Consider the following 142,394-nt stretch of genomic DNA (forward strand, 5'->3'; position numbering starts at 1 on the left):
TGATTTGATGCCCCTAAACCATGTTTTATACTCACTGATGGAAGGTTTGGAGATCAGTATATTTTTTATATAACTCTGCTTAATAAACCAGTTTCTCTGACTTCTGTAGCTAGCAGTTTCACATAACTTTCTTTTTTTAACTGGCTAATTTTATACATGGTACGTGTATTAATTATGAAGAGAACCAAAGGGCCTATCTAAATCTTTGATCTTCTCTGTGCCCCAGTTTCCCGTTTGTAACACAGAGATCATATTTTTCTCACCTCAGAAGTCTGCTGGGCGATTAGTTCATTTACATTTGTAGGGTGCTTTGCATATCCCCACGTTATTAAATGAGATCATAGCAGATATATCAAACCTCATTTTAGAAATGAATTCCCACTTATTGGACCTCCATTGGAATTCAGAAAATTACTGGGAGAACTGGTTTTCATTTCTAGATAAGCACTGTTATCCAGTGTGACTTCCCTTGCTGAAATTAATTAATGACTCTCCCAGCAGCCTCAGCAGGAATGGGATCAGATCACATTTTCCCACTTTGTCGCCAGGTTGCCTGACTCTTACCAACACAACTGACACCCTCCTATAGGTACCTTTACTTCTGTGTTTGCATCCTGTCCCAAGGGAAATCACTTACCCAACACTTTCCAAAAAACTCTGCTGCCCTTTTGTACATCCATAGGCAGTTTTCATTACATACAGGAGCATTTAAACATTCCTTATATTTAGCATGATGGACAAGGTAGTCAATACACCATCAGCTTTAAGGCAACTTACTCATTGACAAGGACAAGCCTTGTATCAGCTACTGCTCAACAGAAATCAGCTCTGCTCAGGGGTAAAGGGGATGGTAAAGACCTAGCTGCCACAGGGTATTGCATGTAGTAATGATTATATTTAACACTCTTATCCTAGAAGTAACAATGACATTTTCCTGTTTAACACACTTTTGAAGACGATGTTGAATTTGAGCTAACTAAGCAGGAAGAAGGCACTCGTATGCCACGAGCTAATAAAGCAAAGTTTATCCAGTTCAACTTGAAGACAAGGCCAAGATGAAATGAGAAGTCCATCTGAAACTATGGACATCAAAAGCCCAGGCTCAAGCCACTTTTAACCACCAATGACTTAGGACAGTTTGACTTACGATGGTGAAGCTATTCATATGTTCATGATAGGGACAAGCAAAGACAACTTTCCACTGAAAATAACAGTAATGCTCTTGCTTAAATAGTGCAATAAGTTTGCTATTTCTCATATTATTTGGTAATTATGTCATTATATTTCTATCCTAGCGCAGCTCCTGATTTTCCATTGTTTCTAAATATAATATAATACTGAAATAAGCAATCATTAACTTCAGGTTATTAACTTTGAATGCCAGATTTTTTTTCCATTGTTTATTGCCACCCTGACTATTAAGAGGCACCTCCACTTGACTAAATTTAAGATTTTGTCTTAAGGCATAATAGTATCTTTGAGACTTCTTTGACTTCGGTAAGATATTTAAGCATATACTTAAATTTAAGCATGGAAGTTTTCCTCTGAGGTCAGCCAGAATTGCATATGTTTAAAAATAAATCTGTGGTTAACTCTGTATAATGACTTTTATTTTTCCAATACAATATAGCTGCTATGACAACGATTGGTAGAACAGTGCTTGTGGTAAAAGGCAGTGTGCTTTGGTCGTTAAATGAAGATTCAAAGCTTCAGAATTAAATTGTTTCATGAATAGCTAATGTCCCTCCTGTTTGCTCAACAAACCACAGCAAGTCTTTATTAGCTCTGATAAGCTGCACCAAGTCAACGATTCTACAGCATGCTCTAACAGACAGCTTAGTACTGCAGAATAAACAAGAAATTGACTCCCTCTATACCAGCCCAAAGATGACACTGTAGAACAGATACTTAATCTACAAGGGAACCATCTTTACCTTGCTAAAGAAACCTCTTCCTCCTCAAAATTTAACACCTAATAGACTCCATTATGCAAATGCTAATCATGACTGAAGGAGGTATAAACAATTCATCATCATAAGCCAATAGTTTACTGTGTGCAAAATATGAGCTCAGTTTCAATCAGAGCCCTGTAGAGCAAAGAACAAATATAGCATCATCTTGTTCAGTGTAAGCAGAGAAATACCCTCAACTAGCCAGAATCAAAAATAGATATGTGGGAAAGAATAAATAAAAAAAGTATTGATGAGGACAGAATAGAGAAATTATTGTCTGGCTTGAAGGTCACGTGTAAGTTTATACAAAATTTTGAAATTATTTTGCTGTGTTGAGAAACCTCAGACCTCCTAAATTGCTTGCTTTAGGAGACACTATGAAGGCTGGTTCTGGACTACATTTTTGGAATTCTGGAAGGAAAACTCGGTTCCCCAGTAGAGTGTCCCCATTACTGAGCTGAAGTGTAGTCAAGCTTTTGCAACTTACAGTTAACCCATCTGCCTTTTCAGTGACCATGCCCAGTAGAAAAATGTCAGATCTCTTTCCTTGACATCAGTTTAGGATCATTCCTACCCAGGGTGTTGATATCACCACAAAAGCATACAGGATTTGTATCTGAATGCAGACTGCTACAAAAGACATGAACAGAAGCAGTGAGGTCCTGAGGATGTCTCTGATGACCTTTTAAAAGTACAGTACCAACAACATCCCTGAAATCCAATTCAAACACCTCTGACAACAATAGGCCTACACTAAGTCTCCAAGAGTACAGCTGGAAAACAAAATAAAACAAACAAACAAACAAACAAACAAACAAAAAACCCTACAACAAAAAAACACGGCAGGTACTTTCTACAGTATATTTCAAAATGAATCAGTATTTATTTGGGCAATTTTTATGTAAAAGAAAAGTAACTTGCTAATGAAAGAAAGTAATTAAGTAAAAAGACTGAACCATGTTAATAAGTGCTACTTTGCAGTGAAATGGGAACACATAAGGTGGAAAATTCTTTTCGTTCTGCTACCCATTTTTAGTCTTGTCAGGAACATCTCATTAAATCAGTTGTATACCCTAGTCTTTCCCTGTTTTCAGCAGATAAAATGTTTACTAATTTTCTCCACATACTTCTTTAATACTGCTGTGTTTCTTCATTCACTGTAACTGAGCTTGGCTTACTCCAGCCAACATGTAAGCCTGATGGCCATAGTCTAATTTGCAATATTAGTCAGGTCTTATATAACTCTGAATATCAGATACCCTTCCACTTAAAAGACACTAGCTTAAGTCTCATCCTAGCCAAGGGAGGTTGAAAAAAACAAAAACAAAAAACAAAAAAAAAACAGCCCATAATAAAATTATAATTTGTCACTAGAAGTGAAATTTAGACTAGAGGAACAACATATCTGAAACAAAATCTGTTTCAAGAAATTGGTGAGCTTCAGGCAACTACTTATTCTAAATTCTTATTTATGAATTTAAAACATTGTATTTCACTGTCTTTAACAATGGACATGTACTCCAGTGGTCTGATAAAGATCAATGGGCTAGGAGATGAAAACCAGTATCTCTTCCTTGTCCAGAGGTAAGTTCAAGAATTCCCTGGTGGGAAAACATCTTTGATAGTGGCACAGGAAAGCCTCAGGAAATCATTCTTCACAGACACTAGATCTCCTGCTCAAAATTAATGGGGCCCTCCAGCCACACACCTTGCATGCTATACATGGCTATATGTTACCACTATGAGAACTTAATATTCCCTTTTGTTTTGACATTATTCAAAATGTATTGCAGAAGTAGCAGAACTGCTCCATCCATTCTCTTTATATACATACACAAACATTATATATAATATATGTGTATATATATAAGCGTTACATTTATCAACAACTTTTGTTCAAGAAGGTTTCACTTTGCAGTTCAACACTACTAAAATACCCCATAATCATAGCTTTCCCAGCCACTTACTAACAAAGAGGCTTATAAATATCAGAACATATGCTTGCACAAGCAAAAATCAGGAACACATGCAACACTGCAAATGATTTTATGGGTAAAATTCTCTGTGGCATTTGAGAGAAGAGATATCAAATGGTCTTAATTCTGCAGACTAAGGGAAACTGATCCTCGAATAAACAACAGCTAGGCAGAAAGGAAAACTCATGGCTAGGCTCAGAAGTCTGTGAAAGTTGGGATGGAGAGGAGACCTCTGTGGGCTGGGGGAGTTCCCCAGCCTCCTCCCATCCCATAGAAATCAGTCAGCTCTGCATGCCCTTCAGGGTTGATTTATATTTAGAACTTAATAAAGAATAAAAAATAGCAAATCATACACCCACTCTGCTTTAGGGAAGCGAATGTGCTAGTCAACGGAAGATATAAACAATCACACAGTGACACAACGAAACGCCTAATCCGGTGTCTGCAGTGCAAACTGCTGTCCACTGGCCAGCAGAGCGGCTGAATGTCCTTCATTAATCTCTTTTCCAAAGCGGTGGATTCTTTTTCTGGGAGCTAGCCCAGTTCACCGAGGAGTCATTTTTTCCCCCATCAGCTGAGATCAGTCACCAGTAAGTTGTCGCTTTCAGTCTGGCCTGTGTTCCTCAGTTGTGGCTGAGGCTTTCCAGCAGCGATGCTGCAGCTGGCCTGCAGGAAACACCTCCGAACTCCCTATTCATAGCCTGGGCTGGGCAGAGGAAGGAGAGAGCAGGCAATCAGATACACAGTGATAGGAAAAGTGTGATCTTCCTTTCCCTCGATAATGACACCATTTTCTCCTTTCATCTTTAACCTTTCAAAAACATTCAAGAAGTCACGCAAAGACCGACAGCCCTGTGCAATTTAGACATAGTAACACCAAACTTTTAGGTGCCTGTTCCCTAAGTAAAATCTGTGGTCCTGGGCATGCATAAATAGCCTAGAGAAAGTGAACACAAGCACTCAGCACAGGGGAAAAGGTAGTCTGTGTTCCCACTCTGACAACCACAGACATTTCTATTAAAAACTGCATTTAAGTTTCATTAGATAAATTGGACAGGAGACAAGAAAATGAAAGTTTTGTGTACCCAGCTCTCCTGCTCTGTCACAAGTTACCTCTAAGGAAGGTTTGTAAATTAAATTTTGATGTTAAATGCAGAGAGGACAATGGACCCTTGGAGACTGCAGTTTTACATGGTCTCTAAGCAGGGGCTTGAGAAATGGTGACATGAAAAGTCACTGTCTAAATAGCACTGAGGTCTTGCCTTGTCCACCTAAAGCCTTTGGTGAATCTGGCCCTATAAGCCCATGCAGCTTCACGAGTTCTGGCAGGCACAAAAGACACTCCAGAGTATTTGTGTCCTTTTAGTGTTCCTTCTGAGCTACCCCAAGGAACAAGGACAAAGTGCCAACCAGTATAAACCAAGGAAACTCTGCCAAAAGATCCTGCATGGATACCAGCTACGGATCGAACTCAACCACCCCAAACATGACTGAAGGTAGACAGGGACAGAATAAGGGAAAATGTGATGGGTTAATAGCAACACAACCATATTTTCTGTTTTCAAGATTGATTACAGGAAAAATATGCTTACATGGCAGCTTTGTGCTCCCAAGGAGCTCCTCAATAGGGTAGAAAAAAATCAGGGATTTTATTTTCATGCTCAGCTGCTCTCTCTGAACTCTGATAGGAGCTAAAGCAGCATGAAACAAGGTCTAGGCTACTCTGGAAAATTGTCAGGTAATGGGATTTGAGGAAGAGTACATGCATTTATATATACACCTCAGTGGCTAACCACTGTATCAGGCCCTGGCAAAAGATATGCTGCCACTTCAGGTGCTAAACCAGATTCCTTGTCAGAAGGGAGGCTACAAAGATTCTGGTGCAATTTCACTGTATAGAACAATTGTTTCTATGTGTACATGTGTGTGCACACCTTCCTGTCACAGAGACAAAAACAAGTTTGTTGCCTCTTTCCAGATACCTCGGAGCCAGCCACAGGCTGCAGGGCCTTCTGTAGGCCAGGCTCGTGGTTCAGCCATAGATCACAGCAGGGTCATAGCCCAAAAGCTGTTGCTGCCTGATGCCTTTTTGCCGAGCAGCACAAAGTGGATGAGTTAGGTATGATTCTTGGCAACAACATTGACTGCTGGCACTTTTCCTGGCAGTTTCTGTCCATGCTGAGAATGAGTTTCTTCTCTTAAGCCTTAGCAGGGCAGAGAGGAGGCCCTACTGCTGAAGTTATTGCCTGATCTTCCTCAATTTGCAGAGGAGCACATTTAGGTCTCCTGGGATGTTAAATCTGCTTGCTTTTATTCTTAACTTCACCATATTTTTCTCAGAATTATGGGTGGAGGAAGCAAGCCTGCACGCAAACATTTTACAGTAGAAAAAAGTACCACCCTAAAAAGAGCATGGAGCCATAATTTTTAAATTACACAGAGCAAGAGTAGTGCCCCTTTGGAAATTGTAATTTCAAGGTAATAAGGGTGTTGTTGAGGAAGGAGTGTATGACCCTGCCTGTATTTCTTCTCGAGAACAGATGGGAACGTATCACGAATAGGTTGCTACCAAGCAGAGCCACTCCTCATTCCCGGACTGCAAGCTCTGCATTACAACAATAGGACAAAGTGCAGCCTTGGCCACAACCACCCAGCCTAAGGACCTGACAGCCCTTTTATCACTGCAAACCTGTGGCAGGGGGACAGCAGTGCCAAGAGGCAGAAATAGAAGCACTCCTTTTATCATACGAGGCGGAGGGGACTTCACGCTGCACAATGTGGTGCCAAAAGGTCCGTGGATGGGGTGGGGAGATTCCCCTCACCTCTCACAGAGCTCATCACTTAGTTTTGACGTTTACAAGAAGTGCGGGGAAAAATTTCTCATTTCCATGTGTGGCAACATGACCCTCACCTCCCAGTTCAGGACACAGTCTTTATAAAGATTACCCTGCACTGGATACATCCTGAGGAAAGGGTGCAGTGCCGCGCTTTCTGCATGCTGTCTGAAGACATGAACTGTATTAACCTTCTGGGGGATTGTGGAGGCAAAGGGGGAAAATGAGACAGACGCTGATCCAGGATATACAGTCACTTTTAAACGATACTTTGGGCACACCATCTCATGGCTGTCTCCTGTGGAGAATTGTGCCTCTGAGTGGAAAGCTAAGAGACAGGCCTGCAGATTTAACTAATGCTCAGCCAAATCCCTATTGTGATGAGCCGAGGCTAAGTAATGGGGATGGGCTGAGCATCCCCAGCTCTGCGGGGCTCCAGAACTGTGTTCCCCCACGCAGAGCAGAGCTGCCCTTGGCGGTAGAGATACATCCATTTATGTTGGAAGAAGAAAACATTGCATTCAAAGTCACCTCTAGGACTGGAGAGCACTTTCCTCATTCACACTTTGCCATTAACAACACGTAGATACGGACTGGTCTCCCCTACAGAGAAATAAGAGTTACTCCCATTCTTGCTGTTTCAAACAGAGGCCTGCAGGCTCAGAAATGAGGCCTGTAGATGTTCAAAGCACGGCAAACTCTTCAGGGCCGCATACAAAAAGATTTTAGACAAGGTTTGTGAAAACCTGAACAACTTCCAGGTTAGGTAAGACAGCACAACTCTGATTTGGCCTTCCTAATGCTCCTGCTGCTCTGGCCAGGCAAGGCTTAGTCTATGCACAGTCACTGCTTTGAAGACAAATTTAATTTCTTAAATTTAGCCAGGAGAGTAGCTAAGTAGTATAATGCTGTGAATTAATCTCCAAAATGATCTGACTTAGCTTCAGGGAACAGAGCTTTTTCAAAAGCTGTCAAAATCTGACAGTTCCAATGACACCTGCAAAGTACAAGTCCGGCCCTTAGTGGCTGCTTGCTTAATCCGAAATAAGCTGAGCTCTTACACAACTAATGGCAGTGAAATCCAAATGAAAATTCAATACAGCTCAGAATACTGCTGTAGAATTTGAGAGATTTTCCTGTCTTGTGCATGCATGTGAGCCAGCTGTCACTTTTTGTCTGTGTTCAGGTAATACTGTATTGCATGATTTGAGTACTTTCAAAGGCAAGAATTACCAACACCTGTAAAACTTTTTTTTTTTTTTTTTTTTCCTCCTGACCTTCACTGGAGTCTCTCTCACTTAAATTCTGGCATCTTTTCATCTATGAACTCTCTTGTGGTATAAATACCATCTACTAGTACTTTATGGTTTCTTTATGGTTTAGAGGTATATAAATGGATCTACAAGAGCCACCCACAGTGAAATAAATACTACCCAAACATAGCCTGAATTAAAGCAGTCGGTCCTCTGAGTAATATATACTGAATGCTTTCCCTCTTTTCCCATCTCATCTATGCTCCAGCTCATCCCCACCAGATGCACAGCAGTCAGGATACACAACAGACAATGTCTTTTTCCCTAAGTTTCAGCAGTGAGCATTTTCCAGGGTGCTTGGAGAACTCGTAAACCACATTATAACCAAAGGAAGGAATAAACAAGACAATTCCAGCCAGGAACATTCTGCCTCCCCTTTCCAAAGAGACTTTCTTCTTTGGCAAGGCTATCCAAGCCTTTCAGGTCATGACTGCAAAAGATTAAAAAACAAACAAACAAAAAAAACCCACCCTTGACAGCTTTTGAAGAAAATATCTTGCAGGTATTAGATTATATTCTGCTCACAAATTGAGATCTGCAAGGAGGCTTAATTAGCTAAATTTGATATAGTGCTTTGAAGTTGAGAAGACCTCCGAATGAAGTTCTAAAAACGGATAACCAGTATCCATCTTTTCTGGTACAAAAATATAAAAAGCTGATAGATGTTGCAGAGAAAATATATGCCAGAAAAATTGTCCAGTCATAGGATTATTCATCAGATTTTTGCTTGAAACCTCAGGGATTCTTTAGAAACTCGTATTTCCAAGCTGTATCTCAGTTGGAAATGTGAGTTCACTACATATCTTTGACAGGCAATTCAAATGGGACATTAGAGTAAATATTGCTAGAACACTGTGACATTTTCTTCAACATTCAGAGCTTACAATTTTGATGTGTAAATACAGGATATTTTAGACAGCTTCTCCCAGAAGTGATCTTTTTTGTGCCTGTCCAAGTACATAGCAGCCCAGCTAAAAAGCTTTCTGAAGCACAGTGTGCCCATTAAATAATTTATATCGCTGAATAACACTAGTGAGAAATGGTATCTAGGAGCAAAACAAGTGAATCTGAGTGCATGAAAGTTCATTTCCAAATATTAATTAAGAGGGAAAGAATGATTAAGCATAGGTAAAAATCAGAGATACAACCTCTTGTTGAATTTTTTTCTTGGACAGAACATTCTCACCTTCCTGTCCAAAACGCTGCAGTAACCTAGCCAAACCTCAGAAAGAGTGATTGGAGATGTACTTTTCTGCCTAGAGGTGAAAAGCCACGTCTCTCAGGCAAAGTGCAGGGCACATTGGTTAGCAAAGCCTGTGCCTACCTTCACTACTTCACATTCCTACTGACTTGGTTCTAATCTCACAAGGGATGGTGATATTGATTAGACCTTGGGAGGAAAAGAAAAGAGTCTTAGGTAGGAAGACAGCAAAAAGAGGACCATCAGCTGTTCAGAAGTGGACATCAATGTATCTCAGCTGAGAGGAATGTGACCTCCTCTGAACCCTTGTTCTTAAAATAAAGGAATTTTATTATTTAGATGAGTCTACAGGACTAAGCATTACAAATAAACATCAGGTTGTGCTCTAAAGAGCTCAGGAATTAAAACTATTTTTCTTTTGGGCTGCTCATGGAAAGAAACTGAACAGGAAGACAAGGTCTCAGACCAGAGACACATTCTTTTTGGTAGCACGTGGCTCAGTACCTCCACTTACCCTCCGTACCGGAGCACCACTCTATGAACAGTACATACTTGAATGCTTATGCACATACATGTATTTATTGTTTAAAAGCAAAGCATAAGTTTCAAGATATTACACCAAGAAAAGAAGCAGCCTGAAGCTTCTCACAGGAGTCTATTGATTTAGAAGAATCTCAGAGTACTCTAAGGGCAAATTCCTATTTGAACAGTTGACAGACTTTTGTGCACATGGCTGTTGCAGAATATTGTTTTTTCACCTGTGCCATATGATTCAAAGCCACAAAAAAAAAGTCCAAAGATTTACCTGATGCAGAAAGAAATCCACAGTCTGCATTTGAAGAGCCAGAGCTGACAGCTCTGAAAAAAATGATTAATGACAGAAATGTAATTATGAGCTCCAAAACTATTCTTTCCATTCTTAGACAGTTTATTGCAGTTCTGGGAGCAAAACAGCACAGGAAGGAGATAAATTCCTAATCAAATTTCCATGACTATCTTATCATAGCTACTCAATGTCCTCTACATAGCAAACTGGCCCCAGTACCTCCTTGGAAAAGGGTAACTGAACTACAACCATTAAGCAGGACTGAAATTGTCTATTGGCACGTAACAAGTACTCATGTGAAAACATGGATATTTTAGCACAAGAATCCCAAACAGAATATCAGGTTTACATCCAGACATTTCCACCAACAAATATTTTGGCATTCCTCCTGAAGACAAAAGCTTGAGTTTTCAGCAGGTAAACACAGTAATTCACTCAAGTCAAGCCAGTGTAAACAAGGCCATTTTAAAAATTGAAGACAAGATTAGGAAATGTTTCTTATATTTCCTTTTTTTTTTTTTAAATAAACCCTTGAAATGCTAAATTGCAGCTGCAGAAAATGCGACTTTTGCCTGACTTTTGTGTTGAGGGAGCCAAAATTTAAGAAAAACAAGAAATCTCTCTGTAACAGAGAGTAAACTGTCACTTTAATATGTACTGTTCCCAAAGGAGGAGAAAATTCAATTACTAAAATGGCAGCATAATTTTTATGTTATTATTTCAGGAACCCAGAGTTAATTGGACAAGTTTAGCACTCCATGAATGAATGTGTCCTTACTTCTCCATAATAAATGGTCTATAATTACTTTCATTTTTCTGAAACTAGGAGATAGTTCTTATTAGCCTTATCCTGAAAGAAGCCTTTTGCTCTTGTGGGGACTTATATATGCCCCATCATTATAGTAAATGAGCACTTCACAACACCTCTCATACACAGGGAAACGTCCTTATTTCACCTTACACCTAACTGTGCAGAGCTCCACATGCCTACACGTCTGTGGTGAAGTTGCACAAATACTTGTGTGTCAGTCTCGACTGCAGTTTAGCATCTGTCCCACACCTACCCACATCCCAGCAGGCTCCTCAGACCAGGCAACCCTGCCCTCACCTGAGTGGGGCTGCAAATTCCATCACACCTTCCCAAGGTCCAACACATCTTCCCAAGGCCAGCACAGAGTGGCTGTAGCCAGGTGAGAAACCTTGGCCAGACCTACCTGATAGGTCGCAGCTCCACATCTCTCGCTTCCCCTAAGCAGCACACTTTCAACAACAGGCCATAGAGCATTTGAAGCTGAGACACCCTCATGCTCCTTTCCATGGGAGCATTATGTTTTCTAGGAGACAATTAAGGACACCTTGTGCCAGAGAGAGGCACCATTAGGCCAGGATCTGCTCTGGTTAACTCACTTGCTCAAGAGAGAGGAAGTCTGCCAGATATGCTCCACCACCTCCCCTGTTCTAGAAGACAAAATTTGCTCTTCCAAGTATAAGCCCAGCAGTGTACATCCTACCCTCTGGAGTCATCACTGATCCCTGTAATTGCTTCCCTTCATCTGATCCCCCCAGACTTAGTAAAGCAAATGCTTTTAAAGCCAAAGGATGTCACAACATGTGGTCCAAGCTCTAAATCCCACAGTAGAAGGATTTTTTTTCAAAACTGGAAATCATTTGCCTTCCTTCCCATGCTTTAAAAGATATCAGAAATAGATGTATGACGTGACGGTAATACTACATGCAAAAGTGAAGATTATTTGCTGTTTCAGCACACTCCGTTTATCTTCTCCAGGACCATGCTGTCTCCCCCATTAGCTGCACTGCTGTAGCAGAGCTCACGTTGGGTTCTCCTTTTTTGATTCGCTTGGGCTGGTGTTCTCATACTGATTGTGCTTTCCCTCATGACCTCCAAATCCTTTTTAACTACTCCTTTTCAGGAGGCAGTGCTGTACACACAGTTTCTGGATGCATAAGTTCAAATTCAGCTGCAATAAAATACACCCTTTTTAACCAGTTATCCCTCAGGACTTCCCTCTTTTCTCATTATTCAACACTCTCCACTTAGTCTACAGGTGTTACCAGTGGGAATTTTATATATTCTAGATCAACAAAGCTAGTGCATCAAGGCATCTAAGCACAAGCTGCACCCTCCGGTTGCAAAAGCTTGAAAAGAGAGGAAAAATAATTCAACCAGGAGAATCCCCTGGCCACCTTTCCTGGGACTGTTCTGAGCCTGCCTTGGTCATCACATTCAGCTTTTTGTAGCATACTTAACTACTAACTGAGGTGGAAAGTGGGACCCAGGTCTTCCCCCAGCCCAGGAAAATTGCATTCAATTTTGATTTTTCACTCTTTCACCACACAGAAAGTCCACAGGCTTAATGATAAACTTGAAATCAAGTACTCAGACACTTCAGATTACAGCCCTCTATAGCTGAGGCAGGTGTTGAGCAAACATCCTGTCAGTCTGGGCAAAAAAATATACCTCAGCTAAGAGGATAGCCTGACAGAAAGGTCTTCATAGCTCCCTCAGGATCACACCGTCCCTTTCTTTTTTCTTTTTTTTTTCCTTTCTTTTTTTTTTTTCTTCTAGTTGGAAGAGATAAGAGATCTGTCTCTACCCATGAATCTGAATCTTACGATATAATTTTTTAAAGCATTGAAATTCAAAGCTAAAGTTTTAAAACTAGTCTAGCTTATATTTGAGTTGTGTATGTTTGAGTTAAGTTAGGCGTGCAACTGTGTTTGACCCAATAAGGCAAGAGTCTGAATTCCATTTTCATCACTAGGAGTTAGGCAAAAGAAGAAGTATTTGTAAAAGTTACAAACACTGTGGGAACAGGGACATAATTTGATTTGAATATAAACATTAGAACTGATCTGTCTCCTCTCCAGAGCACGCCAATAGTCTCCCTAAGCAAAGCTGTTTTCAAGCATTATACAATAGCTGGATACAGATACAAACATGCTAAGAAAAAGACAGCAACAACAACAACAAAAATCACTATGCTAATCGAGAGATGTACATTTCAGGAAATATATTACTAGCTACCCATGTAAAGCAATCATCTCACACCAATGAGATAATGTTCTGGTGCTAAAAAGAACTGTACTCTCTCGGTCTGTAACAATTAACAGATGGAGCAACTCTTCAGGCTTTACGTAACAGTAATTAAACAAATCCTCACAACGGCCACATGATTTCACACACAAGCCAGGGCAGTCTACAAAAAAAAAAAAAAAAAAAAAAGCTTTGCTGCTGGGTTGGAAAGTTCCAGGTCGTGCAGCCCAGACAGCTCCACGAGCCTTGGATCAGCCTGCCTTGTCCTTCAGGATATCCTCCTAACTGCACACTGGGACTGAGGGCAGACAACCCAGAAGCACAGCAGCTGCAGTAGTTGCCTTAATCGGGAAAAAGTTATTTGACTACTTCATCTGTAGGATGGAAAAGAGTTATCCACACACCTTCACACCTTGCTATGCTAGAAGTCTGTCTGAATAAAGAAAATATGGGAAAGTTCATAAAATTTCATATGTAGGGAGAAATCAGCGTCCCCACAGAGAGCTGCCTGGTACAAGCAAGTAACATTTCTGGTGTCACTCATGTTCCCAGCCACAAGCACCAGCAGCGCTCGTGTGGGCAAGGGCCCTGAAGCTGGAGGTGGCTATTTGAAATGCAAGAATCACACATTACTACAATCTCCCCACCAGGTAATACATGTGTGTATATACCTGTGCGAACCTACTCACCTAAAGAGGCAAGTAGGAGAATTAGCAAAGCACTTAAGCACTTAAACTGCACCTTAACCGGAGGAGGAAGTAGTCCATTGCAGGCGGAAAATATACATATATAGAGAGAGAACCTTATATCCTCACACGGGTTCACCTCGGGGAAACTCACAGAGCCATGCTGGACACGGAGCCACCACCTCCATACCCCTCACCCGGAGGTCCTGTAGAGCTCTGTTGCCTCCCCACCTACTGCTCCACCTCACTGTAAAATACCTCAAGTCATCTTGGGCCAGAAACACACAGATGACACACAAGTCTTTGTCTCCTATAGACAAAAAATATGTATGGATATCTCCTATTTCATCTAACACTAAGCCAAAATTATCACCTGAAAGAAAAATCAGCTCTTTAAAAGTGAACCCAGACCAGACCCAGGTGGGTGAAGGAATTCATTTAATTCTACATGTTGTGTAATATCCTTTTGCTCTTGCTGAAAACTCCTGTCCCCCCAAACTAATGAAGTGCTTCACAGTTTCTTTTGTTCTTTCAAACAGAATTTGTAAATAGAACTAAAAATTTTAAAAATAAATAAATCAGAGTGAAACATGCGCTTATATAGTTGTTCATTCACCTCCTAGCAATATGAGTGACTGAGGGACTAAAACAATAAAGCAGGGGTTTTGCTGCCACCGTATGGTCATGGATACATGTAGACAGAGTTTTAAAATAGAAATGTTTATGCTTCTTCAGAATACATTGATTCATTAAGCTTATCATTTTTATGTGCTTCCTCCAGTTGAGGGTACTTGTACGAAGCCCATGATATGATTAAGTTCCCAGCCTGCCTGGTAGGTCTGCACTGGAGCTGAGCTGAATCCAGAGATTTCATGGTTCACCATGCCCATGGGTGTCAGCACTAAGGTACACATTATTTTCAAAAACCCTCTTGAAAACTAAAACTAGCTTTTCAGCCATCTCAGGGCCCACATATCCAGTCAGTGACTCACTCTGGAGTGAAACCTGAAAGAGGAGGCAAGACCCACTGCCACACTAAGACCTTCAGAACAGTCCCTGGCATGGCTTGCACAAAGACAGGACAAAGGCATGGCTGTTATGCCAGCGACTCTTCTCACCATCAGGCACTTACAGAGAGCAAGAAGTAAGCACATACCATAGAGGTAATTTTAAAAACCTTATTGGCATTTTGATTGTTACTAAGAAAAGTGCAAATCTTTGCTTTAGCTTGGCCAAACTCTGGAAAGAAAAAATACATCCTCTCTGGAAAACATGCTTTTGAAAGGTACACTATAAAGAAAAAGTTCTATGAAGAAACATCAACATAAAAGAGTGGATTAGCATCAAAAGTCTAGATCGTACTCTAGACTGACTGAAACCACCATTACAAGCCATTACTGCCCTGTATATCATAACTCCATAATCCTAAAAATATTATAGACAGTATAACAAAATTGCATGTCCTATGAACCCCAAACCTCTTCCTGTATTTTCTCTTTGAGGTGTAGATGAACAGCAGAGTAATTTGCTACTCCATTCTCCAATGTCTCATTAGTAGTAATTTTCATCATTTCTTTTGTATGTTAGAGGAGCATTTCTTTCCCAACAGCTCTGGAAAAATATTGCAATGCATAGTTATCTCTTCTCAGAATACAGGAGCTTATGAAACCCCATGCAGTATTGTGTGCTGTGAAACTCAGCTCAAAACTTGGAAAACAAATCACAAAAGGCTGCTGTAGAAAATTCAATAGCAATATAGTCATCTCAGCAGGGAAAAACATACATCGTAATTTATTTCTTTTTTATGGAATGTGAACAAGTTTATGTGATACTTAATTTTAAAAAGCTCTGTAAATGAATGGGGAAATTTTCCAGTGGTTTTATGTATTTGTGACAAATATTTCCAACAGCTGGTTCACAGAAGTCACTTCCAGCCCCTACTAATGAAGAATTACGCTGTCCGTTCTAGACAAATCAGTGTTCAGGGATGTGAAAAACATCACCACTGAGACCGAGAACTGACAAAAAGCTGTAATTTCAGAACAGTTAAAGAACAAGTATTAGGATGCTTCAACAATGTAATGTAAAACAGGTTATAATTAAAAAGTTTATTGCCTCTGTACATCATGAGAATATCATGACCCCATGATTTCATACCACTTAATAGATTAAAGGTACTGCCTCAGGCATTCATTGTGCTATAGCATTAATCCTTGTCTGACATCAGTGAAGTGTAAAATGGATTGGTACGTGGAATGTACTATTTATAGTGGAAATGGGCTCATTCTCATTACAATATCAACCTCACAATGTACTTGTCTCTTTGTCCCTCAGTGTAATTCACCAGACACAGGTACAGTTACACATCATTTTTCTTCAGTCTGCCTTAGAGGGAAAGATTTCTGAGACATGGTTACTCTAAAAAAAAATCTTACTTTAAGTTCAGTAAGATAACCAAGCAATCTGTTTTAGGATGGGTTGATTGTGGAGTCCACACCAATCATCTCACCTAACATGAAAGACCATGTTCAACATTACCATTTGGGGTGGTTATTTTCAGCTGTCATTGACGTTTCTTGAACAAATTTCAAGAAAAAGATGGCCACAACAGCAGTCTGGATTCCAGAAAACCATTTAAGGTAACACTAATTACTGTCATGTATTTTACCTTAAAATTCTTCCATTGACATACATCAGTGCTTTATTGTGATGGTTTTGACCTCAGTGAAGAACTCATAGGAATCTTTTGCTCCCTCCCTTCCTATACCTGAGGCTTTCATCCCACCAAACGGCAAGTTCAGATCTCTAACAAGCCAGCAGTTGGTCCACACCAATCCGGATTGTAGCCTTCGTGCCACCCGATGAACGCGGCCTACGTTGCTGGACCACACAGTAGCTGCGAGGCCATATTTCACACCATTGGCTCTTTTAACCACTTCCTCTTCTGTATCAAATGCTACCACACATGTCACAGGACCAAAGATCTCTTCTTGCATGCAACAAGATTCATCCTTGACTTCTGTAATAATAGTGGGCAACATGAAATAGCCTTTCTGGTTGCCAGCTGGGAGATCCAAGGAATCCACTCCCTCTCCGCAGAGGATTCTAGCCCCTTCGGCCTGAGCTTTCTTCACATAGCTCCTTACCTGAGGAAGCAGCAGGAAAACATCATTCCCAAAGAATACAATATTCTCAGAGTCCACCTCTCCAGTCTGGACAAATCAACAGGAGTCCAGGAATATATCCAATGGCATCACACTGCCATTACTTCCTTTCTAATGACAGAGGGTTATTCCCCAGTTTTTGTTGTTATGTTCCTATATAAACCTAGCAGGCACCACTGTCAGCCCTTCTCAGTAAGTATTCTCAAAAAGGTAGGACCCATGGTGAAAATACAAGTGGTCCTAGAACATCCCTCCCTTTTTCCAGGAGCTTGGGCAATTGTGCCGTGGTTCACTCATTTACTTTGAGTGATCTGTAATATTTTTTGACTTCACTATCCGGCTTATTAAATGTTTACACGCCAATAGAATGATGAAACCATGATGAAGTCTACAGAAAAATTCATCAATAAAGTTATTTCCATGACTGTTGTTATCATATGGTATACATTGGTTATGCTATTGATCATCTTCTGGTCCAAAATCATTTTCTCATTTATCTCCCTATAGAAAACCACAGAGATACCGCTGCACTTCTTTCTCTTTTTCTTCTCTTAAGCACCTTTGTAGGTTAGACTCGGAAGTCCTCTGTGGTACCACAGACGGAGGACCTCAAGCAGTGGGCGTTCCTACCACTCTACTTCACAATAGGCTGGTGAACATCCCGAGGCCTCAGGAAGAGGTTTGGCTTTCTCTCTCAGTCTGCGGTTTTCTGGAAGCTTCTTGTTTATACTGATCGTGTCAGATAGTTTGGGGACATGAGCATCTGCTGTCCTGAACTCTGTCTGAGACCACAGAAAATCATTTCATGTAAGCCACTGAAGCAGACAGCATTTAACTGTGCACTCTCAGCTCTCTACACCCATGCAATTCCAAAGTCCTGCTGGCATTCCTAGGCAACTGCGCTTGTAGCCACCAGAATGTGCAGAGTGATATAAAAATAAGACTTTTACCTCAGCCATTAACTGATGAGGCAAATAAGTGATCGCAGCAAATGCACTATTAAAATACATGAAAATGTTGCTGAGCTGTAACATTGGTCAGTATAAATTCATGACTTAGACATACCCATTTTGACTTCTTTCACTTCAAATGGGAAAATTTGTTATTTTAAATTATTTTCCCCATGCAGTTGATTTTTCCAGAGTAATCACATTATCCCAGGCCACAGGCAACAGAAACTTTACCAAACAAATACCTCATATTGGCTTTGAATCCTAATCCCTTGCATCTAATCTTGGAGAGGACATGGCATACACCTCTAAAAGCACCTTCTGTAATCCACTAAAAAATTAAACAAGATCGGGTGAACTCCATGTAACATCACCTTTTCTAGATGCTCTTTACTTATTAGTGCTCCCATGTCGACTGTAGGATCTGAGGGGCTCCCAACTTTCCACTTCTTGGCCTCTGCTACAAACCTCTTCACAAACTCATTGTATATACCCCTCTGAACAAAGATCCTGGAGGTGCAGAGACAGATCTCACCCTATCAAAACAAGCAAACAAAATCAGTTCATATTACACTGTATAACTCACAAGTTTTAGAAGTTACTTCCCAGAATAAGACTTGGGTCCCTGCAGCCTCAGTAGTGCAAACTACAATCACCAACACTGCAAAGCAGGATTTTTCCAAGATCAAAAAGGAAGAGGAAAAAAAAAAAAAAAAAAAAAAGACAGTACAGTAATAACAGGATTGTTCAGTCACTTACTAACCCAAGCAGATCTGATTTTTTCATTGATTACATGCCATCTTCCCCAACATTTTTCATAGAAAATGTGATTTCCATTTCTGAATGATCTTTCTCTTCCTTCCCTGAAAATGCCTTCCTGATGCCAGGCTATTTTTTTCTGAATGCTAGCCCTGATGTGATTTCATGGCTTTGGTGATCTCTCCTGAGGATGGTGAAGAAGAAACAGGAACACTGGTAGAATCTGAGGGGAGTCTCCTAATTAAATTCCAACAGAAGTTTTCCACTTAACTTGCAGGAAGGAATTTAAAGCAACTGCTTCCTGGGAGGATAAACAATATATCTATTTTGAGAGGTGTAAGGCCACTTTGTTACCTCTTATGCAGAGCCCTAGGAAGAGCACTTTTTATTTTGTTTCCCTGTTTCTGGAATAATGAAAATATTTTCATATTTTTCCACTTGGGGTTTGCTCATAACACAGAATCTGGAAAAAGCCCTTGACAATTTAGGATTTGGATTCAAAGGTATGCACATGTGTGCACACTCTCAGACACATGTAGACCTCCTGCTGCAAATGCAGAGTACAGAGGTGAGAGGCACCTGGTTGGCAAAGCTGGACCGCAGGGTTGTGGGGATGCATTGGCTCAAGTTGGCATCATCGAAGACGATTGCGGGGTTTTTGCCTCCCAGCTCCAGAGAAAGCTTTTTGCAGTGTGGGGCGCTCTTCTCCGTGATCCGCTGGGCTGTGAGCGTGCTTCCCGTGAAGGAGATGAGGGGGACGTCGGGATGGCAGACGAGGGCTTCTCCCGCCTTGGCGCCCGTTCCAAACACCACGTTCACTACCCCGTGGGGCATCCCTCGTGAGAAGAGAGGCACAAAGTGATCACACCCTTTCCCTTGCTCTGTAGGTTTCTGTTGTCTATGTTTTGTTCTTGGAGTTCAAAAATTACTAAAGAAAAAAGATGACCCTCAACTTAGGCAGCAGCTGACATGCGTGGTCATGGGTTAAACAATAAAAGCCATTCCACTCGTCAGCTTGCCTGACATCCATCATCAGTGACCCAATTTTCAGTTATTCTGTAATAGGGAAGAAGCAGTTTTCCTCCCAGTTTTTTTCTTAAAAGCACACCAAATGCAACCATGAGAATCACCAAGTGCTGATTCTCATCATCTTCCACTCTTGTGGTTCCTCTGCTGGCATCATGGACATAGGAAATTCTCAAGGGGAGAGCAGGAGTGGAGAGGGAGACATGGGAAGACTTCTTCATGAGAAGATAGTGGAAAAAAATAGGGAAATAGCTGGGGTGGAGAGATGGAGTAGTATGATCACAGGGAGAGCTTTTCACTCTCCAGTGCAATAATCAGTTACAGTAAAACATCTTTCCCAAATTTTTTAAGCACTCTGATTTCTGCAACAGAAATGGTGCAGCGAGTCCACACAATTCATCCAGCCTAACACATTAAGGGATTTACCTGCTTTCTCCAAGAGTTTGCACATCATCCAAGCTGTAACAGATGTCATCTCGCTTGGTTTGGCAACTACAGTATTTCCACACGCAATGGCAGGAGCTATTTTCCAGGTCAACAAATACAGTGGCAAATTCCAAGGGCTGATTAAACCAGCTACAAGAAAAAAAAAAAAAAAAGGCAGGAGTTCAGTCTAATGGGATACAAAACTTGATCCTGTAACCTCAAGCAGTTATAAAACAGTTCAGACTTATGAAGGGAATCTAGCTATGGCTTGCATTTCCAGACAATTGCACAATAAAGCCTCACAGGCAGATAATTTTAAAAGATCTGTGCAAATGATCCTAAAGGTGATCAACCAGACTCTGAGTTTTGCTGCTTATTTGGGACAGAATCATATTCACAACTGCTTTTCAGGGTTTTCTAGGAACATTAAGGCAAAGCCATAAAAGCTATTTACATCAACTGGTCCGTGGTAACATTTTGTGTTAGCCTAGATCACTCTTGCTTTATGCTACTCTTTGGAGACTTTTTCTTTTTCTTTTTCTTTTTTTTTTTTTTTCTTTTTAAACACAGCACATATTTTCCTAATAAATTTTGGCCTAGCTTATGAATGCCAAAGTTTATCAATGTGCTAACCGCTGTTTCAACAAATTACCAGATTTTTTTTTCAGTAACTGCCTTTGGGAATACTTCTACTTTACATATTAATAGAAAATGGAAGAAAAAAAAAATCTGTAATTGTTAGGTGTGACTGCTCATAAAAGCCACAGGATTCCTCACTGTTTGACTGAGTAGATGTAGGAATGGGGCTTAAGAAGGAGTGAATTTTATGAGCAATTTCACCAGAAGGACTTTTGTTCTCCATTGCTCATGTAAACTTTATAAAGGGTCCCCTAGCTTAGCCGCTTTTTTTTTTTTTTTGAGCAATTTAAACGTGAATTTGGAACATTTATACCTAATTATATAAAATTAATAATGGAGTCCTCGCCACTCCGTCGCTCGTAAAGTGGGCCCAGGCACTTTGTGAAGCAAGAGCATCATCTAGTGGCCCAGCAGAGCAGCTCCCCGGCTCGAAGCCCACCCGAGCCCCGACTGAGGTGTGGCGTTGTGAGCTGCTGCTGCTTTATTTCAATGGCAAAGTATCATAACTGAATTTACATGGAGCGGCTCAGGATTTAGCAGCCTAGTCACGTTTAGCATGCAGCCAGGAAACAATAAATGCTATCTTTGGGAAAAAAGTCCCGGTTGTCTGAGGCAGGCACTGCCCAGTTTTGGGGGTTTCAGGAGCACCGCACCAACTCCCACGGGCTCCCGTGAGGTGTAATGCACGCAGCCCAGGCTTGCCATCTCGGTGCACTCTGTGGTGTGATGGAGGATAGAAGAGGCAAAGAACCGGAGGTTGTACACGGCCCGGGGGATGTCCACCGTTCTAGCAAACGTAATAGTTTTTCCTGAAACAAAACCAAGAACATTGTTGTGTTATCACGAGCAGAAAATAGCTACTCTAAACACCACTGAGCTTTAAACTGTGCTCTGAAAACTGTGGTTTGCATGTTCTGGGGGGAAATGCCTTTTGTCCTGCACCCAAGTAATCCCCGACACAGCATAATCATCATCAATAAGAGCTCCCCTGGAATGCGTAACAGCTCAAGTCAACGCTTTGCAAGTCAGAGAAGCAAACCTTCAAATGCCACAGGAACCCAAAATCAGGAACTTCTACAAAATTCATGCACATCTACACCAGTTTGCACCAACAGCTCACATATACTAAAAATCTGGACCATGTCCTCTATTTCAGTACTCATCAACACACTGTATTTGAGATCAACAGATCACATTTTTACCCTGATCCTTTGACTCTGCTTGGGCAAATTCTTCCAGGTCATGTTCAATCAGGTCTGCCAATTTGTTCATGAGCCGAGATCTTTCCAATGGACTTTTTGAGGACCAAACTGGGAAGGCATCTTTGGCAGCTCTGACAGCAGCTTCCACCTAAAAAAAAGCAAAAGAGCAGTGGTGAATATTAATCAAAGGCCTTAGAGAGCATATCAATCAATCAGACCTGCTCATATTTGAGAGGTTAATAATACAAACCACATTGCTGGGAACACTGCATCTCTTCAGAGTTGTGACAATTGATAGCTTCTCCATTTCCATTTTCTCAAGACATTATCCCATAACTCAAAAAATGCTATTGACAGTTTCTTTTCTTGATACAGCATTTCACTCTAACTCAGGCTTTTCTCTAAACTTGTGGGCAACCCTCCAGGACTGGAGGAAGTGTCAGGCCAGTCACCTGGCACCAGCAAGCGCCACTGGTCCAACGCATGCAGAATCTGGTTTCTCATGGGGGAAGGTACAAGAGTTTCCTGGAGCAAATGCAGCCTCAGTTTGAATATCCACAGTTTGGCCTTGCAACACAGGACATGAGCAATGAAAGTAAGGGGTTGTGGAAGGAAAAGACTGAGTGCCCTGCTAAACTCTGATTTCCTCTCCCTTTTCCCCAGTTGGTTCAAGCAAGGACTGAGAACATGCCTATGGAAGAGCCACTCAGAGAAAAAAATTATTCTTACCTGATCACAGCTGGAAACTCAATAGTGTCCCCACATTAGAAAGGAGCACTATTTATTATTATATTTTTAAACTCTTCTGTTTTAGTTATTTCTCTCATTAAATACCTAGTGAAGTCTACAGATGTGAAGAAAAAAAAATAATAATCACTATATGCATGTATGTTGATGCTAGACATAAGCTAGCTAAGACTACCAAAAAGGACCAGTGACTTACTGTGTGAGGTCAAAACTGTGATTTGCAGTACTGGAAATGTGAAATGTCTTCTTCCCTTCTCTCTTCCCATTACCCATTCTAAATTTGCTCCCCCAGCTGACTTAACACATTTATAACTGACATGTATTTCTGTCTGCTGATCCTCTGAAATTTGGGAAGAGTCCAGAAGGTTCACTGACTCAGCCTTAAGCACGGGGAGCAAGAGCTTTGTGCACAAAGTTAGTTTGCTGTTAGTTTGCTGTCGCCTAGGAGCAGTTCACTGCTGCTGAGGTGTTTTGGCTGGCAGCAGGCCTGAGCTTCACGTCCCACTGCCCTTCTGTGATGCTGCTCTGCAGCACGGCTGGAGGAGGCACAGCACAAACACATTCACAATAGGTCTCCCTCCAACCCTGATGGAGCAGCAGTACTAAACACCAGCCAGCCAGGCTGGCAGCAAACTCGTGTGGCTTTTTTGCTGTTGTTTTTTAAATCAGTTGAAAGCAGAAATGCTGAGGCACTAACGAGCCTACTCCTTTTCTTACCCCTGCCATCAGAGTGGTTCCAAACAGCGTTCATCAATATGGTGATACGCACTTGATAAAAAAAAAAAAAAAAAAAAAAACAAAAAAAAAAAACACTATATTTATATTTAAATATAAAACAATAGTGGCTGTTTTGCAGGTGTTTTCCCTGAGATGTACATAGTTTCTGCATGGTCCTTCAGCCTGACTTTTCTGAATACTGGCAGGATACCAGCACTTTTCTAAAGCAAAACAGGCTTCAAACCATTAAAATTCAACAGAAAGCTCTCTCCCCCATCAATCTTTTTCTCTGGGCACTTAAAGTAGTTACCTGGGTCTATTGATTTATAAGTGGGTCCATCCGGATGCTGTTTACCAGTCTCCCAGATTGCTAAAATGGCTACCAACAGCCTTCCATATTTTAATTAAATGCACTATTTCATATTTTTTGATTATATATCACTTAATTGCTTCTACTGCCTAACATATGCATCAAGGTGGGCTTTTTGCCAAAGCTTAGTTGATTTCCCATAATTTTTGCTCAAAAATTTCTTCAGCTTTGTGTAACCTAACCAAGTACTTAACCAGGAGGATGTCGATGTAATATAAATTAGATGATTCTGGCCTCTGCTGATGTTGTCACAGCATTGGACATGAACAGGAGAAAATATAGTCTTCCTCAAAATAAGAGACAGTGTTTGAGGGACAGGATGTTAGTGGTCTGGAGGCCAGACTGGGAGATAAACCAGCTCAGACAAGGTCATTCAGATCATTGGCTAAGCCCACAAACCCAGACTCTACCCTTTCGATTGTAGTTCAACCACCAAGCTTCTGGAGTACGGCCAAAGCAGGCCTGGGAAAGGGGAACTGCAGCTTCTGGAGTGAGTCAGGTGTGGAAGGCAGGCTACCCTGAAAAGGTTCATCCTCTGTGAAACGATACCACCTTCACTAATTAACTTGTTCTTCCACCCTCCTGTCATTAGGTGCCATTGTGGTGCTGCTTCTCATCTGTCCTCTCCTCTGCTGTCTTTTCCACCTGGTGCTGCAATGCTCCAAGAGAGGGCTGATGTGAAAGGAAGACTATCTGCATTTTTAACCCTCCAGCAAGTTTAAAAGGAAGAAGTCACATTTTCATGGACAGCAGAAGATAAAATTAGCTAAGGAAGGAATGAAGTGACAATAGACTAGTCTAAAAAAGCAACAGAGAAAAAAAAAAGAAAAAAAGTCTCATACAGAAGTAGTAAGAGGGAGCACAGATTAAGCAGTTACCTAGTTTGACTAGCAAAAAGAAGTGAAGAAAGTCAAGCCATAACGAAGACACGCATAAGAATTCAGCTATGAACTTGTGTCTGAAACACTTCCTTCTGCTTTCCTCTCCTGCACAAGAAAGGGGCAGAAAGAACACACTTTAAAGCTATCATAAAAGGTTCACATCAAAATACCCAAAGCCGCCCTGGGGAGGACATTATGCATGCTTTCCCTATGGGAAGATGCATAGGAGCAAGATTCTTTAAAGAGAGATTTTTTTTTTTTTAGACATTTTTCCTAGGCCTAATTAGCAATCATCACCCTGTCTTTTGGAGATAAAGGGCATCTGTTCAGCCTGCATCGTGGTTTTGGCAGAAACCAGCTAACCTGGCCCCTGCAGCTGACCTGGTGTTGAATACCATGGCCAGCAATGGGTTTCCCCTCTGTCTCCATTCTCTGTCCTAACTTTCCACTAAAACCAACCAGAAAATCTCCAACAAGATATTGAGCCTTGCGAGAGAAACACAAATTCTTCATTGAACCTGGACTTAGATGCTTATTTTGAAATCTCTAGGTATCCTCTAAGCAGTCTGTGATTGCACTTTCTCCTCCAGCACATTCCACTAGTCACCAGCGGAAGCCAGCTCTGCAAAGCCCGATCTTTTTATATAGCTGTCTAACAGCAGGAGCAAAGCACTTGCTGACTTTACAGGACCCAAACACTATGCACAATCCCCAAGCTGAAAGAGAAACACCATTGTTCTTCACATATATTTGAACTACAGCTCCAGCATGGCCAGTAGCCTAGTTTTGTTAAGTTGCTCTGGCATTCTCACATCTCTCTTGTTTTTATGATTCTGCAAACAGGAAGATTTGCACCTGCACATCAAAGAGAAGTCTTTTCAGGCATAGTTAAAGGTTAGAGTGAACTTACACAGATGTATTCTAGCAAACCCAACCTGTTACACTTTAACCCTTGGTCATCAGCATCTAGCAAATATTTACTCAATTGAAATTACAGTGCAAAGGTTTCTGCTGAAAGAAGCAAGATGTCAACAGGGCTGAAATGCAAGTGGAAGGAACAGTACACACAGTAGCAGTTTGTTTTTTTAAAAAATAAATGTTTTGAAAATGAAAATGCAGTACGCTACTAGTGACTGTTTTCCAAGCCTTCGAGCCTTTTGTATTATGTTATCTTTTCCGGTTGTTTCTCTCCATCTCAAACCTGAAGCAATATGGTAGACACTTCTAGGTCCCTTATAAAGCAGCAGCAATGACACTGCAGCTCGCCCGATGAACGTTATGTTACCCTTCTACACTAGAATACATTCAAGGTACCCAGAGACATTCATCCCACCAGAGAGCACAGGTCTAGGACGCATTATGTTGATGCAGAGGACAGACTGCTTCATAAGGAAATGTACACTCGCTGCAGCTTTTTTTTTTTTTTTATGACACCTCAGGGGAAGAGCCAGAATGTCAAAATCCTTTTAAATGACAACTGCAAACGATCAAGACACAAATGTAGAACCCTGTATACAGTGCCTCTAAGTTTGTTTACATTGGCTTAGGTTCTAGCCTGTAATTTTTTAATAGCAAAATGAAAAAAAAAAAAAAAAGTATTTGCTGCCACAGCAATAAATTAGTGTTACAACACAATCAAGAACTTACTCATTTAAACCTTAAAGTCTTCAGCATTTATTTTTTTGATCTCTCACCTTCCAACTTCTCCCACTCACGATACGCATTTAACATTTCTACCTCTCTGTGCCCTTGGATAGTACTCACCTCTTCCTTGCCACTGTCTGGCACCCTGCAATAGACATCTCCCGTGGATGGATTATAGGAGTCTATGTAGGAGGAACAAGGAACAAATTTGCCAGCTATAAAGTTTTCCAGCACTAAGAGAGCCTTTGAGTGAGCCATTGTTAGCTGCTTGCTTCATCAGCGATTTTTTCCTAAGAGGTGTCAATTTAGATTTGTAGTTCTGTAAGTATTTGCACAGCAAGTTTGAACTCCTCCCCTCTCTCTCCGTCTTCCCTGCATTGCTCGTTCATAAGTCAGATGAAACTCCGGCAACAACAGAAACAAAGAGTGAACGGGGGAAAATTACTATTTCTGTGACTTCCCCCACCCCAGGAGCTGAAGCAGGGAGGCAGGATCAGATTAAGATCTATGAAGAGAGTTCCTTTCTCTTACGGGAAAAAAGCACTGAAGAAGGGGAGAACAAAAATTGCTCACAGGAAAATTTCTCCGTTTTTCAAGCTAGTCTGCAGAAAGTCCTTCTGCAACAGCTATACAAAATAATTCAAGATTCAAATACTTAGCCAGGGACCTACTCCTTCCCATCAGTAAACACAGAGAAAAGACAGTTGTACTAGCTTGTCTGCAGCTCACGTTTACTGCTTTATCATCAGCGCTTGTGCTTGTAACCTCCAAAACAATTGCTCTGCTAAGATAACATTTTAAACATAAGAAACTCAATATTTTCCTCAAACTAAGCAATACAAGCGAGTGCCACTTCAATTAAAAACTGTTGAGATGCACAATCCTGCCTGGTACACTTTGTGGCACGTTGTCAGAAACCCACTCTAAAAAAGAACAAGACACCTGGTTTCATATTTTGTCTTTCCTAGCTATTCCAGTGGAAAGTATCTTACTATAGAGAAGCCTATTATATAAAATTAAATTTTGCTTCAACTTCCCAAGAACCTCAACTTCCCAGTAACAGCTGTCTAAAACATATTTTTCTCCAAGAAAGAACACTTAGACTATCAAATGGCTCTAATATTGCATGCCATCTCTTTGCACTCCACACTTACTCAAACTGCTACACCCATATTGAAGAGCAGAATGCCTATTTCTTCTGTGAAGAAAGGCTCAGAGAGCTGGAGATGTTCAGCCTGTAGAAAGGAAGGCTCTTGGATGACCTTACTGCAGCTTTTCAATACTTAATGGGGACTTATAAATAAAATGGAGAGCAACTTTTTGCTTGGGCAGACAATGACAGGACAAGGGAGATTGGTTTTCAACTACACGAGGGGAGCTTTAGATTAGAGGTTAGGAGGAAGGTTCACTCAGAGGGAGGAGAGGCACTGGAACAGGTTGCCCAGAGAAGTTGTGGATGCCCCCCATGGCAGGGGGGATGGAACTAAGCGATCTTTAAGGTCTCTTCCAACCCAAGCCATTCTGTGATCACCACGAGATTGTGGACATCTCAATCAGCAGCCTAGAAAGTTTTTGAAACCTAGACCACAGCCAAGCCATAAAATTTCTCTTGGATCAACACAAATCTTGATTGAATAAAGGTGATATGGCTCTGTTGCCCAACAACAGATCTTTTATTCATCAACCAATTGGAGCCTCTGGGGAAGGGTTCAATCCAGTGTCGAAAGGTAGCGCCGTCATGTTGAAACTGGATTAGGTAATATCTCTGGCTCTCCCAAGCTACACAGGGGGAAAGCATGTCCTAGCTTTTCTGCAGTCACAGAATACAGAGTACCAAAATTTATGGCAACTATGTGTGAGAAGGGTTATCAGAGGTTCATTCCATATCACACTTCCTTGTCTACAAGCAGCAAGGAACTTACCAAAGTCTTAAAACTGAAGACACATTCTTCTGCTTGCAGCACCACAGAAGGCCCCCGATATAAAATCAACCTTAACATTTTCTAGGACTGAACACAAGTTCAAATGGAACAAGTTCAAAACAGGAGCTTGTCAGTATGCACTTCTGGAATCTTACAAGTGCACTGAAACATTCATGATTGGCATGTTGAAACTGCTACATATTTAAATGCAATTTCTGGACTATGAGAAGATGTACTAAATAGTGATATATCATAAACTTCAGTTTTGGCAATAACAGCTTTCACGTATTCATAGGATGTGGCATTATTCATTTCCACATAATGTATCTCTAATACTTCTACAAACATGCATGCAGCAAGGAGTAAAATTTATATATGTGGTCAAGTATAACAAATACCTGCTGAACTGGGGCTAAAGCATGCAATTACAAAACAGGCTACCTTTCACTTGTGTGGAAAGAGTAGGTATGAACCAGCACAAATGCATGACTTTGAACAAAATAACAATCATAGGTTTCTTGTGTTTACTATGCAGAACACAGCTTTACAAGCTTCAGTTAAACCAAGTGACTGATGCATTCAGCTGAGTACTCTAGTTCTTTCCCCCACGCTGTGATCAAACCAGAGTTCTCTCCGTGCTGCACCTGTGTACATTTCCTGGAGTTCCTGAGGACCTCTCACAAAAAAAAAAAACAACCACATGCCTTCCAAACTGTGGTAAAGGGGAGTTGTCCTGAGTTTATTCTGGAGATGGCAGAAGAACCCTACAGAACTCTCGTCAGTTGGGTGGCTTCACCTGCCCCCTGCCTGAAAAGCGGGAAGGAGTTACAGGCTTCAGTAACCAAAACAATCTGGCTTCAGCATATATCTCAAGATTGAACTCCCAGCTTTTGTTCAAAAGAGTACTACATCTGGGTGAAAAGGATGTATACGCACAGTAGCTGCACTAAGAAGCAGCAGGAGAAAAGCTGAAATTATTTCCAGAGAAAGACAAGCCACTTGCCAGTTTTGCATTTTAGTCTGCAAGTTTATACTGAAATTTATGAATTATGGAAAGCAAAGAAAGATTTAAAAGGATTTAGAAGTGCCTAAGTAAGAAAAAAATCAGAGAGTCAAAATTATGCTCTAAGTTATTTTATTAATTTTACATTTTAAAAAATAAAATTAGCCAATGTTGGCACAGCTTCCACTACACAGCAAAAGAAACTTTTTTTTTTTTTTTAAATAAGTTTTGGGACAGGAAAAACAATCCTGTGACAACACTACATGCCAGTCTCTTGGAACCAGAGTAGATAGTTCTTTTTTCCCTGAATACGCATTCAATTCAAACCTCAAAATATATTAGACCAATAAAGTTACTTTACTGAATTAATGTGCAGCAAAAAAAGCAAATCAAAGAAAATATGTAAACAATTTATGTCTGGAAGTAAGAAGTTTGTTTCGTGATGATTCACTTCTTTTTTTCTCTAATTCAACTTTCTAAGATTTTTCCATCAAGCTCTTTAAGGGGTAAATTCCACATGGAGTAATACATGGACTCTTGTGATCACTAAGTGCAACATTAGCAACTTCTTGTCAGTTGGCATCTTGTTCTGTAGTGGGAGAGACTGATGAAGGGCTCCCCAGAAGTCTAATACAAAGTAACTTTCGTCACCATCTTCTATCCCCAAATTAATTGCACTTGTTCCTTCAGCTGAAGTAACTGGATTCTTAAACAGATGTTTGGTTATCTGATTGCATTTTGGTTGGATTATGGAAGTTCTGGCACCACTGTCATTCTTTAATCTAAAAATAAAAGCAAATGGAAGAAAAACTGGTGAAAAATGAAGTACTAATTGTAAAATGATCACCTCTTTTTAAAGTGGTACTGTTAAACATGGGAAAAATAATTCCTTTTGCTCTGAAATTCTCTGGAACAAGTTTACAAGGACTAAAATAGTAACACCTAAACAACAGTTTAGTCCCCAGTTCCACAAATATTTAGATCTATGATGTCTGATATCACCCCACTCACTTCAAATTACATTTAGTTAAAAAAAAAAAAGAGAGAGGGAAGGAGGGAGAGAGAGAAAGGGAGGGAAGGGGAGAGAGAGAAGTGCAAGATCAAAGCCCTCATTCTGGATCCTACTTAAAACCAGATACCATTAAAGCACCGAGCCTCTGGTAGACCAGAGAGAAGCCTGAAATTTTCAAGCTCTAATTGCACATTTTAACATTAAGAGACTTAGCTTTAAGTCACAGTACCAGAACTTGGTTAATGTAACTGAATTTCTCTCCCTCTGGTCTAGAATTAGAATTTAAATTCTAATTAAAAGATCATAGCGATATTTTTTTCCACACGACAGATAAAGGGACATTTTTATTTTTTGCTCCTAATACAAGGTAAAGCATTTTTATTTAGCCCCACAGCTTCCTTCCACTTACACATGATTGGATAAAGACTAATGTATACTAAAACTGTGAAGAGCTATTTTTAACTAGTGAGAGAGGAAAAAACATACAAGATTCAAAAGTTAGAAACAGATAAATTTTTGCTTCTTAATAAATTGAACAGAACTGTGGCAAGTTTTCATTATACCTTTCTGAAGCATGGCCTCTTTTTCAGCAAAATAAATTCACTTTTTAAAAGCTAAAGGGTACAAAAATAAACTTTGTCGTAATCATAAAAAATAAATGCTAAATGAAGTCAACACTATTCCTTTAGAGTATAGAAATTCCACTATAACAACGACATACCTCTGTGATAACTCCCGCAGCAATAGTAGAACCACTGTAGCGTAACATAAACCTCCCAAGCTCTTTAAAATCTTTATACAACTCTAGAGCAACGGGCCTTTGAGTCTGTAGTTCTATTAAAGCATTCTGGCCTTTAGTCAGGAACCTGAAAGTAAATAAGCACAAAACTATTAGAAATATATGTATGTATAAATGAAAACAAGAACAGTGAGTAAATGGAAAAAAATAAACTCGTAAAGCCAAAAGTATAATGATCAAGCTTAATTTCAAGTGTAACCCAAGGCACCAGACTGAAAACTCATTCACCTGGAGCACACCTTTTAAAAAAGCATCTGATTTTAATTTAAAAGCTTCCAGAGAAGGGCATCCACCACAACATTTAGAAAATTATTTAGGATGTAATTATCCCATTAGCACCTGGTTTTTACATGCAGGAGAAATCAGTCTTGTTTTAAACCCCAATCCTAACACTGAAGATCCAACTCATTATTCTGTGGAAGTCATGACTTTTCTTCTCATCACCCTTCAGTAACAGTCTGAGCCATGCAATTTCTGGAAGATTATTATTCTGATAATGCTGCATATATCAAATAACACCTCTGTCCAAATACAGCTTTAAATAACAAGAGCGACGTTCCCATAGTTTAACTTGTATGGGAAGATTCTTTGTTTTTCTCTGACTGACTGTGTATTAGAAGTTACTTTAGACAGTAACCCATCTCCAGAATTGCACCAAGGTTCCCACACTGTTTCAGGAAGAAAAGAGATAATGCACGTCATTCTACTTCTCAGGTGCTCAGCACTCATTAAGTGGGAATAGAGTTTTTCACTTTGAAAAGCACTCTGAAATCTAAACATGAACCAACTATAACAATGAAAGCATATTTTTATGTCCTTATAAACATATTATTGCTTCTTAATAGAACCTTCTTGCTACCAATATTTTAACTAAAAATCAGCCCATTTCTTGTGTAATCATTAACTATTTAAAACACTTACTTAGGCTTTTTCTTTGTCACTTCCCCAGTGCTTTTGTGCAGGACACTCAATAATCTTCTAATAGTAGCAGGTTCACTTACGGTCTGATAGTGTAAAAGCACCTAAAAATATTTTTTCAATTATTAAATATTATAAAATAATCAGAAATCCTAGGTGTTAATACTTGAAAATATCAAGTTTCTTTAAGAGTGATCTTTAAAACAAAATCTTATAAAAATCCTCTCACAGGAGGAGTTACTGTATTCAGGAACTGATTCAATTTATTAAACCTTGTGTTCTCTGCCAATATGACAAAAAGGTCATATACTAGTTCATCATAACTACATTTTTCATTCTTCAGTGTTTTTTTTGTGTCTTGTCATTGCAGTTCTGTAGCATGAACTGATTCCCCACCCCCTTACCCCCAAGGTATCTTATAATCAAGTGCATCATTATAGTCCTATAGGGTACGTGCTTTCAAAAGAAGAGTCTAGCCTGATTCTATGGTGGAACAACGTGTTCCCCGAAATGTTTAGCTAGGTATCAGAAGTCAGTAAGAATGTGCATGAGCAACCCCAAAACACCTTACATCCTCTTCAAATTGCAGAAAAATCAGTTTCTGCTGGAGGGAGGGAAGCACATATGGACAATAAATGACTCTTTGTATTAGGGGGTGTGGGAAAGAATGTGGAGAGGAAAAGCCCTGAGCAACCTGTAATGAAAGTAAGAATTTTCAAAAAGACTTACAGGGAATCCTTTAGTGATTGGAACCTCAATATTAAAAATGAGAATCCGAGCTCTGAATCGAGTGCAAACTTTAATGGGCTCCTTGGGATCACAAAATACACAGCCAACACTACAAGAAATGAGAACAAAACTTGACATATATATCTTGATTTTAAAATATTAATTGCTTCACTGGAAGGAAAGCAAACAAAGCAGACACAAACACTTTAACAGTAGCTTGAAAAAAAATAATCAGGAACACCTTATTAAAAACTGTAACCTAATTAATTTCTATACAATGGCTATGCTGTTTTGTGGGCATGCATGAAGAGGTCTGTCTAGTTCAATGAACAATTACATCCATTGCTAATCAGTTTCTAAAAATGTCACCATTTCCTGTGTGTAGGTACTTTGAAGAATTAGACTTTCATTCAGAGACTAATTGTTCCAGATCATCAGCATGAAATACTGCCGGGTGCCCAAAACTGCAGTGCTGCTGCCTGTAATTTAACTATTTTGTGGATAAATGAACATCATGATCAGGACTCTCAAAACTTAAGCTCTCCCAGCAGCACTCACTTCCAAAGAGCTTTACTTCTAATAAAGTGAGTCACAAGAAGGCTGATGCCTTCGAGCACAAGAAGGCTCGTTAAGGTAGACTAGACAGCTTTTTAAGAGCAGTAAATTTTAACCATCTAAAATGAAAGAAAAATTAATCCCACGCAGATAGTGAGCTGCATGATTAAACCTACATATCAGATGTAATCTATTTTCATCAAAATCAAGAGGACTTAAAACTTGTAGCTCTTCTTGACAAATCTATTACATCTCCAGAAGAAAAATGACATCAAAGAAGTCAATCAAGCCTTCATTCAATAAGTAGATTTTTTTTCCTCCATTTACCAACGAGAATCACACACCATTGTGAAATAGAAAAAAAAAAAAAAAAAAGAGCACAAATTTGCAAACTATCAAGACAAGGTGTTTTCCAAACAGTAGCTTGGAAGTTTCATGTTTGAAGTCCAACAGGAACGTAAAAAACCTGTACAAATTATGGTTCCAATTATCTAGCCTGAATAACAATTGTCACTTACCTAAAAGTTCAAGGCTTAGCACAAAACCTACAGACTGGAATAGACACAAAATGATTTGCTATGTCTCATTAAATATGTCAGAGGGAAAAAAAAGTTCAACCAAAAGAAAAAGCAGCCGAATGTGTTGAACAAAGTTTAGCACCACCTTTGCTTCTGCAGTTTTGCCTATTGGTATGCAATGACAATTGTTTGGATGTATTTTTTAGAATGATTTATGATTTTATAAGCTCTTCAAAAATCTTTTCTTTCATTTAGTAATACGGATTTATTTAATTCAGCACTTCAGATATCCAAGGAGACATCTTAAGGAAAAAGGCTCTGAAGGTTGCCAGTGTCAGCACGACATACGACAGCTAACAGTATTCTTCTGAGGTTGCCGTTGTACATATAGCAGATGTTTCCAACGTTTGTACATGCAAGCCAGGTGATATGTATCACTTCGGTTTTAAATATCCTGGTAGCCACATCATTCTTCAAGTAAACCGCTGATTGTTAAGTGTAATAGTTATAAAGCTTTTCATTAAAAACAAACCGTTACTTAGACTGAAACTCCGTTTTGCTCACTTGATTTTGATGATATCCATGCCGGTCAAAGTGAGACTAACGTGATCTCCTGCTGCAGCCCAATCAACTGGTTCATCATGCAGTGTGATTCCTGGAAATGAGTAAGAACAGAACCTCACAGTGAAGTACCTAGGTTCTTGGCTACAAACAAACAGCTCTGTTTGGGCCATTTGTGCTTCATCAACCATTACTCATCAATTTTCAGTATGAATGGGTTGAGAGTAAAAGCTTTTTAACTGAGAACACTGAGGAAGCATTTTTTCTTCCTTGGTGAGGACTCGCTATTCTCTCACCCCACCCTGCACAATAACATGGCTTTATTTAAGCCAGAAGAGGGGACCTGGCACTTGTCACACAGCGCAGATGACGCAGTCCTGAAAATGCCGTAGTACTAATATCTCCGTGTCTGCCCCACCCTTCCTTTGAGGCACATGCACACCCTAGACCGCATCTTTCATATACTTTAATGGTACTATGTCAACTTTCATTTACCTTAAGTGGGTTTGCTGACTCTTTCATAAAAAAGCGTAACAGATGCCTTTCGTTCACAACATCGCATCTATTAGAAAGCATCATTAAAAGTCATTTTATTCTGACTTCTATGTATTTTAAACACTTTAAAAGATACCCTGGCTGGTAGGTGAAGATAAAACTAATTGTTCCCGATTAAAAATTCTGAGGTTTTTGGTAGACACCAAGATTGATATTTCTCAGCAAAAAACACTTCATAATTACTGCATACATTTTATAGGATCTAGTTCTATTTCACTACAGACTGTATTTATTTATTTGCAAATGTTTCCAAAACCACTTGTCAAAGCCATGCCAGAAAGCATCATTCAACTACAAGCATGTTAAGTACTGCTTTTTAAACAGCGTTGATAATTATTTCACATATATGCGTCATTCTCACAGAATGATAAATGAAGTTCAGTTTCTTGAAAATGAAAAACTGAGATTCTAATGTGCACACTACATTAATATATTACAATAAATTAAATTCTCTCTTCTTTACAATAAATATAGATAATACATGCTTAATGAACTAACACTCCTTATCTTCACCCATGTTTCAGCCATATGAGAGAGCGGAACGCAAGAAAACCATAGACTTGTACCATTGGAGATTCTCAGACCAACTACGATCCCGCCCCCCCCAAATTTTTCCATGCCACTTCCCCCATTCCCAAAACTGATGGGTGAATATAGCAGTGCAACACCTATTCTCATACACACCACTGTAACGTTCCTGTGCATTGCAAACAACACGCGTACAACAGTATAAACAGGCACACTGAAGAGCTGCTCAGATTAACACTGAGCAAGCTCGTTCTGGAACAGAGCAGAAGAGTGACAACAGCACACTGCTGAATTCAGGCAAATAGTTACCTATTCATTTATTTTAAGGGCTTCATTTTATATTCATTGATCCATGTAGGAAAATCGTAATTTTTTATCCTTCTGTTTGCATATGGAACAAAAACAGCTTTGCAGCACGAAGACAGAAAGCTAAAACAGGTGAATACTCAGTATCTTGACTTAGCTATTTCTCTTTTCAGAAATCAAATGTATTAAAATTTAAATCCAATTTCGTTCTCTTTTGTTGTTGCTCAGGACAATTATATCCTGTAAGTTTGTATATTAATGAAAGGATTAGTGACAAACTTCATAGAACAAACAGCATAAAATTAATTCTCATGCTTTTCCAGATCTAATTCATAAGATTCATTTCTAAAGGTTGTTCAGTATCTTCACACTTCCTAGCAGCAGTAACACTGCACAGCAAAGCTGAATATTAATGATTCCTGTACTGCATTTATTTATTTATTACAGATATTGCTGGAATTCAGAAGTTTTTAAAGTTTTCTCATAAAACAATGTCAAAATTATAAGGCCATAACATCTGGAATATCTGTTATGGCAAAATAAGGTAAAAAAACATGCAAGATTTTGCATACTCTTCATAGACATATTTATACAGACACAGTCACATCTAAAGAAATTCGTTTTATGCTTTCACATTTTATGTTTGACAGTTAGTATCAGTTTGACAGTCTGTTACCATTTCAGTAACTGCTTCTAGCCCAGTATTGACCTGAAAGTAAACACGCTTCTGAAGACTGTACCTTTTGCAGTGCAAGTTTCATTAGGAGGCATTGCCAGAAGTCGTTCTCCAACTTGAATATAGCCTGCTTCTATTTTTCCAGTCACACAAAATCCTGATCCTTGGTCTGCAATAAACACAGTAATAATTTGAAACAACTTCATAAGGTCAATTTCCCATCACAAGCTAGCCCTTGAGAAATGCATAGATAAGTTTTTAATATAACAAAGGTTTTTTTTCCACTGTAAAGAGTTCAGTACTTGCAAGTTAGCCAGCTGTGCATCATAGTGAAAATGAAACATTAAATTCAAAACCTCTAGATCTTATGTTTTTGAGAACTAAGGGAGAAATATCCTTCGTTAAACAGATGTAGGAACATGAAGAAATATTTTTTAGTTTTTCAATATTAGATTAAGCCCCTTAATTTCTAGGGATTTTGTTTAATTCAGGATTTCCTCACTATAAGTCCAGATTTAAAAAAAATACACCATAGTCATAAAAATTCTCATGCATACAGGTGCAACTTCCTATGTCATTTATTCTTTAACTGAGTCAGAATCCTACATGCTCTATCTGCATGTTTCTTTTACTCCTAGAAAATCAAAAAAAAAAAAAAAGATCCTGTCCTATCCTGTCCTATTTAATAGTAGTTGTATCTGTGGATGACTTATGCACTTCTAAGTAAAAGATCTGCGATTTGTTTTTCTTCTCGAATGTCCACATACCTTACCAATATGTTCATTGATCAGCAATTAATCAGTTATTTTTAAAAGGTGTGCTACACATCCACATTTATACATATACACCTTAAGAAATTCCCCATCCATGTAGCATGTTTGTGGGTGTGTTTAAAACGAATCCTCTGCAGTGATTCTGCAGACATTTTCAGTATCAATGCCAAAAGCAAATATATCTTTTGTCAAATATTAGAAGTCAGTGATAAGCAAGCGTCTTAGTTTTTTACTGTCCTATTAATCTTGAGTGTCATACCACCAGCTCTTTCTTTTCCATTTATCGCTATTATTGATTAACATTTCCGTCTATCTAGCTGTAAAAATATTACCAGTATGCCTGTGAGCTAATCTTCCTCTATTCATTCCAGCAAACAAGATGAATGTAGTCAATTTACAAATGACATAGGATGTCAAAAGAACAGAAAACCGAAGAAGTAGATAAAGAAAGAATCCACAGATCATGGTACATGTGCCACCTCCATACAGTACACAGAAGAACCTGAAGCTGGCTCTACAAGCATATGCAGGCAACCAGAATCATGAACTGGTTCCTGGTTCCCAACCATCCCCAAGCACAATCAAGAACCAATTCCTCTGTCACACTACCACCAGCTCTGGCTTGGTAAATCAACGTGTTACTTGAAGCCTTGCCCTCGCACATGCTGATTGCTTCTTGCAGAGTGCCAACTTCCTTCACCTCCCCAAGAGATCAATGCAAGTAAAAAATACATAATGGCTGACAGAGTCAGGGCCTAAAAAAGGCCTGATTTCTACACACCATGGTATTTGGTTGCTGCCAGGACATATATATTGTCCGGGATACTTGGCAATGCTTTCTAAAGTCATGTCAAGTCACATCGTAGACAGCAGTATATAATGAGCTAAGTGGGGATTCAAGGCAAATGAATTTACAGATACTTCTTGGGTCAGGAGATAATTTGCCTGGAGAGAATATTAGGAGAGCTATGGAGGACGGCAGCCAAAACCAGGCCGAGGTAGATGAATTCTGCCCGTGATAACCTTAATTAAAAAAAAAAATATAAAATTTTCCAAACTACAAAGCAAACTCAGCACTCTTGCTTTTTACACACTTCTATGGACCACTTCTCCTGACTATGAACACACACTGGAATAGAGCTGAGAACAACTGTTGCTTCATATAGTGGTACCTGTAGCTACTTCCTCTGGTAGCATCCAAGTTAATTAAGTTTTGAGATCACAACCTAAGAAAAAAAAAAAGTACCTAAAAGGCCACATTTAGTGATGACCCCTTTATCTGTAAATTGAGTTTCTTTCCCAAGCCAATATTTGTTTGCTTACTTTAGCAAAAAAAAAAAAAAAAAAAGATTTTTCCAGAGAGCAGATTTAATCAAAATTGCTCATTTTGTGAAACTTAACTCAACACAAAAATGATTATTGCAACATAAGAGTTGTGATATTATTTTGAAAGATCTCAATCAACAATCCCAACACAGTTTCCCACAGCTCACAAATACAGTGACAGCTTTAATGACAAAAATAGTGTAACACAATAAGGTAAATTCTCATGTAATGTTTCAGTATTTACCATTATGGGTTCAGTATGCTAAGGAAGCTATCCCAAGGCATGCATAACATGTAGTATTTTCTCAAAGACCCCAATCAGAACATCACGGAAATGATTTTTCCAATTACAATCAGTATTTTGATCTGGTTTGTTTGTACTTCCCCTATAAACACCCTATACATAAAGTCAAATTTCTTTAAAAATACTGATTTCAATAATATTATTTGATTAAATGTATTTACAACATTTCATATCATGCCTGTCTGCCATTTGGTTTGCAACATTTCTCAAGGTACCGGCAGAAAGTTTCTAACAAGATCGGTGCATTTAACTTGGAAAATATCAAGTCTACTATGAAAAGGTCAAGGCATTCTATTTTCTCCGGACAACGGACATAAAAATAGGTTATACTTAGTTACTGGTTGTCCATATTTATATCAGTGCTAGAGAATAGCTAACAGCCTTCCATTTTTTCCTTGGCTGGGTATAAAGTCTTATTAAACAGCTACAAAAATGAACCTAAAAGGAACAACCTTTTTTTTTTTTTTTTTTTTTAAATCTAGGACTGGAGGGTAAAATACCTCAAAGTTGCACCTGCAAAAATTCAGAGAAACATTAGTCTAGTTAAAAAGAAACAGTTTGGGAAAGAAGAACTTCAAAATCTTGTACAAAGAATCACCAACTTATTATATAGCCAATTAGGAAGTTTTTTTTTGTTTGTTTTTTTTAAACACACAAATGTGTTTCTCCTTCAGTGTTACCACCTAAAATTCCAAAAACAACAGTGCTTAAAAAATTACTATTCCTGTTCAAGTCTACTGATAGCCATAAAGCCCCTATTTAAGCCATATTTTTATATCATTTTTCAACTTTTGTGTGTTAAATAATAATGACATGCTGAAAACATTAGAAAAACAACCAACCTTTAAAAACGTCAGCAACACACAATCTAAATGGTTTATCCACTGATCTTTGTGGTGGCTTGAAAGAATCTGCAAAGAAATTGATAAGACCTTTTAGAATTTCTGTATTTAAAGTACTATCTCATAAACATATCACTTAGGATAAATCAATCATATTGCATTCCAAAAACATTTCCCCACATCTTCCCCAAAATATATGTATTTTGGTACACACAGGACTAAGATGTATTTGTTTTTAAATTGTACTCACCAATTTGCTCTAACAAACACTTTCCTGTATACCACTTTGTAAGGTCACTTGACTGACTTCTTGTGACTAGATTTTCACCACCAAGACCACTTGTTGGAATATAAGCCACATCAGATTCCTAATTATGAAAATAAACAGAAGTTATTTACACATTGTTAACAGCATCTTCTAGCAAAAGCAAGGGGTGCATTTTTCAGTATTACATTTCTAAGATACTAAAAGATCAGTTGGCATATTTTCCACTTCCCCTGGAGAAGGCAGATTACTTGGTGGATACATTTCCTCTCTGTTCATCTCGTTCCTGATCACAATGCTCCAGCAAGGAGCTAAGAGATATTTTAAACATGATGACAGCAACATTAACAACTAGAAACTGAGGTTTGGGTAACAAGCTCCAACTCTGTATCTGACAAGCATGCTTCAGTTTGAATTGCTATTTTACACATAATGATTTCAGGGAGGCTGTCATCAGTCTAAATGGTTTGAACTGAAACATGAGAAGTAGAATCAAGAATGGCAAATGGACAAAGCTCTTGTTAGTTCATAATCCACACCAAGACCTGCTCCAATATAAAACCATCTACTGCCATTCATGTAATCCTGAACATTGATTGAGATAAGCGATCCTTGGTCTGTCCTGCTTTGCAGAAAACAATCCCAAGAGACTATGAATGATGTGAATTACCCCAAAGATTCAACAGGCCTAACAAAAATGATGACAGAATGAGCAGTAAAGAACTGACTAACCTTATCCAAGGCTCAGCAAGCACCCTACCAGTAAGAAAAGGAATCTGTTATACTACGTGCACATAGTAACAGCAGGAAAGTGACCCAAAATAACCCAACCATAACAACAGCTCATTCTACTCAAAGGCCTGAACAAAGACCTCAAATTTACATTACCTTAAAGCCAGCTTGTTTAAGAAATTGGCCAAGCTTACTGGTAATTTCCTGAAATCTTTCTTGCTGCCAATTGACCTAAAATAGAAAATAGTTTATGACAATAAAACTAGACTTCTAATGACAACTTAAACAGCAGTTGCATGTCATCAAGTCTGTAGTACCAGTAGGTGTTTTCACACACAGGATCCATGATGCTGTAAATACGAGATTTCCAGGTGGGCTGACAGTTGAATAGGTAAGAGCATATGCATTAACAATTAATGACAGCAATCAACACACCAACTAACTTGCAAGCCCCTTTAGTTTGATTTGCCCTTAAAGAGCTTTTTTTGTTTGGTTTGTGTTAATATTTACACAAAACAGAACATTCAGATTTGACAATATCATATATGACAGAGTAACAATCTAAAATTCAACTAGTAATATTTAACACACATCACAGGTATATATAAAGTTCTTGGACTTGACCTGAACGACCTCCACAATGCCCTTGCAGATGTCAGTGGCTTAGTAGCTTATAACAAATTTTCACACCTATGAGAGGGAATCTCCCTACTCATTTTAGGGCCTAAACTATCCTTCTTGCGTGCTTTGAAAATATACTCATAAATATGAAGAAAAGCATTGAAAAATCTATACAAAAGAGACTAAGAGCTGAGAATCAAAGAAAGAAAAACAAAATATTATTAGTTTCACAATACTGATCCTTACACTTATGATACACAAGCCTACGTGAAAGTCCTTCAATTAAATGAAAAAGTTAAGTAAGTACCTGGTCCATTTTATTGACTGCAACAGCTAGCTGTGTCACTCCAAGAGAACGCACTAATAATCCATGTTCTCGAGTTTGTCCACCTGTCTCAAACCCAGCTTCAAACTCTCCTCTGCTGGCATCCACAACCAAAATAGCTACATCAGCCTAGATCATATATATATATATATATATATATATAATAATAATAAAAAAAACAAACACACAATTAAAACTGTGTAACAGGTGGTAACAATTCAAGTAAACATGTCAATCAGCAATACTCCACACACAGTGCACTTTACACGGAAGCAATACTGATGCGCTTCAAATGCAATTGAAATAGATAGAATTAAACAATCTCATGCCTACTTTGGTGAGGTGTTACGGCACTATTCATCTCGTGTCATACACCACTACTTTACATTAAACACAAGCCAATACTTCGTGTGGGGAACCTGTCTTCTTCAGAGTACCTTCTGTGCTGCACAGACCTCTACTTAACAAAAGTGGACCATACTCCAGAGGTTTAAGAACATGTAGGAGCACAATGACCAGTTTTCACTGCTGGGTAAGCCCAAAACTCTGCCTGAGTCTGGACACACTCATACTGAGAAGCTGCAGATGTAACAGATAAATCACCTCAGACAATTGGGACAAGCAGTCTGCTGCATGTTAGATGTCGATATTTCACAATCTACTCAACACGCCAAACTCAGAAGGTAGAAAAGACAAAGTAGCCTATTACATGTTTTATCATCTCTGTTGTGACATTAAAAGCAAATAGGTAACATACAGTCTACGGTGCTATAGAAAAGTCAGCATGTAAGCACAGGTGAAAAAAAAAGAAAGGGATTTTGCTGTCAGTCTAAATGCTGCTATGTAATATGTATGTTTGCTAAAAAAAAAAAACACCTCATGCTTTGGTAAGTAACAGCCAGTTAGACCATCACCATGCACGAAGCAACAGCAACAGATGTGAATAATAAAGGTATTGCTGTCAAAACAGCTGTACGACAGTCAATTTCACAGGATAGTTGAATTAGACATAATGGAAAGAGAAGAGAAAAAGCCATGCTTTCTCTCTTTCCTTACACAGATAAGCTTGAGGGCACCAGAAGAAGGAACAAAGATAGCATGTTGTCCTAGTCCTGAGTCCTCCTCCTACTGACCTAGATATAAATTCCCCACACCTCATATTATACAGAGAGGCTGTGCATGTGTGAAAACAGTGAAACAGCAAGGGATGATTTTCCCACAGCTCTGAACCTCAGAATTGCATTGTGGTAAACTCCTCCCACAAGAAAAAGGCATCCTGTATTTTCTAAATCATAAAAAAATAAAAAGTCCCATACCTAGGGACTTATGTGAATTAACTGTATGCACCAAAAACCAGAGCCTGGCCCTGATAAGGCTGATTTGCATTTAGTTTAACAGAAGTTGGGGATCCACAGTGTAACAGAATTCCCCATGATACAAAGGCACAGGGACATTTCCATATTTGCTTCTTTCCATCCATTTCTTCAGTGCTGAGGCTACTCTAATTGGCACCAGAAACGTGCAGTTTCTGTGATTTCCTCGATAGGCTTCAGAATAGACTGGCCCTTCACAATCCTGAGAGCTGAGGGAACAGAGATAGATATATCAAGTCTTAGTTGGCCAGCCTCATCTTCTGCTGAATTGATGCAACTGCTGGTGGATCTGCAAGTTGCATCATAACACTTGCTGGCTGTATTACTTTTTTTCAAAAAAGACAGACCAACTTAAATAATTGTAAAGAAAATAATGAGGCTGAGTTGCCATTTTCCACTTCTGAAACTAAAAAGTCTACTTTAATTGTAAAAATCCTGACCTCCCTGCAATGTATACTCCACAATATAGGTTACTACACATACCCTACACCATAATTTGAGAACTTCTGACTACCCTGTGGCCTAACCCTGAGTCACAACATCTGAACTCTTACCCAGGCTTTGCTACAGAGCTAGCACATGGTTTGGGGCAAACCAGTCTTCCTATAGCATAGTCCCTCTCTCTGTTAAACTACAGTAACAGTATATATTCTGACATTTTAAGATAACACTCTCGCTTTTTAGATTGTAATAACAGCATGCACAAAAGCCTCCACATGGTAACTTAGAAAAGAAAATCTGTCACAACACACCAACTTTTCAACTTCAGAGAATTCATTCTACCATTTTAAAAAAGGGTGCCTTTTTAAGTGGGAAAAAAAAAAATCACACATTATGTCATTTACCAATGTGCTATCCTCCCTCATTTCAGTTATTATTACCATAAATTAAATAATTGACCTATATGAGAATATAGGTGCCATACTAAATTCAATGTGTAGTGCCCAATGCTTTTGATTTTACCTACCATTCCCAAAGCAATGTTGGCATGCAGTCCTATTGAAGAATACAGATGCATTGTGTGTGAACTCTGTTCTCTGTGTTATGTTTAGTTATTCCTTACAAAATATATTAAATAGAATAATGCTTTGTTTAACCTAATAAATCTTTTTTTTTTCTTTAAGCTCAAAACCACTAAAAATCTTTACCTACAAAACCAGGTTCAAAGAAATTCTTGAGTAGGCATATGACACATTTGATTTGAATAGTTTTAAAAGCTCAACTGATTTCATCAAACCGCAACTTAGTATTCAAACTACTTCCCTAATAACTCTCCTCCAAATAGGTAGCTTACCAAAAAGAAGTAACTACCTTTAAAGTTAAACAAATATATTAATTCTAAAGTTTAGTAAGCTCACAAAAACCTATAAAAGATATTTTAGCACCATCAACGATTCCATTTTATCTTAGAATTTAAAAGAAGAAGAAAGCCAATTTAAGAAAAAAAATGTAATTAACACCATTGGAAAGGGAGTTTTAGACTCTCTCTACCTGGGCAGCTCCTGTGATCATATTTGGAATGAAGTCTTTGTGGCCTGGAGCATCCATCAATGTAATTACTTTAGTCTTTGTCTCAAATTTGGTCATGCCCACATCCATTGTTACTCCCCTTAAACAAAGCATACACATAACACCATTAGCACTGTTTTGAAAGCTTCAGAGATATAAATTAAGCTATGATAAACACAATCATGAAATTATACATGTAACAGCTTTTATTTGATTCAGACTGCACTGAAAATACTGAAAGAAACTTGCTTGCTGGAAAAGACCTCTAGAGCTGTTTTGAGTAACTCTAATCACAAAGAAACAAAAAAATCAAGCAAAAATACCAACTCAGAGACTTTTTCCCATAAAAATGACAATTTATCTTCTGAAGTGAAGTCTGGATCTTAAATGCGTAATTAACGGATATTAAAAAAAAATCATAGATGACTGGATGCAAGTTTTAAGGCTCATCACAGTATTTCCACAAACACCACCACCAATAATTAATAAAATACCAATAGTTAATTACATGCCTTAACTGATATCAGGCTACTTCTAAAGACTGCTTAGTTGCCTCTGGATCTTCAAGTAAATAAAATAATTTATAATTTATTAGGATAAATTTGATATTCAATATAATACAAGTCATGTGTGAACCAAAATTTCAGTGCTTAATTTACACTTCTGACACCTCTTTATACAAACAATTTAATATAGATCTTTCCCATACAGCAATAACCATGATGAGAAAAAGCTGGCAGAAATAAACTGGTAAGGCAGCTTTAAATGAACATGGCTACTACAAGCATTTGTACATTGTAGTCCTTCTCTGCACTTCCCAGCACAGAAATATGTGAAGAAATACTCAATTTCTTGTTCACATTTTTGTAATCAAACCAGGATATTATTTTTCTTTTGGTAACACATACTCAGACAAAGCAAAATATTTGCTAGTAAGTATTGTGTAAATATCTTCATGCATTTCGAATATTTCTACCAAAGCATTATTAGCAGATATGCTTTTCTTTCAGAAGAACAATGGTAATTCCCATTAAATATATTTCTACCTTTCTCTTTCTTCCCCAGTTTCATCCAAGACCCATGCATAAGCAAACGAAGCTTTGCCAGCCTTCTTAGATTCCTGTTCGTATTTGTGCATAGTTCTTTTGTTCACATTTCCCAAAAGGTAGAGTAGATGACCCATTAAAGTACTTTTACCTGCATCAACATGTCCTATGGAGGAAAATAAACATTATATCAATTTTTACTAAATTTACAAATTTTAAATGCACAACATGAAAAAAATATGCAAATCACATCCACCAATAATGCTCATGCAATCCATAAGATTTTGACTCACTGACAGCTTACTGAAACAGGTAATTAGCGTGACAGCCATGTACCACATCCAAATCCATACTAAAAAGAATTGTAGGAATGAAATCAAACCAAAGTACATTTTTGTAGTCTGTCAAAACCAAGCTAAGTCAACCTCACAGTCTAGTCAAGGAAGTCTGAATGTGCACCCTCCACATAACAATGGTCAAACAGATGGAATTGAAAACAGTATAAGATTTCTCTTTCCTAAAGAGAGGCTAATTTTGTTTCTTTATCACTTCCAGATTCAATCAACGGAGTTTTTAAATCTCTATGCTTAAAATGTAATTAACTGTATTACCTATTACCACCAAATTTAGTAGTTGCTTTCCTCCTTGTCTCTTCTCCAACTCTGCTTTCACATCTATTTGTGGTTTTGTCTTGCTCGTCTTTTTTACTGGAGTAGGCACGGCATTCTGCTCTTCTGAAACCTGCGCTACTTGGGGTGAAAGAGCAGATTTTGAGACTGCCTCAATTACCCCAGAAGTTATGCTAGCATCTTCATTTAGCAGTCCTTTTTGAGGTGTGTTAGCATGGCCATTTTCTTCAGCAATCATGCTGGGAAAATAAAACAAAGGAACAGTGAATGCAAATGTCAAAGAAGCTGCAGAAATACAGGAGAGAAATGGAGTTCTCCCTACGCTATCACAAAAGCCCCAGACAAATATTATCTGATAAGCAGAAACAAGCCCATTAAGGTGGAAGTGATAAGCAACTGGATGCAAACTACACAGATACCAGCTCTGAACATCTTGCAAGAGACGTACTGTATACAGAAGCAAGATAAGAAATAATCTTGTAATATTCATGAAACTCATATAAACAAAAGCTTCTCACAGCCACTTCTTTTGGCACGGATGGAAATGAGAAACTGCCATAGACATGGTCTTCTCTGAAGTAAGAGCCCAAGTCAGCTTTGAAGCATCCTAAAACAGCTTTCACTTAAATTAAAAGTACTGCAGCTGAATGCAGTGATATTCTACTGAGAGAACACCAGCAATACAAAGAGTAGATACTAAGCGTATCCGAGCTGAAACTTAACAAGCAATGTTTGCATACAGCCATAACAGATATGCCACATATCAACACTGAGAAAACCTGTTTTATGTACAAAACAAGGCATCTAGAACTACAGATATTTGGATTTCTCAACTCACCTTCTCTTCCACCCTGTTCTACCACAAATTACTATACTAACGCTAATACTAAATATCTTGAATGTATTATTCTATTAACTAAGTATCTTGAATACATTATTCTCCTATTATTCTCACACTCTTTCTCTCCCATTTATAAATAAGGTTATTTTCATAATTCACATACGTGTTCTGAGGATATATATGATTTTTTTTTAAGCTGTTATGGCAAAGATGACCACTAAAAGCAAAACCTAAATAACATCCTCAAGACAGCAAAAGCTTTCTTCCTGGCTGACAGAACTCCATGGTGAGTCATTAATGTATACAGCAAGACAGAAACAGAAGCAGCTACTACAGGCATCAGAACATGTTATGGCAAGCTTCAACACACAAACCACTGGCCATTCCAGTATTTTGAAAGTTTCTCTAAAAATTCTTCTACAAGAAGCCTTCTACAAAAAAAAAAAAAAAACTTCCTCCTCTGGAAAACTGGAACCCTTTTCAATGCAGTACCACTGTGGTGCAGGCTACTTTCTATGGAACTGATTCAAGCAGTCTTTCAGACAGCTACCAAAAGGAAACAGAACTGTCTTCATGTCCAGAGTGAATTTTTCACTCTCCGCTTTCCATTTACATACCACAGTTAACTTCACAGTTTTCCTCTTTTCAATTTTTATAACAAAAACTACTTATTTTGGTACCTCAGAATCCCATCTCATAGAATCTTCATTTGATAATACAGACAGAAAGCAAGTAGTAATGTTGCATTGTATCAGCTTTCACAGGAATATTTGCATTGTATTAGTCCCTTTCCATTTCCTGAATCTCAGGAAACAAAAGAGTCCAACCATGTTAGCCTACTGAACAAAGCAGTTCATGAGTTATAATCTAAAACATTAAACCCAGGAAATATTCAGATTGAATGCAAATTTAGCCTCTCTACTACCAGTAACCAATGCTGGTCATTTTATACGGCCTCCCTTTTTTAACTCAGTTTCAGAACCTACCTAAGTATCTGGTACTGTGGCAGAATGATTAGTTTTGACATCTTTTTTGTTATGCCCAAACCCAAGTTTTTGCTCTAGATTGTGAGACCCCAAAGCAGAAATGTGAACACTTGTTTCTTGGCTACAGTTCCACAATCCAAGGTTGGGATCTTGCATCAAGGGTGGACATACAACCACAATTTTCTTAAATTAGCTACACATCAAACTTAATTAGTGCCAGCCATGATTGTTGCAGGGGATGGATAGTACCTGTGCTGCTGCATAGTGGATGCACAATTCTGTTTAAAGTTTATTTGCATAAAGTTACTCCATCAACATTTTCTAAGCCTTTTAAGGGAAAAAAAGTCAATATCAATCTACACCTTTGGTCACACAGTCATGACACTTTTGATTTGACACTCAGAAACTAGTTGTACTGTGCCATCAAGCATAGCCTTTGACAAGCTCCCGTATATAACATCGTACATCGACAAGCTGAATGCACTTTATAAGAGGATACAATTAATTTCCTAAACTTCCCAAATCAGTGACTCATCATTGTCTTACATGCAGTTATGGGAAAAAGGCAATTACACATGAGCTATTCCAAGGAAAATAGTCACTAGTTGCTCATGCTTTCTTTTACTGGAAAAAGAAAAGTGCATTTCTATCAGTCTGAACAGAAGTCTCTTTTTTAAATTCCATTAAGTTCACGCTAAAAATCTACTGTGGAGTGGCACGACAACTATTTTATCCAATGTTTCTTCACAGACATTTTACTTCATAAAAACTGACTGAAAACAATCAAGTTGATAGAAAGCAATATGCATAGAATTGCAGTGACAGAGCTTTCTACATATTCTAGCAACATATTTAAAAGCACCTACATTATATAGAGCACACTAGACCAGTTTGGCCTGAACCATGTATTAAGAGAACCTAACATATTTAAAATTCAGTTGTGTTAGAAGTCTTCCCAGTTGTGATAGAAGTTTTCCATCAACATTAAGACTTTTTTTTTTTTCAGACAAACTTCAGTTCACTGTCAGCATAACATCTATCACTTTCACACTGAAACACTACTGGTTATAGGCAAAAGTCATACTGTAATACAAATATATTTTATATCGATATCAATTATTTTTCCTTGAAATTCCAACATTTTAAGTTCTAGAGAGAATTATCTGTATAAGAAGCAATATCAAAACAGCCTTTGCATTTGCCAGTCCCTTCTCTCCTTTTCAATGTCTGCATTAATTCTAAAACCAAATTTTTAAATTAAAAAAAATTAAAAGGAAGACATGTAGATGAAACTGCAAATAATGTAACCCAAAACCATGTCTTCCCTATAGCTTTCCAAAATACATTAAAGACTGTCACATCAAGCCTATTAAAAGATGAAAATGTATTTTGAAAGACAGGTTATCAGCAAGCTTCTAAATTATATTTGTTTAACTAATATTTTTTTTCTAGTCTCAGATGTTCAGATCTTGCTGTAAGTCAAAGCTTAGGTCAGGAAGGATTCCAGAAAAACACAATAGACATTGAATGGCAACAATCTAATTACAGGACCTCAAAGAAACAAGGCCTGATGAAACAACTGTTCTCTCACTAACAAGTACCTTCTGGTGTGACTACCACTGCTAAATGCTGTCAAATAGTTTGCATTTGGGTGGTTCAAAGAAAGTGCTAGACATACGAGTAAAATAATGAGTGAAACATGACTCTAGCTGTCATGACATTAGGCCTTGCTACTATTTCAATGGTATAATATTTGAAACTGTTTGTAAACCGCTCCATTTAGACTTCTACAGGTTTCAGATATCACCATGTTCTAGAAACCTGAAAACAACCTGTTCCATGCTAATGCAAGATTCACTGTTTCAGAAAAGAAACATCAGAATGGAGAGAGTGTATGATGTACTTATACACCATCTCATCTTTCTGCTGAGCTGTGTCAGGGAAAAGGAGAGGGAGTTTGTTACCAGGTACCTGAACAGGAAGATGCACAGGTGAAACGTACAATTCACATCTAACAGAAGCACATGCAGTTAGATGCAGGAAAAAAGACTTTGATATGGCAACTAGATAAGTAATTTATTGAAAGCTTGGTAACAACTAACAGAAGATCAGAAAAATGCTAAGGAGCTTCATCTCTAACAGTCTAAGGAATGAATGACACTGAAAATTCTTTTCAGTCTTTCCCATTGAGATTTTTCATAATTAGTTAATTGAAGATTTGTCGAAAGACAGAGCATATAAGAGAGCGCTCTAGTGATACGTTGCTACTGTAGGCAGTTGAGGGTATAAAATAATGGTCAAATGTATTAGCAAACACCTTTGGTAGCCAAGTTCCAGTGTGGTCTGAATTATGTTGAACCACCACATCGGGAATAATTTCTACTTGGAGGAGGAGCAATTCCTAGCCAACTGCTTGCATCTTTGTATAAGAACTTGTTCAAACTGCCAAGAGCAGATTTGGTTCGCCAACATCCGTGCCTTTCTGCTACACCACTACTAGCTCACTAATGTGGAGCCATTGAACTGATTAACTCTGGACTTCTTTGAAAGGACAGAACAATTAAGCACCTCTACTTACACTGAGCTCATGTACTACAGCAGGCTTGACCACCAGCAATTTAGTCACAGGTGTCAAAAGCACTTACCGAAGCTTTTTGTTAGCAAATCAGAAGACATACAGAAGCCTGGCAAGGACTACTATTTAGTTGAAATTAGAACTGCCAGGCTAGAAACATCCTATGTTGTCTTGCCAAGACAGACAGTAAGGGTAAACTGAGTAAAATATTATGGTTACATTGTTTTCTGGAAACAATAAGAAATACTGAAATACAACATATGCTGTTAAAAGACATGTTAAAAGACTCTAATCCTCATACAACTGTGTTTACTGAGGTTCACACTACCAGGCATTCAAAGAAGAACCTGAAAGTTTATCTTCTGAAGATTAACTCTGCATAATTTAGGTTTTAAACATTATTTTCAATCTTCTAGTCTGGATGCTTAGTGAATTATTTTTATACAACCGACTCTTTCGGAGTACTTATAGTCATTACAGGAATGTCTACATTTATTTCCCCTTTCAAAATTATTAATTACACAATATTGGTCAGGCTGGTTAAAATAATCACTCCTTTTTGCTCACAACCTTTTCTTGTTTCCTTCTTGATTTAACAAGAAGAAAAAGCCTGGTAATTAGTTTTGCTAGAGCACCAGAAAGGCAGCTTGTCAGAAACGAGCAAACTCCATTTTCCAGAGACAATTCTATTAAGAACACATGGCAAAAGCAATCAATGCTCAAAGCAATTCATGACTTCTAATAATTCGTTTACATAATAATAAGGGAACCTTCATTAAAATGAGATCATGCCTCATAACAAGATTTAACTATAAAGACTGAGTAGATAGTCAAAGAGTGGTTACTTTTGTTAATGCTAGGCCAGTGGTTTTAAAAACATGGTCCAAAAATCATGTTTAAGATCCTGTAACAGGTGACAACAAAAACTAATTCATACATGCTATACAATCACCTTCAATGGTGTCTGCACCAACACCACACAAACATTCAGGAGTGCGAGCAGGGGGCATAAACTGCAAAGACTGATAAATTACAGGTGTTTTAGAATTTAGATTTTATCAAAACTGCTATGAACACTGTGCTTTTGGTCAGTGAAACAAAACAATGTACTTAGAAATCTGTATTATTACAAATCCTCTGCAGTATACTTATCAATGCATAAGTAACATAAAGAGAGTTTGAAAAGAATTAAAAGAAAGAGCGTCTCAGGCATTAATAAACAAATTCACTGTGTTCCCTGACAACTCATCCTCATGTAAACTGTCAATAATCCAGAAGAAAAAAAACACAACACTGATACTCATGGAATTCGGGCAGGGAGAAATATCATCCCCCCCACCCCCCTTATTTGTTTCCTCCAACTTTAGAAGTGGATGAATAAAAGCTATAAAGCCATTACAAGCTTGCAACACAACGCTAGTGCTTCATGTAACTTCAATATATTTAGGACAGACTTTATGCATAAACTGGACAGGAGCTAGGCAAATTTCATCTGTTAGGAAAGGAATGAGACAGAGCAAATTACACTGTCCTGGAGCACAGAAGGAAAAATAAGACATAAGTATGGTCAAGGCCTCCTCCCCCAGTTCTTCATGTCAAAGTCCTAGTGACTTGACAGTGCCTCTGGCAGCCTGTAATCAATAGACGAAAGGAGGCCGTAACAGTTTCCTTGAAGCATGGGTCTTTAGACACGCAGATAACTTCACAATTTCAACTGGGCTTTCTTTCCTAGTCACTGATTGGTTGTACTCCAAATCTCATTCTCTTCTTTTCCAAACCACTCCATTCCTATTTGTTCTAGCTTAAAACTAAATGCCTAATGTCCCTACAACTTCTACAAGAAAAGGTTTCTTCTTACTTAGCAGTACTGCTGAAACAAGTGAAGAGAATTAAACACTTTCATAGTGTCAAGGATTTAAACCAAGAGATTATCAGCAAGTCCTGGAGTGGTTTTGTTTTTTGTTTTGTCACAAAAAAACACTGTCACTACAACGGAAGCGAGCATGATACAAACTATTTCTAGGTCCATAAAGAGAAGTAGAGTGGCTGAGAGCCATGTTAGAAGCAACTATTTTCTGTCAAAGACTGAGTCAACATTAGTATATCCAGGAATTATTCCAGTCTGCAAATGAAAAAGCATTCTCCTCATTTCATCCTTCCCTATGGAGCTTACACACACACACACAAGGTGTGGCAGTCACTAAATAATAAGAGAGATACAAAATTTTGGACTTTATATAAATATCTTAAATAGTCATTATTACAGCTAAAAAAAATGTAATCAATATCATCCCCAGTGATCTTCTGAAGGACTAACTGGCAGATCCTTTTCACTCCCTTTATGACTCCTTTCTTTTTATAAAATTTTACCTAAATCATTGTAATCCACACAAGTCACCATAAAAAACTCCAATTTGTAAGAGGTGTAATAGGAACACAAAAGATGAAGATTCCATTAAGTTAACAGAAATTTAATGATCAAGTCCAGTTGTCACACCTAGAGTCACTAATTAACAGAGATGAGGAGGGAAAACAAACAAACAAACAAAAAACAAACCAAAAAAAACCCACATTGTGCTCCCTATGTGCATTTCAGATCTCAAATAGCACAGAAAGAACTTTGAAAGTCCCAGGAATTCTTCACTTAGTTTATTGCATCTAAGTAGCTAAGAGACGTCACTGTCATTCAGCAATTGCATTTAGAAGTTTTAAGGAAATAATGACGTCAGTCTTATATCCTTGAATTAAATGCACTGGAGAGACTATGTAGATGCATCATAATGCTTTCCACATAGTTTCACCAAACATGCACAAGATACTGTAAAGTAAAGACCATGCTACCCCTCTTGCTCCCAAAAATGCTTTCCAGATCAGAACTGCAAGCAGTGCAGGCTGAGGTAGGGATGGTGGCAATGCTCATGCTTGCAATTTTTTTTTCCTGAGCATAACTATGGAATTTCTTGCCATAGAGTAGCAAGATTGTGCTCAAAACCAGAATAAGTACAAGCAAACAAGAAAAATCCATTAGCCATTGTTAGTTGAAACCATAAGATGCAGTGGGGCACAAAATGCTACATGCAGTGACATTTCATAGAATGTATTCCCAATATGCTTAACCTGTCCTTATACATTTATTTAAGCATTGCTGGCTACTGATGTAGATGGACTCTGATCCAGCATGTCTGTTTTCATGCTCTTACAAGAGCATCCCCCCCAACAGTTCCAAGTTAGGGTAAAATTAGAACTACTACTCAACTACGCTATTTTAGCTAAAGCGTAAGAGGGACTGACTTCTTCTCTATAACAGTTGTACCCCGAACACCTGTTAAAGTTAATAAAAGCTGCAGAGGAAGGCAAAGTTTAGCTATAAGTGATTATTTTCCCCATAAATTATTCTTAAATGTATTACTTCCTTTGAAGAACAAGCATTTGCAGTTAAGATTTATTGATTTCATAATTCCACTTAGAGAACTAAATTTAAAATAAACGAACCCCAAGAAAGTTCAGTATTCTATGAAGCGGATGTTTAAATAATCTGACTAGCTGATATCTCTCTGCACTATTCATAGTGAAAGGATTTGTTAAACTCAAAACGTGAGGTACCATCTTCTGAAAGTAATTGTGAGTCAAACAAGAAGCTGAGATGGTTAGTTCTGGAGAGTGACACTAAAACTGCTGTAAAAATAGAAAAAAAGAAGAAGAAAGCTTGCTACAGGTGCATCAGTCTGAAAGAAGAGCTGCTGATGTACCTTGATGTATGAGGGCTTTGGCTTACCATGGAACTTCAAATCCCATAGACTGTTTCTTTCCAGACACTGTCATTTTGGTAACTTTTGGCACAATTTCAGATTCCATTCTGGCTGACTGGGAATCCCTTGATTTTCCTAGTAATAGACAAAAATAAGTTTGAACTTAATGTTGTGACTAACAGGTGTTAAATATAAAGCTTAACAAGTTACATTCCTTTTCATCAACCCAAAGATACCAGTCTGCGATAATGATGAAGTCTCACACTTCAGTCTTTTACTTTTATCTGTTACATATTTATTCAAATTAATCTACAAACATTTGTATTTATTGTGAAAATCTTATCTGTATCTCCAAGTATCTGCTTGACACCCACACCATTTAAGAGCTTTGCTATTTTGATAGCAGTTCTGCAGAATGCCAGAAGCATTTTATACAATACAAGGATGAAGAAACGCTTTGCAGCTGCTCACTAGCTGATTAAGCTAATTCTTGTTTACAGTTTTTCTTTTGCCTTAACATTGGCAAGCCTCAAGGCTACAAGTTTAAACCAAAAAAAGGCAAAACAACACTCGTCTACCTGAGGTACTGCTAACAGCAGCACAAGCTACCAGGCCTTCCCTGAGACCTGTGAACAGAGTTGTCTCCTACCTAGTTACATCAAAGAAGCCAAGAAATACCCAAACTAGCTATATATTTACTATGGGGAAGAGTAGTATAAATGAAAATAGCAAACTAGCTCTTTTCTTTCCACGACCCCCTCTTTAATATGTTAAGTAACTCCCTTCTCCCTTTCTTTATGGGAAAATACTTCCAACTTTATACAGTATGAGTGACAATGACTGTATCTTGTGTTCTGAAGGACATTATATACACAGAAAAGCAAAAACAATAACCTGAATTCAGAAATAAACTGAAAGTTTGAAAAAATCTTTACCTATGGATGCATCTGAAAACTGGAAAAATGCTGATACTCTTCAAGTAATACCCTGATTCTGAATACTCACAAACAAGTGAAGACTTATTTTGAAGAACAAGTTAATTTTTATTTATTTATTTACTTAAAGTGTTTTAGATTACTACTGTAAGATGAACTGTTGGAGTCATTTGGTCTTACTCATACAGATGAACTCTTTATTGCACTCTAAAGTATGACAGCTACACCTCTAAAACCTCATGATCATAGTGCTTTGCAGGTTATACATAGTTATGGTCAAGCCTGTTGAAGGTATGTTTCAGGTACAGAAACAGAATACCAGAGACATGTCTACAATATACAGCACACCAAAAAGATCTTGTGCAACTTTTTTTAGTTTATTTAATTTGGTCATCACCTCCTTCATTTATCTTATCTGTTGATACTTATTTTAGTTATATGCTGCCTGGAGATCTCTGGAAGAAGTACTTTGTATGCATATTATTAATAGTTACGTACCAATTATACTAAATAAAGAAAAACAGTAACAAGGAAATAAAGGCAATACCAGAAATGATGGTTAACAACAATTATATATTATAAAACTGCCAAACAAATAATAAAGATTCAGGATAAAAAATTCTCACATTAAAGGACAAGGACTACCAGTTAAACAAAGATTTTGTTTCATATTCAAGCTTCTACACAGGTCACCTTTACCTATTTTTGAATGAGAAGTTACTCACATGAGTTACAGAAAAAAGGGCATTACTTTTGTTGCCAACTTGGTATGTTTTTTTCTTACTTCTATTCTAACAATTTTCAAGCAGACATCACCTTCAACTACCAGTTAAACATGAATGTATTACAAGTCATTTGAAAGCTGAATTACAGTTAATTCTCAGAAAATACCATGTTTGAAGTCTGGCTGCTAGGAATTAAAAATTGCAAAAAACATAATGAACATGAAATTAGATTAGTTGAAAGAAAACAAGATAATTGTTATCATGTACCTTGCATATAACTTGCAATCTATTTGCAAAATTTGCTACATTTGATCCAAAATCAAAAGTCATTGGATATAAAAAATACATCTTCTCTTATAAATTCAGAAATTAAGCTTTGATCTGTACAACTGTTGGGGTGTTTGAGACTGATCCAAAGCTAAATGTACAAGGAGATGAAATAGATTTAATGAATCTAGAATTTGACTTCTATTTCAGCAGTACTACACTACTCACCCTCTAGATAAAATCTAGAAGACCAGACAACTCATTAAAACTGCATCACTGAGACAGCATAATTCTGTCATAAGACAACGTAATTCTTCAGTTTGCAGTGAGCATTTTAAATTATGAACCCTCAAGAAATATTTTGTGAATTGATAATTTTGTGAATGTCAATGAAGTGATGCTGTTAGGAGAGAAGGTTCCATATGTGAAACACTTAACATCGCTACGAAAACAGGGTTGAGCAGAAACAACTGAAGACTAGAACACACAATGCGACAAATGAAATCACAAAAATCTAAAACTAGAGAAAAAGGAATAAAACCAGAGGGAAAAAATAGGCAACACTAAAAGGTATTACAAAGAGCAAGAAGAAGTAAAATAATTGTCCACTGGCAGCACAAACAGTTTGTTGCTGTCTAAAGAAGAAAAAAACACTTATATCAGTATAGGTGGACTGAAGAAGCAAACCAGGATCGCGTAACAAGGGCAAACCAAACCATAGAAGATAACTGTGGAAAGGTTGCACTCAAACAGATGCAACAACCATGTTGCAAACAGAAATCATTAGTAATACTACTGACAGAAGCATCAAATATCATTTTTTGACTCCAGTGTTTTTATAACCAAGTACAATAAAATCAAACAGTTCATTTGAGATAAGGACCAACCCTGTTTTTTGTACTGCAGGTGCCATTAAAGATTAATAATTATGGGCTTCAGTACGAAGGACAGAAGCCCAGGAAAGGAGTATACTTTACTATCTAATCTATAGGGCACTGGAGAAAACTGCATGATAAATGCTTATCTGCTTTAGCAGACAAAGCAAAAACTATTCAACACTTAACAGATCAAAAGCAAATCCTTAAATTGCACCTTGGAACTAAAAGGAAGTCAATGCACAATGCTGATACAATTCTTAAGAGAAACACTTCTGAATAAGCAAGCAGAGTATCCAATAGCAACTAAGGTCTGCTACAACCCTGGAAAAAGTATAGGGGTGGTAATCCCAATCTGATTAGGAAAAGAGCAACTGCAAGAAAATCGGCCTCTGAGGGGAAAGGATATAAACTTGTCTAGAAAGTCTTAAACATTCTTCATGCCCTGTGCAATTTGCACCTTCCTAAGTGCAAACGTAAGCAACTAAATGTCAATGTTTCCTACACCAAGAGTGCATAAGAAATGGAGAGATACTGACTTTTGCATCTTTAATAAACTCCTAAAGAATCCCCAATACCTCCTTGCTATGCTTCACTTCAGTTTTACAAAAAGCAAAAATTAGAGTGAATCATTCATAAATTACAAAAATATAAAGGCTTGTCGGTATGATAGTTACCACAATTCAAAATGATTAAAAAACAAAACTTCCAGTCTATTTTAATATTTTAAGCAAAGTAGTTTTCAGACAGATACTTGCTGTTGAAGACTACATTGACATCACTGCACCTGTATACTGTAGCTACGAGTCAAAACAGTAACACAAAGCAGAATATGCATTGATGTACTTTGCCTCACTGTCAAATGAGGATGAGCTTAATACAAAAGGTAACAGAAAGACCTCCGCTGAAGTTACTCCAGTATAACTATGGCAGTGTGTGACAACTTAACAATGACCATCTTTCTTCTCTTTGCTTCTCCCTTTCCTGTGGCTGCTCTGTGGTCTTCCAACTGAAGATCCTTCTGATTTAGTCCAAAAATTTTACTAGTGGCACCTTCTGCAACTTCAAACTAAAAGTGACAACTATTGCGACTGCAATTAAAAGTACAACCCTGAAATCTGATGGCAAAATACAGTATTTGCAGTCTGAAAAACAGGAGGCAGATACATATATATATAGGAACCAAGTGAAACATCAGAACAGCCCTTAAAAACAAAAATAGTGTCTCTGGGTGTTCATGGTAGAAAAGCAAAAGTGCATGGATAAAGTCAACCATCTTCCTTTACCATAAGCAACTCCCCAGATTTTGGGCTTCCTTTGTAAAAAAAATAGTTGTAAGGATTACCTGTAAAAGATTTAAACAAACAAACCAACAGATTATTTCAGCTTCTTTATCACATATAATGGGCTTGAGAAGTTTTTTTCAGTTGTTTGTTTACTTACATTGAAAGTAACAGGAAGGTAAAAACTGGTCTTTAACTCTGTTGGGGGTATGGAGGAGTTATTTTTCAGTACATAGAACAGTCGATTATTGGTCTACTCTGTTCCCAGGTAAATTAGAGATGCAGAAAAACACCACAAGTCTGCTAAACGGCTGCCATCTCATGTAAGAAATGTTGATGCTGAGTGAAGTGGGGAGCAAAAAGTGTTTACACTGGTAAATTTGGAGAAATGAACACTAGTATGGGGTGTCTAAATCCACGCTGTCTTAGTCCAGATGACAATGAAACAATGTCATCATTTTCAACTCCTAAGCACAAGGGACTGGTCCTCACAACTTGGTTTCCCCTCATTAAATTATATAACGGCACTGAAACTCTAAACTCAACTTTATCATTACACAGAGAAGCCTTCTTACGATAAAATAAACTAGAATTTTCATTATGTCTGAATAAAACAAAACAAAAACACACACACACACAAAAGGAATAAAATACCACAGTGTTAGGCATGCCTGAAGCCCATGCCTTCTCAGATGCCAACTCCTTTAAACAAATACAGGTCTACTCACCCATCCGCAGTTAATACTTTGCACTTTTAATTTTGCTTCGGTTTGTTGTTTACGGGTTTTTAAAACTTTATTTCAGCAATTCTGTTTCAGTACCTTTCTTAACAGCTGCATTACTACAACTAGAAGAGTACTAAAGCACCAAGGGACAGGAACCTCTGAACCTAGCTTTACCAGGGAAAAGGGACAGTCCACCAAAAGAAAGTACATATACCAAGCAACTAAAGGCAGCACTGGCAAAGGAGAGCACCACCAAAGGAGTTACGTATTAACTAATTGTGGCCAGATCACAGTTTTTCTTTAAAGCTTTAAGCCATTTACATACTTTACATACTGATATTTTTTACTTGGTGCATATTAATTCTTCCGCTTTCAAAGGTGTTGTGAGCATTTAAAGAAAGAAGTTGCATACAATTTCTATTTTGAATGTGGCTCGGGAGCCTAGATGCTACTGACACTTAATAGACAGAATTCATTACCTTAAGTAGGCCCTCCCTTGGTCATCTATTTTTAAATGGTGCTCAAAAATGTTACATTTATATGTAGGTCATTCTGAAAATGAAATTTGTTTATTCACGTAATAAATGCAGCATCCATGCAATCTTTACCTTTTACTCACAGCCTGCATTTTTTAATCTCAAGTAACAAGGTTTCAAACAAGAATGTCCACTCAGGTTTTTGTATGCTTTTTTTTTTTTTGCCTAATGAAATTACTGGAACTATTATTTCTGATAGACACCTCTGTGTTGAAAACTAAGTGCCCCCCCCGAGCTGAACACTGTATGTTCCTAACAATCTCAATAAATTTATATTCATTTTTGCGACACAGAAATATGTATTCCAATACTACAGATAATCCAATCTTCATCCTTCTGTGCAGCACCAACCCACTGCTGGAATCGGAAAATGATTTTTCTGTATGAAGTTAGTTTTAAACATTTTTTCTAGCATTACATATAGTAAAATATGTATTCAACTCCAGTATTCATCCTCAAACTAGAAATTCTGCTTTGCAAAACTTCCCAATAAATTGCATTAAGCTGTGTTTCCACTCTAAATAAACCACACACAGTAATACAAGCAAAAAAAAAAAAAGCAATAATAAAGGTGTGGGAAGGGGTTAGGTACTGTGTAAACCAGCAGTACCATGGAAAAATATACATGTAACCATGCCTTCTGATCTACAAGACACGGTTTGCATCCCTTGCTCTGCTACAGACTTTCTATATAACCACAACCAAGTCACTTAAACCTTTGTCAACTGATTATACAGCAACATCCACCAACAGCATAAAAGAGAAAAGGCAAGGCACTAGTTTTGCGCTCTATACTACCATGTCATGAGCTTGTTCCAAGTGTTTCATGACTCACTGATTAAAAAAAATATATATTTTTTTTTTTGCACGTCTTACTGGCAGTACAACTGTTGAGTATTCATTAGCAATAAAAGTACAGACAAGACACAGTCCTGTCTGAAAAACAGATTTAATAACAGAGGCCTATATCACAATAATTCCCTTCCTATATGCTATGTTACTATTTAAAACTAACTTTAAGGTCACAGATTCACAGATTCACACAGATTCACAGATTTCTCTAGGTTGGAAGAGACCTCAAGATCATCAAGTCCAACCTCCGACCTAACACTAAGTACTCCACTAAACCATATCCCTAAGCTCTACATCTAAACGTCTTTTAAAAGACCTCCAGGGATGGTGACTCCACCACCTCCCTGGGCAGCCCGTTCCAATGCTTAATAACCCTTTCGGTAAAGAAGTACTTCCTAACATCCAACCTAAAACTCCCCTGTCGCAACTTTCGCCCATTCCCCCTCGTCCTGTCACTAGGCACGTAGGAGAACAGACCAACCCCCACCTCTCTACAGCCTCCTTTCAGGTAACTGTAGAGAGCGATGAGGTCGCCCCTGAGCCTCCTCTTCTCCAGGCTGAACAAGCCCAGCTCCCTCAGCCGCTCCTCGTAAGACTTGTTCTCCAGACCCCTCACAAGCTTGGTCGCCCTTCTCTGGACTCGCTCGAGCACGTCCATGTCCTTCCTGTAGCGAGGGGCCCAAAACTGAACACAGTACTCGAGGTGCGGCCTCACCAGAGCCGAGTACAGGGGCACAATCACTTCCCTCGACCTGCTGGCCACACTGCTTCTTATACAGGCCAGGATGCCGTTGGCCCTCTTGGCCACCTGAGCACACTGCTGGCTCATATTCAGCCGACTATCAACCAATACTCCCAGGTCCTTCTCAGCCAGGCAGCTTTCCAGCCACTCATCTCCCAGCCTGTAGCTCTGCTTGGGGTTGTTGCAGCCCAGGTGCAGGACCCGGCACTTGGCCTTGTTGAACTTCATGCAGTTGACCTCAGCCCATCGCTCCAGCCTATCCAGATCCTCCTGCAGAGCCTTCCTGCCCTCGAGCAGATCGACACACGCACTTAGCTTGGTGTCGTCTGCAAACTTACTGAGGGTGCACTGGACGCCCTCATCCAGATCATCAATAAAGATATTAAAGGGGACCGGCCCCAGTACCGAGCCCTGGGGGACTCCACTAGTGACCGGCCTCCAACCAGATTTGACTCCATTCACCACAACTCTCTGGGCCCGGCCATCCAGCCAGTTTCTAACCCAGCGAAGCGTACGCCAGTCCAAGCCCCGAGCAGCCAGTTTCTCGAGGAGAATGTTGTGGGGAACGGTGTCAAAAGCCTTACTGAGGTCAAGGTAGACCACGTCCACAGCCTTTCCCTCATCCACCAAGCGCGTCACTTGGTCATAGAAGGAGATCAGGTTCGTCAAGCAGGACCTGCCTTTCATAAACCCATGCTGACTGGGCCTGATCGCCTGCTTGCCCTGCAAGTGCCGCGTGATGACCCTCAAGATAATCTGCTCCATTAAGATAATCTGGTCCTACAATTGCAAAAAATATTCCAAATATGGATTATGAGACAATAGATGAAGAGATGCCAGCCTCATCACATATAATCTCATGCTCAGAAGCATCTATCATCTATTTGCCCACATGTATGTGAGTTTATATTAATATTTAATACACACGTCCATTACCGTAGTCATCTTTTTTCAAAATACTGACCATAACATAACCCAGTTAACATGCTTCATATTGTTTCTATCCATATACACCATAAAACTCAACAGCTCCTAGCCTTTAATTTTACTTAAAAACAGTGTATTTTTCTCCCTTCAAATTTCACAGCACACAGGGAAAAGAGTAATATGAGGAAATCTAAAAAATTGTCAAGTTAGAGACATGCACAGTACTGAAAGTGGTTTTTTTTTGTATAATCCAACTGAATTATTTAAAAACATCAAAAGTTCTATTAAATGCTCTAGAACACAGGGGAATCTATCAGCACAGTTTAGTTAAGTTTGCCCCAGAGTACAATGGATCTTCAGTGGTGGTGGTGCACAGTTTCAATATTATCAGTATGTCACAGCACTGGGAATAGCACCAGAAGTCCAGGACTCTCAGCCACGTCCCAACACCACTACATAACACAACCACCAAACGTAAAACACCCCAGATTTACAGTTTGCTAATATACTGCCTCCATAGAATTTGCCATGCACTCATCCCTATAGCCCAATATTTAAGTTCCTTAAATCCCTATAGCCCAATATTTAAGTTTCTTCTCATGCAACATTTTGGTGGGTAAAGTTCAACATGCAGAAATCCTTTCTTATGCAAATATATAAGCAATAAAGGATAAAACAGAAAGAAAAAAAAAATGATTTAGGAAAGTCTCTCCTACTCTTCTGTAATCCCAGAAACTTTAGCACTCACAGAAACACCCTGCATAACAAAGAAACACCAATTAGCTCTAATAAAAATGTCACTTGTGAAAAATTCAAAATAAAATGTTACTCTCCTATATTTAAACTATACCAGCTCAAAGTACTGATTTTATGAAAAGGTATGAGATTATACTATTATAAACTGCAATGTACAACAGATGGTACTGTTGATGTAGTAAGTGATGCATCCATCACTTACAAAAGTAATAAAAGTCTATAAAAATAAAAGGCAATATGCTAAATTGTCCCCCCAATACTGATTCACAGCCATTCTAAAGATCTTACTTGAAAACAATTCCCCAAACAAGAACACTTAATTTTTTCTTTTTAAAAGAAAGGTTATTTCCTAATAGAAACCACAGTCAGGGGTTTTCCAGGTAACTTTGTCTTGTTGTTGTAACTATTACCTTCTCTGCAAAGTTTCAGATGGTGAATATAACTTTTTTCATGAAACTGGGAGCAGGTATTTTCACTGAAAAATTGTGAAAATAAAAATGCTTACTTACACCTGACTACAAGAATTTTTTGTTTTGGTTTTAAGGTTTGATACAGCACGGGGTTAGAGGAGATGCTCAGAAGTATCATAAAATAGCCTGCTGTGTCTCCAACACTGGCTAATTCTCTGCAGGCCCCACAACACACAACCGCCACAATTTACTACCCCATGACTCAAGATGCAGGAACATCTTGCTTCACTACAACCTACTACAACAACTGGATGTGCAGCGGGCACAGTCAGAAAGGCTGGCAGCTTCACCTGTTAAGAGTTAGCTGGCACTTGTCATTGTTCAGGCTTTGCTTTCAATGCTCACAACTTTTGGCTAGTTGAACTCTTTTGTCCAAAAAAACCTCATTTGCTCAAGTGAAGTGCCTGCCTGAGGCTGATTTTTTTTTTGGTTTTTTTTTGTTTGTTTTGTTTTTTTTTGGCCTTAGAAAACAGTTTGCCCATGCACATATGGCCTAAATTTAACAACTAAATCAGCCAAATACTTCAACATTAAATATATAACTGCTCTGGCTATTTTTGGCCAGGCTGGACTAAGTCCTGCCACCTGAGAGCAAATCCAACCTCTCCTGTGTTCCCTGGGGTTTCCTACCACATCAGTAAACCAAAGGCATGAACCTGCCTAGGGTAATCATAAAAAAGTAAACCCAACTAGAGGGCACGAGAAGAAGCCAATGGAAGTGAGCACTGGCAAGCAGAATGACAAGCGTATTATCAAGGATTACAAGAATGAAAATCAATAACGCAAAGCAGATGAGAGCTGAAAAAAAAATGACAATATTAATGACTTAACCTGTGGAAAAAACGTGTTTAAGGAAAAAGCAAGAGGACACATACTGAGGGACAGATCACATACAGAAGCTAAGCATGAACAAAGGAAGAAGAAGAGGATCAACACTGAAAAGCAATACAAGCTATGGGCAGAAAAAAGTGAATGTGGGGAAAAAAAATCAAGGTCAATGACTGGAAAATAGATAGGGAGAGTGGGGATGGCTAGCTACAGAGACTGGAAAGATGAAGTGTAAAAAATGGAAATGCAATGAAAAACTCAAAGTGACATGAGTATTTAAGGCAGAAATAAGAATCAAATGAAAAACTTTGACCATGACTAAATAAATTTGAGAATGAGAAAGTGAGAAAGATGCATGCACTGAAATTAGATCAAGTTGAAGTGGATGGGGCAGACAGTGTTATAACTAGGCAACAATACATTTTCTTCCATCTGGAACATAGGCAAAATTGCTGGAGTCCCACCATTCCCTTGCCACTGACACTTACTCTCCAACTGAATACAAATGATGCAGAAATAGCAGTCAGTTACTGATACATTCCCTAGTTCTTCTTACCAGAAATAAATACCTTCCAATGCAACTTTTTAGCAATCGGGACTTCTAATTGTATGTTTTTGAATACTCAAATATTACAAAATGATTATTACCAATTAAAGCTATTTTTTTCTCTGATCCTTTATTACAATGAGTCCTTTGACTTCATTTAATGAGTTGGGAATATTTTCTTTTCCCTCACTTAATACTCCAATCCCATCTTTCTACTGCTTCCCAGTAGCCGATCCCTCCTCTAAAACACCAAATTGTTCATTTTTTCATGTTTCTTTTGTACCCATTGCTGCTGTACCTGCAAGTTCCACAAGAAACTTATTTTCACCACTTTAGTGCATTTTTTTTAAATCACACTGTCTTTACCCAACATGAGAAAGCAATTTGGAATACCTGATGTCCCAGAAAAAACTGATGTCTCTGAGAATGGTGTAGTATATTTTACATAGAAAATTTCTCACAACTGTAAACATTCAGTACCTTAACAAATTAAACTCTTCTCTCCCAATTTCTGGATGCTTAATATGGCATTCTAACCAGCATCCACCTCAAATAAGTGATGTTTAAAGTTATATACTTCAGCAACGGAACCCATAGTTGAGCTCTATATACAGGTCATTGGTATAGTCTTTCCACAGACACGGATAATTAGTCTGGTTTACATTCACAGTTTATATACTAGAGGGAAGAAAGGCACTATCACTGGAGTAAAACTCTCATTTCAAGATTTCCAGTTTCATTAAGCCATCACACCTCCGGAGTAAAAGGAACAGAGGTCTATGGTACAGAAAGGCAGACCTGGGGGGCAGGGGGGGAGCGTCAGTCATCTTCTAGAGATTACACGAGTATCAGCTACCTCCTTTTGATGTTTCTGACACATAAACATTTAAAGGTCCAATACAAATTCACAACTGTCAAAACAGTGACCTTCTCGTCTGTCAAGTTCTTGATGATAATGTCCCCGAGGTATTTCTCATGCCTATTGCTTCTAGTTAAATGGACTAAAATCCAATCCTTCATGTAATCGTAACACAGTACAACTCATCCTGTAACTACCGAAACCTTATTTGTGGGAGGTGTATTTCTTTGCACTACTCTCTAGCAATGCCAATAATGTTCCTCCTCAATCTGCAATCAAAGTTACAATTTGCTGTAAAAATATTTTGTGTTAGACATTGACAGTTGTTCTGTACCACGCATCTTTACTCTCCCCCACAGACACAACATTAAGTCGTTGGTGGTGTTCTCTAATTCAACGATTTTTTCTTAAATGACTGTGATTTGTCTTTCACAGATTTAGAAGAAGCTCAGTCCAGTATTTCTGAAGTGCAACTTCCTACCATAAATGGTCATGTAAAGAGCAGAGTCAGCACATTGTGCAGGATAACCCTAAAAAGATATATCCATTGCTGCTCACTTAATTGAACAGAATACACACAGCCCATGCAAATTAACAGAATTTCTGTTAAAAGCTTGACCCAAAATGAGTAAGTAAAACTGAAAGTACAATATGTACATTCTATTACAATTAGAATTCAATTTCCAAAACTAACAGACTGTAATTTCAGGTTTAATTCTTAACAAATATTATAATGCCAGAGGATGGTGCTATTTGCCTGCACATCCTCGAGGTAATTCAGAAACATCACACCTTTTACACACACACTGACTACATCTACACAAGTACGTTCCCACTGATTGTATTACAGGAATGCAAGTCATCTTACAAGAGAAAGCTTTCCCAACCCACAACTTTCATTTATGCACCAAAATATCCTCAGCAAGAAATTAAAATCCTCAGCAAGAAGTTAAAAATATGGAAAATAATATAAAAGAAAACTATACTGGCAAACTGATAGCACACAAAAAGTGGCATCATGTTATAAATGTTCAGCTCTTCCACAACTATTCCATACTTTTTCCAGAAACTTAATGATGTATCTTTTTAAAGTTGCAGAAGAAAAAAATGTATTTAGTAGTCCTGCACAATTCAGCATGTTGAAGCTGCAAGTATTTTCAGCTTGAGTTCCAGACTGTCAACTTTTAGTGCAGTGAGAACTTCCAAGGTAAGATTAGCTAAAACCTTATTTAATTTCGGCTCTCTGAATCCGCAACTCTCCCACTCTGCTGGTGACATTACAACCACACTAGACCCTGTCTGGGTCAGAGACATGACCTATATGTGAAAATTAATCAATGCTTTCTTAAAAGTCAGGCAAATTTACTTGTGTGTATATATATATATATATACACACACATATATATATTAAAATAAATAAACTTTACACATTCACTTTTCTATTCTTCTGCAAAGTCAGCTCTGTATAAGAAAAATACATTTACTGGTGCCACTCTGTGGTTTAAGGGATCACAGTAGAGATTGCAATGTCATAGCACAGGGCACATTAACATTATTTCAGAGTGAAAGATGTGTGGCTTCAAAGGACCAAAAGAATAACTTAATCATATAGTCAAGAATTCATCAGCTACTAAAAAAAAAAAAGCAGTTTAGCAACATAAGACATTATTTAAAAAATGTTCAACAGACTAAGTACAGTTAAAAAAATAAAGATATGGTCAAGCAGTACATCAATTATTGAAAACTATATATACATACAAATATACACAGAGCCTACAGCAAACTGAAACATGCATTTAATCACACTAGTAGGAGTTGCATGATTACAAGGGAGACACTCACTGAAATTCTGCATTTCTGCTTGCAAGGTTATGCTAATTCAATAGTATATCCTCAGAAACGCCCCCTTCTGGTTTGTTTTTTCTTTTAAATGGCAAAAGATGGACGTTCTCTACTTACCCATTTTACAAAAAGTCAGCAACAGACTACAATTTTGAAAGTTTTACCTATAACAAAGATGAAAGGAAATGACAGTATTCATTACAATTTCATTAAAGGTAAAGCTAGAGATGGTAGGAATGGTGTTTGCCAACAGAAATGGGAATAAAAAGGTCATCCCCTAATCATACAGCTGATGGAATGATGCAAAAGATTCCTCACGGCTGATGATCTCAAACCACAAAAGAACTTCCCGTCCGTAATTGATAAGCCCCCAATTATGAAAGAACAAGGATAGAGTAGAAGTACTTCAGATATATTTTACAGGGTTTTACAAAACACCATAGCTCAAAGGTGGAACCGTAACTTGAAAATCCTGCCTCTTTTGCAATTCCAACTACTCTCTTAATATCCAAAACCTAAGAAGATACTGGAAATGTATAACCTTGTAAAAAGTTAAATGATATATTGAATGATCTCAAAAAGTTGTGTGTCTGTTTAATACACACATTTAAAAGTCACTTATAAATAAAGCAATTATTTTGAAGAGTAAAATGTTAAGCAGGTTCAATTTTTTTTTAATCATTCTTAATGTAACAAAGAATAACTGTTAAGAAAGGACAAGTGGGAAACAAAAGACATTAAAAATGCATTGTTCTCCTTTGCACATGCAAATTAGGTGAAGTTAAACATTTCACACAAAATCTGTTCAAATGAAATTTGCTGAGTGAACATACACCTTTTATAGTACTTGTTTTACTAGGACTAAATGTAATGAAGCAAAACACACGCTTATCAAAACCAAGCGACGTAATTACAAGGTGTTGCTTTTTCTTTTTCAATCCCAGAGGCTGATATTGATCAAGTATCTACTCTTCCACTCCTTTACTATCTGATGATTTTAGATTACAGGGGGAGGGAGGGTTATGCCATTACTCCTCAACTAAAAGATATTCATTTAAGTAGCTTTAAAAAAAAAATTACTGCAGCATCACATTTCTTCTATAGACATTTCAGAAACAATACTTAATTTTTAACAGATTTTCTTATATACAATTTGACATAGAATAATTAAAAAGAAATTAGAATTTAAAATGTTTTCTATTTAGATGGGACAGTTTAAGTACTCTTAGAAGACATTCAACATCAATTAAACCTTTAAGGGTCCTTTCAAACCAAACTATCTACCAGTTTGCAGTAGGACATCCAAATCAATGGGGGATAAGAAGATGTTATTTCGTATGTTGACAGCTCTCCACTGGACAAGCCTTTAACTGGTCATAATTATACTAGCAAATCAGCATTTTTATTCTATCTTACTACTACAATTCAAAGCTCAAGACTTATGATATAAGTAGTTACATCACCTCTAGGAGCTCTCTGGTGGTACATTTTCCAGATACTCCTGTGCTGTATAGGACTTTTTTTTTTTTTTTTTTAAACTTACGTACCTCCTAAACCCTAGCAACTTTTTTTTTTCCAAATGACAGAAAAGTAAAATCTCAGTTTTGTCCTCAGTGCTACACAGATTAAAGTTCAATAGATCAACATCAACTGTCTAACAAAGAAATATAAACTGTCTAACAAAGAAATAGACATTACTAAACACATTCCTAAAGAAGGACAACCACATTCTCCACGCATGGATTGAGAAGCAAGCGATTAGATAATGCAGTCTGAAACTACTGAGGCATACTTTACTGCCAAGTTATTTTCTTCCAGTTACTGTTATTTTTTCTGTTGTCTCATCTGTCAGATCAACGGGCTTCAGCATCTGCTTTTGCCATTTCCTTTAATTCTAATTTAAGACACCCTGCTCATTTCCAAAATAAACATAATTGGTTTGCCACTCTGCTATCTTGCCCTGTTCATGAGTACGTTTAAATCATAGAATCATTTAGGTTGGAAAAGACCTCTAAGATCATCTGGTCTAACCTTAGGAAGGGAAAAAGGAAAATGGCAGAGGTAGCAATGGCTATTAAAAATACAAAGCGTATTGAAAAAGAAAAGCTTTACTGTTCTTTGTTATTTAAATGTATTAGTGGCAACACATTTACAGACAAAGGATCTTTGAAACCTAGGTGTGAAACTGCTAAAGATCTCTGAATCTAATTTGCAAAACAAACACAAGCTCCATCAGTGCAGTAGGCTAACCAACATACTGAATTCATCTGCAGTCAATTATTATATAAACATCTATTAGTACAACTTTAGAGACAAATCTTAAGCTATCCAAAAAGTTACAAAGGCAGTTTTCCTGGACCACCACTACGCACCATGTTGTTTGTCCAAACATGTTGCAAAAACAGATCATACACAAGACATTATTCCATAGGGAACACATTATGTATGCTGCCAGTAACAGTGGATATTATTAGGAATTTAGTGAACCTAACATAAATCAGATGATTAAATTGACAGTAGGGCTTTCACTAACTGATATAATATCCTAGTATTTGGCAATAATTGTATTTATCAGGGAAACTGTTACAAGAAGCAGAGACCCTGGTCATGCTAAGGTAAGAAGGTACAAGTAAGCAAGGCAAAAGGTAAGCTACTTATATATATATATATATATATACACACACACACACACATACATAGTAACATACACGTTTAAGAAGCAAAAGATATGTTAAAAAAACACTGTTTTGCGTTAAAATTTAGGAAAAGTTTATAAAAATTGCCCTACTCCTTGGCATAATTAATTCGTTTACATTAACTTTTCCCCTTATAAGTGTTTTACGTTATCTACATTACCTATCTATATTACATTTGCATTACTTATGTACATTATTCCTCTGATAACTCCTTCTAACTGTTCCACAGTTTCCTATGAACTCCTCTGCCCCAAGTCAAAGATCAGGATTCCAGAGTTATCAAAGATGAATTGATTAATTAAGTCAAGAAAAAATAGAGACTGAATGTTACCATACTCTGAATAAGGGAGACCCATTATGTGGAAAAAACACCCTGCATATAAGAGTGACACGAAACAGAGCATTGGAGGCTCCATTCTTCATTGCTATAACTATTCAGAAACCCAAGCCGATTTATAAAAAGCTGTGTATCTGAGTCTAGAAGAAAACCTGAATATAGTACAACACAATATATAGTTTCAAATAAATTCTGTAAGCTTTATGAGATGCAGATGAATACCGGGAAGAGGAAAGTTCACTTGCCAGTCTGAAGAAGTGCATTTCACTCTACCTGGACTTCAGAGAGGAACCTGTGTGGACTGAAGTTCATTTTTTCAATGTTTTCTTCTTCTTCCATGTTGCAGTGAAAGCGGAGTTAAAACACTTCACACTTACAGTAGTAACTGCGTGCATACAGATAGCAACCACAACCTCACAATATTTCTTAGCATATGTATATTGCCAGAAAAATAGCGTTAAAATCATACAATTCAAATCACATTTTTGCCTTGAAAAATGTTTCCAAGAAATCTTCAATTTCTCTTTTTTTTTTTTTTAAACTTACACATTCAGTAGCACTTCGCGTATACTCAGTTTCACCATCTTGCCTAGTTGACAAGCAAAGTTAGTCATTTTCCTGTTTACGTAGGTCAGCAACAGGGAAAAGGAAAACTTTAAAAATAGGAAAATGTGATTCTAAAACCACAAAAAGGGGTTAACAAGGACTCAAACAAGGAGTACCCAAAACAACTTCAACTCATATTCTGGAATTAATTAGATATAAAATTTCCATTTAATATGAGTTTTTAAATGCAGTAAAAATATGGAAGAACTGAAGCAACAACAAGTTACAGTCTCTGTCAACTGGGCATCACATGTTCTGCACACACAGGTATCTTTTATATTAAAGTTACCAACAACCCTACTTTTCCAAGCTTATGGCTTTTTCAGCATAAATTTCTACCAGAGATTCTGACTGCAAATTTTAAATGTCACGGGTACGGAGGGAAGAACCTGGGACTGAAAGCATTTGTAACTGTCTACTCTGAACACTGAAATGTGTCAGGCATCATGAAAGAATCATGGTATCATGAAAGTATACACAAGGAAGGTGATTAAAAAGGGGTAATATTTTAACACCCAAGGACAAAACAGTTTGGGTAAAAACAGAGGCACACAAGTAGTGAGTGGGCAGAATTTCTGTTGATGCCATAATACAGCAGAGTTTGACTAACAAGTTTTGTAACAATACTGAACCACATATAATAAGCAAATCTATGATACTGCAGAAACACATCCAGAAGACAGTACAGAGATACAGCAGGTATTGATAACGTAAATTTTACAGGGAAGAAACAATAGCTTTTGCAGGGAAAGATATCTAGAGTAAAACATACATTGTAAAGCAATGTTGTATTTTATGCTTGTATTTTAACATCTTTGCAGGATTTTTTTTTGCCCTTTAATTTCATTTCTGAATTTTTACATGTGCTTCCTATTAGAATTCAAGCTCCTTTTTGTTGGTAACTGATTATATTTTAAACTGCTTCTTTTATTCCGACAATTTTGGATTTGATACACTAATACCTCTAATGTTTAGGTTAACTACTTTATAGAGCTGAAATGTATTGTTGTACAACTGTGAAATACCACTGTCTAAGTCTTGTCAACACCCTTGTTTTGAGCACTCAAATGCAAACTTCAGGCAAGTTACAACTTCTAAATTGATAATACAACAGCAGTACAGCAGCAATCATTTATCCCTAGAATTGCTAAATGATACATGCTGCAAAGAGTGGGTTGTCTCTAAAGAACAGTATTCTACCTCAGAAAACAGAGGGATAAAATATAAATAATCTAATTAAGCTGCTTTTAAATGAATAGATCCTTAAAGCAAGTGTCCCTGAATTTTGTTTCCTGCTGTGGGGTAAGTGTTGGTTAGGAATGGTAAAGCTGAACACTCACTATTATTGAAGAACACTAACTGTCAATTCAATTAATTAGAAAAAAAAATAATTCTCACAGACAATACAAAAATCTGATCAATGACCTGATAAAAATGTATAAAATAATAAATTAGTCCTTGTATGAGATGTCTCTGTAGTCTTAATTTCAGAAAGACTATTTCCTTAAGTTATGTTTTCAAAGACGAGTATGTATTTACCATACAGTTTTCATATGAGTTGTACATAATTCTACAACCATTTTTCAGAACTTCGGAATCCTATAATGAAAACAACTTTTTATTTCTTTTCTAACTTTTTACATCTTTTAACCATTATAGTATTAATTCCATTAATTCCTCACACCAGCCTGCCTCATATTCTAATGATTCTGATTATTCAGAATGCTCATGCTGAACCAGCATTAGACTGACTGGTGTTCTCAGCACCGTATTTATCCAAATATGACAGTCCAATGCTATATAAACCAAGTATTTAGAACCTTGACATATTAATAATGGACATTCAATACTGTCTGTAAGTGTCTAAAGTTGTTTAATAAACACTTGGTCCACCCAGAATAAAAAGAAATACAAGGAAAGAAGGAACTTTAACTTACTGCGCCCATTGCTATATTGACTTTCCAAAGATCTTCTTAAGAAGAAAACTGCCCTTCAACACTAACAAGGAATTTACAGATACATAGTTCTCACGTGTTAACAGAGAAAATTCACGTATATGACAAATTGTTATGTATATGACAAAAAAATGTTTTACTAAAATAGGAAGTGAAGAGTGCATTACCTTGCAGACTTTCAATTAACAAGATTTTTAAAAACTGTGACTCCAACCATACCTTTCTTGCAACCCAGCAATCACATCTGAGATTTTTGTACATTTTTCACTTTACCTTCTAGAGACACCGAAAAAAGAAAATGGTGGTTGATCTTTACCATAATCTGAAAGGACTGATAATAGAAGGCCACTGTAAGAACAAGTAGAGTGATGATCATGATCAACTCTGCATTGGTGTATACTTTGTCTGAAAAAGGTAAACCATGCTAGTGTTAAAGGACCATAAAAGAAAACTCAGAAAACGCCTGGAGTGTCACTTTTTCCAGTGTAGGTGTACAATATATACAAGGAGAAGCTCAAAGAGGTATCTCAAAGGATTTTAAAAAGCTTTTCATTGCTGATGACACATTTTTCCCTGAAATAAGCCACTTCCTTTCTAAAACCCACACAGTACCTTATGTCAAGATTCAGTAACTTCTCTTAAAGTCTGTGTATACATTTTTCTTACCTAAAACACGGAAGTCTTAAATTCTCATTACTTTCCATGATTTAAGATCTATCATCAGTCATGTCAGATTTCAAACATTTCCACTCGGTAAAGAACATATTCTCCTTGTGACAGACTGAATACATGCAGTACCTGAGTATTACTAAGTACAACAGACTTAGCAAGCATTTGAGAACTGCTATTAGTGAATAATTAGCAAAGCCAATAGAAGTTGGGGGAAAAAAATTCTTCTGAGCCACATGGGCATAGCCAACTGATTTTCATGCATGATAAGTGGAAGTAAAACCTCAGGGTTTCTTCTTGGCTAGTGAAAATATATTGGACATCACCATTAAACTTCAGAATGTTTTTTTCCTCCAAGATTTATTTGGAATTGTCCCTAAAAATAAAATTGAAAAATATCAGTTCATGAGTTTTTTCAGTAAGATCTCCAACTTCACCTGCCCATAACAACACAGCAGAAGTGACCAAAGTTACCTGTTAATATCAATGTCCAACTGATATTCTGGCTATAAAGCCAGAAGACAAGTATTTGTCCTTGGACTGAGAAACCCTCATCATTATGGATCAAAACCAAACTTTGCTGCGTTCAACTGACTGAAAAGAAAAAGCTAATTACATTAAGTCACACTGTGGTAGCATTCGTGTTTTTTTTTCTAATCATTTTTTTTTGGTGTAAAGCAAAAGTGAAGGAAGATATTTATACAGGAGAGGCGAAGAAAGAATTCTAGAAAATTGAAAGATAAACAATGTTAACAAAATGCAAGCTAAGCATCTAGTTGTTTTGCTTGTGGGCTGTATTCTTGAAACTGCCTAGACCGTCTTCATAACTACGTCAATAATCTGAATACCTGCACTATTAATAAAAATCATAAATCAGCAATAAATGCCAGTGAAGAAATACACACTTCTTTGTTAACAGCCACAAAGCAGTACAGCCCAGTATTTAGAAAACTAGACTTGAGCTTGAGACCTGCATTCTATTCCTAGATTATCTGGCACATCATGAGTAAGGCTTTTCAACTTCCGGTGCCTTACTTTCAATTTTGCCTCTTTACTGCAAAACTTGTTTCTTGTCAAGCATTTATACATATAGCCCTATAAAGGCCCCTGCTAGTCTTGAGAAACAACCATAATACAAAATAGCTGGTGCCCCCAAAGAGTTCAACTATGACAATGCCTTCCTTAAAAAAAAAAAAAAGAAAAAAAGACTATATTCCTTGCTACCTACCACCTATCAAACTAACCATACTCAGTTCACAGTATTTTTTATTTCCTGCAAGGATGGCACATTTATAGAGATCTGACCTCCTTCTTGCTCATGCATCACTAAAACCAAAAATCTTAGTGTCATAAAGTGGTTAACAATTCCGTTAAGAGTGCCTGAAATGGAATAGAATCTAGCTCACTCACCAGTATCTGTATTTGTTCTGAAATACTAACATGGGTAAAAAGAAATGAAAACGTAGTTTAGCCAGAAAAAGCAAACAGAAATTAAACAAATATGCACAGAATGCAGATCCTTTTGACTAAGAAGGTACCATTTTTACATAAACATTTTTGAGAAATTTGAACTTTGCAGCTTCTCTGACTATAGTGAGAGCAAACATACTGCAACAGCGCACTTCAAGTTGGAATCTCTGAACATCACTAAGCAGTCACTGCTCGGAAAAAAGCAGACACCTGAGCAATGCTATGTATGTGAAGAACATCACTACCTAAAACAAACAAACAAAACTAAGATTTCACTCTGATTTTATAGATGCAAAGAGACTCAAGATAGCCAATTGAAATATGAAGATAAGGTCCATCTTCATCTGCTATTGACGTGATAAATGAATACCTCACTAGTAAAAAAAAAAACAACCTTCTCTAGAGCACCCGTATTCTCATTATACACAATTTGCACTGTGTCTTCATAAATCTGTAATTTTTAGCAAGTTGTTCATGAAGCATGAACTCTCTTTTAAAATCTATTATTTTAATCTCTGAAGCCCACAACCACTTTACAAGTTCTGGTCATCTCCCATTCATTTTATTAACAGAACGTTGTAGAGGGCAATGAGTTGCTTCCTAAAGGAATCTTACCAACACTAAATATCCAAATCTATTAATTGATCAAACCACAGACATGCCTCTAAAGTCAGAGACTATTGTTTCTAGCAGGCCATTTTTAAGTATGCAATATAATGTTTCCACAAACCAGATAACATACTTCTGTAACCACACAGACACCAGAAACTTAAGGACCATTTCATAAGAATCATTCATTTCCCAAAATCACCTTAATTCACAAATTGTAATTAGCTTTAACTGTTGGTTATTTTAAAAAAAAAAAAAAAAAGTACTTCAAAAGACAAGTCTACACAAAGGAGCAATTACTCAATTGCTGTAGAGTACAGCAGTACTAAAATTCAGACCCATTCTCATTAAATCATCCCATTATATCCAGTGATTGAGGAAGCACAAGAGAGCTGCTGAAAAGTAAATAAATCGCCAGTGGCTTTGATTGTTGTTTCATCCATGTTTTCTACTAGAGAATAAACACACACATTCCAGAAAAACAAACAAAAAAACCTTTTCTCTTACATCCCCACGGAAAAATCCTGTAATGTCAAAAACATTAGCACACAGAAGTATAGATAATTTGGAGTAATGACATTTCCTCATCATCTAAACAGAAGATCGAACACTGTGAATTGAACATAAAATCCACTTAAGAGTTTATCAGCTGCCTGTATTTCAGAAAAAAAAAGGACGTTATCAATTAAAAATTACCTCAATTCTCAAAGAAACAAAACCAGATAAGCAACCACTTTCAATAGTTAGTGAATTATGAGATGAAATTTTGCTTTTTTTTCCCTTCCCAACCCCAACTCATAATCAACATTTAATATAAAAAATGTTTAAACAATAACTTTGCAAAACTGAACACTGAAGATTTCAGAGACACAGAAGACTGTATTTGACTAGTGCCCTTGTAAAAGGTACTGTAATTAACTACCTATACTCCATAAAAACAATTCATACCCTATCTTCATACAATTTCGCATAGCTATTCATTTTTGCAGCAGTAGTAGTTGCTCTGAAACTTTTTGCTTACGTTTTGAGTTTCAGAAATTGTTGATTTCTGAAAAATGTATTTGAATTACATGATCAGAGTAAAAAAGTCAGAACACAAAATTACACAGACTAACTCTCTGTACCAGCTAGTCTCTTCGAAATATTATTGTACAACAGTTCCAGAAATTCAAGTACCTGGCTGCTTCTGAAGTTTAAGATCCTGAGAATTGTCTGAACAATTCAAGGAGAAATTACTCATACAGCTATTTCTGAATAACAAATAAAAGCTAGATATGTGAAGTTTTAACGTCATGGTTTTAAAATCTGAATTTTATGCTTCTAACATCCTATCCTTTGAAAAAAACATCATTTTCTGTTGTGATTAAAAATAATCTATAACTATGTTAAAATCACCGTCCAAAGCGTACAATGCAGCAATCATTTCTGATATCCCAGCAGGCACTGTTATTTTCCTACTCTTCTCGTATTTTATTTTGACTTTCAATTTGCCCAGATTTTCCAAAACAAGTTCAGATAGAAATCAAAATCAATTTACCCTAACTTTCCAAAACACGTTCAGCTAGAAAAAGAAACTTAAAAGAGAAAAATGGAAGATGTATTCAGAAAGGTTGTTTTTTTTTATTCAGCTGTAGTAGCTTGACTTTCTACTATAACAAAGAGCTAGTATTAGATAGCTTTTTAGAGCTTTTTTTCTTTCTTTCACTGATATCCTTTCCTTTCTAAGACCCTGATAAGGTTTGAAAATGCTATTAAGATGATCTAAGTAACTTCAAAAACCCATTTGTAACCAAAAGCCAACTGGAGCCCCAATACAGTATCTGAAGATGCACTACCATATACCAGTTTTTGCCTTACTTTCTCCAGAAGAATCCTCCATGAAAAGAATAATGCTGTGCAAACCTAGATAAGAATTACAGTCTGTTTCCACAACAGAAAAACTCATTATAGAACATTAAATTACAACTCCATTTCTAGTAGGTAGAAGAACAAGAAATTGTAATTAAGTCAGTACTTCAGAACATAGATTTTATTTAAGCACATAAAGCAATATCCAAAAGGCAAATTTATATAAAAAAATATTCAGCAGCCACTTAATTAAAAAATATGTACAAAATAAATTTAATGTACACAATACCTTAAGAGTATACAGTCCAACACCAGCAGGATTAGGTCTATGTAGCTTAAATATTATCTTTTGCATGTCTGTATTTGTCAACATAGACACAAGTATTTTACAATGTAAATACATGAATTCCAAAACAAATACTACAGCTAACTCATATTAGACAAAAACACATACTAGCTGTAAAACAGGGGGACAATATATATATACACACAAATCAATAAAATAAGCTTATTATTTTAAAGCATAAAACAGATAGACTGACAACTAAATCTAATGTTCATTAGGCAGACACTTCAGTGCAAAGACGGAGCAGAGCTCTTATGCAAAAATACCATATACGATAATATCATGCAGTATTGTAATCCTAGGACAATTTAAACTGTCACTGATAAAACAAACCTGGTTCTCATTATGGAAAATTTCAGGGAAATTAATGAATAACTAAGGAAATTATTAAAATACCTTTTTCATTTGAACAACATATTACCTTTGGTTTGAAAAAAAAATAAAATTTTGCAAACATTGAAATAAATCTCTGCTGAAAATTCACTGGAATTCAGGTTTATCCATCACATAGCTTTGCAGTGCTCAGCCTGCAGGTTTGTACTAATTTGAGGCTCATTTCAGGATTCAGTATTACAAACTGAAGAAAAAAATCCCTCCCCCCTCCTTATACACTGAACAGCATGTACTGCTTCTTCAACATCACTGACAACACAGATACATGCAAATGAAAAAATATTTATATATGAAAAGCTAGCTACCAAACAAGATCCAAAGTTGTTTACTAAGGTATCAATCCCATAGTAAGACCTCCTATAAACATATAACGCTGATGCCCTTTAGCTTCACTCACTTGTTCAAAGTCTAATCTACATGAAACCCATGCCAGAACTGATTTCCAAGTACTACACATTGCTACCTACTACTTGTACATACAACCCAAATGAACCCATGTAACATACATCTTGGTACATATCCAGTATTTTGCTCTGAAGTTATTACAAATGCTAAGAAGTCTGAGGCAAAGAACAGCAGTCAAGGGAATGAGAAAACAGACCAACAACAATGAAAAGTTCAAAAAGAACAAGAGAAAAGATTTAGAAGGAAAAAATAAAATTAAAAATGCATGTTATTAGAAAACTCTACCTACAAAAATGTTAATTAGAGCCCAAATAGTATTTGGAACATAAGAAAGCAAAAACATCTCATTGTATAGCCAGACATGCCTACATCAAGCTTTGGACTAATATTTTACTTTTAAAAAATATAATTTTCCTACTAGAAAAACATGAACCATTTTGGAAAATTTGAACTTTAATTATTAAACTTCTCCAAGTAAGCCATTTTGCCCCAGCAGGAAAAATACATTTCAACTTTATAGCAGTATGAAGTTAATAGCTGGACTAACTCCAGATAAACAGATTGCTAAAAAGTATTTAAGGCTGTTCAAAAATCAGAATTTGCTGTTAAGACTAACAAATGAAGCAAATAGTGTATATGTACAATCTGTAGCAGCCAGACCTCTACAACAGATCTTGAACAGGCACGTGACACTAACCAAGAAGGCTCCAGAAACTCTTTGGATGTTAGTTTATGGAGAAAAGGAGATCCTCAACAAAAAGGTGAAGAAAGCATATCAAGTCTGTTCCTGCTGATGAACTTATGAGAACATAGTATGTATGCTGGATTGTATTACTTACACTTCAATGCTTTAAGGCACTTGAACTAAGTACAGATACAGACAGCTCCATTTAACATGTAACCTAGAACATAAACACTGCAGCACTGCTATTAGATAAAACTTTTATTAGTAAGGATAAGAAATATCAATTTTATTCAAGAGGTCAGAGGTCAAACTGTCCTAAAAGTCAACATAACATAGTCAACATAGTCCTAAAAGACAACAGCTAGCATTACCAGATGAACGATCAAAATATACAGAACGTGAAATCTGTACCTGAGAGCACTGGAACGTATTTGTTTTGATTTAGAAAGAAAATTATAGTGCAACCTGAAGTCAAGAATAAGCCTCAGTTTTTGCATTCTTTTTGATACAACATGCTGAATGAAAACTAGACTTAAAATAGATTAAAATTTTATCTCCTGTTCCATACTAGCTGCCGAGTTTAGTAGGGATAAATGTATGGCAATAGAGTATACAAATGTATTTTATTTCTTTTTTTAGTTGCAGCAGTACCCTTATTGCACATATTGCTGATCAGGATCTAAAACACTGACATTGACATTGGAAGAATATTAAAAGAATTAATGTATACTAATAGAAAAATTGATACATACATGCAGTTACTAATTTGACTAACAAGGGCATCGGAATATGGTAACCAGCTAAAAAATTAAGTCCAAAATGTCCTGATTCTAATCTTCAGTGTAAAGCTTTAAAATAACAGTGATGGGTGCCAACAGTAGAAAAGAACACATGTTCACTAATATGGGAGTTTTCTTCAAAACATGCAAGAGGCAGATACAAACAGCACCTATGTTTTGCCCAAAATGTTTTTTTTTCCATTAAGCAAAGACTCCATGCTAAATTTGAAAGGAGAATTGTTATTCCAATACTTTTTCTGAAATACTTGAGAATAAACTGTAGAATCTACTAAAACTTCTTATGAAACACATGCCAGGTATTTATCTACAAAAAAACTCACATTTTGACAGCTGGTTGGAGAGTGGAAAGAGTGGGGAACGCAATTCTAACTTTGTTAACTTGCTCCCCAACAAATTTGGTCCTATTAAAAACTATACATGTCCTATTACAACCATTAATCAAAACCTGAGGTTAGTGACGTTTTTAAAAACTGAAGGTATTTCTGTTGTAATATTTTAAGTACAATAAAGACAGAAGAGAATAGCGACATTGAGTGGAAATAAATCAGTAACGAGTGGTAGTTCAGTAACATACCTTAGGAGAATATTTAGCTTTAAGAATATTCAATAGAACAGTTGTAATATAAACTGAGGTTCCCACTTCCCAAACTATACACCACATAGCAAAACTAAATTGTTTACAAAAATACTTCAGTGTTCTTCCCAACTATATACACACACACCCCTAGAGGGGTGTTTCAAGAAGTCTAAGAGTGTTTACAGAATTTTGTACATGAATTATCTATATACTAAAGTTCAAGACTTCATAAAAGTTAAAAATGTTAAATTGTCAGTGAAAATTAGGCAAAAATAAAAATATTCAGTGCAACACCTTAAAAGTTCACATACAGATTTGTTACCAATCTAGTAGTGAGAATTACCGTGTCAATTAAAAAGTTTAAAAATTCAATTCTGGATTATAAATAGGTCCTATTTTTTTTTCCAATATACCAAGATATAAACATCAATTATTTCACTTTTCTTTGCACTACTGTCTTGTAAATGCTTTTTGTTGTTTAGCTTTCACAATATCATCAGGAGATGCTGATTTGAAGTCAAACGGTGTTATGGCTGTTATAGGAGCAATTTCCTTGGGTTTTACATCTTGTACTTGTCTACTGTATAGGAAAGCTTTGTGGATACCAGTTGTGTGTCGCTTATATCCTTTTGGAGGATAACGAAGACATAAGGTTAAAGCAAAAGCTGAAGGTCTTGCACACAGAGCCTTCACCCATGAAAGAGACAAGTCCTGCCTCTTAGAAGTAAGCCCTCTTTTGATCTTTTTATTCGTTTTAGCAAAACCAGAACTTTTTCCCTGCTTTACTTTTAAATGTTTTGTTTCAGGAATTAAGATATTTGACTGTCCTATTACATTTTGTTCTGCAGATGCATCTGCATTTTTTAAAAGGACACTTAAATCAATGTTTGTTCTTTTAGAGGGCCTCAAATCAGTTACACTGAGCATGGAGACGTCCTTTTTTTCTTGAGTATTATCTACTTCAATAGCCTCTGCTATTAAATCAGAGAGTGATAAGTTCTCGACTTCCTTTAGTGGAGAAACTGTAGAGAGGGCTAGCGAAGACAAAGATCCTGTTAACTCTGGCATCCCACCTGAAGTCTGTGCTTGACTTACTAGTTGTGATAATGATGATGCTCCCAAACTCCTATCTGTGAGACTGGCTGTTGACTGGGTATAAAGATCAGCCAAAGAGTAACAGTGGCTTGCACCACTTTCCTGGTGCTCCTGAAGTAAGTCAGCCAATGATGTACTTCCAGACCTTAACACCGGCAAAGCAGCCATCTGTGAAGAGGGGCTTTCTTGTTTTCTACTTTGCGCAAGTGAAGAAAAATTTTCAAGTTCATTCTTTCTATCTGCAGTATTACTGACTTCATTATCAAGAGCCAATTTTCCTAAAGCACTTGATATACAAGGAGGACTATAAAAATTTGCATTACTATTACTATCAGAAACATTTAAGGAAACAAGAGGAATGCTGTCTTGAAGACTCAGAGAATCAGAAGCCACATTCTGCGTCAGCAAGGATTTTAAGTCCTGTGTCTCCTTGCTTTTGAACTTCTTAAAGGAAGAATTTCCAGATGGGTTACTTCCTATGCTAAAGCAAACATCTTCACTGTCAGGAATCAAGCTTATTACATTAGCACTTTCTGGTAGTTGATTCTCTGCCTGATTATTCACAGGCTCACAAAGTGATCCTTTATACAAATCATCACTGAAAGGAGACAGAACAAGTGATGAGGATTTCGATCCTTTCTTTTCAGATGAAGGTACGCTGGATTTTTTAACATTAAGTAGCATTTTGTCATTTGCAACTAAGGAGTAACAAGCTGAACCAGCTTTGGCTGTCAAGTTTCCAAGCCCAGGTTTGCTGGTGTTGTCAGCAACATTTTCTACTGCACAAGAGAAACTGTCTTTATTAATAAATATTTCTGGACAACAAAGTAAGTCTCCTTACCTTACAATAGCCAATAATTTTCAGATGGAAGTGCAGTCACAACGAAACATCCATTTATTTTTTTTTTTAAGTAGACAGCAGCAACAAAAATCAAGAAGAAACATGAAAAGGCATTTAATTACTAAGTGTTACTCACATATATCCACTGTTCTACAATTAAATTATGGTTATCTACTGAAATACTTAAGAAACTTTACAAATCAGCAAAGAAATGCCAACAAAGGTTATGAAGATTTAAAGTATAAACAAAACCACAAGAGTTACTATTAAAACATTACCAAAAAAAAAAAAAAAAAGGAGGCATTTGGGATGGGAGATATCAGCTCACCAAACAAATACTAAGTACAACTTAGGAAATGTATTCACACAATTAAGTCTTATATTAGAATACAGAAATTTACTGTGAAATGCAGATGGTTGCTTACAGTCAGAATTTAAGCCGAGACTAAGGTTTTGACTTCCAACTCAAGAAAAGCTACTGCTTCCTTTAAATGCTTTTTAGAACACAGAAATAGAAGTTGGTGTTTTTAAAACTTCCAATAAATTACTAATGCAACAATAATCACCTTCACAGCTTGTGAAGCCAAAATTAAATTGTACATAGAAATGAATCATCTTGAATCCAAACAATTAAATAGTAGTATACCTTTTGTCGTCTTTCCTACAATCATAGCATCCTCATTGTGGGTCTTCACATTTTGCTTACTGCCTTGGGAAAGCACAAGATCCAAGGCCTTCTGTACATCAAATTTACTATCCAGTACTGCTTGCACCATTGTTTGCTCTGGTACAGACTCTGCCAAAACTTCTCTCATTTGATCAAGGCATGAATTAAGACGGGCTATAAAAGACAAATAACTGTTATAAACTGGCACAAAATAAAGTCTTAATAGAGCAGCCTACAAACACCATGCATCTGATTTCTTACCATGATAAATTTTACCCAAAAACCCTGGAGAATATTTGACTCATTTCAACTATTGCTACAAGGAACATATTACTGACTACTATATATTCATTAAAGTCTCATCATTGAAAAATCTTAATGTACAATTGACTGCAGAGAAGAAATACAAATAATCACCTTAAATGGGATTCTGCATTGACTTACTAAATGACTTTGAATAACTTTAACAGCACACTTTAAGTGTTTACAGGTGCTATAATTTAGATCTAAAATAAAACAGCATTTTTGGGACCCTCAGGCCCTAACAAAAAATAAATAAATACTATCATCCCTGGATCAACATGTCAGCTCTTTGAAATTACCTGCAACCTTTACCTTTCTTAAAACTGTAAAACATCTTTTGGATCATAAAATCCCATTTTATCTGCACCATATTTCTATGTAGGAATACAGAAATATGGTACAGATAAAATGAAATTTTATGAAAAAATGTCATAGAATGTAAAGGGAAATTAAAACAGAACTTAAATAATCAAATCTTAAAGTGAAAAAATATATAGAAGCTATTTTCAATTTTCAGAATTTGAGCATAGCTCACAGTGAAAGAAAGTATACAACTTGGTAAGCAAACTTTCTTAAGTTAAAGTAGACAGTAAAATTGCCAACTAAAATAAACCTTATTATGTCTTGACTTTCCACACAACTGGAGACTGAATATTCATGAGGCTGCCATTCACTGGAAGTAGTGTTCTTATCAGATACAAACACAACAGAAGAAAATCTTGAAAATCATGAATGTCTTCTGCCAGTTCGGATTTCAGGAAGACGACTAAACAACAGGAAGAAAACTGCCCGTTCTTTATTTGAACACCTCCTCAAAGATGGGGAGGATTAAAGAACTCTACTGAACAAATCCAACACCACAGAACTCCAGCTTCCACGAGGTTACTTAAATCAGCTGCCTTGATCCATAACGCAAACAGCAAGTCTATGCTTCCCTGCATTTGCTCTTCAAAACAAGTACGGGCAGAGCCCTGGACAATGTGTTTGCTGGCCATTTTGCAGGTCCTGAGGGAACTTGCGGATTATAGTTCCTAAGCTGCTATCCGTCATATTTGAGAAGTTGTGGCAGTCCGGTGAAGTTCCCTCTGACTGGAAGAGGGAAAACAGAACCCCCATTTTAAAAAAGGGAAAACAGGAAGACCCAGAGAACTGCAGACCAGTCAGTTTCACCTTTGTGCCTGGTAAGATCATGGAGCAGATCCTCCTGGAAACTATCATAAGGCACGTGGAAAATAACGAGGTGACTGGTGACAGCCAGCATGGCTTCACTAAGGGCAGACCATGCCTGACAGGTTTGGTGACCTTCTACGACATGGTTACAGCACTGGTGAATAGGGAAAGAGCAACTAACATCATCTACCTGGACTTGTGAAAAGCATTTGACGCTGTCCCCTATGACATCCTTGTCCCTAAACTGGAGAGACATGGACTTGACAGATGAACCACTCGGTGGGTAAAGAATCAGCTGGATGGTTGCACTCAAAGAGTTGCGGTCAACAGCTCAATGTCCAGGCGGAGACTGGTAACAAGTGGTGTTCCTCAGGGGTCACTGCTGGAACCAGTGCTGTTTAACATCGGTAACATGTACAGTGGGATTGAGTGTACCCTCAGCAAGTTTGCTGATGACACCAAGTTGCACGCTGGAAGCATGGGATGCCATCCAGAGGGACCGGAACAGGCTTGAGAGATGGGCCTTTGTAAACCTCATGAAGTTCAACAATGCCAAGTACAAGGTCCTGCATCTGGGTCAGGGCAATCCTAAGCACAAATACAGGCTGGGCAGAGAATGGATTGAGAGCAGCCCTGAGGAGAAGGACCTGGGGGTGTTGGTTGACGAGAAGCTCAACATGAGCTAGCAAAGTGCACTTGCAGCCCAGAAAGCCAACCAAACCCTGGGCTACATCAAAAGAAGCGTGGCCAGCAGGGTGAGGAAAGTGATTCTCCCCCCCTCCTCTGGTCTCAAAAACCCAGTCTACTGTGTTGTCTAGACTACATTTATCCACAGACTGACTGACTGTTTTTTAAGTTACCCTATGCAGCATTAATTCCTGCTGCAAAAACGTGTTTATTACACCCCAATTTAACAGATTTACCCATATGTCTGCATATTATCATAGGTTTTACCAATTTACTTGATACTGAATCTAGATTTGTCTATTGTTACAGAATTTTCTGCAAGTTCTGTTTTAAATAACAAATTTCATTCATACGTTTTATTGTCTGTTCATTCACCGATACACTTTACCTTGTGCTTACTAACATCATAAAAATAATCCTGAATATTCCCAAAAAATTAAGAACTAAATTAGCTATTAATACTTAGGAAAGAGACTCGTGAATCTTTTTTTCACAAAACATTTAATTAAGCTAACAGCTAGCAGGTTTAAAAAACAAAAGCAAGTATTTTTTCCCACATCAATCAGCGTGGAACTTTGCTTGGAACCTGGAGCTCACAGCTGCAGGACTGAATGGAAACTAAGGTCCAGTGGGTTCAAAACAATATTAGATAAGACTGGAGAGGATACAGGAATCTAGAGACACTGTTTCAAGGAAATGCATGATTTAGAAAATCTCTCAAATACTCCTAACTGCAATAATTTGGAATGTAATAGAAGCAAGAGACTATTCTATAAATACTCTGTTTTTTATACTCTCCCCTAGTCATCCATTTTTAGAGTCAAAATATTGAGCTAGATGTCTGAAACAGTACAGCTGTTCTTATGTTTGAATTTCATATCAAATCTCATCATTTCCAATTATAAACTAAGACCATATTTCAGTGTATGCAAGCAAGTTACAAGCAGCACACAAAAGGTAGTTACAAATTTGAAGAACCACCACCAATGCTATTGTTCATGAAGTGTGCTGCTCTAACACCAGCTTACAAAATAATGCTATTCTAGTACCGGATTACAAAATAGTGAACGCGAGTCTTTCATGTAATAAACACTGACCTAGGATTATTTTAGTTAGTCTTTAAGTCATAAAAGAGATTCATCTGAGAACTATTATTTTTCTATAATTACCTCTATCAACTTCATCCAACTGATGATTGGATGCAAAATAACCAGCAGTATCTTCCGTACCTTCGTAGCCATATTCTTCTTCTAATGGCTCAGCACATGTTGCTGGTTTGTCTCGTCTTGAGTAGATAAACTGAGCGGCTATATTAGGTTAAAAAAAAAAAAAAGTAAAAAAACACAAGTATTAAAACAATTCAACTATTTCTTCCTTCAAAAACAAAACCTATCTACAAGAAAAAAAGTTAGGATGCTGACCAGTTTTCACCCAAGTGAAAAGACAGGCTGGACAATACCCTTGTATCTGTCTATGTAACGCAATTATTCTACAAAGTTCAGTACACAAATAGAAAAATATATTCCAGGTATGAAAAACTATTTTTCATACTGAAAAGGCCATACCTATGGCCTAATGTCTTCATAACCTTACTCCACTTTTTTTTTTCCTTTTTAACTCAGTGCCAGCAAAAAAAAATAGCATGAAAATAAATGCTGCTTTTACAGTATTGCACTGCCAAACTATTGATAACAGTTTAACTCAGTTGAGCACATTCTTCTTTTTGTGGAATTTCATTGGAAACACAGGTCATGAGTTAAAATGTACATTCACACCAAACTTTTAACAGGTGCATAATTCCATTCTGATTTAACGGCACATTAACATATATACAGACATATATACACAGCTCGTGCTGAACAGGAGCTCGTGACATACTCTCAGAAATGTACAAAGCATAACATCAACTGATGTCCTTATGTTTCTAATGTCCTTGTAAATTTAATATTCTACCAAGCTCAGAAATACTTACTGAAACCACATGCAATATCCAGAAGTAGTATTACCTTAGCAACTGTTTCCCAAACACATACTATTGCATATTCAATCACCATAACTGAAGCAACTATTAACATTAAAAGACTACTATATTAAAAGACTACTATATTCTGTATACAAAGAATTACATAGAAAGAATCCTTCAGAAAATTATAGTGCACAAACACCAGAATTAATTTTGCGATTTAGCAGTTTATACATTACAAGAGTTCATCAACAAATATAAAACTTATTAATATAAAATCTTATTTCTTAGCAAATGTCTGCAAAATCCTAGCAGTTAAACTTAGAAATTGAATATGAGACCATCGTAATTTAAATCAGGAAGCGTGACTACAAATAACAAGAATACACACCTTGATTAGCTTATCTAAAAAGAACAGGATGACAGAGGAACAGACTTTTAAAGACCTAATTAAATCAAGTACCTGTGGCCAGAGGCCACAGACTACATCACAGCTGCAGTGGGTTTAGATCCAGTCAAGTTACCTGCAGTAGCACAGCTTCACATAAACATCAGCTATACTATTTTTCGGAGCTTACTCAGCTCTAGAAACACTGCCAAAGCTGGGGAAACCCTGAATAATCTTTCAGAGAATTGTGTGATGAACACAACCTCATGGTTTTACAGTCAAGTTGAATTCAGCTAGGCTCCGCCACTCCAATCACATCCTACTCAAGCACGCAGCATCACTATATTTGCTCCTATTTTGCGATGTTCCCAAAGCTCAGAGACTTTTTAACACCGTGCAATCTTGCATGAGAACAGAAGCAACTGAGGACTGGCGGTGCATCCAACAGTAAGACTCCTTGCCAAACTTTTATTCAAAGTTGTGTATGAGATGTCAAATACCAGGAGCAGAATCACAGCTGCCAAGCCCAGCCAAGTCCTACTGACACTTTTTAAAGACACTATACGTTTTAAGACCATCAACACATCCCCATAAACCAGGTTTTTACATCTTCAGGTACATTCTGACCATCCATTATCCAAGATAATAAAATGGCATGATTGAACACGTAGACAGTACTTGTATGTAATTACTGGAACTAACCTGTTGAAGGAGAAATGCAATAGTCATCTTCTACTGATTGGCCATACACATCATCATCTTCAAAATCTATGAAGCAAAACCATTAAGATTAGTCTGCACAATTTCTAAGTATTTCATGCATTGGTTCAAATGACAGTTTTCATATAAGGTATTAAGTATTTCAGAAGTAAGTACTGTTAATTTGCCTGGGTAAGAAATTCAATGCTGCAACAACAGAATTGGTTTTCTCTTTAAAGAACAGAATTAAGAATTTAATACTCTATTCCTTAGCTGAAAACTTTTTAAAGTTGCAATGCTTCACAGCTCCTCCTTCATCATCTCCTTTGGAAGACAGCCATCATAAGCCAAACTCAACTTTCTACAGTTCTACAGGCTTTTAACCATAGCGCTTCTCTTGATATTTTTGTTTGACATCTCAGTAGTCTAACCACAGAGAGATCCCTATTTCAGTAACTCACATTGGTATTTCTACTCCATACTTATCAACTTCTCACCTTTCTTCTCCGGTCTATCCTTATGGTCACCCACCTGTTAACTCACGTTCAGCAAGGCAAAAATGCAATTCACAATTCCCTTTGACTACGCAAAATTGTCTCAACCAAAGAGGAAGAATCCTATTCAACTACCTACACATAGACATACACTCTCTCAATTAAGAAAATAAAAATCATATCTAGAATTATTAATCAGGAATCACAATGAGAAAGTAAACTATTTCCAAATAAAAAATAAATTATTCTAATATTATGTAAGTCTTGAAAATAAATTTGCACTTGTCACTAAGTAGGAATGAAATACATGAAGAACATGTTTAAGGATGTTATTGCACATGCTTGACAGGTTAACTGATAACGTGTATTTTTGTTTATTGAGTTGTGTTTTTTTTTTTTTTTTAAAGAGTGAAAGGTAAAAGCTAGCAGCTAAAAAGAAATTCTGTACTCTGATATCAACTTAACAACCACTGAGCTGGGACATTACGAACATCATATCCATCCAAAAGAGTCAGGGAATTATTTGGTAATTTATTAGGTATACTTGCACTAGTATAACCCGCAAGGCAGGCCGTGCAATGGTAATGGTTCACACAGATTTAAATGACTTGCCCCAAAGTTGCAAAAACATGGCACAAAACCCAACTATGCACTTTGCAAGAAATGTTCAGTGGACAGGTGCAATGTTTTCTATCTGACAGAGTGGCAACAAAATAGCTGCTCCCATACCAAGGTGCTATCTGAAACAGTACCAAGTGGAAGTAGGTCTATTTTTCCACACCCAGAGCCAACGCAAACAAAACCTTTGAGTGAAGGGCGCAATTGACAGTTTGCCTAAATTAATGGGACGGGAAACAAAGAAAGCCTGCAGGTAAGCACCAAACTCTGACATAAGCTTGCAGGGAACGAATGAGCTGTCGAGTGAAACGTGACAGAGAAGGTGGCTCTTCCTCAGACGCTCAGCTCCATCTTTAGGACAACACCTCCATGTTCTGGCCGAATATCAGCACTCCATTGCCAGGGCCGGCCCAAGACCACAAACTTTCCCAAGCCCGCAGCGGGGCCGGCTCGGTTACACCTGGGCCGGCTTTCAAACCACTCCCACGCCTCCGGGAGGCGGTCGCTGCCGGGGGGCAGGCGAATCACCCCGCCGCGCCTCGGCCCAGCGCGCCGGGGCCGTGCTGTCCCCGGCAGGGGTGCGAGGCCTCGCCCAGAGCCTCGCCCAACCCCCGCGGGAGGGGAGGGGGCCGCCTCTGCCCTCCCACGGCCCCGGCAGCCCCCCGGCCCCCCTCCGGCACCGGGCCCGGCCCCGCCGCGGAGGCTGCCACGGCCCCACGGGGACGGAGCGGGGGCGGCGTCCGAGGAGGGGGGGAGGCCCCCGCAGCTCCGCCGGCGGCCGCTGCCCGCCACTACCTTCGTCGTAGTTGTAGCCTCGGACGTTCCTGTGCCGGGACATGATGGCGGCGGGCGCCTCGCTTGCCCGCGCTGGCGCTGGCACGGCGGGACTAGGGCGCCATCTTGGTCTCCGCCGGGCCGGGACGAATCATCCTGCGCATGCGCGCCCAGGCCCCTTCCGCCCGCGTCGAGCCCTCGCGCATGCGCGGTGCTTCCACCCCCCCCACCTGTCACGGCTGCTGCACGGCTGGCAACGGGGGGGGGGGGAGGGAAGGGAAGGGAAGGGAAGGGGGCTGCTCCCCTCACACGCTGCCCATCAGCACTCAGCCATCCGACCCCGCTGTTTTGACATTTGAAGTGTGACCCTCTGTGTCTATGACATTACTCATTAAGCACAAAGGTGATAAACTGCTGGAACTGTGCGTGTATAAGCATTTATATTTATAAGCATCTATATTTAAGGTCACTGAAATCCGAAACAGTTGCATCTGTGAAGACAGCTCAGTATTCTGGGTTGGCATGAATTCGCTGGAGGGAACGCTCATTTGAACGCACTCAAAACACTGTCTCCATCATTGTGTACTGCGGGGTTGGAGAGGCTTAGACACGTGCTGCAAGTGGGGTTACTTGGTCACCAGCAACCAATGCAGCCCAGCAGCTGACCAGCTTAAACTGGTGGCTGTAGGTAAATGCAGGCTGCATTGTGTAGCGTTGCTATTGGCAGCATTAAATGCCAATACTTTGAGGAGTTGGGTTCTGTGGTGTTCTTGGTCTGACTTCATTGCCATGTGATGACAGGCACCACCTAAAAGCCAGTTAGGCCAGGTAGTGCAAGCACACACCTACAGCAGCAGCAGCACAGGGAGGTCGCAGGCCCACTGGTGCTCCCAGGCCTCGGTAGCACAGGTGTGCCTCTGCTGAGCTCCAGCTCGACAGCCTCTGCTCCTTCTCCTCTCCGTGGCTCAGCTGTTCCCCAGATACCTGCACTCACCCACATGCTCACGCGCTGCTAGGTAGGCGATCTCACCAGTACTTCTCAAGTCAGATGTCTCTACCTTCCTGTTGAGACCTCTAATACTTCATTTACCATTTTCTTGTCCTCCTCAGACACTGCCACAAATCCGGCCTCCTCCAGCCACTTGCATGGCCCAGATGTCCCCAGATATCCCACCTTCCAGACACACATCCCCACAAGCATGCCCCTGGTTTTCCAGCCAGCACCCAGCTATCGTCTTGTCCCCTCCCACAAGCCAAAACTGTCACTATCTGCTCCACATCCTTCCTTGTCACCGCCGGAGGCAGGGTGTGTTAAACATAAGCCAAAGTTTGTGTTCATATACAAATTGTATGCAAATGTGCAGATTGTTTCCTTGTGTTATTTGCATATTTCTAATTAATCTGTACAGAACAGCACATGCAGCTGCACAAACTTATGATCTGTACAACGTCTTTCACATGGTGCTAAGATTAAAGGGGAGGTGGAAATAAAAATTTCTAATTACTGTTGTTGTACTGATGACCTTCAGTGACACAAATGTTCTGTACAGCAGAGGTTTGACAGGAGTTGTGTTAATCACTATCAGTCCCAATCTCTTGATATGGGTCAAAGATACAGAAGTGAAGAATTGCCACCATGCATTATGATTTAACATTACACTCTTGCTGTATGTTAAGTTCTACATGGTACAAAACATCCTTTGGGAGGTCTTGAGTGTTTTCAAATCCTATTTTTAAAGGATTAAGGCTGTTTACAAAAATTTACTAAAACGATTTGTAACAGTAGTGATTCCCAGCAGAAATGTGTGAAATTTCTAAATAGCTCTTTCCCATTGCTGCTGATAGCAGCGGAAGTCAACAACTAGATGAGCAGACTGATATGTTCAAAATAAGTTTGCAATGGGAATGTTTGTAGAAAATTCTAAGATGTGAGGCCACATCCTTTAAAGGTTTGTGTAACAGTGTGTAGAGCTGTGGCAGTATCCCCTGTTGAGTGACACACTTCCAAATTCAAAAAATGATTCCAGCATGTACTATCTGAGCCTTTAGTAAGGTAACTTAAGATCTTGTAGCACTACTACCCTCACAACATCCTCCCAGTCTGCCTCCAACAGCTCTAACTTGGAAATAGCAGCTTCTTCAGCCTCCAAAATTACTTTGATCCCATTTTTCAAATGTTAAATGTCCAATAAATGGTACTCATGTAAATTTAGAATTTTTTTCTCTTTCAAGTAGTAACATTTCTCATTTAAAACCCGACCATCATATTCCAAAGATGTTTCTTTTATCCTTTCTAATCACACTTTTTACACAAATCACCAGCTGCTTATCAACTAATCATCTTTTCATGTTTGAATTTTATGTTCACATTCAGCATGTTATCGCTCTTGATTTTCAGTGACTGTGACCCCTGCAGATACAACCCACGTTTCATTTGCTTGATATTCAAATGTAACATTGTTTTCAAGATTTCAAAATTAATATTTAAAAGAAGAAAAAAAGATGATAGCATTAAAAAATACAAAGATTATCTAAGCCCAGTGTAGGAGACAACATACTATATGGTCTTTCCACAACATTAACTGTAAACTTGGAGGTGGCTATTTTTCTTCATTTAAAGTATGGTAATTTATAGCAAATAAAGATCTGCAAAGCAAAACAAGAAAAAGAATTTCATACAGAAGTGTAGTTATTTCATAGTACAGCAGTATCATCAGAGTCATAAATACATTGTGATCATCCCTTGCCTTTCCTTCACTCTAATTTTATGGAAGGTGACGAGGTGCTGAAGTGTTCAGGAAATAATGAGCTTTAGTTCTCAGTCCCTAGCTATAGCTCAGTTAGTGCTATTTGTAAGTGGATGCAAGGTTCATGAAAGGTATTCACCAGGTAGCAAAGCAGTCTGACTACACATTACTCCTTCAGCAGCAATTACAGTGCCAGCAGAGAACCGTGTCAGTCTGCCTCCAGCAGTTCTGAGGAATGACTAACGAGGTCACTTCTGGTAAGCACTATGAACATTTATTTCCTTCCTGCCCACTGAGATTATATATTATTTTAAAGCGTGTTCATTAGGAAGTGTACCAAGACCACTAGACTCAATCCAGGTGGCGGCAGTACTGGTAATCTGTTTTTTTTCAGCAGTCTCTGAGCAATCCTATCCCCAACACCACTATTTTTTTTTTCCTAACAGTGAGAAACAACTAATACAATATTTAATAATCCAGAATAAAGTAATTTTAATATTTAATCATTTGTTTAGCTAAGCAGAAAATCCTTACAATGGTGTTACTTTTTCTTGATGTGAAGTTATGAAGTTAGCCAGCTTTTTAGCAGTTATAACATTCTTTGTTAAAAAAAATATTCAGCATATTTCAATATTGTTTCTTTTTAAACCAAAGTTAAGCAAGACATGGTTTGGAAAAGAGCAGCATAATTCCAGATGTCATACCATACTATGCATTATGTGTGTTAAGTTTTAAAATATAGATATTATCTATGTCACTAGGTACTCTTCCAGCTGATAAATGATCCTACTAGATCAAAAGAACTGCAGCCAATTAAATGTCTGTTTTTGTTTAAAATGAAACCATCTGTATCAAAAGTTGATTAAGAGTCAGAAGGCAAATAGTATTAATAAATGATCATTTTGTACATATGGTAACTTAGCAAGTGTTTCCAATTTTCTACAGCATGAATGAGCTTGTTGAATATATTTTTATTTCTTTGAGAATGGATCAATCTGCAGAACAGCAAGTTTTTTGTGTGAGTTAAAGTGTTTTCCATTAGTCTAGACCTTACACAATTTCAACAGGATCCAAATAAGTTAGATGAGTAGGTAATAAAATGGCAATCCGATGTGGAAAATTTGCCTACTTGGATGGTTTAATGTGGACCATTTTGTGTTCCTCACAAGTCATAAGCGTAGTGTTGTAGTAAGGATTTGAGAGACTTTCACTACGTCTGTATTTCCCTGACCACTTTGGGCTCAAGCCCAAATTTTCCTGTCATCCTACTGTCTCCCAGGTGGCTCTCAGTCTAATTCTCATGTGGAATGAACCAAATGATGGTCCAGAAAGGGAAGCTCAGCTCCTCTGCAAGGAGGGAGGCTTTTGTTGAACCACACAGCTACAAAAGCAGGAGTTTGAATTCAAGGACAGTTGCTGAAAACATGGTAAACATAGCCACAGTAAAGCAGTCACTGAAAATCTTAGATCAATTGTTTTTACCATTGAATGCAAATGAAAAGTTGAGATACGACATGATTACAATGGAGAGTTGCATTCACTCTAATTGGTTTATGAAGTGTACAGTTGATATAGGGTGAGATAAGTGATGAGAATCATCATGGGCACGGGAAATTTCTTACATGCAGATTAAAACGATTAAGACTTTGTCTTACAGAGGAGATGTAGAAAACGGGACATGACCAAAACATATGCTAGGGAATGGCTCAGAAATAGCCATTGGTTGTTTATTTTTTGTTTCTTTTTTTGTTTGTTCCACTCATAGTAAAAAAGGGAATTACTCAAGACTGAAAGGAGGCCAAATTTAAACTGATAAAAGCAAACAATTTTCATTCAACACAGAATTGGGCTGTAAAATTCACTTCCAGAAGAAATATCAAGGTCAAAAGCTTAGCAGGGTTCAAAAAGTTTAGATACTTGTGTAGATGATGAGAATATTTAAACATGTTCACAGCAAATATTTAAAAATGTGTATAAAAGTTTTGGAAGGGTTTGAAATCTTCATGTAAACGATTCAGTCCACTTTTAATTGTTACAGGTAACTGACAGAATAAATTATTGAGAGCTACAGACATAAGGAAGAGACAAAACATGAGGCTGTCATTATGATTCAGGGTTAAACAAGATGCACGTGCCTGTGCTAAAGCATATTATAGTGACTCACGCACTTATATTGTAGCACCATTCTCTTGTACGTGATTGTGTACATTAACTTAACAGTCACAAGTTTGTCATGGATCCTTGCTACTATCATAAACTGTATGTCTTCACCAATATATCTGTGGTGCAATACATTTCTTAAACATAGGGATTCAGTCAAGTTTCCAGTAACGACACTGGGATCTTACTCTATTTACTCAGCAGAAAAACAGAACTTATATTCTGGAAAATATCTTTTAAGCAACATAGGTGCAAATCAATGCAGGACTAACACGGTTTGAAAAGTCCCTCACTTCCCTGGTTAGAGTCATTCATCATGCAAATCTTACCAGGACATTCCACTGTTGATCTCTTCATATAGACATATAGGCCTTAAATTAAAAAGAAATGCTGACACACATATGCTTGAGGGAAGCATAATTATAGCTAAATTGTTGGAAGGCAGCTCGTTAAACTCTAGAATATTATCTCATAATTACTCTGAATTTGTTTTCTATGTCCTATACTTTAGAGTTTTTGGGACATGCCTTCGGCAAACCCAACTATATAAACTATAAGCCGGGCAGACCGGACTGCATGTGTTGTCAAGGAAACTCCATATACTAGTCTCGCTGGGACTTAATTTTTGCCCTTTCTGGCTATTGCCCTAAACAAACAAACAAGCAAACAATACATGGCTAATACATGGAAAACATCACAACGACTCCCAGAGGAAGAATAAATTCAGACTGCCAGAAGACATCCAGAAGAATCGTCATTTGATAGTCATATATTAATTGTGGCTCTGGCAAACTCAGTGAATCTGTATCGGTTTTACTTGAAGTGCAGACTCACACTAGGGCTCTAGGCAAGTCATAGGGTAACCTGAAAGAGAAAAAATCTCAGCTATACAGTGGTTTTTAAGCTCATTTCAAGTACACTCTTACTGGCAACATGGAACAGTGAGCATGGCAGGGCTTGCATGGCCTGTTGCCCTCCACGCCATGGAGCATTGGCATGCGTCCACATTGCAAAATCTTTATAATTTGGATATGTCAGGATGAAAAGCATTACATGGTATTATGAAGTGTGACAGGGAGCATCACTAGATGAGTAAGTCATTCTGACTGACATTGTAGTCTGTCTTTGACTAAAGTCTTTGCTTTCTTTCCCCCAGAATCTTCATTTTAAAGGGGTATTTCTACATGAAATTATCAAGTCCCTTTTTTCCCCTTGATTAATTCTCATGTACTGCAGACTAAAGAATCCCATAGCAGGTATTGCTAATTCATCATGCAATTAAAGAAAATACTGCACTTCAGATGTTCTTTTATTTTTCTTTTCTTGTTTTGTCATTAAGTTATCAACCTAGGATATGTTGTTTACCCCAGGGTCAAATGGAGTCCTGGAGCATAAAGCAGGGAATGGAAACTTGGCCTAATCTTGCACAGTAATATCCTTTTAGTTCAGCTTTGGTTAATGTATCTGATAACCAGGAACTACTTAACAAGATTCTAACTTACTATCTAGTTTGTTTCACATGTATGAAGTATAAAATTCTATCACTTGCTATTAGAACAAATGTCCTATCTTCCATGCGCTAATCTTGTATGGCAGATGCACTTTCTTAAATGTATAAATCTACTTGAAAACCAATCTGATAAAATTTTATGCCTGCAAAATGATGATTCACTTATATCAATGTACTTGTCACTCAGACCTTTAAAAAATACATATAATACCACAGAGTTGGGTGGGTGCAGAAAATATGCAAGACCTTGATAATAGGAAAACATTAGCCACAAAGTGTAAAGGAGAAACACCAATTAAAAACAACTGCACCAGCCCAAAGTTCTCTAGTCTGTACACCGTATATTACAAAAATGAACATTAAACTTTTGGTTTTATGGTGCTGCAGCAGCTACCTCGTGTGCAATGGCAGTTTAACTGCAGGTACCTAACTCATCTGCCCAGTCTTCATACTCACACTGTTCATAAAAACAAACATAGTTTAGGCTTTATGAATCAATGTTTTAACAATGGTGTCAAAAGCTTAACTGATAAAGGTTGTTCTACCTCCAAAGTACCCTGTTCTGAAAGGTTATTTTCTCACTTTCTAAGCTATTTCTGAGTATAGGTTAACGACACATAAATTTTGCTTAATATACTTAAAATTATAATATGCTTTACATTATTTTATTGTTGATTGGAGGTGTCAATGTTCGCCTTTGCATTGAAGTCCACATCTTTTTAATATTTGTATTCATGCAGTAAATTTACTGAAACAGATAACAATGTTGTAGTGTAAGCTAGATTTCCATAAAAGCTAAAGTCATTTCCCCCCGCCCCCCCCCCCCAAAAAAAAAAAAGTGTACACAATGGAAAGAAATAGTTCTTTCTATCCCTCTTTTATTGCGCCAGGGGAGGTTTAGGTAGGATATTAGGAAGAACTTCTTTACTGAAAGGGTTGTTAGGCATTGGAATGGGCTGCCCAGAGAAGTGGTTGAGTCACCATCCCTGGGGTCCTTAAAAGACGTTTAGATTTAGAGCTTAGTGATAGGGTTTAGTGATGGACTTGTTAGTGTTAGGTCAGAGGTTGGACTAGGTGATCTTGGAGGTCTCTTCCAATCTAGATGATTCTGTGATTCTGTGATTCTGGATAAAATCATTTCCCACAAGACTTCATGCTGAATCAAGTGAACCTTGCACAAATCATTCCTGCAGACAACCCTTGAAGAGGCTAACACATCTGAGCTCCAGTAACAACAACATCATGTATGAACAGAGCTGGTCCCTGAAGATGATCCCTCTCTTTGCTCTTCACTCTCAGAAATCAGTAATTAAGTTCTTTTTTCTTTCTACATCAGTAATCTGGGTGGTTGCGGGTTGTTTTTTTGTTTGGTTGATTGGTTGTTTTCTGTTGTTGTTGTTTGATTTTTTTTTCACAAGCTTCTGTAGAAGACATTCCTATGGATAAATGGTTGTCATATATTCTTTCACAAAATTCAGTGGTGAGATAGATACAAGAGAAGGAGGCAAATTAGTGCTCACTCAGACAGAAAAAACATCCAAAACTGAACAATTGCATGTCCTGCATGTACCAGGTTTTAAGTCAGCCATTTTATGGGCCCAGTGATAGTGTCACAGAGATGCAGAGACAGACATGGCTTCATTTGTGAAGGGTATCTGGGGTGCAACAGTTACTGTGCAGAAGGATCCGGGTTTCATCACTTTGCAGTTTGCTGAACAGCCTGTCTCTTTTGGCAGAAACTGTTCCTGGAGTCTGAAGTATTTAATATAAATAGTCACAGTCTATCCACATTACTTAAGTTGATGGTAGGATATTCAGGAGATAATGAAATTACTTCTATTCAGTGTTTAATAATTGATACTCAGCAGTATTAAAAGTAGATGAATTAAATCAGTGTAATTTATTTGGCAAGGCAGGTAAAAGTGACTTCAATGAAATTTAATCAGGAATGAATTTAACCCGTAGTAATAAATTTTAGTATCTACTTGCCATTCAGAAACCTTATTCTGGTGAAACATTAGACAGATGCATCAGTGCTTTGCTGGATTACAGGCCATAATTTTGACATCATAATTTACAGCTGTGATGCAATGTCAGCATCCTGTATTGGTCACTTAGCTTTGTTAAAAGAAAGTTTAGAATGATTTGAAATGTTACAAACAGGATCAGTACAAGCATTATTATCAAAAGAAACAAAAGATATTCCTACTTCATTTCAATTCAGCTGTGCTCATGTGGAAATCCACATTTCATTCTCAATAAATGCCACAGCAGAATTCTAATACTCTCCAGCTAGAAGGTTCTGGTCATCTTTTTATAGAAATGCATTTGGGGCCTTGTCCAAACCTCATGAAAGTCAATGGAGATAATTGCATTGGCTTTCATGAATCAATTTGACATTAACCAGACCAATAAAACATATAAAGGAGAGGATTTGGGTAGAACAAAACTGCAAAATTGTACATTGAGTTCCAGTGGAGTAAATTGTTTTAGAGAGGCACCCTATTACTGCTAGAGGAACCATGAGCTGAGCAACAAAAGATAATAATAGGTATAGAAAATATCTTATCTGTGTTCTCAGGCAGTGAGAAAATGTCAATGGATGTTATCTGTGAAAACACAAGATTGAGTAAAAAAAAAAAAAAAGAGTAGAACGTAGCAAAGAGGAGGCGAATAACTGTGGCTGCCCCTTTGAGTCAGAGAAGGGTGGGAGAGGAGCACTGGAACCAGCCCGTCCTGAGCAGTTATTTGACCCAAGGGAAGGCATCAAGTGAGGCCTCCTAAGGCCCGAGAAACTCGTTTGGATCCGTTGACTCCTGGTTGCAGGGGCCCTTGGGGGTAGTTTTAGTCAGGGGAAATAACCTTGTGTCGTGCTGCTTGGTAAAGTTTGCATTTCAGATAATAAACTGTGCCTGAGGGAAGGGCCGTAAAGAGGCTTGGGTGTGGTGCCGGATTTTTTCCCTGGCTCGTGAGGGAGCCTGCCAGTTTACAAAAATATAGGAGCTTAGCTTTTGTACTGTGTGCTTGTACAAGACTTCCTTCACCTTGGAATAAAGACATGACACTTTCCAGTATTTTAAAGCAGACTTGACACATCATCTTTGAGTGCATATCATGAAAAATGATCACTTCTCAAACAGAAGAGGAAAAAGAGATTGTTTGTGATCCATTGATTTGAAGTTTTTTTAAAATAACTTATGTTGAAAGGTAACTAACTATTCCTCAGCCACAAAGAATGCTTGTCTTGGGTTATAAACACTTTGCAAAAAGGATCATTTTTATTTTTTTCTGTATTTGTACCCTGCTGAGTACAACGTGGTCCTTTTCCAAGTCTGGCCCACAAAAGTAATAGTGATATAACAGTGGTATTTCAAATGCAGATATCAACACATACAAATTTATGATCAAGTACCAATAGATTGTATTGAGAATCCTGTTCTGATCTTAGAGTAGTTTTTCATTTGTATGAGATACATGAATTATGTAAGTCCCTGAAATATATTAACGTTGTTCAAATGAGAATCGTTTAAGGAATTTACAGACACCTTTAATGTGCTTGCACATTAAATTTGCAGGATTCCATTTGATAACCTGGATGCAAGAAACATGCTTTAAAAATAAATAAATAAATAAATAAATCCTGTTTAGGTATAGGCCCAGATAAATTGATTTTCCTGTCTTCTACGTCATGCATTCATTTTAAGAAGTATCCAAAGCTACATGTGAAATGGTAGAAAACCATATTGCTCACCAAAGGAAGTTAAAGAAGCCTTAATTAGTCACACTGATTATGGTCTATTCCAAATTACAAAATCAGGTCTTGGAGTCTTTTGGGGATAACCAGGGACATAAACAAATGAAAATGGAAGGCAAAATAATTGCCACAAAAGAGGTGTATATATCAAGAAAGGAAAATAAAAATTGAGGAAAGTCAAAATGGTTGCATATATTTCCTTCAGAAAAGGCAAAATATGTAAAACTAGGCGTATGTAAGTTTTACCCAAACAAATTGCTAGTCTTTCTGCTATCCTGTCTCTCTGACTGTTAGCTAAAGCTGCCATTTGTAGCACTTTATAAAAGTAGCAGGAGGTAAAACACAGACAGAGTTTTAATACAGTTTAAAATTGATCTCTTAGCATCAGCAAGGTTGAGGAGAAAGTTACACTATTTTAGCTGGTGAATGGATGAAAGTGTCGCTTCGATGTAACAAGTTTTATTCCTATGAGAATGCTCAAACAAACAATCTGTTCAAGGTATAAGCAAATGTGATTATTTATAGTGCAAGCCTGATACAGACCTAACACGCTTAACTGTGTGAATAGTACTCTGTGAGGTTATGTGAAAAAAATGCTGTTTGCAAGCACTGACACATGGCGTACAGCATTTGCTGAGAATGATAATGCAACATCGTCTCCAGATCCTCACAGGATGTGTATTCTTATTATTTCAGGGTGTCTTCCAAATCTATTTGATGTTATTGTAAGACTCACATAAAATTCAATGGTTTTTGGTCCTTAGCTTGTCATGTAAAATACTGGCTCAATACCGAGTTTATATTCGAAGTGAAATAAAACCTTCCTATTCCCACACCCTGAATAAGCACTTTCACCCTGTTGAAGATCCTTCCAAAAATAACAGGAAGCAGGCAGGTAATAGGTACTATCTGGACTAACATTATAATTGCAGCCCCAGGGAAGGAGGGAATAATGGATTCTTCTATATTCATGTTCCCCACGACAAAATCTTCAAGGAAAAGGGACATTTGTAGTAACAGAGATTCCAAATCTTTGAATAATGACCTTTGGAAAGCCAGCCAATTAAACACTACTGAAAAATCAATAATTTCTACCAGTTCTCTGCAGTCCATATGTAACCTGTGTTTGTTTACTCTTTATGCTATTCCCCTTCTTGACTTTAGAAGAGGGATAAATGTCTAATAAAAAAGTGCAGAGGGATTTGTATAACCACAGCTCAGCAGATGTGCAGAGTACATATTTCAAACCGTAGAACACTATTGTCAGTGTGTGCAAGTATTAGCTTCAAATTACTCTTCATTAGGCTTTCTGCTGGTACGAGTTGGATGTCCTCAGCTGGAAGAAGGCTCATGCTGTGCCAGGGCAGTGCAGGTTAGCGGTGCGGCAGGCTGGAGTGCAGTGCTCCTGCTGGGGAATGCACTGTGTGGGCTGGAGAACTGGGATCCGGCCTCTGTGAACACACACATCTACAGGTACATTCCTAGATGATGAACAAATAGCTCTTCTGTCAATGGTGTTTGCTCCTTCAGCTCATGATTTCCTGTTTCTTGGTGACCTTGGCTTCACCCTTAGCAACTGTGGTGAACCCCAGCTCCATGTTACCTGTGTACAGCAGTTCAGCAGCTTCTCGTGAACTAAACTTAGCACGGAAAACCAGGAAGTGAAGCCAGCACAGAGCTTTTCAAGTGGTGAGGTGGTTGGAGGTAGAACGAAAACGGTGGTGACTCACTAGCATGGGAGTCAAAGGAGATTGGGGGAAGAAGCTAGGGTCAGACACTGGTCTTAGTGGGTCTGGGAGTGATCTACAGGCAGCTGTGTAAGACCACAGGCTTAACCATGCAATCATGACTTATGGCGTTCCCTTCTGATAAGGAATTACAGCTAAGCCACCATCAATCAAAAAAATTAGCTATACGTAAGAAACATTTCTTTAGCTGCTTGATTCATGGACGTGAGAATTCACATAACAGTATTTCTCAAAGAGTTTCCCCATTCATTAATGTAAATTTGTTCTACTCAACACTGAATGGTTGGTTATGCAATTTGAGTGTGACGATTCTTGGGGGATTTGTACAGCATCAACAATAAGGTCTCTATGCTCATCAAATCTATGGCCTGCAGATGATCAGAGAATATATTTCAACCCTCACCTCACATTATCTTGCTAAACTTGTCCGGGCTGAGGAAACTTGTTTTTACTGTTCCCTGTGGGCCTCCCACTGAGAAACAAAAATGAGATGATTTCACTATTTCCATCTCTGCTCTCACAACCCACCTGATTCTGAAAAATCAAAAGCTCTCCCCTGAAAAAATCCTAAAAGGAAACAGTGATCTGCATAAAAGCGAGAGAACATTTACAAAACAATTAATTAAATCTCTGATCTGTGTACGAAAGACAAAAAGTAATCTATCAAGAATAATATATAAAACTAATATATAACTGGAAATAATTCATTTATTTGTGTTTCATCCACCAGCTGGTGAAGACCGTGAGATTTTCCTGGTAACATCAGTGAGAGCTAGAAGACAATATTTTATGTTCATGTTACGTTTTATGACCCACATGTAAGTTCCTGTTGATTTTCTACTCATCTCTTCCATTCTGTACTAATAGAACTATATTTAAACTTGAGGCAGCTATCATCCTCAAGTTAGTTAAACTCACCTGTACATGTTTTCTCTGCAAGTTTATTATTCTTTTCTGTCTTGTCCGGGAATACTGACCATTTTACAGATTATCAATCAGGAAGAGACTGCTGTTATCACATAATCTGACCTCCTACATTAACTATCTGAATGAGTTCTTCCATGAATTGGTGCATGACTTTTAGACTGTATTATTTTATCATAATCTCTTGAGTAAATGCTTCAAAATCAGAGAAAAAAGGTTAAGGCCTGCATCAAAAAATCCCTGGCAACTTTGTTCTACCTCCATTTTCGAGGCAGGTCTTACAGGCTACAACTAAGAAAATCAGATTGGAGGCTGCCCTGAAGACCACAAACATAATGTGGCTTCAATCCAGGTCGGAAAATCCCAGACAGATCCATTTTATCCAAACGTCCTAAAGGGAAACGTTCATATAACGTGCTGTCCAATTAGTAATACCCACACATTTTCCAGGGTAGTGCTAATTGTCTAGGGTCAAAACCATGCTAGGAAGTGTGACAAAACTGTAAAACTATCAGCAGCTCCAGAAGGGTGCATGAGTATGAGCCTGAACCTTGTTTTATTTACAAGGATAAAAAAGCTCAGTGACCTTTATCTAAGCTTGCAGCATTCTTCTCTTAGGTTTCTCCATCTGCAGTGTACTTCTTTGTCATTTATGAAATTCTCTGTGTCATGATCCCTTCACTCCTCCCTTCTATTTGTCTTGACTTTTATGTGTCTAAAAACCTTATCTGCTACACCCTATCACAGTTTGGGGGCCTCAGGGTCTCCGAGATGAGTGCTCTTGCAGTTTCAACCTGCATCCCAGTTCTTGCATATTTTGTTTCCTGTTTGTTCCCCCAGATAAAAATGTGATGTAATACCTATCCTCTACAACAGGCTAAAGGCTAGCTGAAAGCAGTGGGATGGAGCAGTTGCCTTAGCTATGGAATCCTGACCGTAGTTGCTGAGAAAATGGGCAGGAGGTAGCCATCTTGATTGACGGTACATTGGTTTTATCCAAATGAAAACAATGTGTGAGGGAAAAGTTACAGCTTTGATGTATACAATGATAAGATCTTGTTGAATGTAATAAAAAAACAAGACGGCATAGAAATCTTTAAAAAACTGATAATTGAAAAATCTGAGGACTTACAGAAAGATGAATGTAAAGGAAACAAACTAATCATAACTCTATACAGTTGTCTTCTGAGACTGTCTTAAAATCAACCACAATTGTAGACTGTGAGAGGAGAAGTCAGGATTTATTACATAGACGATCTTTCAATATGAATTTGAGTACACTGTTAATCTTTACAGCGTTGAATTTTCTCCACAGGTTCAGGTTCCCATTCATTCTGGGGGCCAGTGAAGTAGTTGAAATTTCTGTTTAGTCATCATATACCCTATTGGTTTCTGTCAGTATTTCTCATGGTTTGTTATTCTTTTTGGCCGTACCTATCTTTCGGAAAGCATCATATACTCTAGTGAAAACAAATGACGTGAGAAAGCCCAACCCTCCAAGCTGAGGTGCTTGAACATTGAGAGGCAGCTACTGATACCATCCTAGTTTTATGTCTGTTTGTGGAGGAAAGAGGGAGTTCCTGACTGTTCTTGTCCAATCTTAATTCTGTCATGATAGTGGTGAGTTTTCTTTTCAGATAGTCAGGAGATGTTACTTCCTTCTTCACTCAATATGTCTGAAGGCAGGGAATGAGATCTTAGGAAAGTAGATGTTCACAGCCCTTGAATCAAGGGCAGTTCGAATAAAAAAAGACCTTCTATGGATACAGCTTCTATTGGGATCCCAAGGTAGGATGGGAATGTGGTACAGAGACTGGAGCCATAGTTTCTGGGAAAGAGCTAAGGAATAGGAGTTGTGGCAAGTGAGGACATAACTAGGGCCCCAAATTACCTTAATGGAGGTAGTTGACTTCAATGCTTAAAATTTGTTCATTTTTGCTAGCTAGTTACTAACTTCTCTAAAGCTAGTTAATTTTATTTTCAAGGTCCTACACTGGACCTCTGGAACTCATACAGTCACACATGATTCACATTATTTCTGAGACTACTTCAAACACAGATGCAGGTGGCATCACAACAGTGTTGGATATCACCCTCTGCAAGATGTGCCTTTCTCAAAACCACAGACTGCCTCTGTGGTTGTTGTTTTAGAAGAAGCCCTTCAGCTGGTGTTATCACATGATGACACAAAGTGTGGGAAATGAGACAGTCAACAGGTGCTAAGAGACCTTGAAGACTAGGAGAAAAAAAAAAAAAAAAGAAAGAAACACTAAAGTTAGGCCAAGAGGATACAAAAGCACCAAAGGTTTTGACAATTGTTTCTGAGATAAAAAGAACCCAAACCAAGAGAATTATAGGTCATTCTAGCTAGACCAGAGGAAACACTGTGCGAGAACATTATATTTATAGCCCTTATCTTCACGTGATTGTACAATTTCCCTACTCTATTTACCTACTCTATTTCCCTACTCCAGACTTTATGGAACAAAGTAGGAAAAGCTTTATTTACTGCTGTTTATTTGGAAGACTGTGCTTACAACAGTAAGACCATGCAACACTTTGTTGTTGTTTTAGCTTTTTCACTTTTTCAGTGAAAACTTAGTTTCAGGACAACTAGAAGGTTGTCTGTGGCAAACTCACTCCTAGAATTAATGAATAGTTGGGGAAAATACTCTGATTCAGATGCCCTAATTTTTTGAGTTTATTTTTAGCTTGGTTTCCTAATGTAATGAGGATTTGATTGTGCTATCTGTCCAGAGGTCTTTCTGTCCCTTTTTTTGTATGCCTCCTGCCCAATATCTTCTGATTTCACTGACCAGTTTCTACAAACTTCTAAGTGTGATAAGTATCTTAATGATAATTATGATTTTAAGTGTTTCATGGAATTCAGCTTCTAGGTGGAATAGCATCCCACATAAATACTGCAATAGAGCACAGGGGAGGAGAACTTGGCAGATACAAAAAATATTTGCCTCATTGGCCAATGTACCCACTCATAGTGGCTGGCCACTAAGCACAGAAATGCCTCCAAGTCAACCACAGTATCAACATCTCCTTCCCTCTTGAGGTACTGAGGGAATTATTGTAGAGGAGGGACTATTGTGGTGGAAAGGGTTAAGGAATAAAGGATTCAAATCTGTAAAAAGACAGTAATTCCTCTGCTGATAGAACCACCTATTAATTACGCATACAAAAACTCTTTGCAATCACCAGAAATATTCAGTATGCAGTAGGCTTTTCAATAAGCATATTCATGAAGAAGTACCCCAAATGCATCTTTAAATGCAATTAAATATGTGTACAAAATAGCTGAGGCATATTTTTATATGTTTATGCACCAATTCTAAACATTCAAATGCTTACTTGAATATACAAATACAATGTACAATTGCAGCTGTTGTAATATAGGCACCCAGAAAATTTGATTATTATTTCAGTTTGATTAACACTATCAATTTTATCCAAAGACTAGTGACAAAAATCTCAAGTCAAATTAAAACAGTAACTATCCCAAAGTATTTTAGTATGCTATATATACATTTATTTATTTGCCAAAGCAACACTTTTAAAACTGCTAGAAGACCAAAACTGAATAAAATTAATTGAAAGAATATATGTTTCAAACCAAAGGCTGATAATGAAAGGTATCTTCTGAAACAAAGGCTGAAAAAAACTTCCAGTCCAAGACACTGTTTTTTTATTGCTATCACCAGTGGGGCACATGGCCACCGTGGCTTCTCTGCCAGCTCTTCTTTTTATGAGTCAGCAGGGGATCAAAAGTCTGTCAAACAACAGAAAGGAGATAACACATTTGTAGACCACACTACTTCACACATGCCTCCACAGCTTTATTCGAGTATGCCAGAAGAGGAGAATCAAAATGACTGCTTCGTCAAATCCAGCCACGTGCCACTCAGTGCAAGCCTTGGTGAGTTGGACAAAAAGGCAAAACTGTCTGCTAATGAGATTAGCATTAACAAGGGCAGTAGGCAGTCAGCTTGGACACTGCTGCAGATTAGCCTGTGATCCCAGCTGCTCTGCCCAGCAGAGATGTATTGGTGCCCCAGGAGCTGTTCCCCAAGATGTTCTTATTCCACCTACAGCAAACCCTTGGATTTCACTCCAAGAACGCCAGGAGGGAGAAGTGTGGGGGCTACTACTGGCAAAACTGCATTACAGATTTAATCTTACTGATTTTAATTTGAACCTGCATAAAGAATCCATCCCTGTATATAAAAAAAAAAAAGTGTATTTTACTGGTGAAGAATATTTCTGCCTGGATCAACAAACTGCTCTAAAATGAAGTAATTACCTCTAAATTAATACACAATGGATGACTTTAAGATTATGTACACCAACTTTACACATGCATTTGTTTTTATTTTGATTTCTAAAGAAATAAATGTAGGGAAACATTAGTACTTTTATTACATATGTTCACATCTTTCTGATGTGACTGCAGGTATAAGAAATAACTTTTATAGATCATAATTATTAGCTACAGTTCTGCACTAATTGTTAAAATAATGAAAAATTCCTAAGATAAGTATGTCACATACAATAGAGAAAAGAAGATTAAATAACAAGCCAAATGGAAAATCACCTTTAAAATCAGCAGCACAAATCTTCCCCAGAGACTGAGTACAGTCAAAATAAAAAATTCTACTGAATAATTAACAGGTGTTATTGAAATTGGGGTGGAGTGGTTTTAGGCTAGTATCCTGAAGGAAGTAGTAGAGTACCACACTAAATCATGCATTACAGGAAAATGAAATCCTACCCACCTAGCTGCTGTTGAACCTCTAAGAACTGTTATTGCACAGGTGCTTAACAAGACAGGAGTTAAGAAGGAAGTCTGGAGCTCAACTGCATCCCTCTGCTTTGAGAGTTTTAAGCACTGCTCCAGCAGACAGCTAAATCATCCTGGCAATATGACAGGCAGTAATGTCGATGAACAATATTGCTGCTAGCTCTAAGCAATTAGAATCCAGCTCCAAAACTCAGTGAAGTCAAACATGAATGGGTTTTCAGTGGGCTTTGGATTAGGTCCCAGTTGCACAAAAGCTGCACTAAGGGCCTTGGAAGAGAAGAAGCCCATGAAACCCATCTTGTGGCAGTCCACAATCTTGGGTACCTACAAATAGATTTCTCTCTCAAATAAATGGAACCCAAAGGTGAGTTCAGCTCTCTTTGTTTTGACTATTCAAAGCATGTAAGAGTTGAACTGAAAGGGGTACAGAAGGTAGTGTTGCATGATGAGCTAGTCTTGCAGTCTGAACCAAATGTCCTAATAGTATGAACTGCTGTAGATTAAATACTAAGTAATATCCTGAATAACTGAAAATAAAAAAGAAACAACAAAAGGTATTATTTAAGAAAAATACCTGCTTGACATATGAAAACTCTGACCACATTATGAGTCATTGCAAATGACTTCTGATGATTCATTGCCATTTTTTAAAAGCTCTGATAACAATCTCTAGTTGTTTCCAAAAACGTTTTTTCAAACAAATGGCTTGGACAGCTTTTCATGTCACAAGCCTGCATCTTCTTTGTAAGCCCCAAAACTAGCATATTAGGGTTGTATTAGGTTAAGATTGCTTACATTTCTTGTTCCTCATCTCTTGGAAGGCCATTTCTAGCGTGGTACATTTAGAACTTGACTGCTCCAACTCTGACTATAAATTACTTTTACTTCTGGTGGTTATAGTCATTTCCTAGGAACTGGGAATAAGGCTCATGGTTGGAGACCACTGGAATGCCATCTGATTCTATCTTTTGGTTGCTAACATGGCCTCTGTTCGAGCCAGTGACTCATACCTTATTTATGCAGGAATGTTTAATCACTTGCTTACACCAGTATCATTGCACAGATAAAAATAGAACCATGGACGTTCTGTCAGGTATGAGAACGTTTCTTCCAGTCAAGCATGAATCCCTTTCCAAATGACATAACATAAACTGAAAAAAAAAAAAAAAGTTTTTCCATATCAGAAAAAGACAGTTGTGGGTTGTTTGAGTCTAACTAAATCAAAGTAAGTTGGCAAATTCAGCAAAGTCCATTTAGACAGGGTTTAGCAGTGAAAGACTCAGCTCTTATATTACTAGTCCTTCTGACAGTCCTCACAGCATTCTGTCCTAAACCTTTTCTTTCCTCTCTTGATTGGAATTTAGGCACGGTATAGAGTGTCCCAGCAGTCCCACAGGACCCAGACAAATTGTGCAGGCAACAGGTTTGAAAATTGCCATTATACAATTTTGGAATAGCTTTGAATAATTTTGGAAAGTCATTCAAGTTAAATCTGCTTTGCAGATAAATTATTTGAATAAAATAAATGACACACTTCCTAGTTGAGACCGCAGGAAGAATTTCTCCAGTCTATTCATTCCATTGCACCTTATTACACAGAAGAAATATGAAAATTTGGGATGGGAAACATCAATAGTCAGATAATTCTTCCAGTAATTCTGCTCCAAATTTTCGTTCTACTCCAAGGCATACATCAGTGATTGCAACCACATGAAATAAAAGCTGGTCTTGGGTTATTCATTGAGCACTGCATTGAGACATCGTTTCTCACCATATGAGAGATGGTCCATCCTAGTCCATCTCCTAGTCCATTTCAGAGAGGCTAACTGAACACTCTCAGCTTCATTTGAGCTAATCCACTCAACTTCTTAAAGGAGTGCTTACATATTGGTTACCAAGTCTCACCTGGGAATCTCAGCTGGGTGTCAATTTTTCCTAAATCGTCTGTTGGAAAAATAGGGCAGAAATATGAACAGGTCATAGGAATGCAAGTCTAGACTGTAGACTGTAAGAATATTCATATTGGATCAGACCTAAGACTGATCTAGTTCAGTATTGGACCTGTGTGTCAGCCACCAACAAAAATGATAAGGGGAGAACATAAGGAACAAGGCCAAGTACTGAGTGATGCTGGTGTTTATCAGCAATCAGCAGTTTTGGTGAAAGCTGAAACCTCCTGAGGGACACATTCTATATGGATTTATCTGATCTCTTTTAAGTCATCTATACTTTGGACATCTTGGTATCCTATGACACTTGGGCATCACCTGGAAAAAATATGCTCCTTCACTTAAACCCATTGCCTGATAATTCTACAGATAATTTTACAGAGTGGCTCTAGTCCTTGTGTTGTAAGAAACAGAAATAAAAGTCAAGAAGAGCTTTTACAAAGTGTAAAACCAGTGTGTTGTGTCATATTTAATGTATTAGACATTAATATTTACTTGTAAATCAATATAATTGTGCAAGTCCTTTCTGAATTTGCCATTTGCTTTTAATGCGCGTGGACCTGGCAGTTTATTCCATTTCAGTTACAGTATGGAGATCAACGCTTTTCTGATTCCTATGGGGACATCTGTTCATTAGCACGCAGGGTGGCCAATATCGCTTTAGGTAAAGATCAGCTAGTTCCTCTGTTCTACACACTTGGGAAGAATAGCACTGCTTATAAAATGTAACAAATGTTTCCTGGACTCTAGCCAATATATTTTTGATCCCTTCTTGATCTTCATTTTCACTAATCCTTTTCTTTTTGTATTCTTGCTTTTTGTTGACATGCCAAAATTCTGTCAGTCTTGTTTCCTCTTTCAAAAAACGTATTTTTGTTAAGTTGAATTAAGCATTCTACCCTGTTGCCGAGAGCAAATTAAGTTCCCCCCACACTGAAATCAAATTTCGTAAAGTGTCCGGACAATTAGCTCTAATATGTGGTTGCTGTAACTCTTAATTTTCCCCTTTCAAGGGTTTTCTTTTCCTCTGTCTTTGTCTCTGAACAGAAGACGTGAGATTCCTTCTCTTCCCTCTGGTTGTGGCCTTTTAGTTCCCCAGCATCCAGCAAACATCCACTGATACTTAGCCAAACCTCACTTTTAATCTATAACCCAAAGGTATTTGAAGTAACAAATTGTTCATTCTTCAAGCAGAAAGCTGAGCTTGTGGACCAGCCTGCTGGAACTGGAACAAAACTTGAAGAACAGACTTCTGAAGAGCTTTCCCAAGCACCACGTTTAAGCACATCATATGCACACCGAGAGATTTCCCATGACAACTGAAAACTGGCACAGTTCACCCACATAACTCAACAACAGAAGTCTTTCACGTCTTTGCATTTGTTGTCAGGTTTGATTCCAACAGGCTCAAGGAGAAAAAAATATGAGTACATAATTATTCCAAGCTGATGGGGAAAGGCCCCATTTGAGAAAGACCATGACAAAGTCCTGCTTGGTGTTGTATGGTAGAACGGCTCAGTTCTGGCTTAGCCTTCTAGCAACCCTTTGGCATTCTCACATCTACTGCTGTAGGCTTTCCTCTCCAGGCTACCTTCAGCAAAGAGGTTCGCCTTATCCCCTTCCCCAACCTGTTGTATTGATGTACATACAAGATGCATAAGACAAGGAATAAGACTTCTCTCTGATAGCCATTCCAAGCACTCTGATGAGGAAGGATGTAATCAAAGCCAAGGAAGCAGTTGTTTCAGTTCCAATAAAATGTCATCTTATATCAAAAAAAAAAAAAATCCTGGACAGTTTCCCAATGTCAACTAGATTACGATCAACTAATTTGTTCATAAGGAATTTGACAGTTTGAACATTACTCAGTCAGCCACTGTCCCTCTCTTTCCTTTACATCCCCATTTATTTTGGCAGACTTAATAGTGCACATGATAAAGCTGTGTTAGAGTAACAGCCATAGAGCTATTTTAAACATAGCACTGGAAGACAGAGAAAAGGTTCTTGGACTCCAGAGGATGTCTATATATATCTACAAATTGACCAGCCACACTGCAAATGCTCTAATGAAGCAACAACTTATTTTAACATGAAACCTGCAATTACATGAAATACTCTTTTGTTAAAAAATAAATAAAAATAAAAATACTTCTCTCTGCAGATGCATGCAGATGTGTTTTCCTGCCTCACATACTACCCATTGCCAATTGCCAATCCCTGTCTAGATATTACTCCTTTAAACCCAAAATGTGGGTAAGTTTTGTTGTTCCTTTTCTCTCCCTTTTCATTTCCAGTCACCCCTGCAACACTCCTTAGGCTACCTCTTCCCTAATTTTATTTTCTTTCAGCCCTTATAAGTGATTCAGAAGGAAGAGAGTCAGGTGTCTAGCCATCATTGACTTTCACCACAGACTAGGCACCAACTGCCCTTCAGTGTTTTGCAAATTCTTTTATGAATAGTAACATGTTAATAACTCTGTCTCTATTTTAAATTAATGTGGCCACAACTGTGTTCACTAATTCATAACCAGTCTGCTCCCTGGCTTTCCTGATACCCATCCATTGCAGTCAATTTTCTTGCTCCTTCAGGTGACTTAAAATAATCTGCGTGTGGCCGAGAGCAAGAAAACTCAGTATGTATCTCCAGAGAACAGGCAGAGGGATACTGGGGGAGGATGTGGTGACAGGTGAGAGGTAAAGCAACTTTTCCTTCAGATGCCCCACCACTGCCTGTGGAATGGGTGGGAAAGGGTTTGGAGCTGGGTCATTGGGCAGCCTGCGTCTGAACCTCCTCTGCCTTTTACTCTAGGCATCCTGGAGTACTTAGCGATTCACACCCCTGCACAGACTCATATCGCATGATCTCACCACAGCAGCCGCATGTGACCCACTCCCATCTTCATGCAGTACAATAATGAGGCTAGCCACCTTCCTCTGTTGCAATCAATGTCAGAACTGTACTGTCTATAATCGTAGTGCTCCTAAGAAAAGTCTGGGATATTTGAAGGCAAGTCTAATAACCATCAGTTCCCACAAAGCCTGAAGTTTCACAGTAACACTCTACGCCCAATTTCCTCCTCCTCCTCCTCTATTTCATGAGCCTCCCCCTACTCCTCTCTCTTCATCTTTTCATTTCCCATCTGGCAAACCTGATTCACACACTATTCTATCCCACAAGCTTCAGCTTCTTAATCCTCCTTGATCCTCACCACTGATAAGAGTGACTTCTTTGTTATTAATGTTATCAAAAGGATGAATTAAAATTAATGCAAGACTTGTAGTTCAGCTGCATTGTTGAAGTGAGAAGTCAAGCCAGTCAAAACAGCAAATGAAACATGCTCAAAGGCATATCACAGCAGCTTTTAAAAGAAAACACATCCTCTTTAGAAAAACACAGGCTTCTAAAGACAAGAGAGAAAGGTGCATGATCATGCAAGGGACAATATGTATTCACAGAAGCTATTTGTGAAGTATATATGATATTTTCCAAACATTTTAGGTCAGTTACATGATCAGTACAACCCATCTCATAATATAGCTATGGTATTCCCCTGTCAAATCTACAATATGATCTTCTACAGAAAAGAAGAAAAAAAAAACCACAACACAATAGTTATACATATGTATATATACACAATACATATATATATACACACACATTATACACTTAACACAATTTTCCTAATAAAATCAGTCACTATTTTTTTGTAGAATTTCCTTATATTAGAAGACACATGCAATATATATATATTAAAATATATATATATATTTTATCCAATATCTTCGAGTCAGTTCATAATGCCATATAACATATAGTTACCGTTTTTCGGCTTTGAGTCAGATGAAGAGGTCACTTTCTTTTTGAACAGTGATTGTAGTCTGTTTCTTATTTGCGTTCATTCTCATTGATTTTGAAGCTATATTTTGCAAGGTAAGTAGTACTTAAACTTGTATTTCCTGGCCTTCAGGTTAGGATTTCCACAGTTACAGCAAGCAGTCTTGAGAGGCATATTATTTTACAAATATATTTACTTGTTGTCGACGGAGGGAAGACACAAACGCTCAATATGAGTGTTAAGTATGCTTCAGCTTTAATGGATAGCTCAATTGTCTTTTATCGTGTACAGGATAATTAGCTCATACATATTGCAAAAGCCAAGCTCCTTATTGGCAAGCGTTATCTACTGCCCTATCTGTTAGTTCCGCATTCTTCTATCCGCTAGTTCCCATTGCTAATCTAACTATAACTCCCAGGGCAGTATGCCCTCTACTATCATTGTTTCTAATTGCCTGGGATTTTTCACAAGAGTTCCCAGACAAGCCTTGCGTACGTGTCTTTGCTCTTGTTTCTCTAGACCAGCTGGGTGCGGTAATCCGCCATTTCCTTATCTTGCAGCTGTATAATATCAATGTGATTACGCGCAGCGAGCCAGTCCTCAACAATTCCCCCGTTTTTATTTTAAACCAAAAGCTTTCTATAGATTTTTCTATCAATCACCGCACACACTGCAATAAGCAAGGTACAATAAGCAACAGGGTCAAAAATCTCATGCAGAACTACGATTGTAAAGTAGTATGCCTACTAAAATCTACATCAGTCAACAAGCCACTAAGCGCTAGGAATGTTGCTTCGCAGCGATACTGCTTCTTACTCGCACAGCACAATCACACAATCACACAATCACACAATCACGCAGAGAGGCCTCCTGCACTTCTCATTCATACCACAAGACAATATCACTTAAAATAATTTGTGTGCAGCTTCAGGAGGTCCTTGTCTGCTCCCGTGGTGAGCGGCTGAGAGTGGAGACCCCTCCGAGGAAAAAATGCTCGGGGTGCACCTAGGGGCGTCCGTTCCACAGTCGATCCCACAGCCGAGCAGAGCGGCTCCTGGCGCAAGGAAGGATGCTATTATAGTTTATATAGTGACAGTAAAGAGATGCATTGCAATAAGGAGCACGTGTGGCAGCTCAATCTGCGTGAGTCCTTGTGCTAGGTGGATCAGAAGCACTAGATGCAGAGTCAAAATCAGCATTTCGTTCTCTGGATCCATTTTCCTGGAGTGCAGGCTTCACGCATCGGCTAGGCACCCACACTGGACCTGAGGGAGTAGAGACACAAACATAACCTCTACCTATATATATGATATCCACGGGTCCCAACCATTGGCCCGTTTTCATATCCCGGTACCGTACTTGCAATTTCGGTTTACTATGTCTATCACCTGCAGGATAATGTCTTTTCGCGGGGGGTTCGTCAGTCTCACCAAACACACACAGATAGTTAAGAACAAACAAAACTTTCGCCAGTCTCTCTCTGATGTCCATAATGTCCTTAAATTTATCAATATATTGCTTGAGTGTTTGATTTGCCCTTTCTACAATCGCTTGCCCCGTCGGCGAGTGTGGAATGCCTGTAATATGTCTGATACCCCATTGATCCATAAAGGTCTTCATGCCTTTACTTACATACGCTGGCCCATTATCTGTCTTAACTGTTTCGGGCACCCCCATAACTGCAAAGCAGCATGTAAGATGTCGTCGGACATCCCGTGCTCTTTCTCCGGACTGTGGTGTTGCCCAGATCATATGGCTATATGTGTCAATCGTAACATGAACATATTTTAACCTTCCAAAACTGTTTACATGAGTTACGTCCATCTGCCAAACCTCATTGACCTTCAGGCCTCGCGGGTTCACTCCCACTCCTATTCCTAGTCCCATATTATGGTGACTACAAATAGGACAGGCTTTCACAATCGCCTGAGCATCTGTTCTAGAAATACGGTATGCCTGAGCGAGTCCTTTAGCATTCTGGTGGAACGTAGCGTGGGCTTCTCTAGCTTTACAGAACTGAGATAAAGGTGCCTCTCCGGCAATGCCCGCCACCAATCGATCAGCTCGGGCGTTGCCTTCCCCTAGGCCTCCTTCCCACTGATGGCTCCTAATATGGATGACTGCGTAGGCCTCTGTCCTCTGATTTATGGCTTGTCGGAGACTTATCAATAATTCCGCCAAGCGTTTATTCTTAATGTCCCGCAGACTCGCATCTTCAATGCGACTAACAATTCCCACAACATATAGTGAGTCTGAGACAACATTCAGCGGGGCATCTTTCCATTTTAAAAATGCCCAGACAACAGCATAAAGTTCCAAGGTCTGTAAAGAGTCTCTTAGTATAGCTTGTAGAGTCTGTTGGTGCCATTCAGTCCCTTCTTTCCAGGTAATTGCTGCTGTACGTGACCGTTTCCCAGCATCCGTAAAAACCGTAACAGCGTTGGGCAAAGGTTCAGTCGATCTCTTTGGTGTGACAAGCCAACGCTGGTTCTGCATCCATGCCAAAGTTGCTGATGGAAGGGGCTTCGCCACAATCTCGGTTCCATCTTGCAGTAACGCGGCCTGGAGCTCTGGCGAATTTCGCAAATACCATTCTAAATCGCCTTGCCTAATTGGAACCCAAATTGTATTAGGCGGGGTACCGTCTATCTGTAACACCCGTTCGCGCCCCTTTTTTATAAGCTCCGCGAGCGAAAAAACTCTTTCTTGTATTGTTCTTCTTGGCTGCAGTGGTGGTGCCAACCATTCCAGGACTTTTATTTCCGGCCCCTTTTCCCCCGTTTTTAATTGTTGCTGGGTGATAGCTCCCATTAAATATTGGGAGCCACATAGTATTGTAAGATCGAGCGGCAGCCCTTCTGTCCGGCGCTGGACTGTGTGTGATGCAATCATGGAGGCAATTTGTTGAATTGTGGCTTGCTGTTCTGGTGTTACCGAGACAGGTGCTGCTGGATCCGTGCCTTTCAGCATAGGGCGCAGCACATTCAGCAATTCGTTTGGAATTCCCACAACTGGTCGTACCCACTGAATGTCTCCCAACAGTTTTTGGGCATCATTAAGAGTTTTAATGTCCATTTGTATAGATATTTTTTGTGGTTGGATGCAGGCGTCAGTAATGTGCCACCCAAGGTATTTCCAAGGGCTAGTTTCCTGTATTTTTTCTGATGCAATGATCAAGCCTGCTTCATTTAAATGTTCCCGTAACAGATCTTTCTGCTGCGATGTAAAAGGGGTTGGTTGTGCCATCAGGATGTCGTCCATATAATGATACACTATCACCTGAGGCCATTGTTGCCGTAGTTGCTGGAGCGCCGCGTCCACATATATCTGGCATAGCGTGGGCGAGTTCTTCATTCCCTGCGGCAGCACTGTCCACTCGAATCGCTGATCAGGCCCTTCCCTATTGATGGCGGGGAGGGTAAATGCGAATCTTTGGGTGTCGTGGGGGTGCAGCTTAATTGTGAAAAAACAATCTTTCAAGTCTATAATCAGCAGAGCCCACCCCTCAGGTATCATGGATGGGTTAGGCAGACCAGGCTGCAAGGCCCCCATGTCATACATCTGTTTGTTGACGGCTCGGAGATCATGTAACAGCCTATACTTCCCCGACTTCTTCTTTATTATAAAAATAGGGGTGTTCCATGGGCTAACAGATAGTTTCAAGTGTCCTTGAGAGTACTGTTCCTTTACCAGGGCATGTGCCTGGACTAGACTTTCCCTTTTTAGTGGCCATTGCTCAACCCATACAGGTTGTTCCATCTTCCACCTGATGGGGATTGGGAAAGTCCAAGCAATGGCCGTATTTATAAAGGGTAGCCGTCCGATGTCAGCACCATTCCCATCTGCGCCAGTATATCTCGACCGATCAGTGCGTGCACCCCATCGGGGAGTGGTAAGACGGATACGGTGCAGGTAACTAATTTTTCACCTATGGTGATCCGCAACAGCGGCGAGCGCTTCGCAAAAGTCATGCCACCAACTCCACTGATGGTAGTGTTTGTGTCTCTGGCCGGCCAATGTGGCGGCCATTGTTGTGTACTTATAATGGAAACATCGGCTCCGGTATCCAATAGTGCCTCAACTCTTATGGTCTCGTCCCCATATGCCACGTCAACCGTTTTCCGGGGCCTCTGTTTCAACCCTATTGTTAACATTGCCATTCCTCCTGTTGATCCAAATGCTCTCGATCGTCGCGGTTGACTATGCAGCGGGGGAACCTTTGCTGTCAAGTGTGGCAGAGGCACCAATTGAGCCAATCGGGTTCCCTTTGGTATATGCAAAGGAGGGAACATGGCCGATACCATAATTAGTATTTCCCCGGTAAAGTCTTTGTCAATAAGGCCCGTTAACACCAAAGCCCCATTCAACGTTGCTGATGAACGTCCAATCAAAAGTGCGCCAACAGGTTGATTATCGATTTTTACAGGTCCCATGACACCTGTTTTCACTGTAACAGGTTTGCTGTCCATTAGAGTCACATTCACTGCGGTCGCCAAATCCAACCCGAGGCTCCCTCCGGTGGCTGGCTGGAGGTAAAGGGGTTTGTCTTGGCCGGACTCCCCGTCGTTGTTGTCGCCGTTGAGGGGAAAGCCGCTTTTTGTGTCGTCGCGGGGCGGCGGTTCCCGCTGGCCCTCCCGTTTCCCTGGGCCTTCCTCCGGCAGACGGTCTCGTTGTGCGAGTTGGATTGGCAATGAGGGCACCACACGTTCGCTGTCCCGCACTGCCTCTTCATATGGCCCACGATACCGCATCGATAGCAACGTAGTGCAGGTCTCCCTGATGAGCGAGGACCTTTCCTACTTTGCAGGGGGGCAAGGGCGGCAAATACTTGCGACTGACTAGCTTGCAATCCCTGACTGATACTCTCTCCTACCTTGCGGATGGCATCGACCAAAAGGGCCTGTGAACCTATTGGTATTTGCGATAATCTATCAAGAGCCTCTTCTATAGTCCAAGTACTGGGCAGCGTATTTAGTACGTTTCGAGAAGTTTGATTACAATTTTGAAGGGCACATTGTTTAAGAATAGGGCCCTTGAGATATTCGGGTAACCCAGCTACCTGTATAGCTGCGGCAACCCTATCAATAAAGGTTCCAAACGCTTCATCTCGCCCTTGCTTGATGGACATATAGGAGGGCATTCTTCCAGGCTCTCTAATTTGGTCCAGTGCCATCCTAGCTAGTGTCATGGCAGCTTTTGCCTTATCCGGCCCCATTAGAGCCTGGGCCTCCAAGCGATTGTATGCACCGACCCCCAAGAGCTCATCCAGCGTGACCCCGTGTAGTGGATCTCCGGGCTGGCGCTGCACCGCAACTGCCTCCTGACAAACTGACTGCCAGTGGGCATTAAACAGCAGAATCTGATGCTGCGTCAGTATTAGCTTCATAATATTACGAATGTCGCCGGGGAGCAACACATTAGTGGACCACAGATAGTCTAACATCTGTTTTGTTGGCTCCCCACGTATTCCTGACTCATTTACCGTGGCACGCAATTGGGTCAGAATTTTCCAATCCAGATTCGTCATAGTAACAGTTGTCTGGCCCTGGGCGTTGGGCGGAGAGTACACTACGGGGAAGGCGCCTACAAGCTCTGTCGCCGCCCCGACATCGCCTTCACGCAACGCCTCCCCTGCAATCTTTGCCCAAAGTCCTGCCCTCTCCGACCCTCCTGACTCGATCCTCATATCTTCTAAAAATGGATTCTTATTTCTCCCTTCCCCTGTCGCCTCTTCCTCGGGAGTTTCCGGGGGTAGAGGAGGCGCACTGGGTTGTGCTCTCTCCTCCCCTCCCCCGGGGGCCGGGGGTTGAGGAGGCGCACTGGGTTGTGCTCCCTCCTCCCCTCCCCCGGGGGCTTTCATAGTGAATTGCCGGACTGATGGAGGGAGGGGGTACGGATTGGTCTCTTCATCCGCCCTCATCGTTTTGCGCAGCCGCTGTGTCGCAGCGGCTGCCACTTTCTGCTCTACCCGATATATCGTTAAAGCGTTCGTAACAGCCCGCCATGGTTTTGCCAGCTTCTTAGCCGTCTTATTCTCACTAATCATTTCCTCAAACAATATATCACCAAACTTACGCCACTCATCCTCCTCAAACAATGTGTCAGGGTTAACAAAGCAGCCCTTCGCCACCCCATAGGCCACTAACCCCTGTAATTCTTTATGACAATCTATATCTGGCGTCTTACGCTTTTCTAAAAAGCACTTAAGTAAATCAATTGCCGCCTGTTTCTCCATGCTTACTCACGGTGCCGTTGCCCCCGTGCAAAGCGTGTCTTACGCTTTTCTAAAAAGCACTTAAGTAAATTAATTGCCGCTTATTTCTCCATGCTTACTCACGGTGCCGTTGCCCCCGTACAAAGCTTCCGTTCGCGGCGTTCCGGCGGGACCCGCTATGGGTTCGTCCCGGGCGCTCTTCCCGAGTCGCCTTCTGCTCGCCCCAATCTTATGTTCCGCGGATTCCGGGTTACGTAGTCAGAACCGGCTTTCCCCTTGTACTCCGTATACCGGCTTACTCGTTCAGGGTTCTCGTCCAGCAAGGTCCCTGTTCGGGCGCCATTTGTTGTCGACGGAGGGAAGACACAAACGCTCAATATGAGTGTTAAGTATGCTTCAGCTTTAATGGATAGCTCAATTGTCTTTTATCGTGTACAGGATAATTAGCTCATACATATTGCAAAAGCCAAGCTCCTTATTGGCAAGCGTTATCTACTGCCCTATCTGTTAGTTCCGCATTCTTCTATCCGCTAGTTCCCATTGCTAATCTAACTATAACTCCCAGGGCAGTATGCCCTCTACTATCATTGTTTCTAATTGCCTGGGATTTTTCACAAGAGTTCCCAGACAAGCCTTGCGTACGTGTCTTTGCTCTTGTTTCTCTAGACCAGCTGGGTGCGGTAATCCGCCATTTCCTTATCTTGCAGCTGTATAATATCAATGTGATTACGCGCAGCGAGCCAGTCCTCAACATTTACTAAGCATGTTCGTGGGGGGAAAAAATCAGAAAACCTCAGATGAAATAGAGATTTAAATTATCATGAGGCATAAAAGGCAAGAAAAAAAAAAAAGAAAAAAAAAGTAGCTATGAATGTATTAGAAAAAGAGGAAAACAATTCATAGATCCATTGCTTTATGTAAGAGGAAAGCAAATGTGCCTTCACACACACAGACACAGAAGATAAGTTGCAATCAAGACATTTGTCTGAAAATATATTTTAACAAAGACAGAAAAATACTGGGCAGAGCACAGAAAGAGCAAGTTTATTCTTTCCAAAGAAGGTTTAGATAAGTGACTTGCATTGTAGCTGGCAGAGCAAGATGAAAATTACTCTAGAAGAAAACTAGCAAAACTTGGAAGTAACCAGGCTAGCTGATATTGGAACTAACAAAGACACTTTCCCAGATATGAGTGATTTCCTTTGATAACCTGGGGAGGACAAAGGAGGCTCCAGAAAATGAGAAAGGACATACACCTTTTAAAGAAGGGAAAAGGAAGATGTGAAGATGCCAGGCATTATGAACTAATCAGTCTATAAAAATCCTGGAACAAATTACTAAACAATCCATGTAAAGTGCCTTGAAGATAATAAAGTGATAAAAACAGGCAACAAGGGTGTGTCAAGAACAGCTCACTTCAAACCAAAGTAAATTATTTCTTTGATAGGTTAACAGACTTAGCACATAGGGGAGAAAGAGAAGATATGCTGTATCTCAACCACAATAGTTTTGTCATTGTCTATGTGGTGTTTTCATACGGAAGTAGAATCTAGATACAGTGACCATCAGGTAGATTAGACTGGCTGAAAAGTTAGTTTCATATCTAGTTACCAGCAATTCCCCAGCAAAGAAACAAAGTATCTCAAGTAGATTCTGCCATGGTTCTTCCAAATCTAGATGTATTTAATATTTCCGTAATGACATGCGCAGTATAAAGGAAATCCAACCTAAAGAAATTTGTGGGCAGCCACAAGTAGGATCACAATTCACACTGATCTTTTTAAATGGGAAGAATGGTGAAAATTTAGTGAACCAAAATTCAAACAAGAAACCTGCCCAATGCTACACAGAAGCAGAACACCACAAACACAAAAGGAGGAACTATCTTGGCAGTGTGGCAGACCAGAAACTGGAGGAGAGACAACAACATCACATGGCTAGGACAGAAAGCAAATCTTGGTTTACTCTCTGCTAGGGAGACTTCTGACAGTGCCCTATCTGTGCTTATATTATGGGCTCCCAAAAGTATCTTAGCCACATCCAGAGCACACAGTAGATGTATTGTCTGTCTCAATCCTCCTGCAAATCCTGGGAGCCATCCTACTTCTCTTGTTAAATAAGAGGTTGAAGGATATTGCCTGTGCTGGAGAGGTTTGATGAGGCATATTGTATTGTGAAGTTGACAAATGCTACAGATCTGACTTAAAGGCCACTTCAGTTAATACATTTGATTATGTGCTGGTACGAAGATGGATGGTAAAGTCTTTTGGGCATATTCCAGAAGACTTTAGTTACTTCACTGCCAGAGCGATGGGTGTATTTCAAGAGCAGGTTGGACAATAATCTGACAACTACACTTGTTTCTACTTCACTGACAATAGACTTTTGGGGATGGCACCAGGCTTCCATCATTCATTTACCCTCTGTTAGTTTAGAAACAGTAGTCCAGATGCTCGGAGAGGGAAAAATATCTATAACCCTACTTGAGAAAAATAAGTTTGCCAGATTTATAAGCTGGTTTGTGGTCTGGCCCCAACTGTTCAAGTGTTAATATGATAGTCAGTAGTATGTGAGTATTGTTAGAATTGTTGGTGATATTCTGTTTGGAGTATTTTTGAGTTTTATTGTCTCTTAAAAAAAGAGAAAAATATACATTTCTGTTTTATATGTCATCTTTTATCAAAAAAAAGTAAAATTAAAATTAAAAAAAAATATATGTTAATCAATAAAGTTGGTTTTGGTTTTGGTTTTTACCAAACATTGGTACATATCCCGTTCTTAGGGCTTTATATCAGACCAACATCTACTGAAGTCAAGCTGAGGGGCAGGATCTCCATTAAGCACTGAATCATACCCATGCTTTTTGTCAACTTCACAGTCAAATTACATTTAGTTCTGCATCTCTTTATTTTTCTCTTACAGGTTATACAGAAAAAGACGAGGCTTATTCATGGACACCAAGGTGCCATAAAGATTGATCAAACATAATAAACTCAAATGGTAAGCACAAAGTTTCTGCATCAAAGACTCAAAAGCCTGCTCAGGCAAAACACACCTACATCTTAGCTGAGTACAAACCTTTCCAAATAGCAAGATACTGTCTTTAAATTCAAATACAGATCAACTAAATCTTAAAAATTAGTCTCATGCTATCTGGCCTAAACCCTGGATGACTGAACAAGATAAGGGAAGGTAGATTAACTTCCATGTTAGCTGGTGAGTATCACTGGGACTCTGCCTCTGTGGATATCACTTCAGCAAATGTCATTTATTTTTCATAGCAACCACAGCTTGTATGTGCAAGAACAGGATTAAAGGGGGGAAAAAGAAAACAATATTTACAGTTGATCTTTTTTTTCACCTAGCTCACACACAGAAGTGATTCATTTTTACCAACAGGGAAAGTAAGGGCACCCCTTTCATGAGTCAGATTCTTTTTCTTGTGGAGTTCTCTGTTTTCAATATTTTATTTCTTGATTTTGCTTTTAATTCCATGTGACAATGATGAGCTTAGCACTGAAAATCAGTAACAATCAAATATGCTTTCTTCTCATTATATCATCCCTAGTAATTTCGATTTAAGTTGCAATTCAGGACTCCTTGTTGGTAATAACAGTCACAAGTGATAAGTCATAAGTCTTAAGGTTGACTTCAGTCTTTAACTGAAGTGCCTAAAGTTACGGAAGCTAATAAACGTGCCTTGTTCATCTGTGGTCAACAGAGCCACAGAACCTCATCCAAGCAGGCCATATTTCATAGGCAGATAGACGAGTGCATTTGAGTGCATTTACCTGTAGTCCTTACGGTTTAAAAATCTTGATCAGCTTAAAAAAAAAAAACAATATTTTTTTCTAATTGTTAACTTGTATTTTACAATTCAGCCCTGATGTAACTCATCTGGGCCTCCCAAATCATACCAGAAATTAATCAGCCATATAGAGGTAAGGCTGAAAGGGCTCAAAAGTATTCACTGACTTTGCATGCCTCTGTTTACGGTTGTCTGGCTTTAAACACTTACCAGCAGGTGTCTAAATTAGGCTATCTAAAAAAAGAAGAACCCAAAATGTGGGGGACTTTTTAGAAAAGATTTCCCCAAGTGCCTTGTTCAAGGATTTTAAGTGAGACAGTGCTTAGTTCAGAAAAGGAAACCAAGGGCCTGATCCAAAATTTACTGAAGGGCACAGTAGGCTGGTACAACTCTGAAGTCTGTGGAAGTGACAATCACAACATATTCCGGATCATGTAATATAAAGCATATATTACAGGGTGCTGCTGCAGAGAGATGGTCATTTTCATATTGAAACTATATATTGCTTTTCTATGCACCTGCCTAGTTACTGAGTATACAGACCTTGTCTTCTCTAAAAAGGAATAGATACACACAAAAAAGTGAAGGCTGTTTTTAATCCAGTTCATTCATGATCTATGCTACAATCCCAAAACCAAGGAAAGTATAATCTTTAATCTTTCTCAGGCAGTCAACAAGTGCCCAAGGAACCTACTGCAATCATTTTGACTGGTATCTAGGAAGTGTACCTATTCCTTTTTTGAATTTTCTTGGACTTTCTGGAGCTTAAAAATATCTGGCAAACCAGCGTCACTTGGATACCAGCCATTCAAGTGTTCTGATGCCAGACTTCTACCTCAGTTTTAATCTCTGTCAAAGACTTACTTCATAAGATTTAAATACTCAAAACATCTTAAACTGTTTTTGTACGTACAGCTCTGTTAAAATCCCTAGCTCCTCCTCACTGGTTAAAAGGGCTTAAACACTCCAATTGTCTTGTCTTCCTCAAGATTTTATCGAAGATTAATTAGCATGGGTTGAAATGTATCCCTTTTTTAATAAAAGAAAGGCTGTTTTTTTTCTTTTTTATGTTATTACTAGGAGATTCAGGATATGAAAATAAAAGATTTTAATGATACAGACAGAAAGACAGTTTTGGAGAAGTTAGACTAACCACCTGATAGTGGCAAAGTGCAAAGAGAGATAAGCAAGGAGGTCAAATGTACATCAGTTAATTACACCTGTGAAAAAGGAGGTGTGGAGAATAGTTCACTTAAGAAACACCAGGGAAATGTAAAAGTCCATAAAACACTGAAAACAGATTGTGGAGCTCCCATCCTTCCTCAGCCATCGTCTTGGAGAAAAAAAAAAAAAAAAGACAGTGTTTGCCTATCTTTTAGTAAAGAAAATCAGGGAAGAAATAACAGGTTATCTGACTCTTTGCAAAGGTTTAAGTAGAGGAAGAGAACTCCAAGACCTTGGTTGCTCTATGTATTTAAATAAGTACAGAATTGACCTAACATTTATCTTTGTAGGAGAAAAAAAATATTTTCTTACTTTCATGAAATCTTTTCTAAAACAAGGTAGCACCTGACTTACAACCACTGGTGAAATCCAGTAACTACACACTGGAAAGGTAAAAAAGTACTGTCATCCTCCTTTCTAGATGGAGAGCCGAGATACAGAGCACTCTAAGGTTGGGTACAAAAAGGGACATAGCTGAGCATCTAAGCACCTAATTCCCACCCTACGGCTACGTTAGCAAGCAGAGCAGCTCAACGGGAATGAATTAACTGCATGAGAAGGTTGAAGGTGGGGACCCCATGTCCAACCGGTGAGCGTTTCAGAAGGATTTAATCGAGAGCAGCTGTAGTCTGGCACCACACACGAAAGGTCCTCAGCACAGCAGTGCATTAGATGTGCTCCTGATGCACGCACCCGGGTTGCTTCCACCTGGAAGGAAGAACCCAGCTCGTGCTCTCCCGGGACACTCTGCAGCACAAACGGGAGCAGAGGACGTGGGGCTGGGTGATGGGGGGAGACACACAGGAAAGGGCCTCACACTTCATCTTCCCAAAGGCTGGAGCAGCACCTCAGCTGTGGGGGTGCCACTTGAAGCCCCTCGGAGCTGCGGCAGGCACCCCTCACAGGGGACTCAGCCCAGTGGGCTGGCGGCAGGTGAGCCTGCCAAGCAGACTGCGTCCCCAGCGGGAGATGGGTGGAGAAGTGCCAAGGCTTTTTTGGCCAGGCAGGCTCAGGCACAAGCCAGACATCGAGCTGTTCGGTCATGTCCACACTGCAGTATTTTTTTACACAAGCAGACAGAAACAAAAATTTAGGGGCCTGGTGAATTTCAGACCACAACCAGCTAAAGTAAGGGTTTCAGGGCCGTGTTTTTTAAAGTGTTTTCTGTTGCCTAATTACCATTTTAGGGGCTTGTACAGCATATTAAATAATTTGTCCGAGGCCACTACAGCCATTTGTGGCAGAAGCAGGAAATACACCTTCATCCCCAGAGGCTCTGGCTAACACCATAACCACACAAGCATCCTTCCTCTTTTGTCCTTCCTCCTGGCTGGTCAGAATCAGCTTACATTCACATAACAGGGATGTTTTTTGATCACAGAGAGATGGCAGCCCACAAGACATCACAATAAGACAGCCTTTGCCGGGAGTGAGAAAATTTTATCACCATGTGGCACACGGTCTATCGAGTATGAAAAGGCCATGGCTGTATGAAACACAAGAAGTCTGTGGAGATGCACAGGGAAGAGAAATGGTGAGGTAAAAGGAACAGCTAAGGAAGGTGTGTGTTTATTCAAAAGTAAAAGAAAATAAAATTCCTAGCTATCCCCCTATTTCACTCAATAGTAAAATTTCCATTGGGTTCAGCAAGACAACTTGTTGACAAGCCAGACATATGACTAAAGAAAGTGGGACATCAATGTGCAACTTGGTGCTGTCACCCCACGAGGCTCTGAGATGCCAACATTTTGTTTCATTCCTAAACAGGAGGAAAATTTAATCTGAAAACAGTTTGATTTAATTGAACAAGCACCACAAGATTTCCACCCAACTTTCCATTCATTATTTTTTACAAGCTGTACTTGCATGAACAGGAATTTCAATCTCAAAATATAAGGCTTGAATTTTCAAAACTCAGGCAAGTTACCATGTTCAAAATCTGCTCCTGATAGAGGAGTCTTGCCAATTAGTTTTAATGAAACTGTGATATCACCTATAACCTTTCACAAGCCTTGAATCAGACCCTTGGTGAAAAAATAATTACATCTTTCATCATAGTAAAAATCTCAAGAGATATAAATTAATCAAAAATAATTGATTTTTTTTCTCAAGGACCGTTCTAACTTGTTGTTTAGTTCATGTTAGTCAAACACTTCATTTGTAATACTCTATTTACTCTGTGCAAAAACAGTGAAAAACAATAATGAAAAATAAATTAAAATTTTTCTCTGTATTTAGAAAAAGCTCTTCAACAGCTCACATTTTCCAATGACAGTGTTAGAGAAATATGTTGTATGATTTCATTGCATATGCAGGAGTAGCATGTATATGTGCATTGCTACCAACTATTGTGAAGCATACATTTTCTTGTGGTATGTTTGCATAATTACTACAAGGGCTCATTGAATTATTCATCTTCCATTCTTTCCCTCATACTAATATGTCATAAAAATAAATAAATAAGATACAATCTCACCAAAATTATATCAATAAGATGTGGCCTTGGTTTGCTTCAACTGTCTAGGTTTTTTATCAGTATCCTGGCATCTAAGCTTCTACAGAAGGAGAAAAATGTTTCTACTCTCATCCCAGACTGTTGAGCAACTGCACAGGGAAGAGGCTTGGGCTGATCTTGGTTTTACAGCTGTAGCATTAGGATGGGAATGAGTGGGTAAGAGGAATGAAAATGAGACAAGAAGCATGTCTGATCTCATATGCACCCCATGAAAACTGAGAAGAAAATGGTGCTGATTAGCATCTTATTGCCAGGTAAAAAGAAATTGCATTTCTAAATCTGGGGCTAATAGTCAAAATAATGAGGTTTGCTGTATAAAACAAATTCCAAAAGGTTTCTGTAGAAACACCAAAACAATTGTACTGAAACACTAAATATTAGAGTTTCTGCTACGTGATGTCAGTTTGACAATATGTGTTATTATTCTTTCTTTTATTGTTAAACACAATACAGACAGCCTATTAGCATTAATGTAAAATTAAAAAAAAAAAATGAATGAAGTAAAAATGAAATAGCACAAGAAAACTGAAATAACATATAAAAGCTGATACTGCCAGTAAGGTTCAAACTATTAAATAAATAAAATACCTTGTAAAATATTTGTATTTTGACAGCAGAATGGTATTGTCTGATAAAAATGTCCTGATATTTTGAAGGAATACAATAATTAGGATCATAAGGAAGTGATATATTTGGCTCTAGCTTGTCCTTTCCAATATTTTTTTTTGTCATTTTGGTTTTTGGACAACAAAATGTGCAATTGGAGATACTAATATCTAGTTCCTCTTGTATAATGGAGAAAGGACAAGCAAGGATAGAGTTTTAAAGTATTTTTTCCCTGTGAAGCATATTCATTCCAATATAATACCATGCAATTGCCCATTCCTCTTACAGTCAACAATTCCCTACTAACGAGAGAAATGGGAGAAAGTATTCAGGGCAAGACCGAGCCACAAGGAGCAGCTTACGCTGGCCCCTGCCTCACTCAGTGCCCCTCGCACGCGCTGCCACCGATGCTGAGCGAGGCGAGAGGACTTCATCTGTCTGCTGCAACCTGAAGGGTCTTCACTCCTGTGTCCTCACTGCAGCTTGGGATGCAGGAGAAAAGGACACCAAGTAGGAAGTTGCTTGCAATCACTCTGCCACTTTTTATGAGATTAAACGTGGGGATTTCCCATCAAGGTGAGGAAGACAGCACACCTGTAAAGGCTGAACATCAGCAGTAATTTGGCATGGCCTCCTTCCTGTTCTGAAACTTGCTGGAACATTTTTCACTTTTTTCAAACTCTCTTTTGTGTTACAGCTGAATAACAATATAAAATTTTAAAGCTGTGAAGCTGTACTTTCCCACCTGCTCAGGTCTTAACATGACTGGACTATTTTTGTTTTAGAAAAACTGAAGAACTGCTTTCATACCTCTCTACCTCCTCGTCTTCCAGTCTCCCTCTGTGATTTATTTTCCCCCGCTCTTTCTGTCTCCCCTCCCTTTCTCTCTCGCGTGTCATGTTGATGCTCCCTAAAAGCTGCCGCTCCCTCCGCACTTCGCTAGCGGAACAGCCTGGGCTTCTCCTGGGCTTGGATCGCTCGCTTGGATGTCACTCTGCTGATAGAAGCCCGGAGTGCACAAAGGAGATAAAACCCATTTCTCTCATATGAAATAACGGTTGGACAAGAGTTGACCAGAATGTGTTCTGAAAGGGCCTGATCTAGTATCCACTGCAATCAATGGAAGTCCTTAACTGACTGCAGTAGGTCTCAGATAAGGACCCATGTTAATATTGTTGCTATTATCATTTGTAACGGAGGCTCTGAGTATTGCTGTACAACATGTTCTGTAAGAAGAAAAAAATATGGCATGGTATGTTTCTCCCTGCTGTTTTAAAAGAACATATACTTCATGCAAATTTTTGCCTGCTTTGTTTTCTTCCTGCTTTTATAGATCAGACTTTCCCTTGTTAGCAATCCTCCTTGCGTTTTGAGCTCCCTCAAGCCTCAGAAGAAAGATAAGAATATTAAAAATGAACAAGGAAGTTTTTCTCACAAATAGTCTAGGCATTTGTGGTGATTAAGTGTTATGGAAAATAGATTTTGGAATAATTCAGATGAAAAAAAGTCCCACCTTATTTAATCGGGTCTCACTTGTATGGGTGACACTGATACCATTATCCTCCATGTTGCATTGTCTTCCAGGAAGAAACAGACCTAAATATCTGATATAAAAACCCAAGCTGAACTTTCTCAGGCCAAAGATGTAGAAGGCTTTAAAAAAGGCATAAGTATTGCTCCCCTTTTAGAAAATTGCCTAGCTGCTATTTAATAAAAATGTGTAAAGATCACAAAAGTCAATACAGCTGTGTCTGCCCCTGCTGACCTGTGTGGAAAGAAGGAAGTGGAGCAGGAGAAACTGTTCTAAAAGAAAGATATTTCTCAGAGAACTTTTTGCTTCAGTAACTTTCCATTTGATTTATATCATGATCATTTCAGTGACTCTCATGAACTTTAGTGGACTAACTTTTGCAACGTCCTCTAAGGAATGGAAAAGTTATTACCACTTGTAGCAGTCCAAAAGCTGGACACACTTAAGGTAGGTGACGTGCTTTGCGTCATGCAGCGGGTCCATGGCAGTGTGCAATCCTCTTCACTTAAACTCTTAGCCTCACAAGTGATCTCAGCAACTCCAGGAGTACACTTGAGCACCTGAGGAAGTTGTACCTGTGTAAATTGCTGCTGGCTATTGCTACTGAGGTCATCCCATCTAGAACGGAGCTTCGTGCTTTATATTCTGGGCTTTGTTCTTCTCTACAGAGAAGAGGCAGACGTATGACATCATGAAAACAGCCTGTTAAAGAACTGAGAACTAAATTCAGGCTTGCATCTGAGTCTCAATTCCGTCTGTCTAAACCGATGTATATACTTACACATACTCATATGTACACATATTTTTCTGTTGCTTCTAACAACCTGTTTCTTACCCCACTTAAAACTTTACCTCCTCTCCATGATTTTTTACATATCCTCACCCATCACCTCTGAAACTGCCATGCAAAAGTTTGAGAGCTTTTTAAATTGCAGTTTGCATGCTCAAACCTCAGTACAGGAATGAGGCAACTAATCTACAAACACTGAAGTCAGCTACCTCTTATCTCTGTATCTTGCACCTTCTCCAAGTACTTTGGCTTGTAGCTTTTACTTTATTATTTTTATTTTTTTATTTATTTTTTATTTTATTATTATTTTTAAATCACAAATATAATTTTAATTGTAAATAATATTATTTATATATCACCAGTAAGGATTCTCTATATTAAAAGTTATATAGTCTTAAAATTACATTTTCAGTTAAGTTGATGTAGTAAAATCAGTTCAAAGCATGTGCAATTCATATACATTTTATCCAAAATGGATAGTTAAGCTAAATTAATGAGTCACGCTGAACAATATTAATAGCTTTCATACTGCGTTTTGCACTGTTTTCACTAATGTGCTTTCCAGCGTGATTTCAAGCTAAACAATTTTAACAACTTTAACTCTGTAAAGACAAAAACCTAAGTCTGATCTTAGCACTCCAAAGCACTAAAATGCTGACAGTTACTGAATAGCCAGACTGGGAGGAATTCTCACGTGGCTACCAAGTTTTAACAGAAGGACAGTTAAAGGTAAAGAAGCAATCCCTTAGTTTGCAATAGGGTAGTAAATGGAGAGCATTGCTTTGCTGATCACAGTTTTCCTAATCAAGGAGGAAAAAAAAAAACACATGATGAAAGCCTTGAAAGCCTTAGGAAACTGAATTGTACTGAACTGAATTTATTTTTATGTCCAAATAAAGCTCTAAAAAGTGGTAGTGCAGCCAAAGGGAGGCTGTGAAGTATTTGCCAAGATGTAACTCTGTAAGAACAATTAAAGTTGAGACAACCTGGTAATTGTTATTTCTGAAAAGGTTTGATGGATGGCTTTCTAGTCATACACCATTGGCATCCTAAAGAACACCACTGAGATGACCCTAAGAAATGTCAGGCATTTAGCAAAATATTTGAGACAGACATTAAAAAAGTATTTCCAAGAAATGACAGGACACAGAAAAGCATAGCAACCATATATAATCAAAGCAGTAGGCAGTACCTAAAGTCTGATCTTCATCATAGATGTGCTAGAAATGCAAAATGTAGGAAATGCCAGAGGAAAGGTCATTTTTCAGTTGTGTGCCGAACAAAAGGTACTAAGGAGGAGCATGCAGGACATTCTTCTTAGGCTCTATTACTTGCGTTAGTAGCTGATGAAGCCTGGAAAGTGGACTTCCAAATTCAAGGTAAGTATATGAGCTTTAAACAGTTAAAACTAGTTTCTTTTGTCAGAGCTAGTATACAAGGATCTTCATTACTATCCAAGCTAAAATTCACCAGCATTGCCCTAGATAGGTAAGGGGAGAACCAGCCTTGAACAGGCACTTTAGAAGGGACAACGCACATCCCATTCGTTAGGATCCATCATATGGGAAGGCCACAGGGTCACAATCAGTTGAGCTGCACCATCATGACAATACAACTGCTACAGAAGTTCAAAGGGAGCGTTTGAAGAATGCGTGTCTCTCAAAACATGAGGCAAGGACAAAATGCTGGAGAGGTAGCAGTGCTCTGGCAGCAGCGATGCAGAGCACTAGACTTCATTTATTGACAATGTCTGGAAGAACTAGCCCAGAGATCCCGGCACCACAGTAACAGCTCCTGCAGGATGAAGCAACACAGCATACAGGTAGACCAAAGTCAAACTGGCAAAATCCTGGAAGGAATGCAGTGCATTCAGGTAACCACCCTCCCAAAGCCATCATGCAGATAGATATGTTTCCCCAAGATATGGTATCACAAGTGGACTTGGGTAGGCGTTCCTGCTTGCAAATTCTCAAAATTATTTTCCTACTTCTCCATTTGGCCAATACTTTAAATTTTGAAATTAATCTTTGGTACTGGCAATATTTCCCCACTTTTTGGCACAAGAAGCTAATTCAGGAAGGCCTGAGCCATCTGTACTTCTGTACTGAGTACCAATCTGAAATGCGTGATTAAAGGAGGTCATGAAGGTTTGAGTGTTTCCTTAAGGTTAGTAAGTGCAAAAGTGTTTCCTTGAACAAGGGCCTACATCACCATTACTAATTCAGAGAGAGCAGGAGGTAACTGCAAGGGGAGAATATCTTCCGCCTGCAAAAGGAAGTAGCTAGTGCATTTCATGCTGCTCTCCTGTGAAATGAGACCAGACGAAGACATGTATTCTACAAATGAATCTCTTGTGAGTTTCACTGTTGTCTACAGCAACCCTGAGGTCATCCTCTGCAGTCAGCTCATCTATATCGAATAGGAAAGGAATACAGAGTGATGGGTCTTTTCCAACACCCTACAAGAAAAATGGTGTTTCAGTAACCAAATGCCTTAAAGATGTTTCCTGTAAAACAAAAAGTATTCTTGGTGTTGCTCCTTTCCATGTAAAAGTAGAACAGTCCTCTTTATTTCCTCTTTTGTATGAAATCATGTAAAGTTTCCATGACTAGTTCCTTACACAACATTTCTACTAGTAAGCTATTGGGGTAATATACTCCAAAGTCAGGCATGACATTGTCCTACAAAAAGTGTTCATAACAATGGATATCCCAGCATGTCACCCACTTACAGAAACAAAAATCTAAATATATTTATTCTGTGGAAGAAAGTAAGGCCACCACAAGGTCATGGAAATCTACAAGCCATTGTTCTTTGGGAAAGTCAAAACAAACAAAACTACATTTGCCTGACCAAAACCCGATAAAACAGAGAAGAAAATCTCGAAATACCATGCCTTTTTGAACAGTAGTGAGTCACAAATTACAAGCAAAATTCATATTCCTCTATAGGGTAAGGGTAATCCCTAAAACCTGGAGAGGAAACTGAGAACAGAAGACAGGAAGGCCCTGAGGCTTTTAGAAACTGCTGAAAAAAAAACACAACACTATTTCCATAGTAGGCTGGAACACGTAAAAAAAAAGCCAGAGACTCTCTGAATTCTGACATATGAGTAAGGCAGTACAGAAAGGGTGATTTTCTGATAATGCCAGCTTTGTCTGAGGAAGGCCAGAACAGTGGATGTCAATCATTCTGCACTATAGAGAGACAAATAGCCAGTTGGGCTAGAATATTAGCCAAAATACTTATGAACTAAGTGATTGCCAAGTGCAACTAAAATGTCACTGGAAAGGTTAAGAGTATGTTTTCTTACTGGGGAATTCCAGAGGAACTATTATTAAAAAAAAAATGACCATGGTTTATAGGGCAAAGTTTCAAAGCTTTTTTGGCAAGATATAATTTCCACCGCTTTATCACCAGCCTTCAATATCCTCAAGCAAAGGCAGAGACTGGAAGAAATGTGCAGACAAGATGATCCTTCCTTGGCACAGCTACGTACAGATCAGCTCCTGTTATGTCAGCTAAATAAAACAGAATTCACAGGGAAGCACTTGCCTTCTCTGTGACAGACGCTTGAAAAAACTCTCATCTGTCTGTTCATCCATCTATTTGTAGAAGATAGAGGTTGTACAGACTATATTATGACAATGTCCAGTCGTCTCTGAACCATTTAGATTTAGATGGGAATTTAAGATGAGGAGCAAAGGTGAACAATATCTGCAAAATCACAGGAAAATTTGTCTCAGCAAAATCATTAGCGTGTTTCCACAGAAAATGCTGAGGTATTATCAGGAGTGCCTACAATTGCACATTTAAACAGAAACAGCAACATTGCAAGGCCCAGAGGTATCTGAAGTCAAAAAATCACATGATTTTCCAACAGAAGGAACCTCTGGTAGTGCAAAATGTAAAAATATGTGTAATACATATCTACTTCAGTTGAAGGTTTTTATCCCTCACAGCTGAACAGTCAAAGGAACCTGTGAAGTATGAACTGATACGAGATTTCTGCCCATGTTTAAAACATCCTTACAGCAGCTCCAAGCAGTGTAATCAGCTCAGGACACTTATTTGACCAAGCCTGAAAACTAGGGACGCACCATTTAAATATTGTCGCTGTTGACATCAGTTACATTAGAAGCATTCAAAATGTTTCTCAGTTCTGTCCAGATTCCTCCAGAAGCACATTTCTTCTGAGCCAGAGTAAATGCCTTCAGCTTCATTCTGGATCTCTAGAAGATGCTGGTACCAGAGGAGAGAATGTGTGTGTTTGTCTGTGTGTGACTGTGTGTGTATGTTAGCCTACCACACTGAAATTTAGGACATCTGAGGTTAATTCCTGCCCCTTCCTGTATAATTGTACAGTCCTTACATGCCTGTCAAGACGTCATTTGTCATGGATCCATGCTGGCACTTAGTTGGTGTGTTGTCACAACTGGTTTCTGGTACCTCATCCTAAGAGCTGTCCTACTATCCAGCTACATTTGTGCAGAGTGTGGGTGTATAAGCAGACACTGGCCTCTTCATTGAGTTAAAGCAACATCTGACAAGTTATAGATCAGTAAGGAGGGATGCTTTACTTATTCATATGCACCTCCCAGCAATTTAGCTGGTGCCTTAATTGTCTCGTTTAAGAAAAGTGAGTTGCCTCTACTTGCCATATTTCTACCCACTAAGCACTAAGGATCCACCTCATTTTAGCATTGTCAGAGCTACGAAAGTTTTTGCCTCCTTTCTTCCTCCTTTTATTTTGCACAGCAATCACACCCAGTGCAAGACTGCCTTCTCATAGTGACCAGTTTAAAAAGAATCAGATTCTCAAGAAGATGGAATTGTTCTGTAATGTTTGCTTATGTAAAATTGGTGTGTTTAAAAAAAATCGCTCCACAGAGGAACTACCATCATACCTGTCCTTCTCACTGACAAAAGAGAATATCCCTGAAAACTGCATTTTACCTGAAACTGGAATAAACCATTTTAGTGAGAGTTCCATGTGAAAGCATACAGAGAGGTAAGACACTAAAAAATAATATATGATTTAAAGTGAACAAAAAATGAACTCAGCATAATGAAGTTAGTACACTCATGCTTTATTCTTAATGAACAAAGTAGTAAATATTTTATTACAGACTTAAGACTAATAGGTGACTAAGTAAAGGAAATTTTTTCCAATAATAATGTTGCATGACAACTCACTTAGCCAGTTCTCACAGGAAGAAGAGGAAAAAATATCCACCTTTGACCTAAATGTATGGACCAGAAAAGCTGTATATGGCTATATCTGATCTTTATCTAGCAGTCATATCCCCATCAAACTGAAGTCCAAACAATTGCACCCAAAGCAAGTTCACCTCCGAGAAGAAGTTAAGCACTCTCAATGCTCAGTTTCTGTAGCATCTCCAAAAATAACCGAGAAATCAGAACCCAACTGCTGACCTTGTGGTACAACAGGCAGATGATGATCCAGCTCCCTCTTCACAGCTCTTTGTGCTTGACAGTGCTGACAACACTAGAGCTTGTTTTTGTCAATATACTATCCAGATATGACTCAGAAGACATATGGAGAATAGATATGTATACTAGCAAGATTCAATTTTTAAAGTCACTTTTCTGTTCATAACCACACTGAAAAAAAAAAAAAAGAAAAAAAAAAAGGAAGAAAATAAAAGAACACAACACAAAACCAAACAACAAAAACGTGCAAAACTGACAAAAACTGTCACTAATACTGTCTAAATCATTAGCTGGTCATCTGCTGGCCTTTAACTTCTGTGAGGGTTGGAAAGGGGAAAAGTGCTTAATGTGTGATTCTGGAAAACATCTATTCAGGGAAAATTCTTAGATTAAAAAAAAAAAATCATTACTTTACAAAAATAAAAAACTGAAAGATTATGACAGTTGAACACATAACTCAAACGTATTGGTTACCACTAAATAAATAGATAAATAGATAGATAAATAAGTAATTCAGTTTGCTATGGAGACTTTTGCATCACAATACCTCTGGAAAATAATAGCTGCATATACATCGGAGAATATGCTTTCCACTTGTGCAGCACACCTTTGAAGCTGTATGCATAATGTGGCCATGTACTGGGCGATCTATAATCCATACTAGAAAGCAACAGTAGATGGCCTACTTTTCACAAAAAGTGAGAGCTAGAGAAAACCACATTGTGCCATAGGGAGGGGAAGCACATGCATAGCCTTCATTATTAATTGGCATACACAGAAAGAGCAAGCAGAAACAAGACTAGTAAAAGAAAGAAGGGAATTCTCCCTGGAAACATATGGGAAGCACAACACAAAAGTAATAAAACATTAAAGAATAGAGATACAAACACCAGTGTGTCCAGAAAGTGCAATTATTAGCAATGAACATAATAAAAGCACTGGAAGTGTGACTGCAAAAGATAATGGCTTCTCTTACACGTGTGAGCGAGTGCACAGCAAGAGACTAGGGTATCTAAATAAGAACTGTATGAAAGAGTCTTCCAAGTATCGTTTTCTATATAACTCACCACCCTTCACCGAAGGGAGAAGTAAAGGAAAGCACAGAAAATTCCATTTTGACACCTGTCTTCTAAAGCTGTTTTCATTTTCACAATTTATCTTTGTAGTTCCTGCACAACGGAGCTACAAAAAGCAAACACTTGCAGCAAGTCAGTCCTGCAGTAGACCTTCTTTTCCTTTCACTTATGCCACTGGTTTACTGCAGCAACTCCTCTTCAAAATCGGCAGTAAGGCTCAAATCCCTAAAGAAAAACAAGCAACCAGCTTCTGTTTAGGCGCCCTCTGTTCAGGAAGCTGAGCATACTGCCTGTTCAATGCTTTTGACTATCCTTTTCCTATCTGGTTGAGCTCTCAAACCACAAGTTTCCGAGTGCTGTCGATGAACATTTACAGGGTACCTCAGGAAATATTTTTGCAGGTCCCCAAACCATTTGCAACACTGGAAAACCAGTGCATGTGAATGAATGCAGATGCAATGGTGCTCTCAGTTTGAAAATTTACTGCGAAAAAGCACTTTGTGAGTGCGCTTTGAAACGGAATACACAAAGTTTGTTGGCCACGAGTACTCAATAAGAACACAGTGATTGCTTCAGAACAATAGCAATCACCTCCTTAACCACTTAGCCTTACTTCTAGTTAGGATCCAGCACTTCTTTCAAAGCTAATGGTGTGATGCAGGAGAAGTTTAATTGAATGAAATGGAAGTGGTTACGGGCACAAGGAAGTCAGGAAGGAGCACGGCGCTATTTGGATACACAGTGTTACTGCAAACATAATTTGACTAGCTCTTAAACAGCAGTGGGTAACAAGGGTTGCAAGATATAAAAGGGAGGTAATTAATTTCGCCTTGACCTGAAATGATTACTTTTCTTGCCAATCTTTTGGCACCTCCTACTGACTAATATAGAAAGGAGTGACATTGGGCCTGAGGATGTAAAACAAACACTGTGCGAAAGGAAAAGTTTTACCATGCAGCCTACATTAGGCTACTACAGCAACAGGGCAAGTGTGAAGGAAAATTAAAAAAAAAAAAAGAAAAAAAGGAAGGGGGTGTTTGATTCTACTTCATGATACTCAGTTAGTGCAATGCTGGCAGAAAGATTGAGAGGGGGAAGGGTACAAGCATCTAAAATATTGGATTATTATAAGAGGATAATGGACTAAGTGGGAAACAGGGTTTTGTGTAAGTGTCCACGACAATTCTACAAGATGGGGTTAGTAATGAGTTAGCCTGTTAAAAAGCTTCTAAGAAAACACACCAATGAGTGAGTTAGGACCATAGGAGACACATCTCCTTTACTTATCTTCCAGTACAAAATTTTTTGATTCTATAATTTTATTTTTACTGGACTTTATAGCCAATGGGCTTGACAAGACAAGAGGCTGTCCACACTGTTATTTAAACCAGTGTAAATGCAATGTATTTCCTTCCAATGTATCACAGTCAACAGGACAAGATGACAGAAAGACTGCTGTAAGGGGAGGATCACGCCTTCCTCCCCAGTGGTGTGACATGGAAACCTCAAGCAGTGGGCATCTATGAGACATTGCTGTGTTCTGCATTGCACAAGTGGATAAACTTATCTGCATGTGCTTACCTTCAGCAGCACTACTATGGTTTACAGATTAAGCTCAGCTTTCAGTTACACCAGGGTAAACCTAGAGTACCTCAAAAAAACATCGGAGGAGTCAATTTACATTACAAGAGCAAAAATGGGAGAAAAGCAGCAGGCTGGATCCTCTGTTAAAGCAGTGCAAAGGTGCACTTCAGAGGACAAATTTAAAAGCAGCTACAGAACAAAAGCCACTCTCCTTGCCAGCCGGGCATACATTATAGTAACCACACCCTTCTAGGTAAACTGTACATAGAGCAAATCACTTCTTTTGTGAATAGAGTTTACTTTATCATTTTGAAAGGCATATTGCTATGTCTTGACATATTAGAATGCTTAAATGAATCACTTAAGAAAATAAACGTATTTGCCTATGTTTACACTTATTTGTCCTACCCTCTATTATTAACCAAATTTGTCTAATATTTTTATCACATCGTGTTCAAAATAAATAAATAAATAAACACAGCAGTTGCCTTTGAAATACTCGTTGCTAGCAGTAAAATAAAGGCAAGAATACGCGTAGTCTCCTGTGTGGCAAGAGTAGGTGGAAAGGATGTATTGCTCCGGGTGCGCTGATAACATTCAATGTCAGCACCCCACCACGCTGCTAATTTTCTATTGCTTTGAATGTTAGGGACCCGCTAGAGGTTAAAAAAAGATGGAGCTGTAGGTGCAACAAGTGCTTCTTCTTGTCAGCGCTGTGTTTTGACAAGAAAAAACTAATGAAATCGTTCTGTGTGGTACGTTTCCACAACGCGGGCTGCCCTCGCAGCACCACCAAGCCCGCCCTGCTCGGGCAGCCTGCTCTGCGCGGTTCTGCTGATGCCTAAGGAACCGGTGCCACTTGCCCCGAGCCTCATTTTGCACCTACTATACTGTGCCGTTTCAGAACAAATGAAATAACTGCTTCTGTACAGCATATGTTCGGTTCCTATAGTACTCTATTTTTGCAGTTGGAAGGCCTCAGGCATTGCTCTCCTTCCAAGCCATACACAAACAAAGAGGGTTTACCACAAAAAAAGAACCTCTGCTGAAGCGTGGAAGGTTTACCTTCACTCCCTCACTCGAGATCCTAATTTCACCAAGTTGTGTCCCTTCCTTTCGCTCCGGTACTGTGTAGCTTGAACCTACAGTTGTCTCCCAGCAGCAGCCCAGGTCCATCTTGGTTTCCCTTTACCTTTTAAACCGATGGGATCATCCAAGACTTAGCCATGGAGAACCTAGATGTTATACCTGAAAGAGAACAGTGCTCCTATTCTGTTGGTAGTCCTTTTCATACAAAATTTCAGTTGATTCAGTCTAACCTTATCACTGAATACTTACTGCTACCTGACCTGGGCTAAGGCCAATGTTCACTTTAAAAATGAATGAAGAAATAAGGCAGTCGGCTGGTATCGGCCTACATCATTGCTCTCTTATTCTAGTTCTGTATGAGAACGCGAGGCAGATTTGCAGCGTAGGTGCTCTGGTATAATCTGTGGCTCACGCAGTGGTGTAGCGGGCTCTAAAAGTGCATGTGCTGAAACCATGTGTGAATGTTAAAGATCTAGGCTATGCCGTCCACACGGCTGGAGCAGGAGAGTCAGCAGAGCTCCTCCTTTCTCTGAAGACATGGACATGCTGCAAAGCGTGACGAGGAATGGGAGCCCGGTCCTGCAGGAGAGACTGCAGCCCTAGGCTCTGCACAGACGGCAGTTTCCAGCTGCTGATCTGGTGGCATGGAGGTGGCCACATCTCCTGAGGCCCATCAGTTCACCACACGTTTTGGCCCTGACCAGGCCCGCACAACGTCGGCCTTCAGCGGGGCAGGGGGCAGCCATTCCCACTGAGGCACTTGCTGCCCTCAGGGTCCCCATGGCCACACAAATTGGTGCGGTGACACCTCCAGCTGCCTTTGAGGCAGGAACCCTCCCCGACGCCAGGGGTGCCAGGCATGTGCTCGCAACCAACACATTTTACTGGAAGGAAGATGTTGATAAATATTGTTGGACATAAACTACATCTGCGAGTAAAGGAACCTGGCTACGCAGACTCCTTTAAGTGATTTGGTGCTTGACACAACCAGCAGTAAACTGGTATTAAACCAGAGTAAATCCCCTGCCTCTCTCCCCAGAGTTTTTAATCTACCCTTACCTTATTTTAAGAGCAACTATGTTAGGAAGTCTACATTAGGGGGAAACACACTTTTTTTTTTTTATTTTGCTTCAAATGTGTTAACAATAATTATTGAAAATATTTCTTGCCAAAATATCAGAAAAAAAAATGATTTTCAATGATAAAAATACCACAACTGCATTTGAAACTTTACAGTAACTACAGTCTAAAAGTGAAACTAAAAAAAGTGAAAGTTGCTTGTTGTTTTTCGCTGCACAATCTGAGAGAAATGCAGAAAGTAAACAAAAAGCAGATATTAACATGCATTTATAAAAATGCTTCTGGCACTCTAAGATGCCTTCGGACCAGAAGGAAAGAAAGGTGAGCATTTATAACACTCATGGTAGAAAGAAATGCTTTTGTGATCACATAAATTGTTAGACACTGATTTCGCAATATTCCTTTCAGATTCTTTGACAAACGTAGAAAAATTAGGAATAACGCATAGGTAGAGATGGCTCGTGGGATTTTCTAAAGTCTGAAAAGAGTTTATGCAGATACCTCCGATCCATCTGGAAAATCCCAGTGTAAAGGCTTACTACACTTCTTCTCCCAGATAAACTTCCTTTAAAATTCCTTTTCTATTTGGTTAGCCTTGGCAATACTTGGCCCAGGTCATGCCAGCTAAATGGTAGATCACTACAGGAAGATATTAAGGATGAACACAACACATCGTGGGTTTGATGTTTAACTAGGATTCTTGAAATTTTCTTAACATGCTTTTAACTCCACTTTGAGGTTTTTGTTGCAGCGGAGGTGCTGGAAATCAGGTAATTCAATGTGTATTTACCATTTATATAATTACTTTTATTAAATTACTTGTATAATTTGTGTAAGTAAAAGATCACCAGAACACACAGTTATACTGTTTACAATTGCCCCGTCAGTTGATGCAATTACTATAAATAGGCTCAGAGACATCACTAATTAATGAAGTTGGAAGGGTAATGTAAGAAGCCTACTACTGCACATCTAGGGCATATGATCTTTAAGTTCAGATGCAGAAGGGTGATTTCTTTTTCTTTAGGGCTTTGGCGAGGATTTACTAAAAAGAACCCTCACACCCCAAATTGCCTCAGGATACACATGCTCAGGAAAGAAAATAAAATAGTAGAGTCATGGTTCATTTTTAGCTAAACTTTTAACATTAAAAATGAAGCAACACCAGTGAAGTGTATGTACATGCCTTACTGATTTTAGTGGGTTTTATATATGCAGACTTGGAGAAGACTGATCTTTAAACCTGGAGTGATGTTGTTATTTCCCTCTTTACTTTGAACACAATAAAAATGTGTTTTATTTGCAATTTTAAGTATTTTTATAAACCAAATGTATTTTTTTTCAACCTGGGAAGAAAAAAAAAAAAAGTATTTAT

At 38.6% G+C, this 142,394-nt stretch overlaps 3 protein-coding genes and 1 long non-coding RNA gene across 6 annotated transcripts; 1 reads left to right on the forward strand and 3 right to left on the reverse strand.

The window, feature by feature from the left end:
• Positions 1-15,907: 15,907 nt before the first annotated feature.
• Positions 15,908-26,742, reverse strand: ALDH8A1 (aldehyde dehydrogenase 8 family member A1). The gene is made up of 7 exons (XM_083829362.1): positions 26,489-26,742; positions 22,010-22,157; positions 21,461-21,616; positions 20,169-20,318; positions 19,296-19,552; positions 18,332-18,493; positions 15,908-16,989 (listed from the first exon to the last, which is right to left on the reverse strand). The coding sequence occupies exons 1-7, from the start codon at positions 26,624-26,626 to the stop codon at positions 16,537-16,539; spliced, it is 1,464 nt and encodes a 487-aa protein (XP_083685488.1). The 5' UTR covers positions 26,627-26,742; the 3' UTR covers positions 15,908-16,536.
• Positions 26,743-29,408: 2,666 nt separating this feature from the next.
• On the reverse strand, positions 29,409-90,805 carry HBS1L (HBS1 like translational GTPase). 3 transcript variants are annotated; one of them, XM_083829350.1, is made up of 18 exons: positions 90,632-90,794; positions 88,728-88,793; positions 86,844-86,981; positions 83,494-83,688; positions 54,373-54,481; positions 46,178-46,434; positions 45,567-45,732; positions 44,503-44,620; positions 41,621-41,767; positions 40,849-40,923; positions 39,946-40,063; positions 39,696-39,764; positions 36,515-36,619; positions 34,389-34,479; positions 32,752-32,860; positions 32,026-32,126; positions 31,027-31,171; positions 29,409-30,075 (listed from the first exon to the last, which is right to left on the reverse strand). In XM_083829350.1, exons 1-18 carry the CDS (start codon positions 90,672-90,674, stop codon positions 30,064-30,066), a joined length of 2,064 nt encoding a protein of 687 aa, XP_083685476.1. In that variant the 5' UTR covers positions 90,675-90,794; the 3' UTR covers positions 29,409-30,063. The 3 variants fall into 3 exon arrangements, with proteins under 3 accessions (XP_083685476.1, XP_083685477.1, XP_083685478.1); XM_083829351.1 differs by having other exon boundaries at positions 86,904-86,981; positions 90,632-90,789; XM_083829352.1 differs by lacking the exons at positions 29,409-30,075; positions 31,027-31,171; positions 32,026-32,126; ... (9 more) ...; positions 46,178-46,434; positions 54,373-54,481 and adding an exon at positions 77,871-82,842 and having other exon boundaries at positions 90,632-90,805.
• Positions 90,806-102,376: 11,571 nt separating this feature from the next.
• Positions 102,377-112,476, forward strand: LOC310896732. Its single transcript, XR_014581786.1, has 3 exons — positions 102,377-102,470; positions 103,260-103,347; positions 111,407-112,476. It is a non-coding gene; the product is annotated as an uncharacterized lncRNA (long non-coding RNA).
• Positions 112,477-118,526: 6,050 nt separating this feature from the next.
• LOC310897066 (uncharacterized protein) lies at positions 118,527-120,386 on the reverse strand. Its single transcript, XM_083830228.1, has 2 exons — positions 119,789-120,386; positions 118,527-119,716 (listed from the first exon to the last, which is right to left on the reverse strand). The coding sequence occupies exons 1-2, from the start codon at positions 120,281-120,283 to the stop codon at positions 118,529-118,531; spliced, it is 1,683 nt and encodes a 560-aa protein (XP_083686354.1). The 5' UTR covers positions 120,284-120,386; the 3' UTR covers positions 118,527-118,528.
• Positions 120,387-142,394: the final 22,008 nt, after the last annotated feature.

This window comes from Anser anser, assembly GCF_964211835.1.
Source record: "Anser anser genome assembly, chromosome: 3".
Lineage (NCBI taxonomy): Eukaryota > Metazoa > Chordata > Aves > Anseriformes > Anatidae > Anser > Anser anser.

Coding starts and splice junctions, on each gene's coding strand:
- ALDH8A1 (XM_083829362.1), bottom strand. CDS start 26,626: ATGGCTCACTCAAAGGCTCTCTTAGTGCTGGAAAACTTTATAGCTGGC. Junction 21,617..22,009: donor AGCAGAGTCAAAGGATCAGG/GTAAAAATGTGA, acceptor GTTTTGTTTCAG/GAAAAACTATTACGTTTGCT. Junction 18,494..19,295: donor GGTCCAGCTTTGCCAACCAG/GTGCCTCTCACC, acceptor TTGTTTTGATAG/GGTGAGATCTGTCTCTGCAC.
- HBS1L (XM_083829350.1), bottom strand. CDS start 90,674: ATGTCCCGGCACAGGAACGTCCGAGGCTACAACTACGACGAAG. Junction 39,765..39,945: donor GTGTTTGTTAGAGCAAATTG/GTGAGTACAATT, acceptor ATTTCTTTGCAG/ATTCTTTCAAGCCACCACAA. Junction 32,861..34,388: donor ATGGATATCATCAAAATCAA/GTGAGCAAAACG, acceptor CATTTCTTGTAG/TGTTGGCTGTGTATTTTGTG.
- LOC310897066 (XM_083830228.1), bottom strand. CDS start 120,283: ATGGAGAAACAGGCGGCAATTGATTTACTTAAGTGCTTTTTAGAAAAG. Junction 119,717..119,788: donor CTCCTCTACCCCCGGAAACT/CCCGAGGAAGAG, acceptor ATCGAGTCAGGA/GGGTCGGAGAGGGCAGGACT.